The sequence below is a fragment of the Polyodon spathula genome, chromosome 10 (assembly GCF_017654505.1).
Source record: "Polyodon spathula isolate WHYD16114869_AA chromosome 10, ASM1765450v1, whole genome shotgun sequence".
NCBI classification, from domain to species: Eukaryota; Metazoa; Chordata; class Actinopteri; order Acipenseriformes; family Polyodontidae; genus Polyodon; species Polyodon spathula.
Genome location: NC_054543.1, coordinates 11,848,739 through 11,992,917, shown reverse-complemented (window position 1 = coordinate 11,992,917; position 144,179 = coordinate 11,848,739). Strand labels below are relative to the sequence as shown.

Here is a 144,179-nt window from a genome sequence, read left to right as displayed (position 1 = left end):
TTTGAGACGTGAACAGTTTTTTTTAAATCTAGTTCCGTTATGCGAGGATAGTGATCATGGTTTCTTAAGTTTGTACCTATAAAATGATATGAACCAATTTTATACAAATCACATGAGTGCTTTACATTCCATTTCATTACCTAAATATTATTATTTTTTTTTTTATTTCTTAAGGATCATAAGCTAATATATATATATATATATATATATATATATATATATATATATATATATATATATATATATACACACACACTAAACAAATATATAAACGCAACATGCAACAATTTCAAAGATTTTACTCTGTTACAGTTCATATAAGGAAATCAGTCAATTGAAATAATTAGATTTCAATTGACATTAGATTAGGGCCTAATGAAATAAATTCATTAGGCCCTAATCTATGGATTTCACATGACTGGGAATACAGATATGCATCTCCTGGTCACAGATACCTTAAAAAAAAAAAGGTAGGGGCGTGGATCAGAAAACCAGTCAGTATCTGGTGTGAACACCATTTGCCTCATGCAGCGCGACACATCTCCTTCGCATAGAGTTGATCAAGCTGTTGATTGTGGCCTGTGGAATGTTGTCCCACTCCTCTTCAATGGCTGTGCGAAGTTGCTGGATATTGGCGGAAACTGGAACACGCTGTACACATCAATCCAGAGCATGCCAAACATGCTCAATGGGTGACATGTCTGGTGAGTATGCGGGCCATGTAAGAACTGGGACATTTTCAGCTTCCAGGAATTGTGTACAGATCCTTGCGACATGGGGCCGTGCATTATCAGGATCTTGTCACGGTATCTCTGTGCATTCAAATTGCCATCGATAAAATGCAATTGTGCTCATTGTCCGTAGCTTATGCCTGCCCAAACCATAACCCCACCGCCACCATGGGACACTCTGTTCACAACGCTGACATCATCAAACCGCTCGCCCACATGACGCCATACACACTGTCTGCCATCTGCCCTGTACAGTTGAAACCGGGATTCATCCGTGAAGAGCACACTTCTCCAGCATGCCAGTGGCCATCGAAGGTGAGAATTTGCCCACTGAAGTCGGTTACGACACCGAACTGCAGTCAGGTAAAGACCCTGGTGAGGACGACGAGCACGCAGATGAGCTTCCCTGAGATGGTTTCTGACAGTTTGTGCAGAACTTCTTCGGTTGTGCAAGCCCACAGTTTCATCAGCTATCCGAGTGGCTGGTCTCAGACGATCCCGCAGTGAAGAAGCCGGATGTGGAAGTCCTGGGCTGGCGCGGTTACATGTGGTCTGCGGTTGTGAGGCCGATTGGACGTACTGTCAAATTCTCTAAAACGACATTGGAGGAGGCTTATGGTAGAGAAATGAGCATTCAATTCTCTGGCAACAGCTCTGGTGGACATTCCTGTAGTCAGCATGCCAATTGCACGCTCCCTAAAAACTTGAGACATCTGTGGCATTGTGTTCTGTGACAAAACTGCATATTTTAAAGTGGCCTTTTATTGTCCCCTGCACAAGGTGCACCTGCGTAATGATCATGCTGTTTAATCAGCTTCTTGATATGTCACACCTGTCAGGTGGATGGATTATCTTGGCAAAGGAGAAATGCTCACTAACAGGGATGTAAACAAATTTGTGCACAAAATTTGAGAGAAATTTTTGTGTGTATGGAAAATTTCTGGGATCTTTTATTTCAGCTCATGAAACATGGGACTAACACTTTACATGTTGCATTTTATATATATGTATGTGTATATACATACACATGTATATAGCTGGTGCTTGAAGTTGACTGGCATTAACTTTGTAGTGGGTTTTATCAAAGAACAAAGCAAACAAACTGTTTAGAACTGTGTTTTGAGCTTTTTGTGAGCGCAAGTAAAACTGCTATGCATATGTCGAGTAGAAGAGTAAAACTAAAATAAACAGCAATGTCTTCAAAAAAACAAAAACAAAAAAAACCCATTGCACCAAGCTGATTACAAATTAAACAATCAAGCCACAGTAGTTACTGCAGAAAATGTCCCGCAGCTTTGTTACATCCTATCAACAAAGGACAAGAACCCTGTGGTGCTTACACAAAAGGGATAGTTGTTTATTAACATGCAGCTTTTTAACCGAAGAAATCTACAAAACACAGATTTGAGAGTAACCAAGTTGGCTTCAGCGATAGTATATCAAAATGGTCACATGCACTTTCCCCGTTTAGTAAAACTACTGTACATGTTCAATTTCATAACAAAAAGAAAGTAGCTGGGTGCCTGTTTACAACAATATTCTATGCTTTAGCCTTGGCAACAGGCAGTAGCTATGATGACACGCTTACCATCGCTCTGAAGCAATGCTTCGTACAGCAGCAGCGGGTCAGAACAAAAGGTGTAGGCCATACTTTAATGGAGGACTAACGCTAAGAGCTAGGCTCAGGCACATTGGTAAAACAATCTATAGTCTTTTTTTTTTTTTCTGGTCAGCTTTACTACAAATGTTTCACAACAAACTCAGTTTTGGCTTTTGCTGCAGATTAACACCTTAACTGAAGGAATGAGAGCCAGTAACATGTTGACAGGCAGAGTCCTTTTCTCACCAGCTGACAGGAATTGACAACAAATGTGATCAAAAAAAAATGCAGTCTCTAGGCTCCTGAGTGGCGCATCCAGCAAAGACGCTCCACGCGGATGTGCCCTATACCCTGGCGATCGCAGGTTCGAGTCCAGGCTATGTGCCAGCCAACTGTGACTGGGAATTCCTAGGGGGCAGCGCACAATTGGCTGAGTGCTTTCCGGGTAGTGAGGGCTTAAGTCCTCAGGGGAATCCACAGATCACTGCGCAGCAGCGACCCCAGTGGCTGATGGGGCACCCAGCACTGTAGGTCTGGTAGCCTCGCTGTAGATCCGCAGGCAAAAAATGACGGATTGGCAGGAGCACATTTCAGAGGATGCGCGCTCCAGTTTCCATTCCCCGAGTCAGCGGGTGAGGATTGCAAGCAGTGAGCCGAGGATATAGATAATAACTGGGGAGAAAAACCGGGGTAAAACTTATAAAACTTATACTTTAAAAAAAAAAAAAAAGAAAAAGAAAAAAGCAGTCTCTGGGTACTTGATTACCCAATTTAAACAGGTTTTTATCCATAAAAATACACCAAAACCATTACCTGAACAAAATTACAGGGCACCAGTCTAATTACCTTCATGGCACCAGATAGACCGCCATGTTCTATAAATTCCTTTAATGCCTGAAAATAACAAACTTCTGATACATTCCTAGCACACTTAATCACATTTAAATGGCAACCCACCTGGACTAGGTGACTTACTCTTGGGAAGTTTAATAACCTAATCTAATTCTTCCAATGAAAGGGGCTTATCACAAAACATTTTAGCTTGTTCATTAGTTTGTGGAATAAAGGAAGATACCTTTTGAAAGATGTATCATTTTCCACGTCATTAAAAATAGAAGTGCAAAGGTGTTGATAACACTGTGATATAAATGTGGAAATAATTGTATTATAGCAAACCAAGCTATTATTCATACAAAATAAAAGTAATGGCTTTTTTCTTACAATGGATTTTTTCAAGATGCAGTTTTTTTTTTCACAGTTCCAACCATTTACCTCTGGACCCTACAAAATATATAGGTGTCTAGGTTAACTAATTGATCCTAAGAGTAAAGAGTTTCTTTATCTTCATGTTTGTTTGAGACTTCACTGTTAATATGCTTCATCATATCAGATTCTTCTAAAGCTTTTTTCCACCTCAGAACTAAACAGAATAAACTGCCCAGGAGCCGTAAATACATACTTGTACAGTTTTTGTATATATATATATATATATATAGGATATATTATATGATATATAATGGTATATATTATTATATATAATACACACATAGATACACACACACTCACACAGTGCCGTGAAAAAGTATTTCCCCCCCGTTTGATTTTCTGCATTTTTGCACATTTTTTACATTCAATTTGGTCAGATCTCTTTGTGGGTTGTAATAGTACATAGAGGGAGTCTGGAAAAAAAAATGACACCAAAGTTTGGTGCTATTTGTTTGGTGTACAAGGTAATCAAACATGCAATCTTTAGGTGTGAAAAAGTTACTGCCCCTCCTAGTTAACTCAACCCAATTAAAGGGATAAGTTCATGACTCCATCATCGGAAAGACACTGGGCAAAAATGGGATTCATGGCAGAGTAGCAAGGCGGAAACCACTGCTCACTAAGAAGAACATGAATGCTCGTCTCAAGTTTGCCAAAAAGCACCTGGATGATCCTCAAGAGTTCTGGAACAATGTTCTATGGACAGATGAGTCAAAAGTGGAACTTTTTGGCCAACTTTTGGCCTGTTATGTCTGACGCAAACCAAACACTGCATTCCACAGTAAGAACCTCATACCAACAGTCAAGCATGGTGGTGGTAGTGTCACGATTTGGGGATGCTTTGCTGCATCAGGACATGGACGACCTGCCATCATTGAAGGAACCATGAATTCTGCTCTGTATCAGAGAATTCTACAGGAGAATGTCAGTACATCCATCCATGAGCTGAAGCTGATGCACAGCTGGGTCATGCAGCAAGACAATGATCCGAAACAAACATGCAAGTCTACATCAGAATGGTTGAAAAACAAGAAATTTAAAGTTTTGGAATGGCTTAGTCAAAGTCCAGACCTGAACCCCATTGAGATGTTGTGGCAGGACCTGAAACGAGCAATTAATGCTCAAAAACCCACAAATGTCACGGAGTTGAAGCAGTTCTGCAAGGAGTGGGCCAAAATTCCTCCACGGCGCTGTAAGAGACTGATCAATAACTACAGGAAGCGTTTGGTTGCAGTTATTGCTGCTAAAGGTAGCGTAACCAGTTATTGAGTCTAAAGGGGCGATTACTTTTTCACACGGGGGCATTGGGTGTTCCATAACTTTCTTTAATTAATAAATAAATGAAATAAGTATCAAAATGTTGTGTTATTTGTTCACTCAGGGTCCCTTTGATCTAATATTAGATTTTGGTTGAAGATCTGACCATTCAGTGTCAGAAATATGCAAAAATCCAGAAAATCAGACAGGGGGCAAACACTTTTTCACGGCACTGTATATATGTGTGTGTTATGTCCTAGAAGTATTGCGTGTATACAGTTTAGATTAATAATTGAATCATTTAATATTTGTTTGTAATACAGGTTTTAATTGATTAATGATTACTCACACCTGTGGGCTTTGATTGACTGAAAAAATGACTGATTGATTAATCTTGAAAAATAACAGAGGATACTTGCTGGAAGGTATATCCAGTATTTTACAATCTATCAGAATGAAGAAAAAAACTGCAACTTGTAACATCTGCTCATTGGTGCTTTCCTTTCATGACAGTACAACAAGTTTATTGTATCAAGTTAGTTGCAAGTAAGTCATTTATTATTATTTTTTATTCAATGTATTTCTTTCAAAACAGAACCAGAAAATGAACACTGAAAAACGTGTTTGTCTGAAAAACTGGCTGTCTTAGTAATTTAATCACAGTGTTTATAATTAGTCTTTGCTGTTAGGAGTGTTAAAATTGAATGCTGGACACTTTTTTTCCCCGCTACTTTTAAATACAGTCAGAAAACACAATACATCAATCGTTAAAAACGCGCAAGCAAGAGGGAATCAAATAAACAAATACTTCTTATAATTCCAAACAATCAGACACACATCTTAACATCTTCAATATCCGGTGTGCCTGGGTGTCTGTGTGCTCTTTCATGACAGTGAATCTGAATAGCCAATGAGCAACGCTTCGCATGGTAACCTTTGAAAACAGCAAGTGGATAAAAGAAGCACTCTGCTACCTTAGTGCAGTCAGTTACAATAGAGGTGTATCATCACAGCTGCATCTGAACCAAGAACAAGCAAGAAATATAATTATTTTGCTAGTTTTTAAAGACATATAAGAATATGAAATTAGAAAAAGATACATTTTTACATGTGGTGTGTACATATGTAAAAAACTGATCAAGCCAGAAAAAGCATCTGTGAAGTGTTCATTACAATATATCACAGCAAGACTAAAATGTAAAATATATATTTTGTACGTTTTTATTTCAATCTACAGTTCAAGAGTAATGTAACCATACAATGTATATCCGCAGTACTGTGCTAATACCATACAATAAGCTAAATCAGATATATTTGTTATATTTTATATGTTTATATATTTTACTACATTTAATTTACAACTTAGGTTCGGGAGGATGGACAAACCCCCACACATTTATCACTTAATCTAATTGAACCTCATCAATAAAGTTTATTTATCTAATTATTGTGTCGTAGGGTTTGTCCTGAACTAATGAAACTAGAGTTAGCTGCTGATAACTGATGGTGATGGCCACAAGATCCAACTACTTTAAATAGGGTTCAAGCAGGATTATTCTTGAAAATGTACTTATTATTAGTGGCTCCCGAGTGGCACAGCCAGGTCGGCAGGGCAATCCACAGTTCACCACACACCAGCAACCTCTGTGGCTGATAGGGTACCTGCGGGTGTTCAGTGGAGCCATTAATATCAGTGTTGTCCTCTGGCACTACAAGTCTGGTGGCTTCGCTGTGGATCCGCAGTGTGAAAAATTATGGATTGGTAGGAATGCATTTCAGAGGACGCGTGTTTCAGCCTCCGTTCCCGAGTCACCAGGGGCTAGCAGCAGTGAACCAGGATAAAAACAATAATTGGGCATTCCAAACTGGGGAGAAAACTGGGGTAAAAAAAAAAAAAAAAAAACATTGGTGATGACTAAATTAAAAAAAAAAAAAGAAAAAGAAAATGTACTTATTAGAGCCTGCATCAGTTAGCAAGCATTCTAAATTATACTGCATGTTCCACAATTAGGTGAACACTGATATCATTATGTGATGACACCGGCCAGATTCCAACAAAACACAAGTGATACTGTACACATAATCTGTACTGAAATGCTTTCATTGGTCCACATTACTTTTTATTTACTATGGAACTCACTGGAAGTCTGTTTCAAGTACTAGAAAATACCAGTATTCACTCTATAAAACACTCCATCATAAGAAACAGTAACACAAACACTACTAAGAAAAACCTGGTAAGTCCCGAACAACTTTATACATTTGTCATTTTAGTTCTGATAGAAGAAAACTGATTGTTTTTTCTTTCACCCATCTACATATCTGTGACCTCTGAGAATGCTTAAATTGTACTTAATTAATGTCTAAATGCCAATCTCTGCATCAGGTCCATATTCCCTAGTGTTGTAAGCTGCTGTTGCTATGCTACACAGCAACACAGCATTGCAGTATACCGACTGTGCAATAAAACCTTCAGTCTGATCAATCCTGCAAAAAAATAAATGCCTAGAATTATAAAAAGCTTTTAAAATCTTTGTTATAGACCTTCCAAAACATGTATATGTAATTAATACCTACAGCTTCACGGCTAATAGCCACCTTAAGGAAGGTTTTTTTTTTTTCTTTCTTTTCTTAATTGTGATAACTACTTGTGATTAGTTGTGAGAGTGCATTGCACTCTGTGGAACTTTCAGATGACTATTTTAAATACCCAGGCTGTCAAATTTCTGTACAGCCCAAAATCACAGTAATGTTATGAAAAATTGGCAAATAAAAACATAAAAAAAATTTTACACTCTTAAAAAAATTAAGTGGGCACACTACTTTTTCTTTTTTTACCATTATATGATTACTGTTAGATGTGATAACAGTATTACGCAGGAATCATTTTATCAGGAGTTTTCTTGGTCATAACCGGCCTCTTCTGGTGAGATTTTCAAAAGCAGTCTGTTCACCAAAGACTGCATTCTAAATTTCACCACAAGAGGGCAAACTTGCACCACCCCCGAGTTAGAGACCACACAATTGCTTCCTGCTGGTTAATGCAAAGTACAGCGATATTTCGTTTTTTGTTCTAATACGTACAGTGTGCATATCCGTATGTGTACAGTTCTGTATATCCCTGCATTTCCACAAGGTTATTTAAGTAGACAAACATTACGGCAGAACAGCTGCTCATACAGCTGTAACACTCCTCCTCCTTGTTAACTTCTCTAAACCTATCAAGGTAGGATATGTCTTTATCCTACCACACTACTGGGAGGACATGCACTGGATCACTAACCAATAGTGTAACGCTGCCACCACTTGGAACCCCGAGATACTACAGGTAAAAAGATACGGTGCAATAGGTATAAGATTATGGCTGAAACAGTGAGCTACTCAACACTTCTGAGAAAAAAAAGGAGGGACAGGACCATAAAAGTTTTAAGTTATTAAAAATCACCTCTACAATAAAATAGACATCTAACTACTATTCTTCAATTATTGAGACCAGAAATTAACCATACTATATAAACCTGTTTATTCATTACACATTCCACTATTTGCATTACCTATAGTGCTCATATTAACTCACCAGTTTTTATATAACGTTTACCAAGATCAGTATATAACACCAAATTAGTCGTGGGTTTTAAGAAATTACTTCAGTTAAATGCTTTATAAAAAGTATTCACAAGTCAGGCACCAGACATATAAAGTAGGGAGAGAGAAATGTGAGCGATTTGAGAGACAGGCTTAATAAACTGTAGGTATCGAGAATCACTTCCAGGATTTGTTTCCAATGCACGCCTCCGTCAACAGCTATCACTTTCGATTGTCTTCTGGTTTAAAGGATGATTTTTTATTTTTTTTTGAATGGCTTCTGTTTAGCTAATAGCGTTTCACAAACGGCATTTGTAATTTTGGTGGAAGAAAAAATAAATAAAAATACCACAAACAAAAATATACAAAACAATTAAAAACAAAGCATTAATATCGTACTGATGTTCTCATATACACATGCATTGCACAATAACACAAAGCAAATTAAATATCTACTTGCTGAAGAGATTTTTATTTTAGCCTGCGAGGTGTTCACGTGTGGCAGCAGCAACGCACTAGCAAAATTCACAGGGCATTGACGTCAGCTCCCTAGCAACAAGCAAGGTTGGGAGTGGATTCTTTCAATGCAGCGAAGTTTGGACATTTGAGAAAGGAGAGGAAGACTCATGAAATTAATTGGAGACTGAAGCTGATAAGAAGCAATTATCCTCCGATGTACGAATTAAAATGGTGTGCTGCTTTTTACACAAAAAATGAGAAAAAGCAGTTTACGTTGAGGACATATATTGGACCCTGATGCCCCCGATAAAACGAGGGAGTGGTTGTACAGTATTTATTTGTAAGCCAATTTGTTTTTCTATGGGTCTCTCGCTATATCACGGCTCTCGATATATAGTGGATTTATATCGGACCCCGACACCCGCGATATATCGAGTGGTTGTTGGTGTGGAAGCTAAATAATCACCCCATCTGTTTTGTACCTTTCATATTCAGCAGGCTGTTTTCAGTCTTTCTGCTTTACAATATTCCAAGGATGTCATCAAAACAAAACTTGATCCCACATGAAAGATCCTTTATCCACCTTAGGAGAGGTGAAAATAAGTTTTCTTCTGCTTACAAAGAACTGTTTCTACACACAAATAGACATTCTTGTATTCTACAGGGCAAGAACAAGATTTATGAAAAAAAAATTGTCCTCTCTATATAAACTCTATAATTCTAGGACAAATATGCTCTTGTGTGGTTGGACAAACAGACAAAGCACCAATATAGAAATTACCACTCACCTGTGTGTATGGGCAAAACTACGTGCTATACAGGATTTAAAAGTGTGACATACAAAAAGTCTTTCCATGTTTTATCATATATCCTAAAATGTGTAACTCCAAAATGATGCTATATACATTACTTTCATCCACCTGTTATACAGTTTTATAACAAACCAAAGTACAGTCACTGTTTTGGTTAACTGAAAAACTAACACGTTTTTATCAAAGTGAAGTGCAATTTTTTTTCTCCCCCCTCAGGGACTATTTCACAACGCCTTTATACTCACCGGTAATCTCATTTCCCTTCAGATTAATCCTCTCCAGAGTCTTAATGTCAGTCAGCTTCTCGGGGAAGGCAGTGAATTTATTCCGAGCTAGGTTGATTGTTGTTAAGTGCAACATTGTACCAATCACATCTGGAAGCTTGGTCAGGTTGTTTCCTTCCACATTCAACTCTAAAAAGAAAAGCATTCCTCTTTTTTATTTGTGTTTTGGTGAAGCACATCCTTTGTCATTAGTAGTGCAATAACATACTGCTCCACCAATAAACTTGGCTCTAAATGGATTTACAGATCTAGTTACTATTAGGAAAGCAACGGTTATGACTTTCCCAAACCAAAACCGATCTTACCAAACTAAGTTGTCTAATACCAGTCAAGGCTATTTGTCATTTTATAAAAAGCTACCCCTTAATAAATCAGAGGAAAAACAAGCAGCTTAGTTAGAAAACTTCTTTACAAGCTTTAGCATCTCACTGGCTAAATCATTTCCAAAACACAGCACTGCATTCTGTTTAAATAATAAATCTAACAGCAATAATCATTTGATATTCTATGTTATGCCTTATACCATGACACATGAAAGATATTGTACATTAGGCAGAGGTCCTTGAAACATACATACATATATATATATATATATATATATATCCATCTATTGCTCGCTGAAGACACTGAATGCCACAAAAGAAATAGGAAAATAAAGTCTGCCACATCATTGATCCTAGAAAAAACATACAGTTGAGCCTTTGTATATTTATAGGACAGCTGTTGCAGAAGAACTAGCATCTAGCAAGAGCAGGCACCTGAGACTGTGGACTCAGAACTGTAAAGCCTGGACATATAATATTTCAGTCCCAAGATGCAATGACAAATGTTTGGAAAATTACCACAAAATAAAGAAATGTGTGGTCCCAGCAATGTTTATTTTAGCTATTTGGTAATTGCATTAGCTGAGAGGCAGCTCATTTCTGTTTAGCCTGTTGTATTGTTTTCGATTTCAATTTGCCGTGTCAAATATATCAACATATAAAACAATACAGTAAATAGTTCTGTGCTGTACTGCTGTCGTCTTACTAGCATGAAACCAAAACTGCAGACTGACCTGAAATTAATTAACTGCAGTTGTCATAGAAATTGTACGCTTTTCAGCTGCTGAAATGTATCCCGTTAGCTGAACCCTTAAGTGGTCTGGAAAGCAATTTGTAGTTATTCGTGGCATGTAGGTTATGGGTAACAGGTGGGGGAATATGTGTGTGCTGCTTGCTGCCACTGAATAGACTAGAAAAAATATTCTTGCATATAACCCACTCTCATAAAATGAAAGAAATGAAGAAATGATTGTAAACAACATGAGACAAAAGGAAATACATGTCAAAAAAATGATACTGTGGACTTGGTAATAAAAAAACACACAACAAAACACAAACAGCATATAAGCTTGTGGAGACAAAATCCCTATTCATATACTGTCATAACCTAAAACAGTTATTTTGCACAAAGGACAGGATCGTGTTTTAACACCAGGATATATTCGTTTCATTTCACTTATATAGGGAGAGATATATAAAAAAATAAATAAAAAAAGGATCCGGTGGCAAGTACACAAGTGTGTCTGTCATAATAAACATTTTGGAAAGTGTAAACAGAAAAAACAAAAGTTAGTCTTGCAGTGGGATTAAGTAAGAACATCCATGCTGACCTACCTCTTAGTTGACTGAAGTTGGTTATGAATTTGCTGGTCAATGATTTAATCTCATTATTAGCCAAAGTAATAACATGTATCTTCTCTTGTACACTCCTCAGGACTTTGTAGACTCCATCCGGGAAGTTAATCAGTTTGCTCTGTGACAAATCTAAGGAAAACACACATACAAAATGGAATTGTACATATATTGTGCACAATTTTACTGGATATAGTTTCTACAGTTTAATTTTTTCAAAGAAATTAACATGTTACATATTGGAGTGTATTATATAACGAATAACAGAATCCTGTCTAGAGCAAGTAATGGGGTAAAACCTGTGTCTTTCTCTTTTATTATATAATGTTGTGAGTTGACTAGGGGGGTGATGAACCTACACACTGCTAGGATAAGCTACTAGTGGATATTTTTTAGAGCATTTTGTAGTCCTGGGGAATTGCATTGCATCCATCATTATTAAAAATTACAGCATCTATCAAGGAGAAGTTAAGACAGCTAAAATAATTAATGGATGTATTGCTGCTCTCTGCATAAAAAGTGCCTCATAGGTACTGTTCTGAATTTAGGACATTACGAACTCTTTTTCCAAGACTAACAAGACTATTAACCTGTACTCCCAGTTTATGCTAATAAGGAATTGGATTAGCCTAGTTACAGTTCTTTGTACACTGGCATGTGTATTTGGTGTAGTAACATGACCAGAACAGTAGCGGGGTCTAACTAGAGCATTATATAATCTTACCATAACTTCTCTTTAATTCCATACCTTTGGTTATTTAAACTTATGAATGCTTTTCTTTTTAATTGGCTCTCCACACTGGAAAGATTCTGTGCAGAGATGACTACAGCCCTCTTAATATTAGCTAGCCCCTGTGTATAGTTAGTCTATGTTATCAATGCAAGCCTGCATTATCAGTGTACTGTATACCAAATCTACTAGTCACAGATTTGCCATATTACTGATTGTGCAGCCCAATCAACTAGAAAGTAAAAGGAAGTGGGAAAAATAAAATACATAAATTTAAAAAATCTAATGGACCCCCAGACAATTGCGAAGGACACTGCAAGATAATGTATTGTCTCTGCGGACAGACATAGTGCATGACTCGTATTAGGACACAGCAGCTTTTGAATATATATATATACATACATACACACACACACCTAAATTGCTAGAGGATATACCTTTAAAACCAGGCTAATCTATAAATTTAGCTGTAAAGAAAGAAAAAAAGAATGATGCCATCTGCTGTTGTAATTTTGTATTTCACAAGAATACATAACTAGAAATAAACACTTTCCCCCCTCAGTTATGATGAAAACAGCAGAGATAACCTGTACATTAGTTAAAGTGTATTCATCCTTCAAGCACCACCTGGCTGACTATGATTCCTTCTGTTTAATGAAGTCATGATTAATCTAAACACCTCTAGGCAGTGGTAATACATACAGGTCCGTCCAAGAAAGGATCAAATAAAGATCTGTTAAGCACACTTACCAAGAGTGTCTTTCTCCTCTTCAACAGTTTCATTGATCCTCCTTGCAACATTAGCTACAGCGTCCCCCATTCTCTTCTACAATTAAATTGACAATACTGAAGACAACTAGTGAATAACAAAAACACTGAACATAACCTCCTACATTCTGCTAGCAGAATCATACAGATAGCATTACAAATTACAACGCATGCCTTTAATCAACAGTCTGTTTGGTCTAGGCATAAGACAAGAGTTATGTTAAGGGGCTTAAAGTAGTCACATACAAGGGTATGCCTGGATATTGTACCACAAGGTGGCAGAAAAAACTAATAAACACATTATTTTGTTTTTGCTTTGTTTTCATCTGCTCTGTCAAGTTGATTGACAAGCACTGATATTACCAGAAAGGTGTATGTTCTCAGCATGTGAAGGTTTATCATAATGAGGTTTAGGCCTAGTTCTAAATAAACTGAAAACATGAGACATCAAAAATATTGTAAATTGTACTCATGTAACACGTGTCCCTTGTAAATGTACTGTTTCAAATACCTGTGAGCAATCTGTGTTCCAGATGCTTCCTTAATGTTCCCTGGCCTGGACCAAATCAATTGTCTTTCACTAAGCACGCTTACTTCTCTTCAGAGTCCTACAGAAATACAAATTAAAAGAAGGAAAACTGGTTATAAAGATTTAATTTTGCTACACATTTTGCTTATTAGTGTGAATTCTGTGAGAATATTCTTGTGCAACAGTACCCAGTTTATTGTGCCCTGTATACAAAGTTATTAATGTGGATCCCACCGTTTCAATACCCCCTGTCCCTTAACAGTGACTGGACGGAAAAATACCAGACGTTTCTATTTCTTTGTGTTACATTTGTTACATATTTGTTTTATGTTACAAATAAACATTGTGTTTATTTTTCTTTAACATACAAAATTGTACTGAAAAGTAAATATAATGTTCAATATTTATTTAATTACACAATAATGCACATGATATATTTCCATTCTGAAATCTGCCTAAATTACTGTCTGCAGCCTCCCAGAGATTGTGACTCAGCAACTGGTGCTATTTTGGAAGTCGAGCAAGGACCAGAACTCTCCTTATCTAGAAGTTGAGATTTAATTAAAATACAGAACAACAACGTTTCACTGCTTTTTGTCTTTGATTTGTTTTTGCATAATTGACCGACAAAATAATAAAACAATAGGTTACTGTAGTTAGTTTAGTTTAAGATATTACGTTTGATTTTCAGTGTTGGTAGTTAACACGCTTGTACAACCACTGGTAAATGTTAATTTCCATAAATCTTACTGTGGTTTGCTTGCAATCTGTATTTTCTACCACCGATATGCTTGGTATATAATTGTTACTGGTCGACAAAATCGTGCCGTTTGCATTAATATGGAGAACTAATTGACATATAAAACACAAGAACGTGGAGTTAATTATTTTGTTTTAAATTATTGCGACCCTACTTTTGCTAATTTGCTTTCCCGTGTTCATGCACAACACCATTAATCACACTGCAGTAAGCGGTAGTCTGTTCACAAATATCTTACCTAGCCTGTGCTTTCACTTGATGCACATTGAACAACAGCAGCAACCAGCTTCCTAGTAGTCAGACCAATCACAGTTAACTGTGTTGCACGATAAGCGGACCTTGTGGAAACTGCAAACGTTATGCTCAGTCTGCTTCGCACAGAGTCTGCGCTGTTTACGTATATGGCTTAAAACATATCTAAACAAAGACTTCACTTAATTTATTAATTTGTAACACTGTCGCTGTAGTTGTGCTGACACTCTTGAATTTCAAAATGTTTCTGACATTAATTCAGTATGTATATATATATATATATCTATATATATATATTAAGATATATAATATATTAGTATATATAAACGCTCGTTCTGGGTTTGCTGTAGGTCACACTGATTGCAATTATACCATTGGATGAAATTGAACTACAAAACATTGACGTCTTTGGTACCAGGAAGTAGCAGCAAACAGCAGTCAAATAAAAAAATTAACTAATACGTAAATAAATATAACAACATTACAAAGAGATAGAAAATCAATTTTAAAACTATAAAACTCCAATAACTGTAAAGTAAACGAGCGACCTTCCTGTCGGTTTATCTTATTCAAAACAGGTTTTACACATGTGCACCAATTCAAAGTGACTCAAATATACCAGGAAATGCAATGTATTGTGGAGATCTCATAAAATAAATAAATAAAACATTCTCAATAAATTGCATGTTGTACAGTTTTGCATAATTTAACTATTTGCCAAATAATGTAAATTTTAAAATAAATGCAAATTAGGTAAAATAATATTACAAAATCTAAATCATGGTGTCCTACTTTTGCTCGAAAATGGTCAAGTTTGCATGGCCATTGACAACAGTTATTTTACCTAGCACACAGTGACCTATTTTTCACATTACTGAAACATTATTGACTGCCCAATGAAGGCAATCTTCGATTCGGGCTGTGCAAGGACAGTCACCTGTTTTCAGGTATTCTAGTTCCCAAGCCTACATCTGGAAAACCTTGTCTTGGTATTGAATAACAAATCCCGATTTTCAACTATGTGTCAACGACATTATTAAAAATTATTTCAGACACAAAACCCTTTTTTAAAGTAAGCATAGAACAATGTTATATGTTATATATGTAAGCATAGAACAATGTTATATATATATATATATATATATATATTATATATATATATATATATATATATATATATATATATATATATATATATATGACATACAAATGTGAAATATTATTTTCCGTGCATACTTAAAAAATGTTTTAATAATATTATTATTATTATTATTATTATTATTATATTATTATTATTATTATTATTATTATTATTATTCATACTCTACATACTGGTACCCCATTAACCCGCTGAATACAGCGAGTGCGTTCTTGATCCCCGAATGTGTTAAGCCCAAACGCATGCTGTATTGACCTCATTTCCTTTGTGCTTGTGCGTGTGCTCAGTTTCCTGGCTGGTCGAGGGAGTGGGACGTGCTGACTGCCGGAGGACAGAGAGAGCGAGAGAGGAAGAAAGCTTCTGCTAAGACTGAACAAAAAGAAAGATCTAGCGCGGGATAAGCCGTCCTTCAGCACCACCGCCTTTTTAGCTAATAAATCGCTAGTTCAGGCGACATGTCAGCGGGTTGTCAGCACAGTGATAGCAGGGCCATCCCGACCAGGACGGTGCTGATCAGCGACACAACGCAGCTACCTCATGATTACTGCACCACCCCAGGGGGCACTTTATTCTCCACCACTCCCGGAGGTAACACGACCCAAATACATCATTTTGAATGTATAATAATGCTGAACCTGTTTCACGGCTTCGTCCAACAGCCTATGAGTACAAACACGAAGTTTACTGTGTTAGTCACGTGTTAAACCCAAACAAAACAATGCACACTGCACTACCCCTGCGCAGGGATCTCGAACCTGATTGTAAATAAATAATTTATAGGCACAGTAAGTATTGCAAATACTATACAGTTTACACAGGTAGATTTGTTTTTCTCCCAGCCTGGTTATGATTTTGCTCAGCCTTTGCCATTTTTGGTCACTTCCCCTTATGTTACGTAATGTTTGTAAAGAAAAAAAGAAAGAAAAAAATAGCTAGTTGAAATATACTACTTGATAGTGATTGAACTTGAGTAACTTGTAAAGCAAAGGTTATCTTTAAAAAAAAAAAAAAAAAAAATTAAAAAAAATGTTTTTAAATACTGTATCCTATCTGTTCTCGTGCTGTGAAAGCCCAACTGTCGAACGCACTAGGCTTTACTAAAGCATTTTTGTTTGTTTGTTTGTTTAAATCTTTGTCACAATACAAATTAAAGTCGTAGTCAGCGAGAGGACCCTGATGCTTAAAGTCAATGAGAGATTTGAACTTCAGAAATAAGTTCATTAGCACTTCAGCGTGGTGCCTTGTCAAGTCAAAGTACAAGTTTGTAAGTACACGTATGGAAGTGTACTTTCTAAGACAATCACCCTGGCTTCTTCAGTCGGTGTCAGCATACAGAATGGGAGTCAGTTTTATAAATTCAGTGTTGGGGCTCTGGTCAAATCAAGTGCAGGTAAATGTTTTAACATGTGGCACTTTGTCTAGGTACCCGGATTATCTATGATCGCAAGTTTCTGTTGGATCGCCGCAATTCTCCTCTGGCTCAGACTCCACCTGCTCACCTCCCTGTCATCCCTGGAGTGACCAGTCCCCAAACCGTCATTGAAAATAAAAAAGAGGAAACTAAAAATATGAATAAGCACGAGAGGAAATCAGTAGCAGGTCGGTTCCTTTTTTCTTTGTCTACTTCAGTTGCTTTGTGTACCTTTTCTACAGCTGTTACAGATGGGCAAATATATGAATTACTTAAGTCTTTTAAGCAAACACCTCCTGTTGGCATTGCTTCACAATTTGTTTTGAAACACGATCACAAATGTTTTGACTGTGACTTAAAATGGCTGCCAAACTGTGGTCATGTTACTTTTTTTTTCCTCAGGATGATTGACCTGTCAGTTTTTTTACATATCCATTTAACGTGAACAAACGGATCTGTCAAATATGACAATCCCCCTTTGTTTTTGTTTAAAGTTATGTACTAACTGGAGATGATCCTGTTGTTAGTAGGAAGGGCTAATGGTAGACTGCAGGATAGTTTCAATTGCAATGAATCAGGTGCTTCTGGATGCACTGCAGGTTGGGTTTTAAGATTAGTTTTCAATTAGTCTTCTGCCCTTAGAGGTTTGTAAATTAAGTTAATCCAGTGATTCTTTCAGAGCTGTACTAATTTGTTACTTACAAATAGCACAATGCAATGTGTATTTTCAACATACTAAACAAAGCAATAAATGATCATAAATAAAAAAGTACATTCATATTTATTTAGATACTGCCCACTGTAATTACTGATACTTAAAAAAAATTAACAGCATTACATGATTAAAAGATTACACTTAAATGATTACTGTAAAAAGCCTTATCTTCACATTGCATTGATTGATCTAGAAATGTACTTGACATCTCTCTCACTCTTTAGTTTTGAAAGGAAAATATTTTTCCTTTTTTATTTAAAAACTGTAGAATGCACTTATTTATTTTCACATAAAGGGTATTATTATAATTCTACAATAAAACTATAGTTGAAATATGCAGTACAAGAATGCAGCAGTCCCTGACCCCCCCCCCCCCCCACTCGCTGCCATTTTCCCATACACCAAGTAGATATGAGCAGTTTAATCCTGATGCCTGTACTAAAGCTGGGGATCATTGGTAGGACGATAGTACAGAGCTGGAGATGATCCACTGATTGTGTCATACCAGCTAGTACTCGACTTGGTACAGGACTAAGAACTACATTGTCAAGTTTGTTACAACTGACCAAAAATTTTTACTTTTTTGTTAAGTTTTTAAGAAGTTGAAGAGTAGGATCTTGAAGAATCAACAAACAATATGCCACTACCTACTGATTTCCACTATCAAATCTGTGTCTGCATATCTTGTGTATTAGTAAGTACTGTGTTTCTTTCTTTTTTTACTTTAAGGAGATGACTCTCAGTTTGAGATGGACATCTAGCCTGGAAGACCCGCAGTGGAATACTTGGCATCACCTGGTACCTGTGTGCCAGTGGCTTGGCTTGTAAAATGCTGTGAGTCATCACAGCCATCTCATTTAACAGCCTCCTCAAGTTTAGCAAGGACGTTTAGTAATATAGCAAAACTCCCCATCGGTTCAGCTTATTGGTGATAAAATGTTATCTGTTGTATCATATAGGGCTGTGCCACTTGGTTGTTTTTCAAAACCACTTGTTGCATTTTTTTAACATTATTTACCTCCTCTAATGTGACAGATTGAACAGATATGAAAAAGATCTACCTGTATTATGCATATAGATATTAAGCCCCCTTAGTATAATTTTTTTGTTTGTTTAATAATTAAGCAGAAAGTGGGAAAATCTGTAATCATGTGACAGAAAAGCGATACATTTGTTTGCTATGTACCTTTTATCTTTCCAAGTCAAATGAAATAGAGGCTGCTATTACTGAAATTCTAATCAAATCTTCTTTACTGGGCCACAACAAATGCGTGTGTTAGCCTCTAAAATATGGACCAACTCGAGATCCACCTGTATTTAAAGTCAGGCTTTTAGCTTTTCAATGGCTATGCTTGAAACTAGTTGTTTATTGGCTGTGGTTGAAAACATGTTGTATCTTTGGAAGTGATTTGTGTTTGTCCAGTCTGCTAGGTTTATTCATTTGGTAGCAACAGTATTTTTATTTGATTAGATTTTTTTGAAGCAAGTGTTGGAAGTACTGAATTATATTAAACACATTTCCATGTGTACCAACCATTGTCATTAAAATGGAAACAGAACTGCAGTGTTATTCCAAGCACTGGATTTCTGGAAAGTACCAAAATGCAAGCATGATGGGTTCTGCTTTTAGTTCTCTCTAGTACAGGTAGTGTTGTCTGGGTAATGCTGCAACTGTCAGCTGAGTTGAATGGTTCAGCATAGAGAGAACTATCTGAACATCCATATTGTTTCATTTGCAGTGAAGAATTTGATTTGCTGGCACAGCCCTGCAAAAAAAAAAAAGAAATATATATATATATATATATATATATATATATATATATATATATATATATATATATATATATATAAATAAGGGAAATAAATTGGTCCTGTAAACGAACAAATTTCTTTAAAACGAGTTTACCTTTGGAACTTTCCGTAAAGGCATTTACGAAATTTGTCATCAGACCATCTAAATAGTTTTAAGGAAATCCCTTTTTTTGTGTTTGTTTTTTTTGAAAAAAAAAATTTTTTTTATATATACTTCACGGGAAAAACATCCTTTTGTTTTTTAGTAACCAAAAAAAAAAATTTTTTGTTTTGATTTTTTTTTTTTTTTTTTTTTTAGGTAGGTGTTCGTTTGGAAGACATGAAACAAAATGGGGTTTATATTATCATTCTGGCCCAGATGCATCTCTGATACTGTCACATTAGAATTATTAGACTGTTTTTTTTACAAACACTATCACTAGTTTTCTATGGATGCATTTTATTTTTTGAAGTCTATAAACATCTACACTATAAAAGGCAGTCCATTCAGAAGGCCAGGTCATGTTTGGACTGACTATACCCTTTTTTTAAGGGCACTAGCGTCTTTGAGAAAGAAGGTCCTGGTGTTTGAGAATGTGAATAACAATGTTTGACTTGAATAATAAAAAGCAGTGATCTCAAGTTGCACTATGTAAATATGAGTGTGTACATACAGTATGCAGCACGCAGCTATCGTGTTAGAAAGTCATTCTAAAGAAGCATTCAAACATGTTTCAAAGCAAAACAAAAATCTCTGCTTACACTGGTTTAAGCCATGTTTTGTGATTTGCAAGGACTTAATCATTAATTGCAAACATTTGATTACATTTTCATATACATTTTGGAGAAGAAGCTTTCTCAAAAGAACTAAACAATGAATCAATCATGCGGCTTGCATTTATAACTGGGGTTTCACTTCCAAAGTAGAATTCAAACTATCACCTCCAGTCTAACTTTTCCTGATGTGGTCAAAAAAGTCAAGTTTTTCTAGGTGCATTTTGTTTACCATATGAAATTAATAATTCGTCAATGTTAAGGTTTCAGAAAATACCCAAAGAGAACAAAAATATTATTTGAGAGATGGTGAGTTGGGGAAAGTCCTTTCTGGAAGATGAGAAATGAAGGAGAGGAAGTAGGCAGAATTTAGCAAAAGAAAAGTACCCTTCCTACCCCACTACATTGGGACATTGTGTGTACTTATCTTATTTGTTTTGCTTTCCTCATCTGGTTCCATAAAACTGCAGTCTGGATTGGGCTAAAATTAAACAATAATGCTCTTTTTCAAGTAGTTAAAGGAAAGCTGCAGTTATTTGACATTTTTGTTTGTTATCATTGTTTGAAGACATTATAAATACTCCTCTGCAGCATTAAAACACAAATGTGTTTATACAGTAAAGTTACTGTTCTGTTTTGATAGACCTAAGTAACAAATATAACTGATATTGTTATAAAGTCGATCCATGTAAAGCGACCAATTTAATGGTTTCTGTTTAGGGTAAAATTTATATTTTTATTTCACAAGCATGGAGGCTAGATGCAAAAATGTTCTGGTCTTCGATGTTTTTCTGTTTTTGTTTTTAAAGGACATGGAATTAAAATCAGCTTATTTGTCACACTGTTATGTAAATGCTGGAATCATTTGGCTTTATGCTCCATTTAATGATCTGTGCCATGTGAAAAAACATACTTTGTGTTAAAGCATTGTTTTCTGTTTTTCTGAGCACATATTCCGGATAACTGAAAACCAGCTGTTAGCCTAATTTGGCTGTAAGTTTGTACATTATGGAGCAAAGCAAAAAAAAAAAAAAAAGCTCCATGTGACACTTCTTTTTCTGTTTCAAATTCTTTGTAACAAAACAGTGTATTTTCAAATGAAATTATGCCAATGCCAGTAGACACTGTTACAATAGGATCAATAAAATTCCTTAGTAATAAGGATGTCATAATAACATGTTTGTTGGCTTTAATTTTGTTCACCCATCATAAAGTACCATTTAAGAAAACGCAACCCAAAGGCAGGTTTGACCTGTACATGCATACCTTTACCATTGAGTATGAGATTCTGTTGTTGCACGGGACTGGACTGGTCCATTATTTTATCCTTTTCTTTATTAATTTAAAGACAACACAGAGCAATTCATATGTGAATAGATTTATTTCCCTGTGTGGCAGAATAGTAAAATAATATCTAAATAGATAACTTTTAATTAATACAATATTTACAATAATATAGAAGCTTAAAATGGCCTTTTTTATATCGCTGGCTGCAGTCTACATATGAAATATCAGAGTGCTTAATTGGTCTCTCGATCCATTCAGTGTCAGTATAAAGACAGCAGTGGAGAGGTCAATGGTATTTTATTAGTAAAGACAACCATTTAAAACTACAATCTTATTATTTATCTGCAATGCATAGCACAATTCTTTAAAGACCATTCTTGTGATGGGTGACATAACCACCCCCTCTCCCCCAGATCTTGTTAGTGCTCTACTTTGATAGCTAATAAAAACTAATCTTTTATGCTTAAATGCAATACCATTATAATTTCTGTTTGGCCTCCTCTGCATTATATCACCCAGCCATTCAATAAAGATGAAAGTACTATAAACCTTGAAAAACATCAGTGGCATCTTCATGGCACCAAATGGTAAAGTGTGTCAGTTTGTACTGAGAACCATACACAAGCAATGTGGTACTGTAATAAAGTTACAGTATTCACAGTGTTTTCATTTTCTTTGTGATGCATGCAGGTGTTTCACTTTCCTCAAGCTCCTTCAGGTATTAACCTGCTCTAGCTGTTTGGAAGTTTCCGTTGCCTCTGCTTGTAGAAAGCAGCGGTCCTGCTGCTGTAATTTCAGGTAGATATCAATTCATATCTTCGCTGTTGGTTCTTCAGTGGCAGCCACATTCTTCCACAATCATTTCCTCATGGTGCCGGAGCACCACCTCCTTGTTCTCGTGATACAGCATGCTCAGTGAGCTCATTTTGGTCGGAACACAGCATGGAGAGGGAACCCGGTCAGGGTGATAATGCTTCAGCAGACTCTAACGAAGAGAAAACAATCAATTTATTACTGGTTAGTCACAATATTATAAAAATACACCAGTATCATGTCTGAGGAGCTCCACGTATTCTAGCTACCAGTAGACACACCAAGTCCATTACACTGTATGTCACTTTTACAGAGCAATTTGGATACTGTTTTTAGGCAAAAAGATACAATGTGCATTGTTGTGAAATTATGCACTGTTAGGCGTGTTGTTAGACAACCAACTTTTGTGCTTCAATTTTACAGTACAGCTCAGCTTGAGTCTGACTGATTATATAATGGATTGTTCCATAAGAGAAACCAGGATAACTAGGTCCAGCATCATTTGGAATTTTCAGCCAACCACCATGCACTGTTTTTTTTTTTTTTTTTTTTAATGTTGCCATTCTCTTTAAAAACATCAGTACCTATAAGGCACATTTTCAGATAATAAGATAAAAGAATGTTAAAAACAAACAAACAAACAAAAAAAACAACTCTAAACTGACAATACTTTTACTATGCCTCCTTGAAACTAAGTTGTTTATTAACTGGGCTACAAATTATACTACTCTGCATTTATTAAAACAGTTACCCTACTATTATTTTTGATGATGAAAACAAAGTTTAAAATTCTAATGTTGTTGACTTGTTTACCTACCTTGAAAAGTTTAATGAATAGTCTGGCTGTTTTATCATGAGTGCAGAACCACAAAATATTAAAAAAATAAAACAGATCGTACCTGCATGTATGCATGATTCGTGGGCTTGAAGTCTTCTCCAACAGGGGTAGGGCACGCACCTTTGCAGCGGTATGCATTGTATCGCTTGGGGAAGACAATCCATGAGCCCCAGCCAATTCGATTAAAATCTATGTGCAAATCCACTCTACGACAGAGGGGTCTGCTGACCGCCCCATGTTCCGGTAGGGGGTTTACAGGCCAGTTTCTTTGTTTTCTGTTGCGTTTGTGTCTTTTTTGCTGTTTATCTTCACCCTTTCTGTCACCAACAACAAATTTGGATTGTTCAGCTGTACGGAGCAGGCTGGCCGAGGGTCCCCCTTTTGCTTTCAAGTGGGAAAAGACAACCAGTAAGACCCTATCGTTGACAGCATACTGATCCTGTGGCTTTTCCCTGGAAGGCAGGGTGATTCTGTGGCCCCCTAGGCTCCCCTTGACTGGTTTGACTTTCTTTGTTTTCTTAATTCTTAACTTGTTGGAATACATGTTTCTATTAAACCATCCAGTTAATAGTCCCGTTACATTGTAGACTTTCCAGTTGGTGGATGAGTTCATCACCGATGACGCAGAGAATAAACCAATTTGTTGCTGATCGAGGCAAATTCCAATCTTACAGGGATATCCATGTGTGTGGTGGACTTCCACTGAGGAATTGGTGGGAGTTGGAAATCTGGGTAGCCTGATTCTTAGCTCAGCCATCTGAAGTTCTTCATCTGTGAGCAGTGAAGAAAAATCAAACGTGGCAACCCAATGACCTCCAATTCGTTCAAAACCTTAAAAAAAAAAAAAAAAAAAAAAAAAAACTTAACTATTGAATATTTGATCAATATGCACATGTACACCATCATGTCATCATCAAGACTATCCTATTTGTCACACCTTGTGGCAACGTAAGGTGTGCTGCTTTGTTAACTTCTGTCCTGAGTCTAATGGTTTGTGCAAAGAAGGTGAGACATTTCTTTTAATTGGCGATTGAGGACTGTAATGAATTTATAGTCTTGCAATGACATGAAAGTGCTAGTTTACAGAATGGAATACTACATTACTCAATAAGATCACTTAACTATCCCTCATTTAACTAATTGTTCAGACTTTTGTTAAGGACGCCGAGAGCGAAAACTGAAATCTGAAACACATCAACAACACCACAATGTATACAAGCTGTGATCCAGTGAAACACTGTATATTTATAATAATAGCCTATTAATAATTTTTAAAAAGCTAAAAATTGTAAGATGTAGACTAAACACAATGCTAAGAAAACAGAATTAGGGAAATCCATAATATTATTTAATACAAAAGGTGTTTGAAAGATTGTTGAATACATTCTTCATATTAACTTTTGTATCAAGTTATGAATCAACCAAACAAAAAAAAGACGTTAAAGTAGGATCATATAGAAATATGATTGCATGAAACAATCATATTTCTATTTGAAATGTAAATTAAATAAATATGAACTCCATTCTAGCAAATAGCACCAAAAAAAAAAAAAAAAAAGTATTTTTCAAAGCCCCTGGCTGTTGTTTTTATGTGCTTGGTGTTGTTACATACTGTCCTAATGGCTATGGAGGAAACGGGACACTTAAGTAAAAGCAGGTTAAGGAACAGACGAGCTGGAAGACTGGCTAGATAATCTAATCAAGACAAGTGTGAAAAGAACTGTGGCAGTATGCTCATTTGGGTTACAGTCGATTTGTGTAGTGCTATCTGGCAACTGCCTCAATCCACATCACCTAAGGAAACGGGGTCTGCATTGAGAATTAGGCTGAAAGTCGACGAGGCTCACACACTGATCCCTGGTGATGCTTATTCATCCAGGGAGATGAATGTGTATTGAACGTTTCTGAGCTGTCTGGGACAGAGATTTGACAACCATGGGTTACTAAAACACCAGAAAGACAATCTGAACAATAGAGGTGGACCGAACTGATGGGCGTTAAAACTACTTTTAAAGCTAGATAACGAATGACATGCCGCGCACTGATTTTATTTATTTATTTAAGAATGACAAGTTACTGATTTTTTGTAACATATAGGCCTACAATACTGAGTGCAGAAGTTGGGTTAATATTAATCATCATCATCATCATTAAACACTAAAATATTAACCAGCATTGTATAATCTGTACTTTAGCCAAACTCTGTATTATTTATTAATAGGTTTTTAGCAAGGTACAAAATCTAAAGGAAAATCAATGAATATATATATATATATTACACACACACACATACACACTCCTTACTTTTCGCAATTACACTTCTGACAGTGTCGAGCTCTTTCACCACTGCTTTTTGCTCATCGCTTTTCGAAGCTCCAGACTGATTTGCGGACTTCAAACTTCTGTAAAGATGCATCATATAAGGAGGAAAGTGATATCCAGAAGAACGCTTGGTTACAGAGGTCCCTGGTACTGAATCCAAAGAGCCATATCCAGCCTTGTTGGTCGCTTGTGTCCAAAGCAGAGGCGAAAGGATAAGAACACTTAAAATTCTGAGAAGATTCATGCTGGACCAGCTTTGGTGAATCAACGACAGTTTAGTCTTGCATTGGGTAGGTCCGGTTGGCTTTTATATACCCACCCCTTGATGCATAATTAACAAGCACGATTGGACATTAAAGACACTTGACATGTATTCTGTATGGTCTCTGACATGTCAAAGGCCAATATGTTGGTAATGAAGCTCCTTTCATTGCTCACCTCAGTCGGTTATTTACAAGGCTCAGGCACTTGTTTAAGGGGTTCTGTTTGTTATACCCTACAAATTACAACCATAAACTCAACACCCCCTCCTCATTCGTTACATCTTATACAGATGTGTTTTTTTTTAAAATGTATTTATTTATTTTTTTAAAGGTAACTCTATTATAAATGATTTGCTCTAAATGCTGCGATATTTCTCCTAGTTCTCAAAGCTTTTGTTTTAATGCGTAGTAGAAAAATCCACAATTTCGTTTTTACTGTTCATGTACAATAGAGATGAAATAAAGTTTGTTTGGTGGAAACTCTCAATTGGTTCCAGAGCCATGTACACAGATTTTTCAATATTGATTAGTTATTTGTTTATTGAGAGCGCTGATAGATAGTTGTTTTACTAAATACATCTAAGGTTGTTTCTTAACTTTTAAAAATCAATGTCACAAAATATACAGCTATGCATAAACTTAAACGCACAACCTAATTAAGTAGAACAATTATATCAACCGACCAGAGGCAGTTCGTGCTACTACTGCAAGTAAATACATTTTACATGATAATATAAAAGAACAAGCTCTGGTTATGTGGTTGTCTGGTTGTGTTTATAATAATAATAATAATAATAATAATAATAATAATAATAATAATAATAATAATAATAATAATAATAATAGTGTCAATTAACCTTTTTGTTTTTTTTTAAATGTTTGTTTTTGTTTTACATTTTTATACCCACAATTCCACAGTCCTGCTCGCTATTAAATTCAGTCAAACCCACAACCTAGAAACTGGATCTAAAGCTGACAGCACGATGTTTATTTCCGTTGGTTCCTGTGGGCGGCAGCAAACTATAGATTTGAGAGAATGTGCAATCTGAGCTTGTTATTCCTGTTTTTACTATAACACAAATTACATCTGAAATGTAATTCATGCGTTCATAGCTGTCATATCATGCTACGAGTCACACTGAGTATCCAAAAGTTTTTTTTGTTTTTTTTTTGGTGTGACATTAAAGTTTTCAGCTCCATAACTTTTTATTTATTTATTTAGCTCCATAAATGAATTGTTATTGTAACTATTAACTTTAGTTGATTGAATGAGATTGATCATACCACAATTATTGCACAAATAAAATAACAATTATGCGCCAGTTTATATATATATATATATATATAATATATATATATATATATATATATATATATATATATATACTTGCTTTTTTTATAACGTTTGTTTTAGCTTCTTTATGCCAAAAACAAGTGAATATTGTTAAAATATGTGGGCAGAATTTAATCTTGACTGCAGTAAATACAGATAGAATTTCTATAAATATTGTTATATCAATGCAAACAAAAGACATTCAAAACACAAATAAATAGAATTTATGTGGCAGGATCCAAGATACATATTTATTTTCAGTGTGCGCATGCTCGTTTGTGCGACTTTTGTGGCTAGTCTAAATGAATGTGTTTTTGCGTCATCCCCAAACTAAAGACAGCTAACGCAGAAGGGACGAAACACAATTTATGAACTTGCAGATTGCCAGTCAACACGGTTTTATGAAACTTCTAGATTCGGGGTGTGTTCTAGCAGGCAGGTAGAACAGCGGTATACGGTGCACACAAAAGTCTTGGAGTTTTCGAAGTGGAAAGGAATTGCTGGTAGTTCATTGGTGAGTAAAGTTAAAGAAATTCATTTAAAGTTTGTCTGCCTGCACGTTGTATGCAACCGCAGATACTGTTCACTAAATTGTAGGTATATCTTATTGATGAACATTGATCTGTATATATTATATGTATATGTTCTATTTGTTATTTAACACCGAGTAGAAATGCATCAAGTGAATAAATGTAGTGTTTTACAAGAGACTGCAATACTTGGCGCTTCTGTTTAAATTCTTAAAGGTGCAGTACCCTGTTTCTACCAAAAAGTGTTTTCTCTGGCAGTGTAATCAATGCATTTTCCACATTGAGGCGGCATTAGGAAGCATAAGTGGTACACATTGTTAAATCAGTGCTACTTTTAAATATCACAAAGCACAAAACGTGTCTTATTTTGTTTACATGATAGGCAGGTCCCTAATGTCAAAACTACAGTGTGACGTTTATGGCACAACATTTATTTTCTGCTGCACCCTTTAAAGTTTCCAATCAGGTGGCTTGAGGAGTGTCTGTAAAGGAGCGCAGATATATGTTCTTCAGATTTCAATCTTAATATCCTTAAAATAAGTATATAGAATCAATAATATCACAATGCAGTAGGTGAATAGTTTATGTATCTGAAATAATAATAATAATAATAATAATAATAATAATAATAATAATAATAATAATAATAATAAAACACATTGATAGTGTTATGTTATTGGGTTATTCCAGTACCCCTAACAATATATAAAACACATTCTAGAAAAGTGTGTTGAGTCTTTTTTTTTATTTTTATTTTTTCGATGTATAAATTCGATGTCATGAAGTGAGGGGTTCCATGGTAGGTGTTGTGTGCATGTAAGAGAACATCTGAACGTTTTTGAAGTTTGAGACAAACACCCACTTTGAATGGATTTTTGCCCACCTGGGAGAGGACCTAGATCAGTGATCCTTGTGTGTGGCTCTTCATGTTTCCAGTCAATTCCAGTTCAGGGTTTTCTGCCAGTCGTGCCCTTATTACAGTGTCTTTATTCCAAACAACTTGTGTGTTTTAATTGAACGTAGGTGTTCAATTAAATAATTAAGGACATGGTCCGGGATTGTAATGGACTGGAAAAAATAATTCTGAAGCTTGTTTTAAGTGCTTTCCAACAAAAGTGTTAAATTCACACAAGTCATTGACTTAAGGGAACAAGCAGTATCCATTGGTCGACTTGACTTGACCTTATTAACAGGGTTCATATCTTTTAGTTTACAAATGTTCAAGTTTATACATAATTTTACATTGTCAAAAAAATAAAGTGTTGCAAGACATAATAATAATAATAATAATAATAATATTTTCCTTGCTTTTGTTAATCAGTGAAAAGGGATTGGAGCATGGCACCCTGTCGCAAATTCAACCGATAATTGGCATAAAAGTGGTAAGTTTGTTTCACAAAATTTGGTTGATTAATGGAACCTCTTCATCACCATCAAAACTTAACACATTTAGGTTAATCTGCATCTAAAGCAAATTACTTATCATCTTAATGAAAAATCAAAAAGCAGCAGCAATTGGCCCTCTATCAAAGACTGCCTTGTCCATTGTGACTCAGTAGGGAGATATAGGTTTTAAGTACTAAAGACTATATGGTGGGGTTATTTGCATATCAAATTAATCCGTTATGTAGGATAACCCAATCACACAACAGTATGTGCTGTTCCTTCATTTGAAGCAGGTAATAATAACTTCCAAAAGTGAATAACCAAGGTGTTAAACATATATAATTACTTCTTATTAACATACGAGTTTAGGGGACTAAGTCATATATTTTTTTAGTAGAACAATGCAGAAGAATAAGTTAAGTCTAACTTCCAATCGGTACATGATAATATACCCACATATAACAGCAGACATCACAAATACAAATGTGGAATTATATTGGGAGTTTTGACTTTTTTAGTGTTTGTCATTGTCATTTTGCCTTGGGTTAGTATCTGAAGTGAGTTGGATACAGAAGCACAATCTTTCCAACTGCTCTCTTCCTCCTAAATGTTTGGAAACTCCCAAGCATCTTATCAGATGTAGACGGAGGGTGTATGGAATGCAACATTTTTCTGTTTAACTTAATTATGATGGATAATTATGATACTCCTTAAAGGGGTGCATCGGCACTACATGAAAAGTAAAATATAAACTGTCCCACCTTGCTGTTCTGAATGTATTTGGTCATTGTATAATAATCCATATGCGCCAAAACATTTGCATAATGCTGCATTGCCAAAGCCCAAAATCATTCTTCTGGAGCATCTCTTTTGAGCCAAAAAACTTGACTTCCGCGTGTACTGACAGATGTTCTGGCGCATGCCTAATGAAGCAGTGTGTAAGCTATGGAAACACATTAGCCTGTGTGACAAACATGGTCCGTCTAATTTCCACAAGGAAGGAACTTGTACCTGCTTTCGTTTTGTGTAGTAGACATCTTTCACATGTACATGTTTCCTTTGCATGTTGTATTCTGAAAATGCTGTCACAAAAAAAAAAAAAAAAAAAACGGATGGGTCCCTTCAGTAGATTTATTTAACCTTATTATTAATCTGGTATGTGTCTTAATTTATGGCCATGTTTCTTTTTTGTTAAATTTTTAAAACATTTTGTGAAATTTTGAAAACATAAAAGTAATAAAATAAAAAGAAAATACTGCATTTTTGCAAACATTTCAGTGAGACGTTTTTATCTTTTTATTGTCTAATTTCCCACTTTCAGTTCTTAAAACTCCTCCTTGTGTTGTGTTATGATGAATGTAACATTATAAATGAATAGGCTTAAGCGCTAGTGCCTCGTCGATGATGGCTCTACTGTGATAGTTGACCACGATGAGAGTTATGCATCCCGAGCTGAAGGTGAGGGTGCTAATGAAATATCTACTATCACGCGGTATACAATCATGAAGAGGGCACTATTGCTGTTAAAAAACGATTGTGTTTTTTTTTTTTTATTTATTAAAAACACCTTAAAACCTAGATTCACCTTGAACTTGTTACCTTTCCGCTGAGTAAAGACGTTCGGAGAAAATAGTCCCGAACATTTTTTTAAATAAAAAGAAAGGATGGCATACATATAAAAAGAAAAACAATGAGTTTTAATAAATCACTTTCTATTTTCTATTAACTTGTTGGGGTTTTAACACCTATTTATAATCTGGACATTGCTTGAGAAATGAACAAAGCAATTACTGGCCAGTACATGTACGACGTCCATGTGAACTGCTTGTTATTGGAGCGTCATTTGAGCGACGGAGTGGATTGGGTGGTCTGGTAACAAGATTAGGATTAGGATCCACTGCATGATTGGTTGATTTTGAGTCTCGTTTGAAGGATCCAGCTGAGGATAGGATTGAAGACCAATTAGCTAATGCAAATTTAGTATCTTCCACACTACAGTGTGAGTTATTTCCCACAGACACACTTCTCACGACCAGTGTCAGGAATTGAAAAGATGTAGAGGTAAGTGGAAGATTCAAGGAGTTTGTGATCCCTATTGTGCACCAGTGGTGCTTTTTACAGCACTTAGAGAGCCATGAACTCCTCAACCTCTACTTCAGAGATATCTGGATCTATTTAGTTGAGAACACAGCTTCCCAGATGAAGGCATGTAAAAGTACCGATAACTTTAAGTACTTAATCTCAGGATGGGTAAACAACCCGATTGTCTGGCATTTAGACAAGATCTAGTTCTGTGTTATCAAGGCCAAGGTAGGGGACACGATTTTTACCTATAAAAAGATTAAAACAGATAGCAAGTACAGTTGTTCCGTTTACTCGTTTTTCTTTCAGTGTTGGCATTGGCGACCATATTTGTTTGAAGATAGAAGGAACAGTCAGGGGACAGGGGGTCATCAGACTTCTCCCCTGCAAAAGGTAAAGACAGCATTTACAGTCTATAGATATAACAATTGCAGTTAGCTCAAAAGTGTAACTTTTTATATAGAGTTCAGCATTATTCTGAATGAATGACACATATTTATCATTCTAAAGCTATTTCTGTTTACATCTCGTACATAAATTACCCCAAAACAGTGGTGTAGGCAGATGGGAGTTTTCAGGTTATTCACAATGCAGTGCTTTAGGATTCTGTTCAAGATGAAGGATTTTTTTTTTTTTTTTTTTACAGGACAAGGATCACCAACCCGCTTAAGTGTAATTCCATTTAAGTGTATATTTTTTAAAAAAAAATCTGCTATACAATTAAGTGTGTTAAACTTAATAATAATAATCATAGTAATAAAATGAATAATCCGCCATTAACATACATTGATATGCAGTGCTTTCTGACCCAGTGGTTTGTAGGTATACCAAGTAGGTTGTGTGGCAGCATTTTCAGGAGATTCAGAGGTTAGGTAGTTTGTCATGTTGTCACTTTAGATGTAAGCAGGAATGTAATTTAAAAAAAAGCTCTTATGCACGCAGATTGATTTTAAAGTTGGTTTACAGTTGGCGCTGAGACATTCCAGCGGGCATCTACCATCTGTTGTAGCCCGCTAGAATGGGAAGCTGATTGGCTGACTGTATACAATCGTTTTCTTATAGAATGTAGAGTACAGCATTAAACATTTAAGACATAAGATTACCTGTATTAATTTAACATCTGTGCTGGGATACAATATGTATGTATTTCATGAACAACAGCTGTGTACTGCTGTTAAATATGAATGTATTGGCCTGGCACTTTAAATAAAGACTGGGTTTCATTTGCAGAACTGTGTGATTTATTACAGATTCTGCATTATGTCTAGTTTTGAATAAGAAAGTATAAATATGGGGCATACTTACTGTGTTTAACATCTGTGCAGTTTAATTCATTTACATAAATCTTCTTTTGTATAAGTTGTATGTTCTGCTTTTTTTTTTTTTTTTTTTTTTTTTTTTTTTAAAGTGGTGGAAGGGTTATACAGATTCAGAAATTAAAAACAGCTACAGTGTGATGTGGTGCTGTCTTGCATTTACTTATTTTTTTTAAAAAGCTGAGTTTGACCAAGATTTGAGAGAGGAAATATGACTAATTTGCCTTGATGTTAAACTTTTATTCCTTACCTGAGCTGGTAATTAAAGCCAGGGCCTTATAGCCCTCATAGCTCAGCTAAACTATACTGCCCCCTGAAGGAGGTTTGCTAGATTATAAATGAATACATTTAGTTTGTAAACCTCAAAATACCACATTCTAAAATAACTGTCAGTGCTGTGTTTTTACTCAGTACACAGCTGTATTCAGTGATTCTGTCAATCAAGTCTTGATGGGCCAAATGGCCTTTTCTCATTCCTAAACTTTTATTTTGATAATTTACACAGGGCCTGATTTAGATATCAAGGCCCCAGGAGAAGAAAACAGAACAGACATGCCCCCCCCCCTTTTTTTTTTTTTTTTTTTTTTCCTCTCTGACGCAACGTACTTGTCACTCCGATTCTGGCAATGACTTCTGTCCAGTACATGCATAGTGGTTCATCCACACATTTATGTATTTATTTGACAGGGACAACGTATACATTTTTACATTTATGTCATGTCATAAGATGCATCTCACCCATATTTAACTATGAGCCAATTGTCTGTGGAAGTCCCTGGACAGGTGTATAGAAAGGAAGAAAATAAATAAACAAACACAAAAATTTAAAAAAAAAAAAAAAATACAAATAAAGTAACATCTACAGAAGGCAGCAATTTGCAATTCAAAGTTTAAATAGCTTTGAAGTTATCTCCTCAAACATAATGCAGTTATTCCCTCCAAACAAATACAAAGATATAATAGAGATAAGTGGCAGATTCTAGGAGTTTGTGATCCCTATTGTGCACTGCCGGTGCTTTTTACAGCACTTAGAGAGCCATGAACTCCCCGACCTTGACTTCGGAGATATCTGGGTCTGTTTAGTTCAGAACCCCTCTCCCTAAACAGCTTCTCAGATGAAGGCATGTAAAAGTACCGATAGTTATAAGTACTTCATATAACCCTCAAACATTAGGACCAGTAGCACCTTGTGGCAAAGTGCCCTGTCCCTGTGCTATTTATTTGTGTTTTATGTTGTATGTAGTGTGTTAATGTTGGTGTATAGTCATTGGTACAAAGATATAAATAGTTCGGTGTAACACGAGTGGTTTAAAATGTATATTTGTATTTAGGCACGAGGATTGCACAGCACTTCACGTGCAGGTAAAATGTAATAATATGTGAGCACGGGGAATTGCACTTTATTAATTCACATGCAGTTGTACCGAGACTCCAATTGAATGATTGATTAGCAATCGAGTTTCGGTACAGCTGCATAAAAGCAGCATGTTTTCACATACTCAGGGTTGTGTGTTCGTGAGTGGAGAATGGTTGTGGAGAGGAGAGAATTAAAAACAAACAAATAAACAAACAAATTAAATATAAAGAATGCTGGAAGCACCAGCACCGTACTTGTTTTGTGTTTGTCCACCCTGTTCATGTCTATTCGTTTTGTTAGTCTGTTTAATTTGGCCTCAAGTGCCGTGTCCTGTTTTGGTGTGCTGTTTTTGTTTAAATCTTTTATTTTGTTTATTAAGTGCTGAGCGCAACCAACAGCTTCACCAAACTCTACGTCTGTCGGTCCTGTGTTATTGTTCCTGGTCTGACTTTTCCTTTGACCCCCCCCCCCCCAAAACCCTCGTCAACTGGGTGATCAGGCTCATTTGTTGTCGTTACTTCATCTTTATCACATTTCACTTTAAATCATTTAATCTTCTGGATTTTTTCCAGCAGGCATCTTTCACTAGCTTGATTTCTCTTTTGTTTGTTTGTTTTTTTTCTCACTTTGCTGCACCGCTAAGTTTTTCCATTTGTTTTCTGTTCATTTCTCTCTCGCGTGCTCACGCTCCCTCTCGCCGTCTTACTGCGTGTGCGTGGTCAGTAAGAGACGCCAGTGTTTAGCTAGCATGGTAACGGGGCAAGTGAATTGGATTTCAAACTATAAAATAACGATTTGTATTTATTCATTTATTTATTTTAACCTGGGCTGTGGGCACCCTTGGCAGCCCAGAGCTCTGGACAAATGTGCGGGTTGCCAACCCTTAAATCCGGCCCTGAATTTACATCATAGGTATTGTACAATAACAGAAGACAACTCTGTGACTCCTGTGGGAAGGAGTTACAGGGAGTGTCCCTGTTATGAATTATCCAAGCTAGAGGGCTTGCAAAGTGTAGCGCTACATGTTATCAGACAGTTAACATAGTACCCCTCACTGATAAATCACACTGCAGTCCAAATGAATAAGCTATAACAATTTGTTTTCGAGTACAAGTGGCAGAAAGGTTTGGCCCAACTAACTGCTGGTAGCGTTAACAAATGTATCATTACTGACAACATATGCCAAGAAATGATGCAGTGTATTGAGCCTTTGCCAGATGTTTGTGACAGTGAAAAAGGCATGTGTCATTACTTCACTTTCTCACAAGCACCCTATCATTTAGCTGTAGGTTTCTAGACTTTTTTTCACCTTGACTCAAGTGAAGCTCTTACTCTGCATCAATAATAAATTAACTTTCTGTCTAGCAGTTATTAGGGTCCCATTGAGGAGTAACTTATAGTCTAATCCCATCTACTGATGGCCCCGATTTCTAAGCAACTGCTAATCAAATAACATAAATGCAATACAAGTAGCACAAAACCACTCAATAACAGAACAATAATTGAAATGTAAATTCCTGCAATTAAGTTGTTTCTCACTAGTTTTATGCTATTTCTGTCATGCATTTCGCTTATGTACTTTTTTTAAATCTTGAATTATTGTTTCATAAGTGCTTTCCAAAATACTTTGATAAATACTGTCTGTAGTACACTTCCATTCACTATATATATATATATATATATATATATATATATATATATATATATATATATATATATATATATATATATATATAGGGGTGGGGGGGTTGGTTGGGGCATTATGACTATTCTCGACTTGTATGGCCAATAGAAATTGGTGAATGGAACTTGCATTCAGAGCAAGGTACCGCTAGCTCCTGAACTATAGGTGTTTCAGATATTATACTGGCAATTGCTATTTTGTTTGACATAGTTTTCACTACTCTTTTGAGGCTTCCATGTTTTAGATGTCACTTTCGTTCGACTTCATCAGTGAGGAGAACACCCCTGTGAACCAGAGTGAGAGTGACACATCTGCAGTTTGTAGAATAGAAGAGCATAACAGTTGGTGATGTGCCCAGTGTAGTTTCATTAAATCCTTCAATAACTTACCTATGCAGCAAAGTGAGAAAGTAGGTCACTGTGAGCTACAGTGTGCTACATATCAAGTTTTAACACACGTTTTTGCTTGTGAATCGAACAATTGTGGGCATGTAAATTAATGTGATAAGTGACAATACTGTACTGTACTGAGGCTTTTAATCTACTGTAATTTGAAGGACATTCAGATACCTGGCTCCAGCTGATCTTGCAAACACTACTTAAATAGTAACTGTAATTCTCAGCCTGCTTTGCAATTTCCACCACTAGCACCAGGTGTCGCTTGTGTGGATTAAGATGCAGAAACACTGCGGAATATTAGAAATAAGAGAGTTCTAAAGAAAAATTATGTACTGCATGTTGAATGAGAAATTAGAATTTGGCACAAAGTATAAGGCAGCACAAGTTGTTGACCTGAGTGTTTTTCTTGCGTATTTCTAAGATATCAATTACTGTAACCTCATAGATTTACCAATGTTCATTTGTCCCGTGCACAGAACAACATCTGCCCTTGATTAGCAGGTCTGCCTGCATTTTCACTTTACCCTATTGAATCTCACAGGAAACTTGTTTGATTTGATTTTAATGTACTAATCAATGCATAAGGAAGTACTTCAGGTTGCAGACTTATGCCTTCTTGCATGTAACCTTTTGAAACAGTTGTTGTGGTTTGCTGTTTAGACCAGATGCAGCAGTTTGCTTGCAAGATTTCAACAAAGTGATGAACTACAGCTTTGCTTTCAGTGGCATTTTAACTAATGAATACAGCGGAATGAAAGTTATGCAAATCCATTATGAATGCACACATCACAACGTGTTTGTTAATCATAAGCTATATGAAATAAAATTATTTGGAATTTAAAGATTGTGGTGAGGAAGTACAAATTCAGTCTATGAAAAATGTGATGCTAAAGTCTTTTGACTTTGATTAGGTTGTGGTTATGGGAACAAGACCTAAAGCTTGTTTTAGGCTCTAATTAGGCAATGTGTTTTGTCCTGGGTACATTTTCCAAAAAAATGCATTTCAGCACCACAAAACCAGCACATGTTTCATACATGCCATATTCACAAAATAAACAAACGATATTCGATTACTAGAACTGATACCAGTGAATCAGGGCTCATTCTTGTCGTTGAGTGCTTTTAACCTGCTGTCCTCAATGCAGTACACCCTCGCTATAACACAGCTGTTGGGGGCCATTGGCTTTTCTTTGTTCTATCGAGGGGTTTGTTATAGCGAAAGGACAATCAAATTAACAATAAACTATTGGAGTAAGTTAATGAGATAAGATTGTGAATAAATCACACGTACCTGTTCGTCTCATGTATGGAGTATTCTATATCCTATTTGTTAAAGAATTACAACGCAGTCCAAAAAGCAAAAAAAAATTGAAGCTGAACTTTTTTTCAAAGTCATCTGACATGAATTGTTTAAAAGTGCACCAAATCTTAATCTAACGTGCAAGAATCCCAAATTGAGCTTTTATTCCAAATCAACCCGACATGAAAAGTTCATCAGATCCTCAAATTTGCTGCTGTTGTTGTTGTTGATGTTGTTTTCTTTGATCAATTTTGCTTTGCCGCATGGTTGCTGAACAAGCCAAAAACAGAGTGTTTTTTGACAACCTATATTCACTACAGAGATATGCCAGTGTAACTCCTTTTTTGCAAACAATAAATACTTTCCAGCTTTGTTGCAACATACAATGATTTTTGTTTTAGAGGCATAGTTGCACAGTGCATGCTTTTTATTAAGACAAAAGAGCTGACTTCACTGCAGAGGTGGCATCCTGTGCATACAGACCAGGAAGTTGACAGTATGTGTTCATATTATCTTGTTTTGTTTATTTGGGATCCAGGAGCCAGGATTGTTATAATGAAGGGCGTTATGGCAAGGGTGTACTGTACTTAATTTCTTCGTCCCATAAAAGTTTACTTTATAAAATACACAGTTTCCTAATATTGAAATTATAATATTTTATATACTATTATGTGTGCTCTGTATGATTATCTGTTGTTTTATGTTTAGAAATAGTTTTTTGCTGAAATAGTAAGCATGGAAAATAATAAAGCAGAAACAACCTAGCAACTGTGATATTAACAGGTAATGCATTAAAAAACTGGAAATGTATATGATACAATATTTCCCCTTTTAATCCAGGTATTCAAGAAATAATGTGTAATGATTTGCCATGTAGAGCACAGGAAACAACACAGACAGTTAAAATGGTGGTGAAGTGACAGGGTGTTCTCCAGCACTGTAACTGTGTTTTAACAGAAATCTTTATAATGCTGGTATAGAGCAGCTCTAAGCAGTTATTAGTGATTACTATGACAACTGTTCTCCCTTTTTATGCAAGACAAGAGATCAAGCCTGAAGATAGTCGGTAGGCCTCTTTACAATGCTGCTGTGTACAAACCATTCACAGCAAAGCAATTAAACATGTCAGTTGAAGGCACAGAAAGAAGGGCAACAAGATTCTAGGACCACCGCCAAGGGCCCTGTAGCTGATGCCAACAGTGTTGTTACATTAACAGCTGAATAAGTTCAATCATCTTAACATTACATAGGAGAATGCAACTTTTTTTTTTTTAAAGCTAGCGACCAATTGATGGGAAACAGTCAATGCTTTATTGTATAAAGTGTGACTTTACCCACACCTGTAATATCTGTGCACTTGTCAAATATGCATCACAGAATTGATATGATGCCAACTGTATTTACACAAGTTTTTTTTTTTTTAAATAAATAACTGCAATTTAAACTAATTTTGTCCCCACATATGGCTATAATTAATTATTAACCTTTGGAGTCCCAAATGTTAGTGAGAGTTCCGGGAAGTGTTTAAAACAAATGGTTTAAATGTGTATCTTCTTTTGCCATTGGAAGTTATGGAAGTATTGGGTGGAAGTGGTGGGTGGACAAGGCTGTTCAGCAGCAAAAATAGCAAACTCCAAACACAGAAATTTAATAACAAAATAAATCAGTTCAGGAAGTAACAAAAGGTTTAAACAAAAATCCTACAAACTGTTCAAACAAACAACATATAACACCCAAGCTTTGGCTGTTCTGGCATTCTCTTACTTTCTTTCTCCATGTTCAGGCTGGGCAACACATCTTCACTGAACTATCTCCAACACACTCTCTCCAAACAAACACTCCTTTGTACCATGTGACCAGGGGCTTAACTGATTCCACTCAATGAACCAATCAAACAGGTAAACAGTGGCATGTGGCAGTGCAAGGGTGGCCGTCTTGGGTCCAGCTTCCTTCACCAAGATGGCTGCTAGGCACCAACCACACACCAAACACGTGCTCAGTCACAGGCCCAGATTAAGCATGGAAAAATGTAGTAGACTTCCAAGTAAATTTCACCTCAAGTTGTCACTAGATTATTTTCCTGGAACCTTTCAAAGCAGACCCGGTGTCTGTATGTGGATAGTTTTGTTGCCTGGAAACCTCTGGCAACCAAATGTGGCCTGTTATAAAAGGACAGAGAGTTTACCCAGAGATTAATATTTTCTAATTTCAGATGTGCATTCAGTTGAAAATCTTTTATATGGACGTGTTCATGAAAGTCAGTAACTTGATCATTTAGGTACTGTTGTTAAACAAAAAGTAGTCCAACTCAATAAAAACAAAATGTAAATCAGTGCTCTAGTCCTACAGTATTTAACCCAAGATAATTTAGAATGTCTGTACAAACTACATGATAAAAGATTTAAAATGGAAACTTTACAGTTTCCATAAAATACGGCACCATATATATATATATTTTTTACTATGTTTTTGTACCCGTCATAGGTCTTGAAAAAGGTTTAAGGTGGGTCTGGTGAAGAAGTACTGTGTTCCTTTGAGAAAACTGAACATCAAGCTTTTACACGCTTTAATTCTCATTTCTCTTAATTACTCCTTAACATTAAAAATCAGACTTAAACTTAAGGGAGAAGGTCAGACAAAAGAGCCAGCGCAGAAAGCAGTAGTTTGTCCCAATTGTTACTTATTTAAGGCTGAAGTAATCAGACACTGAGGTAAATATATCCCCCCCCCCCCCCCCCCCCCCCCCCCAACACATCCTGAGGATTGTTTAGACATTTCTAATACCTGTTTCATTAAGCAGTGCCATTGTGACACATTTGTTTGACTTTTATTTACATTCCTTTAGGACTTCAGAACAGCAGTCAGGCCAAAACATGTGAATTTTCAAAAACAGTTTACAGTGTTATTTTTAAACTTTATTATTTTGATCATGCACACTCCTTAGCCTCACTGGATAGTGGATCTCAAAAAGTTGACTGTGAGGGGAAAAAAGGGTGCTGCTGTTGTGGTGTTTTTTTTTATTTTTTTATACACCATTCCACAGCATAGCACAGCCTGTCGTCAAAATCACAGCAGAAAGAAAAAACAGTCCCAAGCAATTGATAAGCAGCTATACCTAGAGGACCTGTTGAGTGTTGCATAGCTTCACTCTCTCTCAGATTGTATCCACTCTGACGACTTCTCATACACTCTGTATGCTGTTGATCGTGGGGGGTGGGGGGTGGGGGGGTGCAACAAAATGTATGCTAAGTAAGGAGGGTGGTATATAAAAAGTTTGCGCACCACTGCTGTAGGTGTTGCTTAAGTATATTTTTTATCATTTTATTCCTTTACTTGTGCATAACCTACCCAACACTTTACAGTTTAGAACACTACCACTATTGACATACTTATCTTTTTACCTTGGCGTCAGTATATACTGCTATTGTCCTAAAAGTTTATGTAATGACATTCCCTAGACTTCTCCTCTCTCCACTCACAGGGAGGTGTTATAATGTATGGCCAGGATTCTGGTGTATGAGTACAGACAGTAGTCTGGTAACCCTATATTGCTGTACATTTTGGGGAACTTAGTTGACTGGTATTCTATCAGAAGAAAGAGTGAATCACACCTTCCAGTTCAATAGGAAGAAAGGAGCAATACCTAATATGACAATCACAGATGTCAAATGAAATCAAAAGGGATGTATTGGACAGAAATATGAGAACAAGTCTTTCAGACACTGCATACATCCATGGTTAAAACTGCCTGCAGTGAGAATGGAGCCTGCTTTTTAGAGGCGCTGTATTGAAGATGGTGGATTGTGTTTCATAATAGTGTGTTGGTATGCACGACAGCTGCCAGTTCAAGATGTCTGTTAGCTACAGATATTAGTCATGCGATTGGAAATGTTAAACAGCACATCTTGAATTTTGGTCTAGCTGTCACTTGCAGAACAAGTCTAGTTTATTAAAATGTAAAGAGCTAGCAATAAACTGAACTTTAATTAATTTCTTTATTTGATATAACATTTGAGACCCAGTATTCCAGGCTGAACTGGATTCGATAAGCTCCGTCTGTGGAATCAGCTATAGACTATGCCAGTAGAGTCAGTTGCAACAATGAATAATGAGCATAGGCAGAAAAATGTTCCAGAAGAATCCTTCATTTATTGAATGCTCATTCACTCTGGGTTTTCTGGGCTATTCTTGCAGTTTGACAATATAAAAGGTCCGGCACTACTGGTTCCTTTCTGTGCCTGTGAATTGAAATTGTTGGTTGTTCCAATCTGTAACATCCTGCAGATGTTTGGTTCCACTTCCATCGTGACACATGGCTTATGGAAAATTATGAGGTGGTGTTAGGGCTCTGTCGATATTTTCAGGGTTTATGTTTGAGGAGCACACAAAATACTGTAATACAGCACTCAATGTTTAGAGCAATCTGTTTATTTTTAGCTGATTTAAGCATTTTTAAAGCCTGCTCATTACTCAATTGCACAGTGGTATTTATACCTGGTGGGTAACTTTTCCATTGCTTTCACAGACCTGACCCTGCCTGACTGAATGCGGCCAGGGTGAAGGGAAGTAAACAAAGTTGTGAATCACATCTAACACATCTCGCCTTGCTTGACTTTTTTATAGCGATCAGAAAAACTAGAAACCCCCTGGGTCCCTGGAAAATTGTTTCAAGTACACTACTATATTAGGAAAACAAAATTCTACTGGATGGATATGTCAATACTTCTAATATGATAAATAGAAAGAATATGCGTAAACTGGAAAATGTATATAGTCAATGGGAGATATATGTTCAATTCAGCTAATTTACTTTCCTATTGTTTATCTGGATATATCTGCCTGTATTTAGGTAAACATGATGATCCATTGATTAGCCCAGTCTGCTCAAAACAGATACAAGTTGAGTTTTGTGCTCTGGTCAAAAAGAAACATAAACTGAAAAAGTTTACTGGGTACTGTGTACCTGGAAGATCTGTGATTTGTAGCAGCAAGCATGCTTGTTTAACTTAAGAGTCAGTACAAGTCTTACTTCAGCTGTTAGCCCAGCCAACTTTCAGATCTAATATGAAAATATTATTCTGGGCTAAGACCAGTGGTTATGATGGATTCTTTCTCTCTTCCCATTTGAGTGCTTGAACATACCTAACTGATGTTTTTGCTTACAGAAAGGTCAGTGATCCCTCTTAAGTTTTACATAACCTTTTAATGTTGAACAGCTTCAGAACAAATTGCTGACTGTGAGTAGAAATAACATTTTTCAAAATGACTTAATTTATTGCAAGCATTTTTACATGTCTGCAGTTAATTAGGGCAGTGGCTTTTAGTTCCACCGTAAAGCAGTCTGTTTATAATAATTGCCCTTAGAAATCTCTGCAACACGGAGCCCTGATTTACACAGCTGAGAAACAACATAGGGTTGTGAGATGTAAGATAACATGTCTTTTATTTGGTTTAATTTAGTTTTATATCATCAAAACTAGAAAATACTATCGGAGACAAAAACACATTGGAAATGTGAAAAAACCACTAGTTATCAAAAGTGCAGATATCAAAAACACAAGCCAAGTTTCAAGAAACCATTGGGGCAACCTTGCCCAGCACAAAGCAAATAGGCCCAACTGTAAAACCAATGGGGGCCAAGGTTGCCCCAATTGTTTCTATTAACTTGTCTTGTGTTTTTGATACAAGTTCGATCCACTTTTATCGTGCCTGAAAAACACAAGCCAAGTTAGTAAGAAACTTTGAAAAAGGTTTTTAGTTTTATTTTTGCGTGCGATAGGTGTGACTAGTCCATTTTAAAGAGTCTGGCAGTTCTCGCTGATAGCTTGAGAGGAATGGTAGTTCCTCACGCCAATGTCACTAATATAACTCAGGCAGGAGAATGGCTCAATTGAAAAAATTGTTCCCTAAGCTAAGAAGACCAAAGCTGAAAAACTAACGGTTAAAAGAAAAAAAAAAACCTTCCAGTTGTATATGTGTCTGTCATGTCATGTTAACTAAGGCAGGTTGATTTTCATTGTAGATTGGCGAGTGCAACTTTTTTTTTTAGCGTTTGTCTAACAGTTTTAAAGTATTAAAGTACCAGACAAAAAGGAACAACATTTATTTGCTTGTGTCATACTTCTCAAAGATATCCCTGATGAATACAAGCTGCTGAGCTGCTCAGCTCTCTGCCCTCAAAAAAGATGACAAGATGCTTGCTGAATGTTATCTCCCTTACAATGCTCTATTCTTTTCCTCTAAGAAGAGAGAATAAATTAGCATAGCGTTTGCTAACAAACCCTTGAGGCTCTGTCAGTCAATTTACAACCATCAATAATGTTATTTACATTACAAACTTTGTAGAATTTCTAAACTGCCCTCAAAATATAGGCTAGTAAATAGATTAAACAGGTTGGCAGCTGTAGAATAGAAGTAGAAGGCTTGCAGTTTCAGCCTGAAAACACATATTGGATATTTAAAGTACGCAGTAACGTGCACATTTCCTGCCAGAGTTTGCACGTTTTTGAAACACCATAACCCCCTGCCTTTCACATGCACATGTGCAGAAATAATCACCCGCCTACAAGATCAGTACACAGACAGTGCAAATAAATCAACACTGCCTTGATTCTGCTCAACCCTTTTACAGCTCAAGGGTGTTTGAGAATTATGCTACCTTTGTTAGAATGGTGGTTTGTATGCATAGTTCTATTCGGTTAACTACCCATTTCCCTGCACCTATATGCTAAAGGATTGTGTTCAGTTCTGCTTCCACAAGACCTTCTGTTTGGTAGGTAGGCTGTTGCCAGGAACCCAGGCCTGTGATTGGACATTGCTTGGTTGATGAGTAAAGCCTGTAGTTACGCCCCCACATCCTCTTGCACATACAGAGCTAGTGCTGAGATGTTAGGATCTGCCTCACTTACTAGAGCTTCACTCGCCCTGAATTTGCTCTAGTCATTCAACTGAAGCACACAATAATTGACCTGCCTTCTCTATAAGGAACTCTTAATGATGCTAGCCTGCTTTAGAACCGCGGAATCGCAGGGTAGAGTGTCACCAAAAAGTCACCAGAAAGACATCTGTTAGACTGAGACTTGGATTGTATTTTCTTTCCATCTTCTTCAAACAATTGCAAACAACTGGATGTTCTTGGGTTACAGCAACTCAGGTACTGATACGGTTTATGCATTTTTGTGGCTATTGGTTTGGTTTCTTGGTTGACGAATTTGTTAGTTTTATTTACAGTGCCTATCATGGCCATAAATACAATATCTTGCAGTGTGTGTGTGTGTCAGATCAATGGAAGTTTCCAAAAAATGCTGAAATACTGATTGTAGTCATTTTCACAGGACATGTTTTTCTTGTGTTTCAGTGAATGGTGTCTTAATGTTTTTCAGTTTAAGAGGAACATCAAATATAACTTTGAAATGTTATTTTGTGAAGCACGTTATGAGTACTGGGATTTGCTTTGAATTTTGGCGCTTCTTTCCATTGTTTAATGGGTTATATCCATGTGCAATAGCCCTGGTACTTTTATTTTAGCACACTTTAACTCCACTGGGAGATGCAATGGTCCAGCATGGGATTGGTCTGACAGCGGAAGCCAGGACATAAAGATGCTGTGTAGCTAAAAAAGAAAATAAGAAAAAAAAAAAAAAACACTATCCACTTTATCACTATGACTCTAGGAACTTTACTAACTAGAACCACTCTTACAAGACTGCATAACAGTCTGCTGAGTCCATCTCTGTCAAGATGACAACAGAGGTAATGACATCTGCTTAGGAAAAATGTTGAAAAGTGAGTCTGATAATAGAGGAAGATGTGTCACCTGGAGGAGGTAGACCACACTAAAGGCAATCATGCTGGACGCATAAAAAGAAGCAAGGTGCCCAGTATTAATACATGTTATTGATTGTTTGAATGTATACATTTCTAGTACACTGGAAGTGCAATGTGCATTCACTAGTCCTTGCCTGTTTATTATAGTACTTACAGTACCAGTAGACTGTAAATACAAACAGAAACTGAAAAGCTCTGCTCTTGTTATAGGCACATACATTTTGGATATGGCAAGTTGACAGTTCTTTGAATTTTATTTTTATTTTTTCTCCAGTAAAACAATCGACATCACTTTTGTTCCTAGATTTAGCTTCAGTTAAGATTCATATTATTAACTATTTCTTAGGTGAATCGCAAAAACATGTTTAGTGTTGGAGATTTACTTCTGCTGTATAGGTGCAGTTGTTTTTGGAATCATTTCACTGAATCGTTTTAGTCCAATTTTTCTTTTGCAATTGGCTTAGATTTCCATAGTGTCTGCTGCACAGCTTTCTGTGTTTACAAACAGAAAGTTTGCCTTTCTAGGAAAACACATAATAAAAGGAAGCATGCAAAACATCAAGTGGGAAAGGATTTGATACCATTACTTAACTGGCATATATTCTCTAGACAACAGAGTCAGACTACAGTGCTGTGAATATCAGTTCATTTGTTTCTCTCTAGAGCTTCAACAGTCTATAGATGAACAAAAACTTTCAAGCATTACTTGGCAGAAGAATTCCAGTAAACACAGAAAATCAGACCGAGCGTGATGCATACTTATATTAAGTATATTTTTTGCTGGAGTATACATGATATGTATTACATTATTTTGCTTACTCTAGCAATGTGAAAGTAGAATGTGGCTAAATGCAGAGCTTTTTCAGATTAGACCACATTACACGCAGTCTTAAATCATAGGGGGAGAAAAATCTTCTTCCAAAATAAGCAGAAATTATAGCCGTGATTTGAAAATAGATTTACAGTCTCGTTTTAATAGTGTTTTTGTCTTTTTAGACCAAGCTAGTTAAAACGGCACCCTTTTCACAGTTACTGTATTTGTCCATACTATAAATTCTCTTTCTAGGTAGTGAACTGTGAAAATGTGTGTTCTTTAACAAGTAACTCGCGGGAAGTACAAACTGTATCATATTTTGGCATTTCACTTATCAATATACTGTGGATGCCCCCAAAGGATTGTTTTCATCTTAGGGAAACCTCTTGATGAAAAGGGTGCATCGTTATAAAGGAGGGATCCATCGAGATACCAAACTGGCCAATTAAAGCAAGTCCGAAGTCTGTAAATGAGTAGTCCTGCATTTGGTATTAGACAAGTACATACAGAACAAGCACATATTACAAATATTGGAACACTGTTTGCCAATGGTGAAGGTAGTGTGCTTGACAGTTCCCAATGAAATGTCATAATTGGACTGTGGTGTGCATCTGATTTTTGTGTTTAGCCTGGCACTTGTAAAGTATCATTAGATCATATGGAAAGTAATACATATGGCTTTCAATTGATGGGTTTGTTTGTGTGTTTGAAGTGGGTTCTATATATTTCCAGCACACAATGTTTTGGGTTCTAGGAATTTGGTACGACGTATGACTTGAAGTATTGCCTCCGAAAGGGAGAGAGCAAAATACATGAAAACAAGCATCTGTTCTGTAACTATGTGAATGTTGAGAGGTTCTGGTCTGCCAGCACTAGGCAACCATTAACAGCCGCAACGTCTCTGAACAGATAAACAGACAGATTTGTAATATAAGCTCTCGAACTGGGAAGTAGTTCATGCTGGTTGCTTGTTTTTTTTTCCACAGAATGAATAGCATGACAAATTATATGTAATGTTCTTTAATAGAACACAGGGTTCTTGTTATTTACTATTACAAGAATGCAATATACTGTTGTGCCTTGTTCTGCCTTGCTGTGTGTTCAGGTTTAACTAAAGAACACAGTAGTACAGCAGCATATATCTATATATATATATATATATATATATATATATATATATATATATATATATATAGGGTCAAACAGAAGGAAAATATGTTTCAGTATATGTATAAATGCAAAATGCACTCCCCCAACTCTGAATTATTTTCTAAGTCCCAGCCCTTTCCCTTCGACTCTCTGTTTTATTGTATCTGTTCATTCAGCAGTGGGAATAAAACACTGGCATCAGGATTCTCATGTGAGAGGCTCCTTCAATTCAACATGTTGAGCTCACATTTTTATACTTTATTATACTACTTATATAATAATAATGAACGAAAAATTGACTTGGAATGCTCTCTAGGTGTGCAATGATTTAAACTGAGTTTTCTTAATAATACAGTAGGATGCATGTCACTCATGAGAGGGATCTAGTGGAGGTGGCTGGCAGTCTGTAGATGGTCCCCTCTTAAGAGTTATACATATATCTAAAGAACTGCTTATCCTATAGTGATGAAACCTTCTAATGTAATTTTAAACAGATGTTATGGAGACAAATGTTTGTAGAAGGCTCTGTCACCTTTTAAAATGAACAGAATTATCAGGAGATACTACACAAAACACTTCATTTCTACAGTTTATTTGAGTGAATCTTCATGCCTAATACTATACAGTAGACATTTCAGCAGCTGTGATTTCACCTTTCTAAGACAGTCTTCATTTGTTTTTAATTTTATAATCTAATTTTGTTATAGTGCATTTTACTGATACAATATATAAAAATACAGATATATATATATATATATATATATATATATATATATATATATATATATATATATATATATATATATATATATATATATAAAGTCACACTTGACCTTTTTTCAGTTCTCAAAGGTATAGTCAGCTTATCCCACTCATTCCATTAAGAAATGGTTAAACTCTGCAGTAACCTTGGGTAAATATTGTCTGTTGCATAAAGATATCATGTTATCGTTTGTTTTAAAATAGTAATCAAATTCTTAGCCAGATGGACATCTCCTGATATTTAAAGTTCTGTTACAGAAGGTTTGTCAGGTAATTTTACTTAGAAATAAGGTACTAAAGGAAACATAATAAATTCAGTGAGAAAGAATTTAACTAGTGAAAACATTTCTCATTGAACTTATTAAGTTTCTTTAAGTATTTCTAAATTAATTGTTTAATAGTTCTGAAAATAAATGTTGTTTTGTATTTGTACATATATGGCTATTGGGTGTTTTTCAGTTATGGATAAACTGTACAAATACTATAAAGGCTTTTTAAATCTCTGGATGTATGAATCCTGTTTTCATGAAGTATGTAACGGGCTTATAATTTGACAAGCTCAAGAACCTGTAGCTATTTGGCATATAAACCACACCAGCCCTCCACTGGGTTTATTCAGTGGAAAACAGGTTTTTTATTTAACATTCCCCAGCCCTGGTCACAGTACCCAGTTTTAGCTGAACAAAGATGCTTCATACCATGCTTTGGAACTCTCCATCGGTGCAGCAATTCAACCAAAACTAGTAGCAAGTATCTTCTGGGTCTATAAGTAGGGTTGGGTTAGGGTTAGGGTTAGGGTTAGGGTTAGGGTTAGGGAAAGTACATCAGGTGATATCTTTCACCTCCATCGTTGTAGTGGTGTGCGATATGAGTCACTACCTGTCATTGTTCCTTCATATTGTAGTTCATAACTTATTGTCTGTTGAATACTTAATTTAGTTGTGGCCAATTAGAGTACAAATGCAATGCCTGTTTGTAAACAAAAGGACGAGCTCAGTGACCTATGTTCTCTTACTGAAACAGTATTAAGTTAACAGGTGCTGTGATTCTATTAAAATGGAAATTTAAATATGCCCACAAAAGTGATTTTGAAATCCCAGAAAAGTTAGTCTGACACAATCTCTGCTTCCTCAGATGTTGAAAGCTAAATGAGACTGCAAGGGCCCTCCTTCACTGCCTTTTTATATAACTCAAAAAGGAAAAGACAACACCCTGTTGAACTGTCTCAGATATGCGACGAGTGAAACTTGCGGTTGTTTTTGTTTGCAACTGTACTGTCTGCAAACCTGATGTAGTAAATCTGCATTTGATAAGCATCTTGTGAGTGACTTGATTTCAGAGGATTTTATGGTACAGCGTGAATCAAGATTGTTTAATGGTTTAAACACTCTGTTTAATTGTTTAAACAGAGTGATCATAGGGATGTGAGGAGGAAATGCAGTACAATCTCTGTGTCAATGAAGTAATTTCCTTTGCTCATTCTCCCATACCATACTCTACAGTAACAGACAAACACACACTTCCTATTTCACTGCTCTTATGACCTAGCTGTGTGTAGATGTATATTTCAATCCCTGCTAGGATATACTGCTGAGCATCTGATAACCCACTTCCTGTCAAGGTGTGCTAGCTCTTCCTGTTTTGTAGTGTTATAAATTAACAGCCTGAAGAGACTGCATCCTGTGATAAGAGACTGTGCACCAAGGATGCTGGTTGCTTCTGTGATTACATTTTGGAGATGAAACATGAACAATATTCTGTAACACATCCAACAATAGTAAACTGGCTTCTATTATTTTTTGTCAAATATTTTTCCATTGCTTTCTCTTCCATACCATTAGACCACAACAAATGGCATTGCTGTGCAATATCTGCTACAAGAGACAGGACAGGAAGTAACTGTTGGTGAATTCCTATCTTTAGCATCCAGTGACAATTACTGGTGTACTTGTGCCACTGTTAAAACATTTAGAAGTCAAAAATGTTTAAATTGTATAAAAGCAAATGATCATTGGCAAGTTTGTGATAATGCTCATTTTTCCATTAAAGACTGAGGAGCTTTCTTCACAAGAGTTCAAGTAACTACAGTACATACTGCTATAAGTTATGTGATTTGTACACCCCACTGTCATCCATTGGGGATTTCAGAAGGTAGCCTATTGCATATACACATTGGGGTGACCTTTAGTACCCTGGTACAATTTGGTGTGGCATTTCTACAGTTTTTTTCTATGCGTCTTAAGGATTTAGAGTAGTTCGGCTTTTCACCTCTCCTGCCTTTTATTAGAATGTACTGTAAATATGGTTAGCTCGTAACGTCAATGAAAATAAGCATTTGCATCCTTCCTCTTATTTACAAATATGCAGGCAGATGCATCCTGCAGCTGCATTACTCTTCCCTCTAGTAGACACCGCATAGATTTAGATTATTTTGTTGATGGCTTGTTGAGCAAAGTTAGTACTCTTCCAGAATTTAAATGTGCAGTGTGTGAAAGAGACTTTGCTAACTGGTGCACAATTTGGGGGTCATTTCATATCTTCAGGTCAATTTTCCATGTGCTCCTTTACAAACAAGCTCATAGAAATCAACTTATTAAACTTTTGCGCTGATGTGTGGTTAAACATTGACTGAAATTCTTATTAAAAACAGTAAATCATTACTGTGGCAATGTACTATGCCTGGTAGCCCCATTAACTCCAGTTTCGCCCTACACTCTAATAGTAAAAATGTGTCAAAATTGATTGAAGAACATTTAGTAACAAGTGATGAAAGTGGGAAAAACAGAACCCTATTAATCTTTTTTCATTTACAGTCTCCATGTACAATGGTAAATATTATATGTATATACTATGTATGTGAATGCTAGATAGAAATATGCTTTTTCAGCTGCAGATTTCTTTAGAACCTGATAGAAGCTATAATTAAGGTGTGGCAGGGTTGAAGCCCTGTCGGTGTAAATAGGCGTGTATTATAATATATTAATAATATATTCCTGCCAGCAATCACAGGTGTGGCCATTCCATAATAAGGTAATTGCCACACCTGTGATTGTTGTCGGGATAGATTTAACTCCATCCCTGCCAAACTTCCACTCACACACCTATTTACACCGACAGCATTTCTGTCCTACCACATAAGAATATGTAAGGCTTTGCCATTACAACTGCAGAATCTGCCTAAATGGCAACAAATTCAATGTAAAATGATTTCAATTCCATTTTAAATAATTCACCTTCGGTACACTAACACCACCTATAATCTGTATGCTTGCATATATAAGGTCTTCATGCGTTTAACTACATATTGGAGAGGGGTATGCATTTTTAAAATTTTTGTTTAATATTTGAATTTAAATGTTGTAAGCATTTCAGTACACTGGCAAAATATATTATAAAGCCAAATGAAAAAGGCACAGCTCACTTTTTTTTGGGGGGGGGGGGGGGGGGGGGGGTATTATGACATCATGCTGTGGCATATATATTTTCTTTGTTGTTGCACTGTCTTTTAAGTTGGGGTATTGACATTCACTACTGTTTGGAAATGCTGCTGCTTCTGGGACTAGCAATATATCTAAAGCTTTGGCCAACATGTCAGGAAAATCAGTATAACAGCCTGCTTTTGTGCTAGAAGGCCACGAAGTAACAGTTGTGGACTTCTAGCAAACCAACAGGTTTGAGCCAAAGCGTTTAAAATGTTATTTACACTTTCTAGGCAATGTAGAATTTATTAAAATGAACATAACTTGTATTGTTACACTTTTTCAGAGGTTGTTATAATAAATAAATGAGGCCCGCTGTAACAAACAAAAGTGAATTAAGCAGACAATCAACGTGTTTACTTGCCTTTGTGCTACAAAGTTAGCCATTGGCAGGCTACCCAACTCTACACATTTCTCATTCCTGCCCTATCTTCCCAAGCAAATCATCAGGACAGTGGAATAAACAGCACACTATATTGGATGACCCCGCTTGATTAAGAGGATGTTTGAGTGCAGCAATTCCCAGAGAACAGCCAAAACGGCAGTTACAAATTTAGCAGTTAGATACTTCAGAAGTAACATTTTAAGGCAGTTTACACCCTGATAGAACCTGGAGCAATGTCTTGAGTACTACTACCACTGTGACCTGAAGAAACATTAAAAAATTCTGGATATTTGATTCTGTTTTGCATAGATAATTTTATTTGTAGAACATAAACACGATGCATTTTATGTTCACGATGTGAAAGTACATTGCTTGTGTTAGGTCTTTCTACTGCAGAGTTGAACAGTAAACTAAGCATACAGTAAGACTGGAATAAAAAAAAGGTTATGGAATTAAGGGTTAGAGAGATAAAGATAAGTTAAATTAGTTGGCAGAAGTCTACCAGAAGCCATAATAGTAGTACAGTATTTCATGTTAGATTTTGAAATGTCACATTTTTCATACAAGGTGATATGTAATTCATTATGTCAACATAACATGATTCATCAGGTTAATTCTAAATGGTGATGCAAAACTTTTGGCCATAGCTGTAGACTGGAATTTTGATTGTAATCCAGCAATTTTAAATGTTCTTTTCTTGGAAAAAGACACACTGGTTTTTCAGCAGTGTTTCATGAAAAACCTAGAACATTTAATAACTTAAATAACTTTCTTTTTTATGTACGGCAGGGTAGGGTGTGGTTTTTGTGATGATGAAAACTAATGGCTACTCATACCAACTAGAGCTGCTGTAAAATAAACTTGGGATTTTAAAAAGCTGCACAGAATTGCAGTCCTAAATCATAACAAACCAATATAACTAAGTGCAATTCCTTTCCAAAGAGTTTATGGCATTGGAGAACATCCGACAGGGGGTATGACCTGAATTCATGTTTAGCCTTAGAAAACCTCCCTTGAGTCCTGAGTTCAAATTAAGTTCAGAACTCAAACCCATGAAATATAGTAACCTGAGGTATGTATCCTTGTAAGGTAAAGTTGTAATGTGGAAAGTTACAAAACTTTCAAGAGTTGGGCAGAATTGTCAAACCACAGATTAGGTTACCCTTCTACGGTAACTGTGTATAATGTGGTTTTGCCACCTCATGGGTAACTAATGCAGTTGTTATCTTAAAGTTTAAAAAGAATGTGAATAATGTTCTTAGTGATGCCTCTCAGTTGCAGAAAGCCTAGACAGAGCCTGGAAGAGTTTTGCCACACATCTGAATGAGCCAGAGAGCGAATATTTTGATTCCATGAATCTGTTGGTTGCCACATTAAAAGTAATTTTCCAAAGCTGTGAATTTGTCTGCTTTAACTTATATTTAAACAATACTGAAATATAATAGGGCAAATTTATACCCCGGATAAATTTACAGGAGTAAAGTGCTGCTCTGTATTTTTTGCTTTCTGTTTTTTAAACCAAAAAGCTTTTATTGTCTGACAAACGTAGTTACTATTAGCTGAACATATCATAACCTTCTGAGTGGATAGCCCCTTACAAATAGGCTACCCTAGAAATAGAAGGAGGTAATGCAGAATTATATTAGTATTTTCGGCATGGAATTTCATGCTGGGAAGTAAGCAAAAGCTTTAATTAGCCTCTGAAATAGATTTACATTTGCATGATAGCACAAAGCAGGACATGAATTATCCTTGACCTGTTGTATTTTGTACTTGAAGTGCTTTTTAAAATTGCAGACGTGGAGTGAATAAGCAAGGTAGATATCTTGCAGTACATTGTGTCCTGCAGTATTTGACTAATGGAGTATCTCAACCAAAAAAGCAAATGTAAATATTGTTACTATCCAAAGCCTGCTTTCAGATTGGACAAGAAAATGGAAACACCCGAGAGTTGCAGCACACACCTTTTGGTAAATGGGCTGTCCCTCACATTACTGATTTAATGTGTCTTGTGACATGTATTATGTCTATATAAAATCATAATTAATGCAAATATGAATTTCTTTGAACTAAGAATGAATCCAATGAAGGTTCATCGAGATATTAACAAATAGACAGGACATTGGAGGTGACACATTGCATTGTGGGTATTTTCTTTTATTGAATTGTCTTGTTAGAATCAAAGCCTTTGCTTTTATTCCAAACCAAGCATTTTTTTAAAATGTATTTATTTTTTTGTATTTATTGATAATTAAGAGAGTAACTGCATAAAGGTATGACCAGAAGAGCTAACCTAATGAATTAAACACATCATACTCGGCACATGATGGACTATCTGGTTAAAGCATGCTGTTAAAATTTGAATGGAAGTGGTTCCTAGCACTACTGTAGCTGGTGTAGCACTCAGTGAAAATTTTAGATTGCTTGAGATGTGTACTATATACTAATACAAGCCTCTACAACTAGCTTTATGAGCTCCATATAATGAGAAAAGAGCTAGATGCTGTATGTAATACATATGTTTTACATGTTACGGAGATACACTAGTAATAATTCTTTATCTGGACTTGGCTTATAAGACTTATACATTCAGTTTTACCAAATTTCATAATGGCTTAAAATTAGTGCTGGGACAAATATCTGAATATTCGAAGGAATATTTTTTGACATGTATTCTGATACAAAAATCAGTTGCTTGTATTTGCTACAAATTACAAAAATACCTTGCACTTATATACCGTCTCGCCATAATTTACAGTTTAATTACAGTTTCATAAAATGGCAAATAAACATAAACAGAGGATCAACACAGCAGCTCCAGCCTCTATTTAAAAGTTTTAGACAGCAAAAAGTAAACAAAGCAGATTATGCACGTGCATAGTGATCTCTATGGAAAGCCATCTGGGACAAAAATGCGTTGTGCTGTTTTTTAGAGCGAGTCAGAATCTCATAGGGCAGAAAAAAAGGCAAGCATGTCATTCTGAAATCCCTCGCTTAAACAGAACCCCACTTCCTGAAAATGTTGTGTCGTGATTTTTATATAGATTGTATATATTATATTTTTGGTTGCGACCTTCTGTTATGTGGAATGTAATAAACAAGAACCAAAATGGTGAGTTTTTCCCCCCTTCACTTTACAACACCATTTCCACGTTTTGTTTTATTTGGAGTTTAAAGATAAATTTAATTTTTCATTTGCTTGTTCAGCTACAAAAAGGTACAAGTAAACCTCACGTTATTACTTTGTGAAAATGTGTCAATGGCCACTGTTTACTGTGAAGAAACGGCAATGAAAAGGAATGAAAAAATAAATAAATAAATTGCGTTGTCAATGTTATGTACTATTTATTTTGTGAATAAACAACACCATTTTATTTATAGAGCGCCTTTCATAGCAAGTATTGCAAGGCACTTTACAAGATTTAAACAAACAAAGAAAAAATACAATTAAGTACAGTTAAAAGCCAATTAAAGGTCAATTTAAAATAATAAGTCTTTTAAAGAAGTTTTAAAAAACTCCAGAGACTCTGAACTTTTAATAAAATTTGGCAAGGAGTTTCGAAGTCTGGGTGCATAAACAGAAAAAAGCCCAGTCGCCCTGGGTGCGCAGCCTGGAGTTGGGGACAAACAACAGACCAGCCTCAGAGGAACTTAGATTGCAAGCAGGGACATAGGAAGTAGGTCAGCAATATATAAAAGAGCAATGCCAGTTAGAGCTTTATAGGGTAGCATTGCAATTTTAAAATCAATTCTAAAGGCAACCAATGGAATTGACATAGTACAGGTGAAATATGATCACAAGCTTTTGATCTTGTCAGGATACGAGCAGCAGCATTCTAGACATATTGGAGCCTTCTAAGAGTATTATTAGGAAGGCCACGGAACAAAGCTTTGCAGTAATCCAATCTCGAGCTGATGAGTGCATGAACTAACCTTTCTGCACCTACTGATGATAGAAAAGAACGTAAACGGGCAATATTGTGGAGGTGAAAAAAGGCTGTCCTAACAACAATGCATACGTGAGGTTCAAAGGTTAAGGAGGAATCCATAATAACACCCAGGTTTCTAATACTAAAACTGACTTTAATATCAGAACCGTCTAATTACAGTGAGGAGAAAGTAACTCTGTGCAAATGATTCACAGATCCCAGTAGCAAAATCTCAGATTTGTCAGAATTTAACCTGAAGGAAATGATCATGCATCCAACTTTTTATATGAGCAATACAGTCTGACAGAAGAGAAACTGCTATGTCAGAATTAGTTTTAAAAGAAAAATAAACTTGGGTGTCATTAGCATAAAAATGAAAATTTACACCAAAACGTTTGAAAACCTGATCTAAAGGCAGCATGTAAATATTAAACATTAAAGAGCCCAACACAGAGCCCTGTGGGACACCAGAAATAATTCATTCAGAATCAGATGTGAAAGTACCAAGAGAAACTGATTGACATTTATTGGACAAATATGATCTAAACCAATGGAGAGCAATGCCTTAAATTCCAACAGTCTCCTCCTACCTTCCAAGTTAATATTGTGGTTAACTGTGTCAAATGTTGCACTAAGATCAAGTCAAACTAGAATGGAACAACATCCACAATCAGCAGCCATTAGTTGAGCAGAAAAGGCAATTAGAAATGGGCCTGTAATTGCTCAGCTGACTAGGATCAAGAGTGGGCTTCTGAGTAATGGTTTAAGTACTGCTTGTTTTAAAAGTGCAGGATCCACCCCCGTCTTCAGAGAGGAGGTAATAACAGTAGTAATAACTGACCCAATTGTAGACATACTTGAACAAAGTCAACGAAGAAGGAACAGGATCCAGAAAAGATTTAGAGAGCTTCAATACTGAATAGTGACCTCTGACACAGCAACCTCCTGGAAACCTGTCATAGGAGCTCCCACCAACGTTTAACTTGAACTGCAATTTGGTATCCTTTGTTTTGTAGTTAATTCACTGGGGTAAAGTAAATCCTACACAACGTATTCTTTACTCCTGGGATATTTTTCTATTTTAACGTAAAATGCTTATTGCTGTAAAATAAATCCACACACAGGGGCCACACACCCCTGCCCCTGCTGCTATGCTGTCTCTGTCTGCGTTCAGAGCAATAGAATGGCTTTTATTACTTTTTTGAAAAATGAATGAATATTTAAATTATGAGCGAATATTTGAACATGAAAATCCTGTGTTTGTCCCAGCGCAACTTAAAATTCACCCTGAAACACATAAGCATGTGTTATTACACAAGATGTTGTTTAATCTGTGTTTACTTCCAGGATACTATAAAATAGCCTGTCGTTTGGTGGAGGTGATTGTTTATCCTGGGATCTGCAGTGTTCGAACCACTGGTACAGTATGTATACCAATTTATTCCCAGCGTGAAAAAAGTCTTGGAATAAATGTCTGGAATTTTGTCAATTTAATCTAATACAGCAGTGAAATCTTGTAATGTACTTACAGCAGAATTAAAACAGTTAAATTGAGATTCTTCGTACTATATATATATATATATATATATATATATATATATATATATATATATATATATATATATATATATATATATATATAAACTGACAGTATATGTATACATATGTATATGTATTAAATTACAGATAAAATCATTCATAATGTTTCGATTTGGCATGTAATTAGAATAGGCCATAGCTCAGTTTCTAATAGCATTTACCTATGCTGAAAAAACATATTTTGAAATTGGGTCAAATTTGAAATCATGCATTTTGCTGAGTGTGAAAGATCTATGCTGCCTGGTAAAGCATTGTTAAGGATACATTGCCATTCATGTTCACCCTATTATTTGAAAGGAAAATCTTTTCATTTTAAACTGTCTTCCATGAGGTCATAAAATAGAATCTGTTTTCTGCAGAATGTACTGTAGAATAAACACTGCTGCAGCCCAGTGAACACAAGTAGAATGCTGTCTTTGTTTTGCCACTGCTCTGTGAAAGTAAAGAAACACAAAAGCCTGGTATTTCTATGCGTGACTGAATCTCCATTTCACTGGCAGGTTCAAAACATCTCTGTTTAATGATCCAGTCATAGTATGTGGGTCATGGTGTCCAAACATTAAGGTACAGAAGGAAGGTTAAGTAGGTATTTTTTGGGGGTTTTATTTTCTTGTCAGGACTTAATGGTAGAATTATTTCCGTTTTTTGGAACTACAGTATTTTCTGACAATGAAGTACCTCATTTATTAGATTTGAGGAAGCTGCTAAATTTTGATACAAACGGTGAATGTAACGTGATCTTTTCCGTCCTCGCAGAAGCACATCTTTGTCAGGACTTATTGTCCTGAAATCATTAAGTAACAGAAGGGAACAATTTCCAGTGCAGTTTTGCATAGTAGATTCCTCTTTTAGCAAGGCTTAAATTTATTAAACCAAATATACATTTGTCGTAAACATTTAAACCTGTTAAATTAGAACTTTAGAGTGAAATCCAGCCCTCTGATTAGGTGCCCTCATTGATTCACAAAGTCACAATACAAGAAGCTTCCAGGTGAAGTTGCATTTGTTAAGCAGGATATGTTCCATGCCCTCACCTACAGCCAATCATACCAGGGCCTACATCACTGTGACAATATATGACAGTATACAAAGTTGGTAGCAGATGCAATGCCAGTCTTTCTGCAATCAATTTGACCTGTTTTTAAAATTTAAAAAAACACTAGAAAAGCTTTAAAAGCTAAAAAGCTTAAAGCTTGTTTGATAGATAAATGAAAACCTAGAATTTAAACTCAGACAGGCATAGTGTGCGCAGGTCTTGGTATCATTGCAGTAGTTTTGCTGTTTCCAGTGTGATTGTGATCCAGCGGTATATATTTTTTTTTAACTGAGTAGGTGCAGGATAAACATCCCTGCTTAAAACTTGCTTAGACTAAGGGTAAAATCTATCATCTGCTTATCAAATTCACAGACTATTTCCCAACCACATTATTTTCAGTATAATAATGAAACATTTAGTTTTCATGACTACAGTAATAATAATTTTTATTTAGCGCCTTTCATAGTGGACCACCATCACAAAGCGCTTTACAAGATACGAGACTAAGGTGTGTGAACTACGCATCAGCTACAGAGTTACTTACAGCAATGTCTCACCCGAAAGACAGAGCACAAGGATGTTAAGTGACTTGCTGGGATGGGATTTGACGGAGCTGGGATTTGAACCAGGGACCTTTTAGCTATAAGCCTGTTTCTTTAACCACTGGACCACACAGTAGTTTATTACTAACCCAGGGGAAAAAATCCAAACAATGTTATTCATACATACTTGGCATACTGTCAGAGATACTTATGGTTACTGTGAGGGGGTATTAGAATAACATTGATATTGCTTTATGTAGTATTGTTAAAAATGTGTTGTAAAGACTTTCCTTAACTATAAATAAGGGTCTCGTATTTTGAAATTGTATGTTGTTGTCTAAATATCATTGCTAGGTAACCAAAGAGTCGACTTCATTAGCAGCCCAAAAAACAATGCTTACCAACTCCTTATTTTAGTATTAATCAGTGTCTCCATATAATATTAATTAATAACAGTGGTTGATTGCCCAGAAAGAAAGAACAAAAGTTCACTTCAAAAGCTATTACAGGTTTAACTATATTGTTGCATGTTTAGCAGCAACTGGGCAGGAATTGTAGTGTACTTGAGCCATTCTTAGGGTTCATCAATCTACTCCTGGGCCTGGATCTTACAGAATCTATGAACAACTTTTGTATCAAAAAGATTTGATGAGAGTGCTTGGAGTTTCTATAGAATTATATTGGCTTTAAGCCCAGCAGTTGGTAATACACCATTCACTTTGTAAGGGTAACCTTTAGTTCAGCTTTTTTGGAGGGCTAAGTGACTGGTATATTGTTTTTTCTTGCTAACTAGACAGTATTTACTGTTTATTTGTTACTGTTAAATTAAGACATTTCCTTTATTCTATGCATATAAAGAAACATTGAAGTTTAAATGAAAACAATGGTGACTGCATCAATCAGTAACTTCCTTATAGTACTACTACTAGTCTTGGGCTACCTTGAGGAGCATCCCAGAACTGACATTGGTGTCTTTATTCAAAGTGTCTCTCTCAAAATCTTTAATCAGCATTCCAGCCATTTGGCTGCCAGATGTATGTTATTGCTCTTGGCCTGTGCTGAAGAATCATGTTTGAGCAGCAGTGTAGTGAGTTTCCATTCAGAGAGGGAACTCAAAGACGTCAGTTGAGCTGGGCAGGGAGGTTGGAGGTTTGCATTCACTTCAAGGCTCCCCTCGCATAGCTCCAGACAGTGGCATATTATTTAAAAAGGTAGAGGAAAACTGCAGGAAGAAAAATTGGTGATTTGGGGGAAATTATGCAAAATATCCCCTGGCCTTGAAATGTGGCCAAAAACAAGCAGCATAGATGTAGAGAAGAGCGTGGACCTGTTCTGCTCCCTCACAGTAGGCAGTTCATAAGCTAATTTGAATTGTAAATTTGGAAAGGTTTACTTCTCTCTCTCATTCATACTGGCATGAATCCAGTCAACTTGTGGAAATATTTGTACTAATAGAGAGAGAGTAAACATATTGTACTGTATGTAGATATAATAGTCTGAATGTTGGTATATAGTTCACTGTGTTTGGCTTCCTTACATGAGGTTAGAGTTGTGTTCAAACTTCATTTTTATTCATTAAAAAATAATCATTCATGCTGTTGCAAACTACAGATTCATTGCTATTGGAAATGAGGAATTACTAAACAATGATATTGTCGAGATCTCCAAGTAGCAATGCCGCCAGAGGTCACTTTGGATGTTAATATTTTACATTTTGGACTGGATTTAGCTTTTGAGGACAACTGCTAGTTCTGTGAGTTATAATTTCCATTAATGCAATCATGTTTTTCACAGCTGTTTGTAGATTATGGGTACAACTGCCAGTACAGCACAGCAGACAGTCTCCGTAGCACATCCATTTGACAGTGTCCATGGCAACGGGATGGCAGACAACAGGCGGTCAGTGAGCATTAACTCCTTTCAAACAGTCAACATTCAAAACAACAAGGCCAAGTCCATTATTACCAATAAGGTGGCACCGGTAGTCATTACGTAAGTATTTCTTTAAAGTTGCTGGTAAATATTTAATTGATACCTCATACCTGCAGTGCAGCACATCTATAGAACCTGAGCATTGGTATAGCATTGGTTTGGCTTACTTGCTGCTTTTTCATGTCTCCCATGAGATGCTCAAGTTCTGTAGATGTGACCTTGATTGTTGTGGTATAGTAAAGTTACGAATCTTCTCTACTTGTGTTTAATTTTAGGTATAACTGTAGAGAAGAGTTTCAGATTCACGATGATCTCCTTAAAGCAAATTATACTGTTGGACGAATTTCAGACACCATGCCTGAACATTACCTCGTACAGGTAAGAACATTTGGTTCAGGGTTTTTACTGGTATTATTTCTTTACTTTTTATTAATCTTTGGAGAAATAAAACTAGTTATAATTAGTTGTCTTAAAATGAGTGATTTTAGATTTTAGCCGATTTTTAAACATCTATTAAACACCCCTGAGACAAACAACAAATGGTCACTTCACCTTTCTGAACAGATGAAAGCCCTGCTTGACACATTTTTAGTCATATGTAAAAAGACATTGACTAAACACCTCAAAAAGGGGATGCACAAGCACAGAAAAAGAGAAGCCTATCTATAATGTTGTTTGGCTATTTTTACAATGCTTCAGTACTGTTGACTCTATACCAGAACAATTCAAGGTTTGTATCTCAAAAGGGGTTGAGTGTCCCTTTAGAAAAACTGTCCGGCTGTTTTTAATGTTACCTGTTGAGACGAATAGCATATATTGAGCAATTAATACAATAGCACATATCTAAAATTAGCATTTCTTTTTTTTTTTTTTTTTAACAGTTTTGTAGTTAAGATAACACCTAACAAGACTTTTATTTTTTCTCTCTTAGGGTAAATATTTTATGGTGCAGGACGTGTACAGTAAAGCAGATGTCTTAAACTCTATAGGCAGCAGTGGTGCACCAAACTTCAGGCAGGCCCAAGGAAGCTATCCTTTATTTGGAATGGGGCAGCCCAGTCTTAATGGCTTCAAGCAAGTCCTTCAGAGACTGCAGACACATGGTTATGAGGTCTGTAATCTCTTTTGACTAATGATCTGTCTTTATTTTGTGTGAAAGATTTCACTGATTTTCAAGGTTCAATAGTCCTTTTGAAGCAGACACAGAAATTTAAGTTAAAGCACTTTTGTGCCGTTTCTATTAATTAATGAAAATAAAAATGAAAAACAAAACAAAAGAAAAACCTAACTCACACATGGAGTACCAACTACGCTTTTGTTCTTTCAGTGCTGACTAGCACATTGGACGGCTAAGCTGTTTACCGAATAAACAAAACTATTTTACACATACGCAAACAAAAAGGTTTACCCACTACCTTTTAGAAAACCACACAGGTTTCTTCACAAATGACAGCCTTTCTCTTCATACCGACTTGGAGACTGCCCTGAAAAAACATTTGTGAACTTTCTTTATACCTGCCTACTTAATCACAGGCAGGTGACACTCATTAATTATTACAGCCAGGTATCTCATCCTGGCTCCCTCCCGTGGTGTTCTGGGGGTTGTAGTCCGTAGCCCCTCTTGGACTACGTTTTTATCTCTTCCTCCCCTAGTCTGCCACAATTGACATATCATTTGTTTTATAAAAATGTTTACATTGTTTTTACCTTTTATGCCTCTAATTTATTTATTTATTTATTTATTTATTGTTTTAATATCAGGAAGTGATCTTCTTCTGTGTGCGCGAGGAACCTGTTGTGTTTTTACATTTGGAAAATGATTTTGTACCGTACACACCAAGGAGAAAAGAAAACCTCCACGAAAACCTCCATGGTTTGGGAAAAGATGTTAAAGTGGAAAACTTGGAGTTGACAATCAGAAAGGAGGTGTGTTTGCGATGTTCTATGAAACAAAATTCTTGGGTTTTTGAACTTCATTAGAAACGAATCTTTTATTTCCCTTTGCTTTTCTGCTTTGCAATGGAAAAATACATCATTATAAAGATATTTCATTCTTGTTTTCTGATTTTCCTATTAAGGAAAAAATGTTGGAGAATAGCTAAGTTTATGGACACTGGCACCACCATTATGTGCATCACAGTTTTAGACATATGTTTCACCACTTTGATTCAAGTTTGTTAATGAAAAAGAAGAGCTTTGTCATTGATCAGATTAGTGAGATGTTCTGCAAAAAACACATACAAATAATTGGGGTGTATTCAGTTGGTCTAAACAGCAGCCGATCTAAAGAACCCCTGTGTTTTTTTATATTTTTTAGACCGAAATACATTAACAGACTTGCATGCACTGTTAGATTTTCATAACATTTGTTTTTATTTAGATAGTTTGCTGTTAGAATCAATTTAATTTTCTAGGTGAGAAATAGAGAATCTTTATTGAGTTTAGGGTTAGCAATAACGGTTGTAAACGCCAGTGCCTTTTATTAACAAAACTTTATACGTGCTGTTTTTGCTTTCATTTGCAGCTTTGTGACTTTGCTCAGCTGAATGAAAATGTGTACTATATCTACAATGACATTGAACACTTCAAGAATGAACCTCAGCACATCACCATCAGCTGTGAAGAGGACATTCATGTCACTGAAGAGGTTTACAAGAGACCTGTCTTTACAATGCCTTCATATAGGTAACTCACATCTGTGTATTGCTGTATGTGTTTGTCTTTACACTTTATAGTGACAGTGAGTGCTTTAAATTATCTATAGCCACTTCAGCTGTTAGCTCAAAGCCAGAGTTTTTGTTTGTCTTTATGGAAATGTATCTTTTGTACTTTGGGACTCCCAATGCAATATTTGGGAACCCTTTACTTATCTCCACTCCTACTAGTCCGATAACTGGCAGTTGAAAGGAATGTTTCTAAATCGAAAGGAACACACCAAACACACTGGAATTAAGGTTTCAGAGGCCAATATTTACATTGTGAGGACCCTTAAAACAGCAGATGAATAGATGACCGGAAAGTAGATGACTTTCCTTTTTTAAAACAAACAACAGATATAGTGCACTACAGACCTGTTTAATATTTTGTCACAGTTATGACGACTCAAAGGTTGGTTTTAAAAGCTCAGATGCATTTTCTAGTACTAAGTGTATACACCAGCCTTGCCTTCATTCAATTTGATCTTCTTATTTTTGTATAATAAATACTGGTAGTTTTATGTAAAATTCTAACCTGCAGGTCACAATATTTTTTAACTAGTCCAGAGCTTTGGAGTGGTAATAGAATTGGGCCTTGGTGTTTGGGCCTTGTACAGCAAAACACCCAAGATGTTACCACAGCATACATGCACACAGTGTTTAGCTTTGCTGCTTAAAACACTGCAGTCTCACATTGTTCCATGAAAGATGACGGAATTGTGTTTCAGTGCAATGTGTTTTCCAGGTATCATCGATTACCACTGCCTATGGAAGGCGCACCGTTGGAGGGGCAGTTTGATTCCTTTGTTAATATACTCAGGGTAAGCATGAGAACTAACACAGTTTGCAATTATGTTACCAATATTTATTTGAATGTAGGTGGTAATTGGTTGCCAGCCTTTAACCTTCTTGTGTCCGAATTTGTTGACCACTTAAATTTACGCTTTTGTGTTGACCGAAGCTGGGGAAAAAAGGTATGAGAAATAAAAAAAAAATTAACTTAAACTGACTTAAAATAATACCAGCTGTAGTAATTTGTTGTTTTTAAAATCAGTCAAAACTTTTAGACGTTATACTTTAAAAAAATTAATTGTCAATAGGTTGGTCCGAGTAGTGGTATGACCATAAAGGTGGCATTACCAGTGGTGTGGTAGATGGACTCTTTTAATGAGGTAATCTCTGGAATTGGGTGGCAGTACAACCACAGGGTGTTCATTTCTTAATATGTTCTGTGAATTTACAGTAGTTTTTCCAGACATATTATATTTTGTTTTAAACAAAATCCTTGGTATTTATTTATTTAGTTTTAAATAAAAAGATTCCCTTTATCACTTTGCAGCTGGATTTCAGGGCTGAGTTGTCCTGATGCCAAAGTGTGGTTTCCATCGCTCTTTGTGTTACTTGCCGTCTGTCTCATTTGCCTTTTGTGGACCGAGGGTGTTGGACAGTAAAGCTCTTTGTCTTTTTAACGTCTAACCATTTTTATACGAAGTAAACAAGAGCTCTTTTAAACCCTGTACTGCCTCATCCAAGTAGTGTCATTTAAACATAGCTGATTTGCCATGTTATACATTGTACATTTCCTTGGCTGGTAGATAGGTATTAGTTATTTGGGTGTATGGCTTATTTTACAGAAAGGGCAAATTGGTCTAAATTTAAAACGTTTTTGGTGTGAACTACTCATAAACAGTGCTGATAGTCAACTAAAAGAAAATGGTCTACAAATGAAAATTCCATACTGCCAAAACATTGGCATTTTCCTAGTTTCTAATAATAACAACAGTTAATTGAACTGCAAATTATTGTAAAACATACAGTTAAACACCTTTTTTTTTATTCTATTTTTTTATTTTATTTTTTTTAATAAGGAGAGCCCAAATTTGCTGCTTTCTCGAGACGCATCAAAACCTCTTCCTGCCCTCGTCTTTAGCTGCCAAGTCGGAGTGGGCAGGACAAACCTAGGCATGATTCTTGGTACCCTTGTGATGTATCACCAGAAAGGAGCTCCAGAGGAGCAAAAGTAAGCTGCAAAGAATAGTACATACAGCAAAGAACCGATGCCTCCATATTCTAGGATATCTTTATGTTTTAGGGAGTTGGATTGTCTGATAGCATGGTAATTTGTATACATTAATTACATGGTGGCCTGATTCCGTTCAAGTACAAATGTAGACACTTGCTATTAATTGTGTATACTTTTTAAAATAATGTAACAAAAAGTTTCATAAATCAGGCGTCATGCTGCCAGCGCAGATTATGTTGGAGTTGTAATATATAGCTTGTAAAAAGTCAACAATATGTGCGGTTGCCTGGCAACAGCCAAAGTGATTGAAATATGAGTATGGATATTTACAGTCGACAAAAAACTAGAGCAATTGACTTTTTCATTTTCCTTAAACACAGTTAGCTAGGATTATACATACAAATGTAACAGATTATTTGCAATAGTCTATTTATATAGATTACCTAGAATTGGAAATTACATACCATATCACATTACTATAATCTTCTTTTTATATGTATTTGAATTTGTTAATAATATATATTTAAGTTCGGATCAATTGCAGACTGAAAGTTAGCTCTAATTTCCATTTGTATTCTGAAAGTTCAGCAGTAATATTAAGAAATGGTGTCATTGCTTTTTCACAGACTTGCTGAGAATGTCAGCACAATGCCAAAGGCACATTTCCAGATTATCCAGAGTTTTATCAATTTAGTTCCAAAAGGTCAGCAAATTGTTGAAGAGGTAAGAGTCCCTTAAGGGTTGTTATTAAAGATTTTGGGAGTGTATGTTAATACATTTTAAACAGTTTCCTACAGCAGATACTGTTTCTTTCCTTGCATGTCAAAATTCCCTCTTATGTTATTGTAAAATAAGTTCTGTTTCTGATATTGTTTTTCAATAGGCTGCATTCATTTAAATTCCTTTTACCATGAAACACTCAGAAGTCCCAGTTAAAGCAAATATTTGCAGTTATGAATGAGCACCATCATGAAAATGATTGAACTGTGTCGTGTATATAAACATTAGTCAGTTGTATTGTTGTAGCTATGCATATTCATTGCTGACAGAAACACTTTCCCCAACTCCAAGAGGAGTACTGTCTGATTAGCTACCCCCCTCTAGTGGCTAAAAGGGTGGAGTGGAGAATGCTTGACTGTGCTCCTGCTGGTTTACATCAATGTCAGGGAAACTCAACAAATACATATAAGGATGGCAACAATTCATTTTACAGTCATACCAGAGTATAATTAATTTTATGAAAGGAAGTACATTTTAGTTAAACAATACAGTGAAAAATATATTGTCTAATATCTTCAATATTTCATTTTTTCCCCAAGATATTAAATGTATTGTGTTTTTTTTTTTTTTTTTTTTTTTTTGTGCTGTGTTTCACAGTTTTTTTACCATTTCTTATAGAAGTCACACAGGTTCCTTTACCAGAGTCACTGGCTATTTACAGGTACACCATACAGATTGATCAGAAGATAAATGAAGGCTAGTGTAGTTAATGCTAGGTTCAGATTGATATCTTGTTTTATTTTAGGTGGACAGTGCTATAGCGCTCTGCTCAGAAATGCATGACATTAAAGAAGCAATCTATGAGAACAAGAAGAAGCTTGAGGGGATTGGGGAGGATTACCGGGTCCAGGTGAGCTTCAGCTCTAGTGATTCCCTGTTACTGGAATCTAAACAAGGAGGAATGTTCGTTTTAAATTAACCTTATTAATGTATACTGGGATAACTGACTGACTGAGATTATTAATAGACCTTAAAAACCTTTTTTTCTGTCATGGATTAGTGAATTGTACTAAACAAAACTGCCAAAGGGATATTTTACATTGATTCTGTAATAAGTAATGTCGCATTCAGTATCTACTTAAAACATTTATTTGTACATATATATGAAAGACTGTACACACACACACACACACACACACAGTACAGTCTCGGTCACTTTCTCGTAACTGTAGCATTGACATATCTTATAGATATATATATATAATCTATATATTATATATATATCATATATAGTATATATATATATATATTATATATATATAATTATATATATATATTCAGGAATTTGTACAAACTTACTTATATCCTTTCGCGATGTGTGTGACACCCACTGTCAGACGACCTTTCTTTATAATTCGTGATTAGTTCAATAGGGAAGAAACGTTATATGTCAGACGTCGGCACTAACAAACCTTACGCGACCCTTACTTTTTCACACGAATTTTATGGTCCCTGAAACATGACTCCGATTTTATTTTAAAAGTGTTTTAAGGGAATGTATGGTTGCCTTCTGTTTAAAAAAAAAAAAAAGGTATTCTTAAAATATCATCATTTTTACTAGTGTAGAGAGACACGACACTGTTCTTAACTTATTGCACTTAAAATAAACTTTGTTGTTCAATGATTTAAACATTGGATGTTTCATGGTGCCCTCTTATTTCCCACTGAAACACAAGGGTTAATAGAAATGTTCATTCACTAAGAATATTTGCAGAAATATTTTTGACACTAACTTCTCTCTTTTTTTTTTTTTTGTTGTCACAGGGAAGTAGCACCAAAGATTATTTTCTCCAGAGAACGCTGCAGAGCCTGGAGCGCTATTTTTACCTTATTGCTTTCAATTACTACCTTCATGAACAGGTATATTTCTCCTGTCATTTCAGAACTTGCTTTTAATGTAGTTGTTCTGTGGACCGTTATCAGGGGAAAGGGGAACTGCTGGGAATTTAGCCTTTTAATTTACATGGAATCGGTTACAATATTTGTCAGGCTACTGAGTAAATACAGGTGGGACAGTTGATGGCCGGATATATGTTTCTTATTTTACAATATGTATTTCTGTACATTCTTCAAATAATGCCCTTATTGCATAAATATTAAGCATGTCAATCCTCTTTCACTGGCTCTGACATGACTCCTGTCCATTGTCTTGCAGTATCCTCTGGCTTTTGCACTAAACTTCAGTAAATGGATGTGCAATCACCCTTGGGTTTACAGGCTGCTTGCTAGCATGAATTTATCAGAGTTATCTGTGCCAGTGGATCTGGTAACCAAGGGAACAAGGGTGCTGGTGAGTTGTTTTTGATTCTGTTCTATGAGGTTTAACTGTGACCTAGTATCAACAGGATTTATGTAAAGGTTTTGTGTTTCTTCACAGTTTCAGAGTTCTTTTTAACTTGGGTCCATGCTGACCAGTTTTTAATGTACATAAGTCAAAATGCCCAAATATTTTTGTAATCTCTAGGTGTCTGATGAATACTTGGCTCCAGATGTTCTTAGTACAGTCAAAGAGATGAAGGTAGCCAATTTTAGAAGAGTCCCCAAAATGTCAGTCTATGGCATGGCACAGCCCACTTCTGAGGTAGGTCATCAAACTGTCATGTTTGTTAATATTTTTACATATGCTCCTTTTAACCTAATGCTTTTGTTATTACTCGGTGTATACACTTCATGTCAAATTTGACTTTACAATTACAGTTGTTCAGGTACTAAATTACACTTGGGTAGAACCCTGGACAAATCAAACAGCTTCTCTTCAATTGGTTCAACAGAGATTGTAAACTGGCCAAATTAACTCCAAATGTCCACTAGGAGTCAGCACTTGTCTGAAAAAGTCTATCAGACTAGCACCCTGTTCACACTGTTTACTGTAAATAGTGCATTCTCATGACATGTTGAATTGTTTGTGAATGAAGAAAATGTAAATCGTGTGGTTTTAACATTTATCATTTTATTATTTATCATTTTAGGTAGTGAGGATAACGGGTATACATTTCTTTAGTTTTAATCTGCTTTCAGCTTTCCAGGCTAACTTAAATGAACTGAATGTGTTCCATGTAGGCGACTGGCTTTGTCGTGGGCTACTTGACAGATGAGAAGAGGAAGCACTCGCACATCTTGTGGGTGAATCTGCAGGAGGAGGTGGTGTTGGAATGCAATGGGCAGATGTACACCCCCCGGGAACCAGGCTGTTTGGAACAGCAGATCACCTGGCCAGCCTCATCACCAGACCATCTTGAGGTAACAGAAAACATCTCATTTGATTTAACATTTTTTTTATTTAAATAAATAAATAATTTCCTTTTTAATAGAATCTTGGGATGTACCATACCATTTGCAAAACTGTTCCAGGGGCATTTGAAATACTGTAGATAATGCTTTTTAATGTATGTGTGTTTAACTGTTAAGAATGGCAATGGGAGCAGTTACAGTCTAGACCTACTCCTCCTTTATGTGTCACTCCAACCACAACATAACACCTTAAGCTTTGACATGCTGCCCTCCTCCCTAGTGTGGGTAGTGTAATGAACTTTTTCCAGCGGACTGAATGAGTTGAATAGTATTTAGATGTGCCTGTCTGCTCTGCTATTTGAGCCTGTCCTTCAGAACAGCAGATGTTGCCTTCCCTGCAGTTCCTTATAATGTTTAACCAGTACACTCAGCCAAGGTGCCTTTTTCAGTTTTTGATATTGCACGTCATTTTTTTCATAGTGTCAGAATTTTTTTATTATTTTTGTTTTAATCTGAATATGTCTTTTTTTTTTTTTTTTTTTTTTTTAGAAACTAGAAACTGCTGCCAAAGAGGAAATCTTAAAATCCCAGAAATGGCTGGAAGTGAATTTGGAGCAGGAAAAGCAGATGAAAATGTTTAAGACCTGCTTAACAGTGCTGGAGATCTTCAACCAGCGGAAGACCTCCTGTCAGGGACTCGTATACCGACGCATCCCTGTTGCAGACTGCTGCGCTCCAAGGGAACAGGTAGCTAGCACTTTACACTAACAAGCTGTGATAACCCTGCTCACCAGGGAGTCCCAGTCAACATCCTCTGGCTACAGGATCTAAAGTCCTTCTCTAGTGGCTTGAATTGCATTGTTTGATGCATTGTCGCCAGTGCTGACCCTGGAACTGCACAACTGCTTGGTGAAACTCACTGCAGCCCACATTCTATTTATCGTGTAGTAGAACCTTTTATGTTAGTATCAAGAATGGGGATTTTGAATTGTTTACTGTTTCAATCCTGGCATGAGGATATTCAATTAAAAAATAAAATCCACTGCCCGTCCTCGTAAAAATTTAGATAGTGCTCGAAAGTGTCATGCTTTGGACTATTACAATCCCAATACCAAAAAAAACATACAGACCATGATATGTTTTTTGGCATTCTAAATAAAAAGAGGTAGAATGTATTAGTAATTGTTTAACCTGATTTAACTAAAAAAAAAAACAACAACAAAAAAAGTCCAATATCATAAAATAACTCACTGCCCTGGACTTAAACACTGAGCTGCTGATTTTAAATTCAAGGTCTATCCTTCATTCACCCATTTCTAATATAAATCTAATTAAATATAGAAGTAAAGAAAATTCTGCTGCTGCAGGTAATCAACTGTAAATAAGACATAACACTTTTTATATAAAAACATTCTACTGTGCCTCTTTTGACCTCAATAGGACTTTGACAGACTGATGGAAGCCATGAAGGCGACCCTAGCAGAGGACGCTCGAGCTGCTTTTGTATTCAACTGTCACAACGGCAAAGGGAGGACCACCACAGCAATGGTCATTGCCGCTCTCACTCTGTGGCACTTTAATGTGAGTACTTTATAAAGGTATTTCTTTTGAGAGGTGATTTCAGCACTGCAGTAGTAGACTAGACAATAAAGGTCTTCTCTTTTTCTTTCAGGGTTTCCCTGAGATGAGTGATGATGAGATAGTGAGTGTTCCTTATGCCAAATACACAAAAGGAGAGTTTGAGGTAATTGCTTTCAGCATGGAGCTGTTTTATTTATTCATGTTTGTTTGATGTACAACACACATTGCAGGTGTGGAGGGCTGTGATCTGTTTCACTGGGGTTCCAGACTTCTAACTGTCCTGGAAAATCAAATAATATACTATATTATTTTTTAGTCAGCAAATAAAAGCAGGTAACCTCTACATTTTATTTCAGTGTTTCCATTGCTTGGTTAATGAATCAAGTCATTATCTTAAGTTTATAGCAGATATCTGACTCAGTCACATGACAATTTTTATGTTTTGGACCACAACCTGTGGAATTAGTTTTTTTTTTAATTAAATCTGTTGAGAAAAAACAGTTGACTAGTTCTGACTAGTTCCCTTATATCGCCAACGTGTATAGCATTGTCAAGGGCCACATTCTTCCTGCATGGGTATTTCTTGTGCATTTGGTATAGACTGTATACAGGAACATCTCACATCAACATCTCAGAACATCTCTTATGGAAGTAATACAGTTGTTAGCTTAAACAAAAACTGTGTTGTGGTCTTGCAGTAATAGCTAGAACAGTTACATTTTCTGAAGATTTCTAGTGTCTAATTGAAGATGGTTCGTACCGTCCTAACTTGATAATATCAAGGTCAACCTTTTAACAGGTGTTGGTATCCAGAAAACTTAAGATCAACAAAAAAATCCTTAACAAAATATAAGTTTGATATAGCTTTTACCACCTGTACAAATCTTCTATCTTGTTTTTCTCTGTTTGTCGGTTTTGTTTGACCTTCCATTATGTGTGTATGCATTGAAATGGAATTCTGTGCCATGATGTCACACTGTTAGGTATTAGGTCAGAAAACACAGCAGTGTAATGATTGGTTAAATCACTTGCAGCATAACTCATTAAATAGAATGCACTAATTAGCACCAAAGCAATGGCCTGAAGTGCTGTTGCCACACTACTGTATCAGTAAGCTTTCTGAGCCAGATTTACAAAAGACGTGCGACCCTGGTCGTCCGCAGTTTGTTGATATGACCTTAGTTGTTAGAACACAAGTGTCCCTATGATTTTATATACCCTTTTCATTCTATGTAAAGAAAGCATCGCTCTTTTCTGCATTGTTCCACATGGAGACTGTTTCAATGAGATCCATCCACCAAGGCCTCTGATGCAGGCTGTTACTGCTATTGGGAAAATGTATATTTTTTCACAGGACTTTCAGTTTCTTCAATTTCCTCTTTTGTGGCCCTGTACAAGTTTGTACATGATATTATTATTTTTTCTTTTTTAAAATATTTGCAATATCAATTTTTATTTATTTTGGTATATTTATACAGAATAATAATAATTAAAAAAAAAAAAAAAAAACACTGAGATGAAAACAGTTTTTAAATCTGTGTCTTTTTTTTTTTTTTGTAATGCTAGCCACTTGTCCACTCTCATGTCTCCGAAAAGATCAAATGTGACGAATATGATGTTTATTGATAATTTATTAATTGAACTGTGGCTTTGACAAAAATAGCGGCATGCATTTTACAGTATTACAGAACTGCACAGTAAGAAATCCTCAACAGCCAATCAGCGTGCAGCATCCAAACATTCTGTTTTATAAATAAAGATTATAACTGGAGATTCGTAGTTCCGACTGTGCTGGTACCTCATGGGTGTATTGTAACTTAACAGAGTATTAATTCACACAAATCAATTTCTGCTGTAATTATCAATTTAAAAATAAAAGTCTGTTTTTTTGTATCGAAAGAACTTCTTATTCATATTGATAAAATTTGATTATGAAGTTCTTTGCTAGAAGTATATCTGGGAGTCTTTGTATAGTGGAACTTGTCTGTCTGTTTCTGCCCATTCAGTCAGTCTTTCTTTGATAGGTTGTGGCGATCTACACCTTTCATGATACAAATCCCTACTTTGGTGTTTACGACTGTGGCTGTGAACGTTCCTCTCTAGGACAGTCATTTTATTCAAGTTATACTAGTATTGACAGTAACATTAAATCATTAATAATGAATACCGTGCATTGGATTGAAGTGTAGTAGAGGACAGCTGGGTTTTATAACTAGAAACCTAAAGACCTTTCCAAGGAGCAGGTTACGTGCATGACAATTACTCTGGTCTCCAGACAGACAGCTAAAGCAGCTTGCAGTGTAATGCATTTGAATCTGGTACAGTTTCCTTCGCTTGGTAGCAGTTTGGCACATAACTTAAATGATAACATGTGGATGCTTCATTTCAGACTACACGGCCCCCCTTGAGCAAAGTGTGTGTAATCCAATCTCAGTCTGATGTAATTTTTATTTGCTGACATCCATTAGTGCTAACGAGGCTACTGTTACAGGCCTCCCTGTCAGCGGATATCAAGGACACATCTTAGCTTAGGAAAACTGGCCTGAATTAGTAGACGTGGTGGAAATGTGCCAGGGACACTTCTCACTTTGTAAATCCTCTTGTTTCTGGTAACTGCAGGTTTTCTTTTTTGCACGTCTATTTTAGGAAAGTGTAAGACAAGGAGAGAAAGGGAAGTGATGCATTTTGTCACAGTCTGGGCAGAACTCAAGTTGCAAGTTTGTAACTGCTTCCTTTGTAGCTGTAGCTATTGCGCAGTATACAACATATAAGGCTGTAACTAGCTGTTCCTCAATCATTTCTTTTTTTTAATGCCAGGCCATTCTAAACCACAGTGGTTCTAAGATTAACACGCCTCCTTCATTCCATGGGTATTATAATTAAATTTGCGGATTTATTGAACTTTCATTTTGGGCATTGGAAGTGTTGATACAACTGTTTAAATAAGGTACCTGTAATTTTTCTTTCCATTTTTACACTTATAATTTTAAAGTCTGTTTCAAAGCTCTTTTCCAAATGGCCGCTGTAGTGCACTGGTGTTTGAGAACCCCCCCCCCCCCCCCCCCCCCCCAAAAAAAAAAACATAAAAAGTGCTCTGACCTTTTCTGTTCCATACGACATGTTATTGCTGTGTGAGAATGTGGGCAATAATCCTTACACTATCAGTGCTCTAGAGCAGGCATTGAAACAAGTAAAATTACACAATGAAAAGAAAAACTACAAGTATGTTATTTAAACTGTTGTAGCAACACGGGATGACTTAATGCTATGTTTTTCAGAACCTCGCTACTTACTCTCTGAGGTGTCTGTTACCTCACCAGTTCTGAGGTTTTGAATTATTTTTCAAGAAGACATTTAGCACATCAAACTTGCATACTGGAGAGATCAGTGCACACAGATCTATTCACATGGTATGGAACCAGCTGTACTAAGTTAACTACGTTATAATTTTATTTGAATGCCCTATATAATCAAATCCACTTTTTATAGATAAAAAAAATCATATTTGTAACACTGAGGTGGTGCACATGGTGAATGTGTTTGTTCTCGTTAGGTTGTGATGCAGTTAGTTAGACTCCTGCCCGAGGGGCACAGAATGAAGAAGGAGGTCGACGCGGCCTTGGATGCTGTGAGCGAGACCATGACCCCCATGCATTATCACTTGAGAGAGATCATTATCTGCACCTACAGACAGGTAAGTTACCACATGTACACAGCTGTTTATCCCAAAGAAGACTTCTGGGAGCCTTATGTTTTGAGAAATGTTAGTTTTATGATTGAGTTTTTAACCCCGTACATAATCTTTTAAACTCAGTGATGCTGAATTTAGAAATAATAAATCCAGTGACAAATGTTTTGACTAGAAGTCTTTTTCAGAGTTTTAAAATGTTTTTAAATGCTATATTTTATTTTTTATATTTTGTCTTTCATTTTAATGTTACATCTGTCTCAAAGAGCATCCCTTAGAATGCCCACCAGAGGTCAGTGTGAAATGAAGAAAAAATACGTTCTGGTACATCTCTTTATAATGAGGCCCCTCAGAACTAGAAAAAAAAACAATAAGCATGTTAATCCTGGGACTACTTCATTTTTAAATATATTTTAATAGTCTTTCAGTTTGATCAAATACAGCATTTACTGAACCCATTCTGCTCAAAACCTAATTGATTCTGCAATACAGTATATCGTAATGTATATTGAATTTCTGCAGACTAACATTGCTTCAGCAAGCACTTTTCTCAGGATTCCATGGGTCTTGATTCAAGTTTTGCAATAAAAAAAAAAAATAAAAAATAAATTATATAATATATATATATATATATATATATATATATATATATATATATATATATATATATATATATATATATATATATATATATATATATATACACACACAGCTCTGGAAAAAATTAAGAGACCACTGCAAAATTATCAGTTTCTCTGGTTTTACTATTTATAGGTATGTGTTTGGGTAAAATGAACATTTTGGTTTTATTCTAAAAACTACTGACAACATTTCTCCCAAATTCCAAATAAAAATATTGTCATTTAGAGCATTTATTTGCAGAAAATGACAACTGGTCAAAATAACAAAAAAGATGCAGTGTTGTCAGACCTCGAATAATGCAAAGAAAATAAGTTCAGATTTATGGAGCATTGTCCTCCTTTAAAAAATCAATCCTCAGAGTTGGGGAACATTGTCAGAGCAGAAGGAAGCAAGTTTTTTTCCAGGACAACCTTGTACTTGGCTTGATTCATACCAAAGCTGCCCGATTCCAGCCTTGCTGAAGGCACCCCCAGATCATCACCAATCCTCCACCACATTTCACAGTGGGTGCGAGACAATCTGGCTTGTAGGCCTCTCCAGGTCTAACCATTAGATGACCAGGTGTTGGGCAAAGCTGAAAATTGGACTCATCTGGGGGTGCTTCAGCAAGGCTGGAATCGGGCAGATTTATCTTTGTGAAGGGCGCATGAATCAAGCCAAGTACAAGGTTGTCCTGGAAGAAAACTTGCTTCCTTCTGCTCTGACAGTGTTCCCCAACTCTGACAATGCTCCATGCCACACAGCCAGGTCAATCAAGGTGTGGATGGAGGACCACCAGGTTAAGACCCTGTCATGGCCAGCCCTATCTCCAGACCTGAACCTCATTGAAAACCTCTGGAATGTGATCAAGAGGAAGACGGATGGTCACAAGCCATCAAACAAAGCCGAGCTGCTTGAATTTTTGCGCCAGGAGTGGCATAAAGTCACCCAACATCAATGTGAAAGACTGGTGGAGAGCATGCCAAGACGCATGAAAGCTGTGCTTGAAAATCAGGGTTATTCCATCAAATATTGATTTCTGAACTCTTCCTAAGTTAAAACATTAGTATTGTGTTGTTTAAAAATGAATCTGAACTTATTTTCTTTGCATTATTCGAGGTCTGACAACACTGCATCTTTTTTGTTATTTTGACCAGTTGTCATTTTCTGCAAATAAATGCTCTAAATGACAATATTTCTATTTGGAATTTGGGAGAAATATTGTCAGTAGTTTATAGAATAAAACAAAAATGTTCATTTTACCCAAACACATACCTATAAATAGTAAAACCAGAGAAACTGATAATTTTTAATTTTGCAGTGGTCTCTTAATTTTTTCCAGAGCTCTGTGTGTGTATATATATATATATATATATATATATATATATATATATATATATATATATATATATATATATATATATATATAATGTGTGTGTGTGTGTGTTTGTACAGCTTTTTATTGAAAGCTGTGTTTAATTGTAGTCATCATCATCATCATCATCATCATCATCATCATAATAATAAAAATAATTTTATAAAACGCCTTTCATGACAAGTCATAACGAAGCGCTGTGCATAAGAACACAATATAAAAATATACAATAAGAAAAATATCAAAACCATTAAATCTTAAAAAAAAAAAAAAAGCCATTTTAAACAAATAAGATTTAGGGCAAGATTTAAAAACATCCAAGGATTCAGAGTCCCTAATTTTTTGGGGAAGGGCATTCCATAACCTAGGGACATAGGAACAGATGGAAGATTATGGATGGACTTGAGTGTATCTTGATCTTCGCTACAAAAACTTCCAATTGACCAACTTGTACAGTAAAGCTCCTGAGGTTTTAGCTAATGCCTTTGTTATTTTCAGCTTTTCTGGTGACTTTGTAAGCCAATGCATTTCAGTATTATTTTCTATTTATTCAGGCACGTTAATGCATGGTCCACTGTGTAAACCAATTACTTACAGCTGAGAGCAAGAATTGAAGGGTGTTTCTGAAGAAAAACAAGCTTTTTTTATAGAGAACTGTGTGCACAGACAGATATCTTTATTACTTATCTAAGTTGATTACTAGTTGCTGAGTATAGTGTTACTGACCCCATCATGTCATATTCAAATTGGGATTTATGACCAGAATAATACATTTCACACTTAATGTGCCGCATCCATCAAAACCGACACGGAAAAGCAATTGCAGAGCCTTCTCAAGTAATACAGCAAGGACTATAAGTTTGTGTAGTTAAACACATTTTGCATTTAAATCTATTCAGTATTTATATCTGATAAATGACAGTGTTTTGGCAAAGTATATAGTCATTTACATTGGGAACTAAATTTGCTGTTTTACTGTCCATGACCTCTGTATTTTTTTTATGTAAATCAATTTGTAAGTATCCTCCTTGCATTCAGAGCTTTTCTGTATAAATTTGACATTCAAGAATGCAGCATTTTTAACAGCACTCATAATAGAATCATCTCACGATTCTGAAGAGAGACTTCAAGTATACAATATATAATGTAGGGACATGATTTTGTTCATACTCATATTTGTAATATTGGATGCTGATTTTGGGCCGGTGACATCAGCATATAATTATGAGGTTATGAAATAAAAATAAATACTATTTGGAGCCTGTCTGCTATTCCTTGCATGTGAAAGTTGTCTACCACATGAGTTAATGCATACAAAGTGAAAGGGATTATAATAGTAGGGAAGTATTTTTATTGCTAAATTTGTAATCTCAGAAATTTTTGGTTCATGTTCTTTATAAAGCATCTACTCAATTAGTGTCATATATAGGTTCACTCTTTTTCTAGTTTCAAAGTCATTACCCTAATTATAGCTCTGTGACGTTAATACATAGGTCTTGCTTGTGTCAAAAGCCATTCCTTGCCACATCACGGGATGTCTTGAATCTTATGAATGGTGCTGTGATATTAGCTAATAGCGTTGACTCATTGCAATCTTTAGTATACAGTGGGAGCTATAACGATCAAGTGCTCATGGCTTGCCCTTTTGAGAAGCTGGTGGTGTAGTCTCTCAGTAAAGCTTTTTTATGTTAGATAATGGGATGTTCAGTAACATTACCCTCTCTTGGCTCTTAACCGCTTCTTAATCAGACATCTGGTATTTGGCTGTGATAAGTATTGCCCTACATCCTGAAATTAAGGACTGCAGGTTTTAACATTCCTACATGGAGAAACCCACAGTAATATGTCTTAAGCCAATGTAACACGAGGCAACTTCCAATGGCAACTTTTTCAGGAAACAATTAACCCATACTCTACCCCCAGGCTTCACAGTACAGACTAGGCCTTGCGATTTTTTTTTAACACTGTGAAATAATTTAACTAAGCTATAACGTAAATAACATGATTTAACATTTAAAATATGTATGTAACTTACTTTCAGACCGTTCGATCAATGCGATTTATTTTGTTCCCCACTGTGGTCTCTTCTCGGTAGCCATGTTTTTTTTCCCCTCAGTCAGCGTCTAGAGGTCACATGACGTAAATCTGGATCATGATTTGTTGTTTCACCGAATTTGCCAGAAACACTTCAACAAAATCAAAATGATCTAGTTTTGAGCAACCTGGAGGAAATTGCTTGACAAAGCCGCAGGAAACTAGTTGCTGCAACTGTTGCCTGAAAGAGTTGCTTGAAAGTTGCCTCGTGTTACATCGTCTTTACACCATGGCTGCCTTGTTGTGGTCCTAGAGCACCTTGCCTCTCCAGGTTATTACTTCAGTTAAATCATGAACTAAAAGCTGGACTACTTTGCCCAAACCTGGCATACACTAACTGTTAAGTGAATAATAAAAAATACTTTGCGATGTATTGCCAAGAGAGAATTTAATTAAAGTTCTTCTTGTAGAAAGTTTAATACTGAATTAACTCTGATCTGGGTCAGTGCTTGATCCCATTCTTCCATGGAACGCATACAGTGTATATACGTCCAGTCTTTTACATTCCTAATACTAGCCTGAAGGTAGCAGGAGCAGTCTATTTCAAAAGAGTTCGATAATTTTTTTTTTTTTTTTTGGCTGGCATCATAATGTGTGGAGTTTAAGATATTGAAGTTCCAATCCACTGCAATTTTATATTGTATGATTAGATTGATATACACTAGGGCCCATTGGGGAGTGTTGTCAAATGTGTTGATGTTTTCAATCTGATTGTTCCAAATAAATAGAAATGCGAAAGATGATAGTGTTTGTATTGTTTATGTGTACTTGAACAATCATTACATAAGTAAAAGAATGATAAAATTCACTAGAATGCATTGAAAAACATGTGTAGTAAACTATGATGCCTCACAAGCTTTGCAGTGTGTGTGTGTGTGTGTGTGTGTGTGTGTGTGTGTGTGTGTGTGTGTGTGTATATATATATATATATATATATATATATATATATGTGTGTGTGTGTGTGTGTATATATATATATATATGTGTGTGTGTGTGTGTGTGTGTGTGTATATACACACATACATATAGTTAGGATTGGTCTACAGTGTAGTGAAATTAAATAAAACATCCATGGAAATGGCCATGGTCATCTTCCATAGTATGGGAGCTAAACAGCAATGTGCACTCGGTGTGTACTTGCTTAGGATCAGTCACTGTTTTTTGTAACTTGGTCATAGACTACCAATATATAGCAAGCTTTCTAGTTCTTATTACACAGGCTGAGTCAGCAGCAGACTAAGCCTGGACTTGAGTCCCCAGTAGGCTGTTCTTCCCATTACAACTTTCAGATAGCTGTTTTAGTTTACACCAGGGATAAAGGTAATGTTAAGGAGACTTTTATTTTCTTGTAGGAGACTGATGCTGCTGTTTTTCCTTAGCTGTTCCCGTGGTGCACCTCTAACCCATGCCACTGTAGAGAAACCTCTACAATATCCCCTTCAGATTCACACTCCCCAAAATCTAGGGCCTTTTGGCCTCTTTGAGACTGCTGGGGGGAGGGGCTAAGTAATGCCAGATGGACTTGAACTAGCAACAGGATGGTTTGAGAAGGACTTCATTTTAGGTCCACAACAGCATAAAACCTAAATATTACGTACTTAGAGCCTACAAAAAACAGTTATCTTACTGCATTTTATTATCTATAACCCAAGGTACAAACAAGATAAATGACTGGATCACAGACCCAGATTATCACTATAACGTTATTATTATTATTATGTGATTTATGTTCGTTTAGGTGAGGTAGTCCAAGAGTAGTGCTAATCAGGGTCTGTGAAACCAATTCACACAGTAATATAATCCTCTTTCTAAATTTAAGTTGTCAAGCTTTATTTTGGTGTACATTTGTAAGAATTTAAGCGTACAGGCACAACTTACAGAGACAATACTAATTTAAAGAATGAAAATGTAATTGTATTTGACAACCTTCAAATCCACCTTCTATTACAACTTACAAAATGGCCTGTTGTATAACGATGGGGCCTGTTTGTCGCTTACCCTCTAAAGCCTCTGTCACACTGGAATGCCTACCCGGGTCCAGAAATCACGTACCTGGGTCGGACCCAGGTTAAAATGCGAGACAAAATGCTTGCCTGCTGTTCGTGAGCTGACACAATAACAAACAGCCACTCCTGCGTGAAAGTTTCACTTCCTCAAGGAATGTTTGTTTATTCTATTTAGCCATATTTTTGTTGATTGAGACACAGAGCGAGTCAGATTGCGCCAGGGTAGAAACATTTGCTCCAATTAAAAATTTGGCCGACGTTTCAATCCAGAGAAGCTTGGACGGAAACGTCAGTAACAAGCTGCTTCCGAGGCATTGATACGCGCATTGTGTACCTGACCCTCATGACACCTGGGTGCTACCCAGTTAGGTTCTGATCTGGGTAGAGCATGCCAGTGTGAAAGGGGCTTAAGAAGCTTTTTAACAGCAGTCATTTCAAACTTTGACCCTCTGGCAACAGTTTTAGTTTTCTGAAGGAAACTAAAGTGGGATACAGGACAAGCAAATGCCATTAATATTATTGAAAAAAATCTTAGTTTTATGTCTTAGGGCTGCCTAACTAAATTATTCCCTGTTCCCACCACTCTTTCATAATTATTTGTAGGGTAGCATCAGGCTAAAGTGAAATATAGTCCATATGTATTGCAATGTTCGACATTATCCCTTTAGAAATATAGGTATTAATCATTAATTCGCTAGCTTTCTTTGTGGTCCTTCATATTGGAGCCCTGTTTCTGTGGGGTGGCATAGCGCTTCTGCAGGCATCAGCCCAGCATCACAGCCATGTGTCCCCACACGCCTGATCAAGTGGCCAGTCTTCATAAGACAACAATGAGATTTTAGGACACAATCAGCCTATTTTGCCCCCCACCACCTTCTCTCCCTCAGTGTGGCAGTCTCCGATCTACGAGTAGGTATCTGTTTAATCTGTTTGTATATACCTTCTTTACATCTCCAACAATTGTTCAGATAGTTACTGTAATTTGCTAATATCCAAATATACTTTACGTTCTCAGCAAACTACTGTAGGTTCCTAACTTTAATTCCTACAAAACACATTTGGGTTCATTGGTATAACATGATGAATAAGATATGACATTTGTAGCAGCGACATACTGCAATTGTTCCATCTTTTAGTTTTGTGTATATTGGTAGGAATGAGTTACAGTGTCTGGCGACTGTTTTTGCAGGATGTGGTTCGAAGATTTTAGAATTGGTAATCGTTTGTGGTGTATATGAGGCCATAGTATAGTAAGGGGGCTTCTGTACAATCCTAAATGCAAACAGTATTTTTAACTTTAAACTGTGGATGATGTTACCTGCTTCTCTGTTAATTACAGGTACAGGTACTTTTTTCATTTGAGACAAGGTACTGTTTTTTAATGTGCTATGCATTTAATTCTATTTTGTCATTTTAGAGCACCCTGAGATATTAAATTGCAAAAGGCAGTATAAACCAATTTTTTGGAAAAAGGTGAATTGGGTCTGTATGGACCAGAGAGAGTAATGGAAAGAAATTATACCACAGATAACAAGGAAGACCTTTTTGGTGATGAAGGTAGTGGCAGTGGACGCTATCAGGAAGGGAGCGAGATGGAAGCTGAATTAATCAGGACAGGCAGCGTGGAGAAATGAAAATAACTAGACCACAAGTCTGACAACTTTATGCCTCACAGACAACAAGAAATGGAGAGTAGAAGCCTTGATCCAGTAGTGGGCTGAAATGAGGTTGATGAGTATGATGAAGAAAGAAAAGGAAAGATAATATGATTTCAGACACAGTAACTATGGTAAACATATTTGACGTAAGTAGGCCAATTAGAACTGGGTTTAGGCTTGCTTGCCAAAAGTAATATTTTGTAAATACACCATCCAGCCTGTGAAGCAAGTTCTTATATTTGAGGTGCAGGGCACTCTTCAGGTATATAAAGAGACTCTCAGCAATAACTGGGATGGTTATTTTAATGTCTAATTCCCAGTGTTTACAAGCCAGTGCCAAGGGAAATATTTGTAGTAGCTGGCTACAGAATAAAATATTTCACTTGAGTTGCAAGACCTGGCTTTGAATTTAATCTGAGCAGGTGAATTTGGGAATATTTATACAGACATAACAGTCACCTGATACAGCAAGCGGCATGTTTTTGTTTGTTTATTTCACAGCTGTGATGCTTCACACAGTAGGAACCAATCATAATCAGTTGCTATTGAATATTTGTGTTGATCTGCAGCTATACAGTAGATAATCAAAGATGGTTTGAGCATGGGAGATCTTCACTGTTTTCAATAGGGTCCATTCTTCTGTGGACCCGTGTAGACTGGCCAATTTCGCAGCACAGGGGTGTTGAATGGAGCCATCCTGGAAAATCGGCTTGATTTAAAAGAGCCATTGAGTAACACTGCGACTGGGGCGATACAACATTTGTCTTGTTTGTTTAAGAAACTACATAATGTCTACACTGCCAAGGGGGGAGGCATTCTGGGCCTAAGGGACATTTTCTAATGGGATTAAAATCTTTAATTGTATAAAACTAGAAAGAAACTATTCAGAACCTTTTTGTAACTACTCCTATCTACATCAAAGGCATGATACATGGTGCATTTTGGTCTTTTTAAAACTTAAGAAACATTGCCTGTTTCAGAAACCTAGTCCTGTTTACCAACAATGAACTGGTATTCATTATGCAGGATTCCACTCCGTAAGAAGGAAAGGGTTAAATGCTTTGCCTCACTGTTGGTGTCTAAAGTTCCTAGACCTATTGCCCTGACATGCTAGAAAGGAAAATGGTATTTGCCATTTTACTGACCCTATAGATGGCATTTGATTACCTTTTGAATTAAACAAAAAACAAACAAACAAAAAACACTTTTGAACGGCAGACTTATGTAACACTAAAAAATGCATAATACAGTGCTCGCCTGTTATAACACACCCTGTTATAGTGTGGAATCGGTTATAACACGGTAGGATTGTGGCTCCCATTTGCTCCATAATGCCATTACAGTAGCTCTTTTATACTCGTTATAAGGCGGAACACAAATAGCAGTGTCTTGTAACTATGGCTCCCCACTATACCGTTATAAAGGGTGAGCACTGTAGATATCATAAACCTACAGTTTTGTTCTGTTCTTTTAAAATGGCTTGACTCATTGACGAAATTATACAAAATAAATGGTTTAGCTGTTGTTTAATTAAGCCTTTTACAAGTTATGGGATTGTCTTTTAAGAAGGTCTTAACTTTTCACTTTATTTTAAATATTTTCATTGTCCAGAATTGCATGGAAAAACAAGTCAAAAACCAAAAGATTCTCAACACAATACAATGGGTACAAGTTATACTGTTAAAAAAGCCAATGTTTGTTAAGACAATGTGGTTGGCACTCCTTTATCTCTCTTTAGTATATGATATGGTCAATATATTGCTGTTGTTCAGAGCTTATTGAGGGTGCCAAAGTGTGGCTGAGGGTGTGTGGGTTGAAATGAAGGTGCCAGTTAAATGTATCCTGATAATAGCTGCCCCTTCAATGAATACAGTTTTTTAGGCAATGTGGAAATTAAACGTTACTGCTACTCTGCCATTTAATAGCTTAGGCAAATTATTGTGGGACTTCTGTGCCCCAAAATTTTTGTTGGTATTAACAAAAATCCACGTGAGCAGTGCCTCCATTGCAATTTATTGGACTAAGCAGGCTGTTTCAGTACATTAATATTAAATTGTTTTGAACAGGGACTATCAGGTGCAAAAAAACAAACACATCTGTTTTATAGAAATGAATACTTAAAAAAAAAATTAAAAAAAATAATTGATTTTATGGCATGTGCTGTAATCCAGTTCATATAATATGCACTTGAATATAACATGCATCAATGTATGGCTTTCCTTATGCAAGTTATTATTATCTTATATAATCCTGAACACGTCAGTCAAACAGTGCATGATTGATGCCTAAATTGGCCTATAGGATTGCTCTGTGTTGTTTTGTCTAATATCCAGGAAGTGATGTCAGCAAAATACATTTTTTTCAGACCGTGCTTTGACCTGAGCAGGTCGTGATGACATTTAGCAGACCCAAAGAGCTATTTTTGGCAAACTTGATTTTGTTTTCAACAGTTCTTTTCAGAACTAATCAATCGCTGTTAATTGCTGCAGGCTGCTTCTATATAGTATATTGTACACAAGCATTTGACCGCGCCCTGCACTGCTGCAGGAGTGTGAGTTACCAATCGCGTCCAAAATTTTAGATCATGTGTGGAAGGCTTCTGTGTTCAGAAAACATATAGTTGTCCCTGGTTGCTTTGCTATCTACAGGGAGCTTTGCCGTGCTAAATATGGCGAGGTGCCAATGTCGGCAGAATTATGATGCAAAATGCCTGTCACTGTGTGTCTTGCTTGAGGCTTATTGCAGCCAGGAACCTCATGTAAAAGTAAACTTGGTTGATATCTCTGCAAACCTTAGAACCTGCAGAACGTGGAAATCTAGCTTTGGGATTACATGTGAAGTTTTGTAATCCTTTGCATATATATATATATATATTTTTAGTATTGTTAATATCAATATTTGGCCCTTCAAAAAGTATAACATTTTCTAGTTTTTTTAAAGCACTTTTTTGAAACATGCACAAAATTTGAGGGTTATCTTGCCAGTTGGATGTGAGGTAGTAATTTTGAAAATGAATATTAGGTATATGATATCCTATGCATATGCAAGAGGGGTTAAAGTTCACCTCATGTTTATGAGTCTAGTACCATTGTAATCCTCTCAACCCACAGTTTCAGAATGTATATAGTTTCCCAACTTGCTTTGATACAGTTTGTGGAGAGGGGTCAGAAAATAGAGAATAAAGGCACAAAAAAGTTAATATATGTAAGGCAGTCATGTGCTGTACATTTATTCCAAGCAGAATAATGTCATATAGTTTGAATTTTGTATCTATCTAGTTTTAGAAAACATCCTCGTTTTTATATACCCCAAAGTTCACACTGTGAAACACAAAGACCATTTGACCTATAGATGTTCTACTTTTTTGTTTTATTTTTAATAAAAATGTTTAAGCAGCTGTGACAAACATAACTGTAATAAAAATGTTTTCTTCATATGTAATGTAGTAAACATATTGACAATGTGAGACGTACAATTTGTCTTATTACCGTGTTAAGAAATAACTTTTCCAGAGATTTAAAGTTACATAGAAAACTTTTTTTTTTTTTTTAAATAACATTTAGCCTGCAGTATTCTCAATCAGTTGACCAGATATGCCCAAACATGTAACATTACTGAAAAGTTCAGATTGTGTTGAAAAAAAACAATAATATATTGTTTTTCTATGTTTCCTTTAGAGGCTTGTAAGAAATTTGACTTTGAAATGATTCAGTCCCAAGTTCAGGAGGAAACCTCTAGCAGTGAAGGGATTAGACCTTATTAAAGGATGAGATTAAGCTGTATCACCTGCGACTGACATCAGCCTCCTAACATGAAGGGGACAGCTCTCTTCAGTTTGCATGCCAGAGGGTGTTAATCCAACGAAGAGTGCAGACTGTATCAGTCCTTGAATCTGTAATGGGAAAAATGGGGAGTAAACACAGAAGGGCTCAATAAAAACAAGTTGCATGTTTGCTACCCCTTTTAAACAGTAAAAGGTTTTCCAATTTAATTCAGATTTCTGAGCATTTCATTCATTACAGAAATATGATTTGTTATTTACTATCTCTGGAAACAAAAAGGCAGTCTAAATTGGAGTTTCACATGGGTTGATATTTTTTGGTCATTAGGCTGGAAAGTCATGTCAGGTTTTGATCCTTTCACTTGTTGTTAATACAGGAATGAGACAAGGTTTATAGACGGTAAATTCAATGGAATTTAAAGTAAAAAGGCTATTTTAAATTATGTAAGTGGTTTAGCTGATTAGTATTGTCCAATTGCTTTTAAAATAGGTAGCAAGGCTGAGAATTTGCAGATAACAATATGTGGCAATAGAGGAAAAGCCTTTTCTCCAGCACTTAAATTGTATACCTTAATTAAAGCTGCCTTCAAAATTGCAGTCATATAGAGCCAAATGTGCCACTCACCTTAAATGTCAAATGGATGAAATTGCATAAAAATACAATAATAACCAGCAGTGCAGACAAGAAGTTATTAAGGTTTTACTGACCATGATGATGAAAATGCAAGTTCAGGTATTTCAGAAACAAGTGGGTAGAAAATGATGAGGCCTGTGAGACAAGTGGTTTAGAAAAGCCTTAATAAATGAAGTTGATGAGGAAAAGTGATGTGAAAAGGACAATTTAATAATACTGAACAGATCACCAAATGGCTCTAAAAAACTATTACTCCATATAATGGCAGAGCCTCAAAGGCAGGTCATCTGAACTTAGTTTTAATCAAACTTTAATCTGTTCACTTGGCTTCAACACTGTTATTCTATTTTTGCAAACTTCTACTGCAGTGACCATTGCTATATAACTGTTCACAGAACAACTGTCATTTCCCTCTGGTCTAACATATCTGGTCTAGGAACCCAGAATATCAGCATAGAAAACCACAAGAATGCTTTCAACCATATCCTTATATCTGTGGCGCAAGCATGTAAAGGACGCAACAAAGTTGCCAAAATGCATTTTGCTTCTATAACTCCCAGGCTTCTGTATGGGTTTGGAGGAATGTTTATAGAAATAGCTCTGCAGTTGAACTGCCTGCTAACTTCAATGTCAACAGTGTAGACCATGGTCAGATTGCTCGGATAGTGTGAGAGTGTAGTTTTGATGAGAGCTGTTATTTCACATTCACATTTCTGGTCATAGTTTAGCTATTGGGTGCTGATGAGACTAAATAATAAATGTGGTCATAGAACATTATTATAACTGGTGTAAGCATACATGAATGTGTGTTACCAAAAGTTCAAACCACCTTTTTTATAACTTGTATCTGCTTAACCTGAAACTAATGTACTCGAGACAAACTTGCACTACCAGGCATCTGGCATAGACAAATACTGTACATGTTCTAGGACAGTGGTTCCCCCATGTACTACTATCATAGTGACACATGGCTGCTATACAAGGACATTGTATTAATTTTCTTTCCACTGTAGTGAGGCATTTTTAGTTCAGAACACTTCGTAACATACAGCGGTTGCGGCTTTTGACAGGTTAGGCACAGTGGCTAACATACTAAAAGTCAATTTACTTTGTTCAGCTGATTTCATATATACTGTACCTCCGCTGAGAACATTTAATGCCTTCAAATAATAGACTGCAGTTATGTAAAATATACCCCCATCAACACAAAATCATTCATTCAAAACGAACAAGGCATCTTGCAAGAAGTTGACTGTTTTACGTCCATTTAAAGAGATGTAACCTTTGATATTGAGTAGTTTTACCAAGTACTTCCATCGTGAGGACAAGACTGCAGTCCGTTTATTAGAAGAAATGTCAGCTTGACCTGCTAGTGAAAGATAGCAAGGAGTTTTTGCTGCTAAAATATGCAGCAGAAAAATACTACTATTTTGATAAATTGCTGGTAGAAAATGGTTGTATAATGTAACAGAAAACAGAAAATGGTTGAATAATGTTACAGGAAACATTCTTTCAAATACTGATGGGACAAGTATTTACTTGCTTACAATAAGTCATTAGGGAGGCTACATAATTAATTCTGCTGTACCCTAAGTGAACTCCACTGACAAAATGGCTTGTCAATATGATTACAAGTCATGATGTACAATGTTAATTAGGATTTTAATTAACAGCATGTAAATAAATCAATTGAATAAAAAGCATCATGAGCTTATTACTACTACTACTACTAATAATAATTATAAAGTGTTAAATTATGGCCTTACATAACCATTTTCTAACCATTGTTATTATGCAAAGAATACTTTAAAGCTAATGTTACTTAAAATAACCTACTGACTGGCTTCAAAGTCAAACAGTACTGAAATATAAGTAAAATATTATGTGAGGACGGGGAATTGCACTTTTATTAATTCACGTGCAGTTGTACCAAGACTCCAATTGAATGATTGATTAGCAATCGAGTCTTGGTACAGCTGCATAAAAGCTGCATATTTTCACTCACTCGGGGTTGTGTGTTCGTGAGTGGAGAACGGGAGAGAGAAGTTTTTTGGGGTTTTGAGAACAATTGCTACAACGTGCTGGAAGTGCCAGCACGGTACTTGTTTGTCTGTTCGTCCACTGTCTTATTTAGTGTTGTCCGTTTTGTTTACCTTCTTATTTTAAGTGCCGTGTCCTGTTTTATGTGTTTTTGTTTAAATCTTTGTGTTTATTATTATTTACAATAAAACCCTGGATGGCGTAGCGTCACAGATTCACCGCCCTACCTTTGTTGTTCTTCATCCTTCTTCTGGTCTGACGTCACCCCTGCAAAGCCATCCTGTTAACATACTCTCATCTGTTTCATCTTTAAACTAGATGACACTGCTTTCTGTACTGCTTTTTGTGCCTGGCTAAAGTCAGAGCCTAGTGAAATAGTTTCACACAAAACTTTGAGATGACTGAGGTTCTGCATGCCATTAGTAGCTCATACCCGTTTACCATGTTGTATGTGGGTCAATTGGTTCAGATGCATATTTAGTACATGACACCTACATTTATGTTACCATATTTATTTTTAATGTTCAACTTCTGGCTATTTATAATGATCTGTCTCATATAACCATTGCCTGTGGTACTTTGTTTAGTATTGTGATTGATTGGTTAACCTCTGAAAGGTGCTGCCTGCTCAGATATATAGAGCATGCTTCCATATGATTGTCAAAAGTTATTTTGTCACCCTATTAATCCAGGTTACTTAATTACATGGTTACTTTAAAAAAAAAAAATAGTGTTGAACCCTATTTCATAGATGAATGGAACTGGAAGTGGAATGTTCCATTGTCTGAAAGTCAAATGGTTTCAATGGACTACATCACATTAAGGAAAACCAGAAGATGGAAGTATGTGTTTTGTGTAAAAGTTTTCATAAACATTAATGTAACAGTTACATCACTCTTTTCAAAAAGTGGCAGTGGTTGTGTCTGAAATACCATTACAGGGAATAGAATTGACACTGTTGGCAACTACTTTGTCTCTTTGCATTTGTTTGATACGTGAAGAAGAAAAGGCTGCTTGATTGATTAAGTTGTTACCTAATATAACATTAGCAGTTATACAGATACACACAGCTTGATGAATGTTACCCCATTCCTTAAGAATTCTGGACTGCAGATAGAAGTCGTTTAATGTTTCGAATGCTTTAAAAACCCTTGACTCATAACTGCTTGGCCAGTGTAACAACTTCAGAATTTGCTTGTAATCACTTCCCTTCCCTCTGGCCTGTGTTGGAACAGAAAATATCCTGAACATCACAGTTACTGAAGGCAGGTCACAGACACGCCCATGACTTGAACCTATTCCATGACCTCTTCCTCCTCTCGTACCACTCCATATAAAATGATCTCCTTCTCAAATTGCGAGAGCGACGGGGTCAGATAACTCTCACCTCTGGGTTAAGATTTAGGGTTAAGGCTCCAGGATGGATGTTTTTATAGGTATTATTTTTATTTTTAGTTGTTTATTTATCAGCTTGCAATAACAGTGTAACGCCAGAGGCACAAACTCAAGCATGCTGAAGTCCTGAGATGCCCCTGGAGTTTGCAGGAAAACAGCTGACAATGAACAATGAATATTCTGTGCCATGCAGAGTAGAAACTTTGCAACAGTCCTGGACAATACTTCTGACTAAACTGGTATTGGTGTAAGGACTGGGCACAAAACCACCCCGAAAGCCAACACAACTTACAAACTAAAAGGTGTATAAGGCTTTGTTGTGTTCCTCCTGCTGCTGTTTGAATTTGATAGGCAGTCCAGGCATATGTATATTTGCTGGCTTCATTCTGAACCACAACCTCAACTTTGAGGTATGGCACAGGTTGTGCTATGCAGGATAATGCTATCTCTATTCAAAGAAACCCTCGACTTGCATAAAAATATGATGCGCCTGCAATTCAGTTTTCATATACTTTGTTTTAACCTTTTGGCTCGGTATGTGCCTATAAATGGGGTATAGGCAGTAGGGTGAATGTTTTTTAATATCTGTAAAACCCGTTAGGATAAGTCTGTTTTTCTTTTGCAAGTGTTCGCACAAGACCCAAGCCACTCAAAAGTCTGTTGCAGACACCTCTGAAGGAAAAAAAAAAAAAAAAAAAAAAAAAAAATCCCATCTTGAGGCCAGATGATAGTTTTTCTTAGCAGTGGCCTCACAGTCTGGAACACTTCTGGTGATGAAGCTCAAGTAAAACAAACAAATTTGTTTTTGTAAAAAATGCTTAAAGGAGGTTAATGAAAAGATTTATTTTAGTGAATCTGCAGATTTCTGGATCAGTTCATTGCAATATATAGTATAGCTTTGCAGTGTCAAAATCAGAGCTCCACTACAGTATACACTTATAATGCAAGTTTATATTGATACTTCTGCATCAACAGATGGTTACAAAAACTAAATTCTAATGCCACCGAGTATATAAATGACCTTTTTAAAAGGCTAGAAAAAGTTTCTGTATCTATGAACACATTGTGGTAAACTTGGAAACAAGATATTGTGGTGGGTGGGGGGTGTATGTGAACTTGCCATATAAGAAACTTTATCCCTAAGCCAGTGCAATTATAAAGTGACACAGTAGGGGTATGAGATTTCATTACTTCTGGGGAGAAACAATTGAGGGTCTGATGGACTCTGACTGGTAGATCTGACACACATATACACCACAGTCTGGACTGGAAAATGAGAGCTGTGCATTCAACCAGCTAGTAAAACATAGCCATTATTGATTTTCAGAAACTTGAACTCTGCTTAGACCTGGGAAATGCACTAGTGATAGAGATTGCACTATGCACATTTTCTGTATTGCACACAATGATTAGAATAAAGAAAGTAAGTATACTTTTTATTTATACATGTTAAACTAATGTAACATTTATGCAAATGTCACTGTTTCTAGTAAAACATAAAATGATATAAAGAGTTAATTATCTTTACACGTCTAGGTTATCTGCTTTGATTTGAGAACTTGCTGATTTAAAACTTTGGCAAAGACAAATAATTTTTTATCATTATACGTATGATTGAGATTTTTATAGTAATGAACGATTTGAGATCTCAACATTTTTCTTTTTTTTTGGCAGATAAATTGGGTTTAAAATTATTTTCTGCATTTTAGACAAACAACTTTAATATACCTTCAAAATAATTATTTAAAAAAAAGTGAACCATGTTACTTTATGACCTAACCCCATCTCTGGTCTGATATCAAAAGCAATTCTTTGCAAGTCCTCCAAAACAGTTCTAATTCCCAACACGCCATTGAGTTCCAGCCCTAGTTTCATAGGTAGCTGTCGGTAGCTCTAAGCTCTCTATTGGAACAATGTGAGTTTGATAAGCCACAGCAGGGGAATAAGAACCTAGAGAATCAGTTTGTATAGCCTCCAATTTGCTGCCACTTTACACATGTACAACACTACCTGTGTAAGAGGTCTGTGATTTATAACTGAACCTGTTTGCTTCAGCTCCTGTTAGTAGGTCAGTGATTTCAAGGTGGGTAGATGAGATCATTTATTTTTCCTTTTATAGTGGTGGTTTAGGAGCAATAGCTAATTTTTACAGTTCTCCATTTTGCATTGTATAATAAGATTATTTATCAGCACTTTACATTGCAGGGTATGAAAAGGCAAGTAAATACTATATAATAACTGGGTAATTACCAATGTTTCCTGGAAAGGTAACATACAACATTTTGTTTGGTAATGCCATGGGTCTAACCATTTCTGTGTAACTTACTTACACACATGGTGCAGCTTGTACAGAATCATTTTGCACAATAGTGTTCTTAAGCAAATGAGTCTATAGCAAAATCAGCCCTAAATGTGATGGACTGGCTGGTAAGAGTATGACTGTTTAGTTCAAATGAATGTTAATACAGGTTTTCACAGGCATGAGTCTTCCAAATGATCACCTGACAAAATTTGAATCGCCCTGCCCTAATGTCCTAAACATTTATGCTGAGTAGAGAAAAGGGCAATACGTTAAAGAAAAATTAATTACTTTTTAAAAATTTGTCCCCCTTTTTAAAAAAGTGGTCACAGTCTGACCCTGTTCCTTATAGGCAGGTATCTACATAAATATCTGTAAATGTACGTATTTTTCGTGGGTAGGTTATTGAATAAAATTAGGATTTCACGGACATTTCACAGACCTGTTTAAACATTAAATAAACCTAAGTAGACAAACATAGCACTATAAAAGCCTAAAAACAGTGGTACTTGCTTCCTTACTAAAACAGAGTGCAGTCATTTGATAAAGGCAAGCATGCAACATCCCCTAGCAGTTGCTGCCGACATTCTCTGTATGGTGTGGACTTACCCATACATTGAGACTGCACGTTCTGCATCCACTGAATTGGTTGGAAGTGTAACGCAAAGAAAGCTTTGCCAAGTTATACGGATGTGGAAATCGATTAGAAACAGCCTCAAAACTCGGTTACCCAAGGGCATCTGGCATTCTTTAATAAAGCAATATATGCAACACGTTCGTTGACATGTTATTTGTCACATCCAATAATTTATTTTATTAGTATCGAGTCAAAACAAAGAAAATGTGCCTATTCAGGTCTAAAATTCTAACTGTGTTTAAAAAGTAAACAGCATGTTGTTTGAAGTGAGGTGGCTGAGCTAGATCGTACCTGCAGTACTGATTTAACTTGGCTACAACCGACAGGAATACTTTTTGTCTGCGTTGACTTTCCAGTTTGTTTTCTGAAAGCTCTTTATTTTACGTTCTGTTCAGCAGCCTCTGCCTTTCGTTTAATGTGTGATTCTGAAGCTAAATAGCAATAGATCGTATTTTCTCCAAAGACATATTACAAGATGTGCAAAACAATTACCTCCATCTGCATGTACAGTTTCTTTGGGAAATATCTTGACACCATCATTAGCTGAAATATACTTTGCTTTTTTTGCGTTGTCGTCCATTTCTGGTATTTTACCTCCAATGCTGAAAACTAGATTTTAGCAACCTAAATCATAACAATGCAGCACTGACTTTGTCCCACCCCCTACTGTACAGTACAGGTCACAACAAAGCCAGTACAGACACACCGATAGGCTGATTAAAACATTGTTGTCATTTGAACAGTAAACAAGAATGCTTTGGAATATTTTTTTTTGTAAATGTCTTTTGTCTTTTTTTTTTTTTTTTTTTGCCTGTGCAATGCACACAGGATGGTGAAGGAATAAAAAAGCCTATCTACAGAAGGAAGATACGTAGTTTGCGTCACTTGTGTTGTGCAGTAGTTCATTTAGACAAGGTTTCTTTTTTTCTCTCCGTAAAAGAGGTGAATTTTGTGATGACCCCTGAATTAGCCGATATCCGTGAAATCGCGATTTAGGTAGACCCCTGCTTATAAGAAATAGTCATTACTGGGTAATGATGTGATTACAAATCCAGCTCTGTTCTGCACCCTTTCTTAGAGGTACAATTGCCTGCCAAAGTCATTCGCTGTTGGTACCCTTGGTTTCAAAACACACTGGGTTGTGACCATCAGAATGAACTTTTTCTTGATGTCGATGCCTCCTTTAGGTTGCCGAATTTAAACCAGTAGCTAAAAAGGGAAATTATCCTTTAAATAAAACCATTATGTCAAATGAACTGCCAGCTTATTCAGTGGAGAGCGGTTCCTTCAGGGCAGGATAGAAGCATGGGGTCAAGTCTCAGTAAGAGACTTGGCTCTGTGTCTGACCAAGACCTTCAGCTGTGCATGAATAAGAAGACTGTTTACAGCGCCCCCATTACTACACCTTTCACATAATCCAGGTTTACCAACAAAAGAAAGAGGAGTAGGAAAGTATACATCTTTCCCACAGAACATCTTTCTATACAGCCTATGGAAGAGCATAAATGTTTTTAACAGGTATAGATAATTGTCATTAAATATGTTGACCAAACTATGTAATGTTTTAAAATGATGTTTTAATTGTTTTTCCAGAATATGCATAATTTTTAAGGCTGTATTTTAAAACAGACTTTGTCAAGTCAGCCTGGGTTCTTTGGTGCTGGAATGGTGTCCAGTTTTGACAAAAAACTATTTCACACAGTGTACGGCTGTTTCTGGAACATTTATGATTATGATTCAAAGGGTTGCTGAGTTATGGGTTTCACCTTTCACACTGAGCAAGGCCTGGTTTTGCCCTAAAAAGCCCAGGATTATTAGAAGACATGTTCCTTAGCCTCTTACATAGACAGAACATGGTTTGTCTGTGCAATGTGGCACTATAATTGTATCTATACATCCTTTTTTTAACTTAATTTGTTTACTTTTCCGGTGTCCTCCTGGTATCCAGACACACTGAGATGAAGAGGCCATGCATTTTAAATGTATAATGCAGTAGGTTCAAGCTGTAAATGAGCAAGACTTATCCAAAATGCCCCAGGCCATCTGTTTTCCAAAGTCACTGTAAAGTACAGTATTTTAGTGTGTAAAAAGTGTCTTGCAATTTTTCCCACTGCTGGAAGTTGAGCTGCCTTGCATACACTACCTCAGAAAGAAACATTCTAAATTATAAAATGAAATATCTCAGTTTGATCCATTGCCACCAACCCCTTCATTGTTATGTAGACAGCATGCTGGTTACTTTTGCTCTGGCAGACTACTGATGCTACACTAACCTTTTTTTCTGGAAGACAAACCTTTCCATTAAAAACATTCTGGAGCAATTAAGGCTGACTCCATGCCAAGGCACCCTAATACACCATGAGCAATCAAAAGTATGCATCATATTGGCCATTCCTGACACATAGTCCAATATGAGCCTTGTCAGTGATGTTTTACTGCCAGTAATTTTAAAATAAATGTCTGACCACAGCTATTCAGGAAGAAAACCACAAATATTTTGATCATTGTCAGATTGGAAGTTTTTTTTTTATATATACAGTGCCTTGCAAAAGTATTCAGACCCCTGACCAATTCTCTCATATTACCGAATTACAAATGGTACATTGAAATTTCGTTCTGTTTGATATTTTATTTTTAAACACAAACTCAGAATCAGTTATTGTAAGGTGACATTGGTTTTATGTTGGGAAATATTTTAAGTAAAATAAAAAACTGAAATATCTTGCTTGCATAAGTATTCAACCCCTGTGCTGTGGAAGCTCCCAGTTTGCACCGATGAAAGAAATTGCCCTAACGAGGACACAATTACCTTACCATTGGCCTCCACCTGTGAACCATTAAAGTTGCTGTCACATTTTCTGGATAAAAACCCCACTGTTGAAGGATCATTGGTAAGGCTGTGAATCTGAAGGAAAATGAAGACCAAAGAGCATTCTACAGAAGTTAGAGAAAAAGTAATACAAATGCATAGATTAGAGAAAGGGTACAAAATAATATCCAAGTGTTTGAATATCCCAATAGCACAGATGGATCAATAATCAAGAAGTGGAAGCTGCATCACACCACCTAGGCACTGCCAAGAAAAGGCCGTCCCTCAAAACTCAGCACTCAGACAAGAAGGAGACTTGTGAGAGAAGCCACAGAGAGGCCAACAATCACTTTGAAGGAGCTACAGAGTTCAGTGGCTGAGTGGAGTAATGGTGCACCAGTCAACCATATCAAGAGCTCTACATAACACTGGCCTGTATGGGAGGGTGGCAAGAAAGAAGCAGTTACTCAAAAAGTACCATCTGAAAGCACGTCTGGAGTTTGCCAGAAAGCATGAGAGTGACCCAGCTGCGATATGGGAAAAGGTTTTGTGGTCAGATGAGACGAAGATAGAGCTTTTTGGCCAAAACTCAAAGCGCTCTGTGTGGCGCAAATCTAACACTCAAGACACACCATCCCTACAGTGAAGTATGGTGGTGGCAGCATCATGCTGTGGGGATGCTTCTCATCAGCAGGGACTGGGCATCTTGTTACAACTGAAGGAAGAATGGATGGAGCAAAATACAGAAAATACTGCAAGAGAATCTGCTTCAGTCTGCTAAAAAACTGAAGCTTGGGAGGAAATTCACCTTTCAGCAGGACAATGATCCCAAGCACAAGGCCAAAGCAACATTGGAGTGGCTCAAGAACAAAAAGTTGAATGTCCTACAGTGGCCCAGTCAAAGTCCTGATCTCAATCCCATTGAGAATCTGTGGCACTATTTGAAAATTGCGGTCCACAAGCGTCGTCCAACCAACCTGAACAACCTGGAGCAAATCTGCCAAGAAGAATGGGCCAAAATCACTCCAACACTGTGTGCAAAGCTGGTACATACTTACCCAAAAAGACTTAAAGCTGTTATTGCAGTGAAAGGTGGCTCTACCAAATATTAATTTGTGGGGGTTGAATACTTATGCAAGCAAGATATTTCAGTTTTTTATTTTTCTTAAAAATATTTCCCAACATGAAACCAATGATTTTGAGTTTAAGTCTTTTAAAATAAAATATCGAACAGAACGAAATTTCGATGTGCCATTTGTAATTTAGTAATATGAGAGAATTGGTCAGGTGTCTGAATGCTTTTGCAAGGCACTGTATATGTTTTTAAATAGATTTGAATTTTAGATAATAAAATTACTGTATACATCGTTAATACGACAATCTCAATTTAAGCACTCCCAGACATAAAGGTTCCTAGTAGTCATCTACACATAAATATATAGTAGATATATATATATATATATATATATATATATATATAAAAAACATATATTAATATAAAAAATGGTCGCCAATTAGAAAAACCCCCAATTTGTTCCCATTTATTTGAAATAGCCAATTGAGTTATTTTAGGCTCAGCTCGCCGCTACCACCCCGTGCTGACTCGAGAGAGGCGAAGACGAACACACGCTGTCCTCCAAACCGTGTGCCATCAACCGACCACTTTTCACTCTGCAGGCCCATCATGCAGCCACCTCCAGAGCTACAGCTTTGGGGGACAACGCAGCTCTGGGTAGCTTACAGGCAAGCCCGCAGGCACCCGGACAGTCCACAGGAGTCTCTGGTATGCGGTCAGCCGTGGACACCCTGGCTGACCTATTCCTTCTCTACCTGGGTGAAGCTCTGCCAATTGTGCACTTCCCCTTGGGAACTCTCATCCACCGTCGTCAATGGAATAACCTGCGCTCGAACCGGCGACCTCCAGGCTATAGGGCGCATCCAGCACTCCATGTGGCGTGCCTTTACCGGATGCCCCACTCGGGAGCTCCTAGATGTTTTGTTTTAAGGACACCCTTTTTTAAAAAAAATAAATAAATAAATAATAAAAAAAATAATAATAATAATGGGTACCCAGAGGAAAAAGTATATTAAAATTGCAAACAAGAAAGAAAAACTACTGCAGTAAAGGTTAATGTTTAATGTATCACAAGACCTGTCTCATTATAAAACTGAAAGACTTTATTTCATCCACTATATAATGTGTTTTACAAGAGAAGTCACACAGTAGATGAGCTTGAGCTTTTGGTTCAATAATGTACACAAAGCCATCCACAAGCTTCTGTAATATGTGATATTTTAGACTGAAAACAGACACATGGTTTATTGATAACTTAAGTGGGAATATTTTTTCAGGGAAGGGGCATGGTTTGATTTTGAACACAGCTGGCAGCCACTTCCTTCCTGGCGAAAGAGAGCGAGTGTGAGAGAGAGAGAGGTGCTTTGTACACTGCATGCAAACAGTAATCTGAATGATCCCAAATCAGCAAAATTTGCTCATTAAATGACAGTTTCCTCTGTTTGTTTACATTCTTAAAACACAGAGAATCTTTTACACGTGAAACAGATCCATCATCTTAATTGAAAGCATGCATTCAGTATTTACATGTTTAATATAATCCATGGATATTTTACCTCATAATAAAACTAATTTGGAATACAGTTGGTATATTTGGAATTAGGTAAGCATTCAGAGACTTGCAGGGATTCCTGATTCGCACTCTTGAACACTGATTATCGCCCCAACAATTGTCTCCTGTACTGTACGTGAGTAGTTTAAAAAAGATCTAGAGAACACATATGCAGCATTTTCTTACATCCTGGTGCTTGCTTATTAAGTATTGATCTTCAGCGTTAAGTAATTCAATGAATTGGGTTGTGAGAGCTAAGGTTTCCTATACCTGATCTTTTACAACTGCTAACTTTTGTCAGGAATTGCAGATCACTGCACAGTTTTCTTTAAAATTGGGCACAGCAGGGATTTAGATTACATTGTGTATTTATCTTCCATTGTGACAGGATCAGCCTTACCCAGTGAGAAGCATGATCTCTGTTCTTTCGCTTTTTAGAAGCTGGGGTTTAATGTACTAGTGTGTTCGCTCAATGACCCTCCACTTCCAAGGCTCACTGCCATCAGGGCTGGAACTCTTAATCACAGGAGAGTTGTTGAGAATATCCTGTCTCCACACAGCCTCCAATGGGGGCTGTTCTCTTGAGTTATTGTATGCGAGGGAGAGTGCCGATAATAGGCTTGACTTGAGGATATGAAAGAGAGAATGTGACCCCAATGCCCAGTCTATGCCTTACTGCTGAAGCAGCAGGAATTCTTAGCAGGTGCATGCTGTAGGAAAGCCAGCAACTATTGCAGCTTGCTACTGTTTTTAGTTTCCTCTAGTTAATAGGCTAAATAAAGAAAGTAGAGATGCTGAACATGTACAGTATATTGCAGCTACTTTAGCGGTAGACACAATTTTAACCCCATCTCCTCATGCATTGTTCTATAATGTTATTCTGTAACATTGGAGCCCTTAGTGGTTCATCTGGTAAAATCAGGACTGCATGGGTGATCTTGATGGTTTTAACCCTACCTATTTGCCGGTCTTAACTGGGGGTCTACAAGGATCATTTCCCAGCCTGGGCCTCACATCCTGTGATTAGTAGCTTGGTAACAACACTGTTTGGGTGGAGGTTGCCTGTTGATCTTCAGTCCTCTTAAGATTGTTTGTACCAAAGGGTTGATGCTATTAAATAGCAGGGTGTTATTACTGGTATGACAAAACCTGACTGTAGTAGAAGGATTTAATTCTGAAGTGGTATCAATTAAATTGCTTCTAAAACTGAAATGCAAACATAGAAACACTCTATAGTAGCCCTGCTGGTTTACTTGACTGACAGGTGTCAGAATCAATTGTTGCAGCATTTTTCTTGAACTTGTCTGTCATTCCTTTAGTGATGACAGCTTCTTCCATTGCCAAGCTATGCTCCAAAAAGTTTCCATGAGAAAATGCCAGATAATGTAATGGAATTTTCATTACGCTGCAGTGTATTATATACTCCAGTCTCTTTATACAAATGTTTTATGATGGACTATTTTACAGAATTAGGCTATACTTTGGGTTGCAATAGAAAAAAGGTTGATTTGTATTGGCTATCTACAAGTGTATCTACTTAGGTAAATATGACTTGTTTTGAAGGCAGAGGGTTGCCACCAAAGTTGATGTTGCTTTGTAAAGAAGAACCGTGACGATTTTGCAAATGTATTTATAAACAAAAACACATACTGTAATGGCAAATTATTCTTCACAAACAGTAATATACTATTTTCTTACTTATAGTGCAGTATGTCTTGTATTGTCAGCTCTCTCACTTGCAGTATTGGCCCTTTTCCATACTGTCTCATTCTATCCTGGTTCTTGTGCTCCCCAGTCTATAATGGTGAGAACGGAAATCCTGATGATCAGGTATAATTTAACAATAATACATTCTCTTGAAAAACCAGACCAGGCATTACAAAAAGCAGAGCAAATCCTACTCTGAATGTATTGTAACAATGCAAAACAAAAATAATAGTAATACTTTAATTCACAAACGTTTGTGTATTCAATGGTTTGCAGAAGTATTCACCCCCCTGCAAACTTCACATTTTGTTGAATTACAAATAATGTGTGCAGTTTTTCAATCAAACTTTTTTTTTATTCAAAGCTGTAGTGGTTAAACTGAACACTGTTATATGAGGAGGAGGTTAAATGTAAGCAAAACTTGCAAAGAAAATGTACAAAGTGAAATTTACTGGTTCCATAAGTATTCATCCCCTTAAGTCAGTACTTGGTAAAAGCACATTTTTCAGTAATTACTGATATGGGTCTTTTTGGTTAGGTCGCTACTAGCTTTGCACAGTAGGATGGTGAAATTTTTGCCCATTCTTAATGGGAAAATTGCTCCAGTTCTAATAAGTTTGTTGGGGATTGTCGATGGACTGCAATCTTTCAAGTCTCTCAATAAATGTTCGATTGGATTCAAGTCAGGACTTTGACTGGGCCACTCAAGAACATTAATTTTCTTCTTGTTCAACCACTCCAGTGTGGCTTTGGCTTTGTGCTTTGGGTCATTGTTCTGCTGAAATGTGAATTTCCTCCCCAGCTTTAGTCTTAGCTCACTCAAACAGGTTTTCCTCAAGGTTTCACCAGTACTTTGCACCAGCCATTCTCCCCTCTATCGTGACAAGCATCCTAGTCCCTGCTGAAGAGAAGCATCCCCATAACATGATGCTGCCACCACAGTTGGGATGGTGTTGACTGGGTAATGTGCAGTGTTGGGCTTGCGCCAGACGTAACGCTTGGAGTTTAGACTGAAAAATTAAAGTTTTGTCTCGTCTAACCACAAAACCTTTTTCCACATGTCTGCAGTATCATCTATGTGCTTTTTCGCAAACTCCGTATGTGCTTTAAGATGAGGCTTTTTGAGTAATGGATTCTTTCTTGCCACCCGTCCATACAGGCCAGCTTTGTATATGGACCAGCTTATTGTTGATGTGTGAACACTGACTCCCATCTCAGACACACTTTGCAGATCTCTCCAGGTCATTGTTGGCTTCAGAGTGACATCCCAAACCAGCTTCCTGCTTGCCCAGCTGCTCAGTTTGGGGGTGCAACCTGATCTGGGTAGTGTCTGGGTGGTATGATGCATCTTCCACTTCTTAATGATAGACTTCACTGTGCTGAGAGGGATAATCAGCGCCTTTGAAATGTTCCTGTACCCTTCTCCTGCTCTGTGCCTCTCTACCACTTTACCCCTGACTTGATTCGAAAGCTCCTTGGTCTTCATGGTTTCTTTGTTGGATGACTATGTGAGTTGCAGCTTGAAAGTCTTTATATACCTGAGGGAAAGGATCTACATGTTAAACCACTTTGAGTATACACAGGCTGAAACCATTTCAGTAATTTTGTGATCTTTCAAACAAATCATTTGCAACTAAGCTGATTTAGGGCTACAGTAGCAAAAGGGTTGTATACTTATGCAACTGAGATTAATCTGTTTTTCTCTGTAACTCTTGCTTATTTATATTCTATATGCATTTTTTAACTTTATCAATGAGGAGTAGTTTGTGTAGATTCTACACGTAAAGTCTAATTTGAAAGCGTCGTGGAGTACGCTCTGGTGCCAACAAAATGTGAAAACTTTTCAGGGGGGTTAATACTTCTGCAAACCACTGCACGTGTGTGTTCTCATTATTGATTAATTTTCATATCCATGCTCTTGCAGCTTGTCCACAAGTGTTTTGACTGCCGATCCCAGCCCAGCAGGATTGAAAAAAAAATTGCATCTGTTCTGGATTTAGCTGGAACTTTTATTTACTGAGTGTGGTCGACGTAGGTCTCTCTTTGTATTAGTCCTTGTACTATTGAGATATACCAGTGCTGTTCCTGCGGGCACAAAGTGAATAAATATAAACCAAGAGCAATAAAGAATAGCAGCAGCAAATTTCTCAAAAAACTGTTTGTGCGTGTGTGTGTACAAAACAGTTATATAACGCATTGCTTTGTCATTTAAATGTGGATCCTAGTTGGTTAAACGTATTAAATCACTAGCCTTTCATTATATGTGGAAGCTCGGGTTCAATCTGCAAAAAGTGAAAAGTTTATTTTCGCCTGTTTGTGCTTGAACGCCCTTAAACATACATCTGTGAGAATTGGCTTAACCATCTCTAGATCAATCTCATGATGACATTCAGCAAGCAGTAAGCCCAACTGTAAGCTCCAACAGTTGTGTAGACCGCAACAGCCTTTCTTTGTTTTTTGTTTTTCTTTAAATCCATGTTTGGATGTAATTTACAATTTTGAGCTTTCTTCCTATACTATAAGTATGCTTGAGCCTGCATAGATGCAAATTTTGATGTGATTTTGTCATGGAGTGTGGATATTGCTGCTTGATTTAGGTGTAACTTGGACACCAGCATGGACTTAAATAGTAAAGTAACAACTTTTGTTTTCTTGGACTTGTAGACATTTTTTAAAGGAAAAAACAGAACTAATAGTTTCCCGATGGCCACAATGATTGCATGAAGGCTTTGCTATAAACTGGCTGACAAAGACTTGGCACTGTAGGGAAGGCATCAGCTTAGACCGAAGCTGTTTTTGTTTGTTTGGCGTAGATGTACAATAATATTTGTTGTATAAAGTGCAGATGCTTCAGGTTTTAGGGCTTGTTTTACTAGTGTATTGCAATGGTATTTATATCATAATATATGTGTCATTATTCCTCATTTGCATTTATTAAATTGTCACTGCATATGATGTGGAAATTGTTAAAGCTTTTTTTTTTTTTTTTACTTATAGTTAAATCATATTAAACCTACTTTTTCAAGAATGTAAGCATCACTGAAATCTTGCTTATCAAGAAATTAAAGAGCCTACAGAAACTGATCCACTGATTTTCATTGCCCATTTTGAAGAGAAAAGTGGCAGATGTCAAACAGATGGTTGCAGTTTCAGTGTAAAACTGATTAGAAAATCTGTTTTTTTTTTAGGATAAACAACTTGATACTGAAAATGACATTTTCATTAATTATACCACTTATCACAATCATCGGTCATTAAGACTAACCTTCTTCCGAAGCAGAACCCCCACCCAAGAATGAAAACAAATAAGATTGTCTAACTTGTTAGAAGATGTCTCCAAAAGGCTTTTAAGGATCACTATGCATCTGGTAATTAACAATTATTATCAAACTAATAATTTGAGAAGGATTACCATATTACACCTGAGTACAACAGACATGAAAAGTGAAATTGGCAATTACAAATGGCAATGAAAATTGCATATACTGTAGTAAAATGTGATTGCAGTAGTCTTGGAAACCTATGGTTCTATAGAGTCTTAAGAATCACTAAAATGTATGCCTCTAATCACTTTCTGTGTGTTAGGTAACGTACCCTGATTGTATCAAGATCACTGGATTGAAATTGAGCTACAGCACAGGAAGTTATTTTGTACCGGGAAGTAGCAGCCACTTTTACTTTCATAGAAGTGTATTTGAACTGTGCATATCATATAATGCAAAAAGCCATTTTATTTATTTATTTTATTATTATTATTATTTATGGCCGGCACAGTGGTGTGGTGGTTAGTGCTACTGTCTCACAGTGCCAGGGTCCTGGGTTCAATCCCAGCCTAGCAGTCTGTCTGTGTGGAGTTTGCATTTCTCCCCATGTTTGCATGGGTTTTCTCCAGGTACTCCAGTTTCCTCCCACAGTCCAAAGACATGCTGTTCAGGTTGATTGGTCATTCTAAATTGCCCTGTCTGCCCTGCAATGGACTGACTTTCTGTCCAGGGTGTAGTCCTGCCTTGTGTCCTGTGTCTGCTGGGTTAGGCTCCAACTCACCACAACCCTATAAAGGATTAAACAGTTATATGGATGGATTATTATTTATTTTTTGCCAGGCAACATCATTCCTAGACATCTGAATAGCACCATCAGGATTATTTTTCTCCTGGTGTGTTGCAAAGTGCCAAACTTTGAACATTCAACTGACAAACCTTATTTACTGGCACTCAGCTTACTTTTCCTTTTTACCGAGATACGGTTTCGGTGAACTGTATTGTAATTACAAACTGACTGCATTCAGCCCCATCCAACTAAAATATGCAGTGCTTAATTTAAAATTGGAATTGTTGTTGGTGTGTTTGTTTTAGTTTGTCTGGCAGGAAGAGCTATGATTAAATAAATCATCTGTTCTATATATAAAATTTAAACCAACCCTTTTGCTCTTGCTTAAAGGTTATTCTTTTGTGTAAAGTCTGTTTCTAAAGTCCCCAGGATAATGTGTGGTCAAACTCCTTATAGAAGGTGTATCAATACAGAGTTTGTTAGCTGTTTTGGCTTTGCTGTTCACGTACTTAAGAAAACCATTTTCCAGCTGTTGGGTGTCTTTTGGGACTAGAATTGCCTTGAGCTGTAAACACAGGCTAACTTAACCTTGTGTGGCCTTGCAAAAAGAAAGACAGACTTGCATTGGGGTCAGAAGCTAACCTTTAGTGGATATTTAATTTTAATTGAAGACAAGTGTAGATTACTCTGCTAACCAAAATATTTGCTATGGGATAGATTTTGAAATTATATTAAAAAAGAGTAAAATATGAATTTAAAGTGAATGTTTAATGTTTCCCTAGTTTTTAGCTGTCCTGGATAATTGTCTAATATAATTAGAATAGAGATCATTTAATGGATTCTCAACAGTTATGAAAATGAAATTCGGAAAAATTTTAAAACATTTTTTGGCAGTTCTTAATAAATGTTGCAAATGTGTTAAATATACCAACACCGCTTGTAGACATTTAGGTTCCAGTTTTCAAAGAAGTATAACATTTAAGTCCAGGGTATTCTGGTTGACTTTCAGTCTGCCCTGCACTCTTAAAAGCTGACACATAAAAGGAAGGACACTGTGATGAAATCATTTCATTCATATTTTTTCTTCTCCCAGCCACCCAGGGTGAAAAACACTTGGCAAAACTATCGGGAAGTCTTCACTGAATTTTCATAGTGCTTTTCTTGTAGTGTTTTACATCCCAGTGATATACTATTGAGGTTTTACTGAGCTTCTGTAAAGCTCTTAAGTGTAGGAGTTCATGTTTAAGTTTCACAGACATAAAACATTTTACAACCCTATGATATGTCTTTGTGGCCCAGCTGTCACAGATACAAATCATTTCTGGCTTATATTGTCCATTAAACAGGGGTTGCACAAGAAGAGGGATTTTTAACTTCAGAGTAGGCAACAGTGGAACTGGCTGTAGGTACTGGGTTTGAAGTTTTATTAATGTATATGGAGGCCATGTAAAGAACTGTCATGATGATTGTTTGTCTCTAGACATGTGAAAGCCATTTAGGTGGTTTTATTGGACAGGGGTTCTACAACTGAAGTATGGAGTGAAGCCGTGTGTTAATTTTTTAGTGTGTAGAGGTTCCCAGGACATGGAGTGGTTTTTGAGTCCTGGGTTGGATTACATGAATGTTTAATGGGTCAAATGTTAGGGATGTAAGGCTTCAATTCACTGTTGTGTTTCTTTGTAAATTTGCTTAACCAGAACTGTCCCTTGTTATCTCCATGGAAACTGAGGCCTGAGTTTTGCATTTTATGGCAGGATGCACATAAAATATTAAATACGGTTACATTGGCTGAATTCACACATGACTGTCCTAAAGAGCATTATTTGGCTTTTTCATTTACTGAAAAGGTAATACTAATCCCAAGGTGAATTCTAAATGTATATTTTCAGCATCCTCTGTAATATTTTACTTTTATTATCTTGTTAATTTCTCCCTGATGTCTAGTACACTCAAGAAGGCACTAGCCAAAACATCTATTTTACTTTGTTTATTGTAGTCATTTTTGATGTTGTTTTGAAGTTATGGGTTCATTTCTAACTGGCTTTTGAAACTGTAATTGGTAGTATTGAAACCTTGATTATCACTTGATGCATCATCTGGTATTTGCCTGCTGTGTCTTTTTTTTTCGCCTTCTTTATTAATGTTTCCATAAGGTCTGAGTAGATGGCGACAGCACTTGATTAACTCTACACTTTTGGCTAAAGGTAATTAAGGATAATTACTGTAAGTGGTGGAGTGTATGTTCCCAATTCTGGGACTGATGAGTTGTGTGGTTAAGACTAAGTTAGTGGAATGTTTTAAGTATAAATTCCCAGGGAGAGCTGTATTAAACGTGATTTGAACTGCGTATTTCTTATGGAGTGATACATTATAATAAAACATATGTTCAAAAGTGCACTGCTAGCCCCAAAAGATGTAATTAGGACATGTATTGCCCACTCAGACCCTTTATTTGATATCCCTATAAAGAAAACCATTTCCACTTCAGAAAAAGGCAAAATATTAAATGTACCCCAAATGTTCTTGAAATGGCCTGGGTGAGCAGGGCATTCCAAGTGACTGATTCCAAACAGTACGGTTATTCGTCACATTGGTTGAATCTTTTTTGCCTCATCACAAAGCTTTTGTCTTTTCATTTTCGTGCATTTTAGAATTGCAGTAAGACAATAGCAGTGCATAAATTCACAATAGATACCTTGGCGTGTCCTAATTCACTATCAATGCAGAATAACTGGGTTGAATATTCGTTCTTAGTTCTTAACCCTAAATTAAATGTTTTGCCAGTCTTGACAGTCATAATGTTTCTTTTTTTATTTTATTTGTCATTTGTATTGTTTTTTTACAATGGAAAAAATTAACATATTTTGAAATAGTGTCATTATGCAGCGTAAAGTAATGAAAGACACCTTCTCAAGTCAATTACATGATGCTAAAATTGAAACACGTTTCTCTTGTAAATTTCAGATTAAAACTGCCAAGTGTGAGAAAGAAATGCAACTGTTGCAGCTGCAAAGCCTGCAGTACCTGGAGCGCTATGTTTACCTCATCCTGTTCAACACTTACTTACATTTGGAGAAGAAAGACTCCTGGCAAAGACCTTTCAGCATCTGGATGTACGAGGTGAGGAAACTCAGACATTTGCTCGAAAAAAAACACTGGGATTGTTTTGGTTGATGAAGATTATGACATTGCATCCAGACATTTTCCAATAGGTTATTCCCTGTAATGTTTTCCCCTCAAAAAAAGGTTTGATTTGCAGTGCTGTCCATCAGAGGGTATAATTTTTACTAATGTATTTACTAAGCCAAGCTGACTTCAATGAAATTTGCCCAGGTCTGTCACTATAACTTGGTGCAGCTGGAACCTTGTCAGTATACCCTTGTATTCCAAATCAAACTCGGTCATCTCCTAGATCCTCGCATTTTGGTGTGATTAAGGCAACAGCTGTCAAAATTTAAGAGCTGGAAATTGTGTAGCTTGCCGGTGGGTTTTGTTTGAACATCCTAGCTCCTCTGTGCTGTGATCCGTAACTGCGTTTCAATAAGATCTTTCTCGTGGAATTTACAAGCTTATTCTAGTTCTACTGTCGCTGGGTCCTTTACACATTGAACTTCAAAAAGTCTGGGACCTCCTGTTTTTTTTGGACCATTAATCGTTTGGCGTGGTTTGGTCAACTGTATTCATACAGTAAAGGAAGGAATTTATGTGCATTCCTTACAAATGACTATTCATCTGCTGTCCCTGTCTGGAATTTTTGTCAGCATTAAACATTTTTATAAAGCTTTGCCTCCATGAGTATTCTGATCAAAGATAATTTCATGACATGTTGTAGGGATGACACCATGTAGTTGATATTACTGCAGTGTTTTCCAGAGACAACCACATTTTGTGAATGTTATTATTTCAGTATTGTAGAGTCTTTGACATTATGGAGGCCAGGCTTCTAGTCTAGCTCAGATCATAAATAGTTATTCTAGGGAAGTCGCTTGGTTGTAAAGTTAATAAAATGCTAATAACCCTTTTTTATGTTTAATAGTAGTTACAAAGTACGTCCTTTTGTCTGTTTTTGTTTTTTTGTGTTAAGTTAAAACATTGTGTGTAAGTGTGACAGGGTCTTCCTCGAGTCACGCATGTGGGTCGCCGCTGTTCAAGCATACAGAGAGACTGAGGTGGTGTTGAAACGCCGGCACAGGCGCGCAGGATTTATTAACAACAAACAGAAACCGAAAGTAAAATAAAGGCGGTCATGTGACGTTACCAGCGATGGTAACGCACAGAGGACAAATACAGCAAACTGTCCAAAAAAGTGCAAAATAAAACACAATACCCCAAACTATAACTCAAAAGGTGCCGTGAAAACGGCAGGCCTTGCAGCAGCCCCTGCATAAGGGCTTCTGTTATAAGAAAATACATACATAACCAACAACAACAAACAACAATAATTAATAATATTAATAATCCAGAATTATTAATATTAATAATCCAGATGGACTCACCAGTTATAGCCTAGCCTAATATATATATATATATATATTATATATATATATAATATATATATATATATATATAAAAATTAGACTTTTCGAAAATGTTGTACATATCTTTATCTCAAAGAGTTGACAAACAATAACAAATCTATCAGATTATTACTAAATGATGGTTCTATATATTGTGACATGTTTTATATATTGTGACATACTTATATCTTTTAAATCTATATTAATTCTAATTAACATTATTTTATGTAAACTTATATTTATATTATCATGCAATGCTGGCTCTGAGGATCAGCCTTGATTTAGCCTCCCCAGCGCATCAGCATGCACAACTTTTGAATGAATTTTGTTTATTTATTTATTTAAAATGTTTTATATTTATTGGAGTTAATTAGTTCATTCTTTTCTGTTGAGTCCCGCTGGCATAATCGTGTTCAGTCTATTTATCCATTTACTTTCTTTTATTCTCCTATATGTCGCATTGTCTAATTTTAGCTGTTCTAATACTACAAATTTATGTCATGTCCTTGACTGGTGAAGTGTTGTACTATTGGTTCATTATTTTTTTTTTTTTATTTCTAATTAATGAAAGGTGGTTCTGAATTATTTTATATAAAGTTGATCCAGTCTCTCCAACATATTTTTTCACAGGCTACTCCAGAAACAGCATTGTTGATTTTTTTTTTTTTTTTTACAGTAGGTATTAGTTTTTAGTGGATATGTGGTGTTCTTATGTTTAATTATATTTTTACTTTTGTCCATGTATTTACACACTTTACATGTACTAGTGCAAGTATTTGTAGAACCTATTCTGTCATTTATTATTTTATGTTTACTGTGAACTAAAATATCACCTAAATTAGCTTATCTTTTGAATGCTACAACTGGGGCCTTAAGAAATTCTTTTTTCATTATTTCTGAATTATGTGGAATCCGCATGTGTTTCCAAACTGTCTTAGAAATAGGCAAAAGTTTAGAGTAAGTTATTAATAATGGGACTCTCTTGACCTTTTAGTTTATCCACTTTTCTTAACTCCATCTTTATAATTCTTTCTTTGTATCCTCTTTTTTTAAGATTTGTTTTTTTATACATTTCTTTGTTTTACACAGTCGCTTTCTTTTGAACATATTCTTATTCCTAGATTCTTTAGGATTGCCCTTTTAGTGTGTATTGGATGTGCAGATACTGGTGTATATCAGTAGGTTTACAGAAGAGGTCAGACTCAGTTGAACCTTTCTTCAAGTCTATTTCTTTTCTTGCCCATCAAAGGTCCACCTTAATTTTACTATGTATTTCATTTTATGAAGCTGGAAAAGAGATTCTTCTCCAATTGTCCAAACCCCGAAAATATCATCTTCAAACCTGAATATATTCTAAAGGTTCTGTTTTTGATTTTCTAAGTAATTGTTCTTCCCATTTCCCCATGTATGTACTGGCAAAATGCAATCCTAATTTAGATCCTATTGCTGTGCCATCGTTTTGTTTGTAATTCTTATCAACAAATGTAAAATAACTGTTTTCTAAAACTATGTTGATCATGTTCAGCACCTCAGCTGTTGGTATTAATTTATCTAGTCTATCATCTAGTGCTTTTTGACAAGCTTCTGAAGTTTGTTTACGAGGGACACTTGGATGCAAGGATTTTACATCCATACAAAATAAAATTGTATTCTCTGGAAGGTTGTGCTTTAGTGATTCAAGTATTTTTTTAAAAAAATTGTGTTGTATCCTTAAAATAGCTTGGTAATTTCTCAACGTGTGACCTAAGTTGTTTTTCTGCTATTTCAGCTATTATGTGTGTTGGATTACACCCGTAGGAAATCCTAAAATGCACAAAGAAAATCACCTTATGCGAATAATAGTCAGCATGATTGATAACACTATGTAACACAATTTTTGTTCCTGGGTAGTAAGTGTTATTTCCTGATTGCTTATGCCTCAAAAGTATAGAAAATGGCTATTATTCCCCACAAACTTTGCTTTTGTGACCAGGACAGTGATATTTCAAAATATCACTATTTCCAATGGGAAAAAGGGCAAATGTGTGTCTTTTTGTTCACATAAAGTCAGAAAAAAACAACATATGAATCCAAATTAACATGTATTTATACTAAAGTAATACAAAAATGACTACAAAAGATTTAGAAGTGAGTAGTTTTTCGAGATTTACGATTATACTGTGTTTACTGTATAATCGTAAATCTCGAAAAACTACTCACTTCCTCACTTCACTGGAAATAGTGATATTTCAAAATATCACTGTCCTGGTCACAAAAGCAAAGTTTGTGGGGAATAATAGCCATTTTCTATACTTTTGAGGCATAAGCAATCAGGAAATAACACTTACTACCCAGGAACAAAAATTGTGTTACATAGTGTTATCAATCATGCTGACTATTATTCGCATAAGGTGATTTTCTTTGTGCATTTTAGGATTTCCTCTTGCTAGGCCTGTTCTTGCATTATGTGGCTGCATATATATATATATATATATATATATATATATATATATATATATATATATATATATATATATATATATATATATATTATAATTTAATTCTTTTGATATAATGCCTCTATTGTATAGTCTCTCTGCAATTTCTTTGACCTCTTTTACCGATTTATTGATCCTATTGCTTTTAACTGCTTCATATGTATCCGTATTCTTTAATTCACATTCTACAGATTTCATATAGTCATCTGTGTTCATTATCACTATTCCTGAACCTTTATCTGCTGGTCTTATACTTATATCATTGTCATTTAACAACTTAGACAGCTTGTTCTTCAATATTGGTTAAATGAAGTTTACATTTTTTCTTTAGTCCTATTATAATTTCTTGTTTAACTGCTTCAGTATACATATCAAACCATTTACCTCTTCCATCTGGAGGAGTCCATGTGCTTGTACTATTAACCTTAATCCCATGCTCGTAATTACCCTCTGAATCGGAGATATTTTCATTGAAAAAATATTCTGCTAATCTCATGCGTCTCTCACACTCCTTTAATTCGGTGGCCAGTTTATCTTTATCGATGTATTTTTTAGTCGGTATAAACTTAAATCCTTTACTCAGTAATGCTTTTTGGTATGTAGTTAAAGTTTTACTTGATAAATTAAATAATGTTTTCTGTCTTATCTTTAGTGTATTTGGTACCATTTCCATTTCTGAGTCTCCTATCTTTCTGTTTTCAATTCTCTGTCCTAGTCCTGTTTAATTCTCTGTTTTGCATTTTATTATTTACTTTAAACTGGTTTATTTTTACTGTTTTAGTTTTATTTTGATTATCTTTCTTAACTATGCCACAGTATTCAGATTTTCTTCCGGTTTCACTGTCTTTAAATACAATAACTGAGAAATGGTTATTGTTGTATAAAAGATTAATTGGATCGTTCTTATTTTTAATAGTTTCTATTGTGCCTTTGTATTTAAAACAATCCTTATCTCTCTCTCTCTCTCTCTCTCTCTCTCTCTCTCTCTCTCTCTCTCTCTCTCTCTCTCTATCTATATATATATATATATATATATATATATATATATATATATATATATATATATATATATATATATATATATATATATATGGGCAGTGGACTAAGAAAGGAGCACCTTTTGTAATTTTACATTCAAAATGCTAACAAAATTTACCAATACAGTAATCAGTAGCCTAGCCTATTACTGTACATTGAAATTTATGTGAATGCAAGGTAAGGAGGTGCAAACTGTTGCTTGATCAATCTAGGGTTGATATACTGCTGTATGTGTCTATTAAAGTAAAGCTTTCCTGCATTATACAGGTAGTTGTTTAGTATCTGCTGGCTCGGTCTATGTTACATGCCTACGGTACGTACTATGATACCGTGCTGTACTTTTGATTCTGCTTTGGGAGTTGTTCTTTCAGCACCAAGAAAGCGTGCTTGGGAAAGCGATTAGGTTTGTTTTGGTCCGAAAGAATGATCATGGTTGCAGGTTCCCTGTTTAATTTTTAAACATGTAGTTCACAGCCTACCTTTGTAAAGCACTTTGTGATGATACACCCTACACACAACATTATATATATATATATACAACATATATATATATATATATATATATATATATATATATATATATATATATATATATATATATATATATATATATATATGTTTATATATATTAAAATTTTAGAGAAGGTCTACTTTTAGAGAAGGTCTATCGATGGCTTCAGAGTTTTACATGAATACTTATTTGACACCTAAAATATCATGATTCTGAAACAGACCAGACCAATACTGGTCCATGTGGAACCACAGAGTTTCTATTTTATGTATAATTTTGCATTTGACCTTGAACCCCTATTTCTGGCAGTCTCAAATTTACATTCCTTGTTATATTAAATAAATGTGGCTGTCCAAATTCTCTCATTCCGCAACACATTTATCAAGTTGGCAAAGTTACACTTAAGAACATTGAAACCACCTTACAGAAATAAACTATACTTTGTGAAGAAATATAACACCAAGTTAAATTGCTAGTTATCGTCAGCAGTTCAGTCACTGTGAGTATTTTAGTTATACTAGAACTATCACTTTTGATATAAAGCCAGTTTTAGGACTAAACATCAAGGGTGAGAATGGAGTATAGTGTGCTGAAAATGGAGTTCTGCCTTTTTCAATCTGCATAGTGACATGTTTATTATTTTCGTTGTTGTACAAGAGGAAAGAAACACAACTGCACGAACAAACTAACAGAATACTACTGTTGAAGTGTGCCCTTTCTTTTCTTGGTGTTTTGAACATTTGTGCATGGATAAGTAAGCTTCATCCCTCTTGATCAAAATAGAAATGGTTGTCCCCAAGCAGCTCATCTGGTAAAGGCAATCAGGGGAGTTGCAGGTTTGCCATCTTGGCTGTGCCATACTGATAATCTTGGCTGGGGATTTGTGTCGAATTTGCCCTCTGTGGTTTGAGGAGGCAAAACTGTAATCTTACTGCTGGGCCGGCCTTTGTCCTCCAGGGTCAGGGTAGCCTGCTGACGTCTGCTGTCAAGCTCCTGTAAGGAGTCAATATATTTCTGTCAGTAATAGAAATAGCATGTAATGCAAAGTATGAAGCAGCAGCAAGCACTTGAAATTATCTTCCAAAAGACATTTGAGAAATTGTCGGAGTTTTTTGAGAATGCTGTTTTTAGAGCATTTTAATATGCTGTTATTGTTTTTAACTGACAATTCTAGGACAATAAGCAGGGAAAAATTACATTTTTTTCCCGATCTGACAGCACATGAAGGACATCATATGGCCTGAAAGTTAATTTTATAGTGCTGATCCACATATTTTATAACACTGTAATACTTGTGTGTACACATATGAAAATAATACAATATAGTAATCCTTATTTATTTGTGTCTTTAGTTTAGAAACCTCTTTATTGTACATTTTGTATATATAACTTGCTCACACCCCTGCGCCCATTTATATATACAGTATACAGTAGTCCCCCATGGGACCTCTGTATACAGTAGTATGTAAATAGTATGCTCAAATTGATAGAGAAATACATTAAATCATCTCAGACGAATGACAACACTACATTCTGTAACTTCTCCTCCAGCAAGACCATCACTAATAGACTAAAAGTACTTTTTCCATTAAATAATTTAAGGCGATTAAGAGTGCCCAGACCCCACTTGTCTGATGACTGTACATGTATTATATGTTTTGTATCGTACAGAAGTTTATTGTGTGCTTGCTGTCCTTGTTAACAAGATGATGCATCTCAAGGATTTTGGAAAGTGATAAAAGTTAATTAATCTCATTATCTCTTCCATATGTGGGTAGTCTCTGATATGCTGTGGCAAAGATTCCCCCTCTCCAGTTCCATTGGAGCATCTAATTTGCATTGGCATCTTTGATCTTCTTAATATGAGATGAAAGAGACATGTTTACTTAGAATCAGATGAGCTGGGTTTGAAATACAGAGTGAACTTCATGGAACGCACCGTTTCACTGGAAAGAAACAGCTTATGAGCTGTGTCTAATTGACTGTACTTGAACAAGCCTTGTGCTGTTTTCAATTACTATACTCGGTCTCTACAAAGCACTGCTTACTGTAGATGGGAAAATTAGGTTTGGCAACCTGGGGTTACATTACTTTGGTGCATTCCCTCATAATGTGTTGCAAATTAGCTTCTCAAAATGGCCTAGTCATCTTGAATATCAAAGAGCCTGTATCTTACCTGTGATGAGTCGACTGTCAAGCATTCCTTAAAGGTTATGCATATGCTTCAGAATCCCCATTCCAGTACCCGCAGCCTCAGATTTCAGTGTAGATGCAGCTTATCAAAAGATATGTGCAATTGTGTTGTATTTTGTGAAAACATACACAGCTGTGTTGCCAGAGCTGGTTCACACTGAAGGAAGTCACTGTAAAAACGATTCTCCTGTGGGTTGCTATTGGGTGGGCATTAAACCCATTCTGGTCTGAATGTTTTAGCACATGATGCCTAAACCCTCCAGATATGCATAAAAATGTCCTCCAACTAATGAAACCCAGACACTGTCTCCCATGCTGATGATGCTATTGTGATGATGTCTAATTATTTTACTGGAAGCCCTTTTAGAAATTACTCCTCTGGATTTAATAAAGGTGGTGATGGGTTTGAAACCTACTACCTGTACTCCCAGACCAGGGGTTTCCCAGCTTTTTATACTTGCGGGCCCCTTGACACAAAGTTACCAAAACTAGGGACCCCCACTCAAAGAGGATTAATGTTTGACCTAGAAAAGTATTCTTGCATGCACTCAGTTTCTTTCTTGGAATGCAATTCAGAACATTAAAAAAGTAAAGAAAGTACTACGGTATATCATATAAAAATACACCTGACAGGAATAAGAAAAGCATATGCTTAAATTACTGTTATTATTACACAATATCTACTGCAATTATATAATAAAAGTTAATCAACTTACATTAATGTGATGCCTTAGCTTGGTGTGATGAGCATAAATCCTCAGAGATATCACTACGGAAAGTCATGTTCTGGTTGAAGTCGAGAGCGGTATTTTGTTTTCAGAGCAGTCAAGGAAGAGAAGCCAGTTTCACACAGGAATGTTATTGCGAATGGTAAGACAACTTTTAAAGCCTTTGCTGCAAACTCTGGCAATTCAATTCCAGTTCCAATCCAAAATCTAGCCAGACATTCACTTGTGATATATTGATTCTTGTAAACACTGTCACTGAAAAGCTCTGTGAGTTGGTCCTCTTCCTTCTCTGTCAAACTTGAACCACTGCTCCTTTTCTCTGGAAAGGGAAACTGAATCCAGATGCCACCATGATTCAGATTCAGCTAAATATTCACAAATTGCTGCTCCAGGGCTGTGAGATGGGCACAAATAATGTCCTTCGCCTCCGTGCAGATGGCCAAGTTCCTCCACTGATGGGAACATAGAAATGACCCCCTGTTCTACCAGCTCTCGCCATTTAATTGCCTTCTTAAGGAAAGCTTCCTCTTTGTTATACAACTGTATGATATTGGCATTGCCACCTGGTATCGATGGATAGACTTTGTTCAGTTCTTCAGATAAATCTGCAAGATATGCCAGCTTTAATAGCCATTCAGTGTCATTGAAATTAGAAGCAAGTTCCGGTTCTCTAAAAATTCATATACTCCGGCACACAATTCAAAATTGCGGTTCAGAACAGCCCCGCGAGATAGCCGCCTTACCTCTGAATGAAAAAGAAGAGCTTGTGATCAGCTCCCATTTCTAAACACAGCACAACAAAAAGTCTTGTGTTTAAAGGTCTACCTTTCATGAAAAGTACCTCCTGCACAACGGTTTGTAGAACAGTATTTAACTCAGAGCTCCTTTTTGTGGAAGCTAAAGACTCCCTGCGTAGCATACAGTGAGTCCATACTACAGAAGGTAACACATTTTTTACACATCCAAGAAGTCCGCTTCATGGGCCAGTCATAGCCCTGGCACCATCGGTACACAGCCCAGTGCATTTTGACCAGGATATGCCATTTGTCATCAATCAATCTGAATATTTCCTCGCCAGATGTATGTTTTGGTAGTTTCTTGCAAAAAATTAATTATTTAGATATATCAGTACCCTGACAAATGCAAGTAATTGGGCATCATTAGCAACATCGGTTGATTCATCAACTTGTAATGCGAATGCTTCACTATTGTGCAGTTTCTCCATTAACTGATCTGCAATGTGACATGTCATATAATCAAGCCTTCTTGAGATGGTTTGTCGTACAGGGAAAATACTTTCAATGTCTCACTGTATTTCTCCCCAAACATAGTATTGCAAATATCTTGGCAAAACAAGATCGAGTGTGGTTTCTTGCACTTCACAATGCAAAGAGCTACTTGATAGGAAACTTTCAGTGCATTGGAGCTAAAACTTGAAGCCTTTCTCATCAATGTTATCTGCCTTGCCAAACCTTTCATGCAATTTTGTGAAATAAATGGTGCTCTCAAAACTGTTTATAACCAAGTCATATTTTAGTGATATGCAATTCTTATACATCGATAGCTTTGTAACAGGAATTGTTTTAACCTATCTGTTTTGTCTGCATGATTTCATCATTGCTGGAGTCACAGAGGATTAATTTAATCACATGATTTATAGTGGGCACAAAAATAATGGCGTTCTTAGGAATTATCTCCTGTAAACATATGTCATATTGGGAAACCTGTCGGAAACATCACCAAAACAATCTTGCTACTCTGACTATGGTGGTAAAGTAGAAAAAAGTTTTTTTTCACAATTTCCCAATTAAAAAAAAAAAAAAAAAAAAAACATACAATTGGTGAGAAAGTAATATTATTACCTGTCTCAATGTGGACATTGTTGAAGATAATGCTAGATTAGGAGGCTGCACAAAAAATCAAGTGTGTCCCACTGTCGAATAATACAGTACGAAGCAAAGACTAATTGAAGACATGTCTGATGATAAGAGGTTTGCAGCTGAATGAACAGCTTTGCTTTCCAAGTTGATTCTGAAACATGGGATGCATTTTTTATAATTATTGTGTTAATACTCCTGCACTGGATTGATACAGTGAGTAATGTTATATTGGTATAGTTGAACTTTCAATTACAATTGTAGGCATTAGTATTTGGTTAGGTCTGCATCTGATTTCCAACAGCATTAAAAGAGTTTCTCAACCACAGAGACCCATTGTGAGTTTTAATAGAGGTTCATTATTGAGTGTTTTGTACACTCTCAAGCCAGAACCCCTCATCAGTTTTACTACCAACGTAATATAATGATTGTTTAAAAAAATACAACAGTTTTATATGTAGCTACATAATTAAACAGTGAGACATTTGTTGGAATGTAATGCTAGTAGGTCTGTCACTGTTGACCACTAAAGTACTTGGTGGTACTAGGTGCAGAGGAAACATTTCGTGAAAGTCAACTGAAAAAAAGCAGTTCATATGTTTCAGTAGCTATAAATTTGTCCCCGTCCCCCATCTCCCCTACCACAATGTTGACCCAAATCCCACCTACGGTAGCTTCTGTTAAACCAATCTTCTTAAACAACAGGCCTCTTATGCACTCACTTGCTGGAGATCATTTAGTTGGAAGCCATGTTTGCTTTAAACATTTTTGATATTTTAAGCATGCCATAAATAAAAGTGACTTTTAAAAGGGAAAGAGGTGAGGGACGTATAAAAATGTGCACTCTTGGAATGACTTTGCTTAATTATTTTTGTAAGTGTGTTTCTTATGTTTGTATCCCGTAGGTGGCAGCCAGAGCTGGGGTTTATGAGATTCTGAACGAGCTGGGGTTCGCAGAGTTTGAAAACCCAAAGGACGCACAACCTGCCAGGCTGCGCTACCGCTGGCAACAGCAGAACCTCCACACACTTCCTTTCCGAGGGGAGTTCATTTAAGAAAGGATCACTGTGAACTGCCAAAAATATCTCATTAATTGCTAATACCGCCACCATAATCCTTTTTTTTTTTTCTATCCACAGCACCCCCAAAACCTTTTATATTATTTTTTTTTAAACTGCTGGATAAAGAATTGTAATACAAAAAACAGTGTTCAGTGATAACGTTGGTTTTATAACAGCAGCAATGTTAAAGGTGAAAAAGGTTGCCTCCTCAATATTTAGATTCAGCCAAGGCAAGGGTGCATCAATAGATACAGATACTGAGATAGAAGGAAGACACACCTCAAAGGTCTTAATTAAACACACGTCAAAGGTTTATCTGTTTCAACACTTGGGTTACCCAAATGGGTGCTGCAATGGAAGTCATATATTCATTCATGTAGGTAGGTGTTTATAATAATTATCAGAACACGTCAATTGTAAAACATGCAAGACTCGGCAGCCTTTGGTTCTATCCTTTATACAAGGTGCACTATACTAACCTAGAAAGCCCTGCAATTATGATAGTGGCCATTTTATTAAACACTGCCCCTGTTCACCACACACACGCTATATTTAAAGACTTTGTTAAATGCATGTTTTAATGATTTAAATCATTCTCAACTGTTTTTTAAGGAATTCGAAGACACTTTAAATGTTAGAGAACATTTAATAAACACTTATATACTAATAAATAGTCTTTTAAATAAAGCATGATAAGGTTTTGTTCATCAGGAGCCCTGTTTTGGACTTCTAACTGATAGTAGATTTGAACTGTACTCTCTAATTAGGCCAACATTGAAAAATGTTACATTTAAATTGAAAAATCAGTTTGATTTCCTAATTTCATGGCTTGGCCACATTTATACTTAAATCGCTTTCCAAATATAGCATCTAGTATTTGGTTTTCAGTTCAGGTTTCAATGAAACATTTTAAAGTGGTTCCCTGAAAACACAACAATGTCACGGAGTTCAAGACACACTGTTTTCTTTTGTTTAAAAATGCAAAAGATGTGCAGAATGCTTCACCCTTGCTCCTAAAGGTAAAAATGATTTTAAAATGAATCTGTGTTATGAATTTGCCTATGCAAAATCTCAGTGTGAAATGCATTTTTAATACTTGAGGTGTACAGTTTTTAATGTGGAATTGGTTAGATAAAAACATTGCGGTGTATAGGTATGCTAACAGTAAATTGTGGTTGACCTTAGAAGTCAGCCTATCAGTTTATTATTATGTTATTATCAGAAATTTCTTTTAAAATTTGTTTAGGGTTTCTGTGTATCAGTGTTTTAAGCTTTAAAGGTAAAACTAATATAGTTAAATATATTAAAGCAAGCATGGGAAGGATTCATGGTGTAATTATTTAAAGCAGTGGTGCGCAAACTTTTTATATGCCGCCCCCCTCTTTTGGCATACAATTTCTGCCCCCCTCCCCCCTCCTCTGCAACACATACTAAAATGTTAGAACTCACCATTATATTTTAACAGCTGTTTTTTTCCCCGATTTCATGTAAATTACAGATTTTTCCTAGGTTTAACTCCAAAAAGTCAGGATTTAGCTAAATATAGGAAAAATTACCCAATTTGCATTAAATCTGGGGAGATAAACAGCTGTTGAAACATTAGTGCTTTTTTAAATACTTGTCACCACATACACTGTAGCCGTCATTTCAGCTCTGTTCACTGCAATTTCAGTCACACTCGCCACTTCAGGCATCATTTCTCTGGTTGTACAAGTCCAGGATTTAAAGTACAGCAGGTATTGAATGCTTTAACAACTAGAAATGTGTTTTCTTACCAGCAGTACAATAAGCTTGTATGCATGAGAAATAATGATCTTGACAGTTTAACATGTGATCAGTCTACAAACTATGTTCCATTGCCGGGCTACACGTTTGACAAATGTATTTAGAGTTATTATAAAATAAAATTTGAAAAAAGATCCTTATTTGATTAATTACTCTGAAAGCCTGCTTAAAATTAGGAGTGGGGTTCTAGTTTCAAGAGAAAGCTTTAAAGCTTGGCCTGAATTTCTTTGACAGTGGAAAAGCAAGAGCATTCTTCTCAGCCATTGTTCATATACTGTACATGACCATAAAACATATTCTGTTTGGTATCATTGACTTTGCAACTGCATTTCCACTGTGCATGTATACTGTACACAACTACTGTACAGAAGTCCCTCTAAAAATTGAGACATGTGATGCTGCATTGGACCCATGGCAGAGAGCAATCCTTTAAGTTCCATACTTTTACTCTTGATTCAAAACATTTCAAGGAGAACTCCTTTTAGGGTTCCTTACATGCACAATTCATCAACAATCTGAAGTGATTGATGAAGCGTATTTTCTTCCTCCTCCGATGAGGCTTCTGTCTATAACCTGCATTTGTTTTTACTCATTGCATGAGCCTTTTGACTTCTTAGGAGCTGCCAACAGTCATTTCGTATAGTGTCTATTTATTTCTAAATGTTTTCTTTGCTATTCCTCCGCCACACACCTATTTATTTAACAAAGTACAATGCATATTCCTAAAAGTGTTGAATTGGGTTTTTTTGTTTTTGTTTTTTTTGTTTGTTTTTTTTAACATATTGTGAACAACCTCTTACACTGCTCAAAAAGGAAGCCATAGGTTTGTCGTTCTTTCTTCTGGAATAACAGCATAACTGAAAACAATATTTGTATTATAATTTGACAAAGGTACAATTACGCATGTTAGTTTCCAGCAATAAATATATATGTTGTATTTTTTTTTATTTTTTTTAATGAATTGAACAGGTGACAAAGTGTTGAGCTTTTAGTTTTCACACACCAGTTTGAAATGCCTTACAGAAAACTCATGTTTAATGTTTCTTTCATTGTTGTTGCATATGGAATGTATTTTTTGTTTGTTGCTATGGTCAAATTATGATTGCATTGGCAAGTGCTTCTTCCAAGATACACAGTCAGATCTGTATATTCCATCTGTAAAAGTATTTAAATGGCGTTCATGGAATTCTGGTTAGCCACAGTCTAAAATAGATCTGCATAGGGCACCATAAATATACAGCTTGATGCCACTACAAATTTAACTAGAACCTAGCTGTTCATATCTTACTCCATATTAGAATTATGTATTTAAGTGTATTATAGATGTGTTTTGATTATACTAAACCAAGCACTTATGCATTTTAACAAAAGCCATATATTTATTTTTGTCATGATGCTACAGTACGTTTCTTGTACATTGGGCTCCATTTTTTATGAATGAAAATAACAATCCCAGCACAGTATAAATGAAGCTTTGGTATATGTGACATAGGGGTAGTGTTGTGCAGTGTTATTAATCAAGCTATTATTATTGATATAGCCTGCTTGAAATAGGATCACTGTGTGGCCTCAAACAGTGCCTTCTTTTTGCTATGGCTTAAGAGAACTATGTTTTTACTATTTGAAGAATAACATGACATTTATACATGGCTTGTTTTTCATTGTAATGTTTTTTTTTTCTTAGTCACATTTCATTTTGTATATATTAAATTGTTTAAAATGTAAACAGTGATGTTTAATATATTTTCAACATGGTCCCAGTGATGTGTTTGGTGAAGAACTACAATTTAGTATGGATGGTATATATATATATATATATATATATATATTATATATATATATATATATATATATATATATATATATATATATATAAATATAAACTATTGTTAAATGCTCTCTCCGCATTTTTTCAAGCAGTTCTCACTTGTAGGAACATACCTTATCTGGGCCATCAGTTCAGTCATTTGAGCTTTCTTGAGCTTTCCAGTTTCCGGTCATTAGCAGTTTCCTGATTCATCTGTGAAACTGGGAGCTTGTTATCAATGAATATGTAAACCATGTCACAATTATGGAAATATTTAAAAGGTGTTATTGCCTACAATTCAATCTTTTTTCTTTATATCTCAGAAATCAAATAATTTTGAGAAACAACATGTCTTGTGTAAAATGTTTTTTTGGGTTTTGGTTCGCTCAGTTTATTTTACTCGAGTAAACCGGGCTTTTCACCCGACGTCATGCAAATATTTATTCGTGTGGAGGGCAGGCACGCGTTGTCTTTGGACATAGCTGGGATCAAAAAAAGGATGGGAATTAATTCAGACATTTCAGCAGCTCACTTGAGCGTAGTTTTTACAGCAAGGGTATTCTCAAACAGCTGTTTTAAATCTATAACAAGGACATAATGCAGTCCATGGTAAGTGGTTTTATACAGAACTGTAAACCCACAAGAAATATACAACATGACAGACCCTACACAGCAAAAAACAATAATAAAAAAGCCGCCCGCTGTATTTATAGTTAAGGATAAACACGCTCATTAACATTTACACGTGAAATGCGGGTTTCCATGCGAAACCGGTCGTGGATTTTCCCGTGTGTTTCGTCATTTAAACGAGTAAATGAGATTTACCCTATCCCTTTCTTTGGCCATTTTTTTTTTCAGCCACAAACCTGATTTACCTGAGTAATTCCCAGACATGCACACGCATTGCCATTTCACGTATAAATAGATCCGCACGGAAACCCCGTGATTGATAGATCCCCTCATATAATAAAGGTGATTGGCAACAAACGCTACAAGGTCATGGTATTAGTGCTTTTGATATTCACATGAACTTAATAAATGTGATGCATATGTTACAAAACCAATGGTTTTACATGTTAAAGCAAGCCTGCCAAAATTGCTTAAGGGAGTTCATCATGGTCTGTGGGAGCCCAGCTTAGGGGATCTTTAACAGCCTTGCTACAGTGATGCCAAGTCGAGACTAATTAATCTTGATTTCAGACAAACTCCAGCAGTCTCTTGCTTGTCAACATCGTGTCTGTCTGTCACTCCTTTTTGTAGTTAAAAGAGTTACAGAGATTAAATGACACATTACGTTTTAAATACTGCGCCTGGAAGTTTTTCACTGGAAACACAAAAACATTTTGGCAACGGCAGCAAGAAACAGTTGACTCCTGCTGTTGTGTTTTACAACTCAGTTATATTGGTATTCATATTAACCCAATTGAGGTACCTAGTTCTTTCCTCTTGGGTTCTGTTTGTAACCAAGTAGGGCTTGACTTCGGAATAGGAATTGGCTTGGAAACTAATGGGACCCAAAGAGCAATGGTAAAACACAGCAGGCAATTTTAAAAGCTATAAAAGATCCAGATACAAGACCGATCAATTTGTAATAAGATGGATAGATCAGAAGTTACACTGGCCTGGATACATATCCCCTTTTATAAATTTTGTTTAAAATATCCCATTTGAATTTAAATATTCCAGTTTAAGGAACATGCAATATGAAAATAAATGTTAACTAAGAACAAAAAGAAAATATGATCCAGGTCTATCACAGAATCTGTGATTACTGCATTACACTATGTAAAACATTTTTTGTTCCTGGGTAGTAAGTGTTATCTCCTAATTGCTTATGCCTCAAAAGTATAGAAAATGGCTATTATTCCCCACAAACTTTGCTTTTGTGACCAGGACAGTAATATTTCAAAATATCACTATTTCCAATGGGAAAACGGGCAAATGTGTGTCTTTTCGTTCACCTAAAAAAATCGTAAAAAACAAAGCCATGTTTTTAACAGCACATTTAAAAAAACTCCCCATTGACGCTAATGAAGGCTTTTGCTGAAACATTTGTCTATTTTCTTATAGGATCAGCTCACACAACTTTCACTACAATAATTGAAATCATGCAATGAAATCACAAATAGATGTACAATTAAGGCGATCATGCAATTGATTTATTAAATTACAAGCAACTCTTTAGTGTTCCTCATTGAACCTATAATGTCTTTTATTATTTAATTAATGAAAAATTGACCTTTTATTTTATTCCATTAAGAAACTATTAATGTTTTTTGTTTATTCAGTTACTGGCATTAAATCCCCACTAAACAAAAAGTGCTTCCAAATTAATGGAAGATTCATCTTAGCTTAATGTGTAATTGAACTAAATATATAACATACAGTGATAAAAGTCAAGCGTATCAGAGTACCAGTGTACTAGAACTAACAATCTTGATGAAGAAAGTGCCTGCTCAAGTTATAGTTGTTTAAAGGGAAAAGGTCATTATTGATAAGCAGTGGTCGGTTCTTGGTAAACACATTCATCAAAATGAAGGTCCTCTATGCACTTATGTGTGCTTTAAACCCTTGAAGGACTGATATCCCAGATCACTTCCCTCTGCTTAAATGCATAAATGAAATGATCTTGGAGTGCGGAAGTTGTTAGGATTTTATCACACTGTGGGCTATCCTGTATTAATGAAAACAGAACCCAAGTGGTATAGATTAAAGGACCTTTGTAGTTTACAAAAGCTGAAGGGGTTGGTCATGCCCAGCTAGGTCTGTAATATTCCAAGTTTAGATAATAAAAACCAAGTCATTTTCCCAGCTCATTTAATCAACTATTTTTACATGGTATAGCATCTACGCAGGAACATCTGAACTGAACTCCAAGTCAAGATTTCAGTCACAGGCCCAAAGAACACAAAGTTATTGTTCAAATTTACAAGTAGGGGCACATTTTATTTTTTTTTATTATAGTTCTTTTTAAAAATAAAATTGCCTATGGCTGTATACAATATTTACAAGTTGTGGTTATGTAACAGTTTATCTCACAAGTAGTTTATTTTCTTGTTCACACACCTCGAAACCTGCTCCCCAAAACAATAAAAAGCATTCTTGATTTTCAAGGCCTAAAATGGTCTGTCGACTTTTCTTGCTGTGTCACAAAACACATGCTATTATGAAATCTTGGCATACAGCAGGCACTGAAAAGGTTAAACAATAGGCTGCCTGCCTGTCTCATTCCTGTCTACCCTGTCTAAAGACAGACATCTCATTCTGTATTTTGCAATCATGTAAAGGCCACAGTGGGCCGATATGGCAGATCTTTGTGCTTTGAAGTGGCTTCCGACCTTAAGGAGATATTCTAATGTGTAACTTAAGCTGGAGGGCCTTAAGGATAGGGAGAATGCTGGTACAATGGACTGTATTGTGAGGTGTCTAAAGAGAAGAGCTGCAATGTACTCACTGTAAAAGCTTCCACCAGAATTAAGAGAAGGGCAATCCAAACAGAGCCTAGACTGCCTGATTTAGGGCAGCTTGGAACATGTTTGTGTATGGTGAGGGTACTGTGTTTTCAAAGTTCTTATTATTAAATTAGAAACTTATGCAATAACATTGATATAGAGGAGAGTCAAACCACGTCCAGATTTTTAAACCGCGGACCATTTTCCAGCCTTTTATGCAGTCACATTTGCAAATTGTGAGCTATTTAGCTACTTTTCTGGGAATAAGGTGTTGAGAAAAGGAAACTCAAGAGTATATAATAGTTAATTTTCAGCATTGTCTGATCCCCCCCCCCCCCCCCCATAAATAAAGATGTGGCTAGGTTTAAAATTTCTGTAGCTCTTTAAAACTGTTTTTCTTCCCAAGTATGTTCAATTATGTTTCCTCACGTAGCAACTCCCCACAACAACTAGAACTAAAGGTCAATAGGCATCCTCACTGCCAAATAAATTCAGCATATCCTGTGGTTGTGCCTTTACCAGGTGAGTCAAGTATATTCAGGGACCCATTATACTGTAGCTTTAAGAATATAAGGACTCTGGAAATAATTAATGAATCTCTGCTGATACAGCAGGCACACCTTCAGCTGGACTACATCTGTCATTGACAGCCTTTTAATCGGCAGCTGCTCCATTTCAATGATGTAATAGAGAGCTGAAGCATTGCTGAAACACTAAAACGCTGCAATAGAGCTTTTTGTAATCCATTGTAACTACTTGTGCTGTCTTGGCAAAGATTGTCCCCTCAGGCAGATTTGCAGTTGTGCCGATTCTTTACATGTCTGAGAAAGATGAAAAGTAATATATTTCCTCAACACATTGGTATGCCCTACCCACATTACAGCATCCTCTGTGGAAGCCAAACATTCTCTGTGTTACAACAAGTTGGCTGTTACTAGGAAACAGGTTTTTAATAATCCTGTTGAGCCATGACCCTCTATTAAAGAGTGGGGTATAATGAAAATGAACTAATTCAGAGATTGTAGAAATGTTTGTGTAGAACAGTAACACATGAGAAAGCCATACATACAGCACCAGCAGCTGTCTGCAGCTTATGATAAATATTAGTCATCTTGACAGAGTCTCTCGTGATTAATTGCATAGGAAATGATTGAGTTTGCTGTATTCGTTGCTTGCTAATTAGCAGCTTTCTGGCTGATGATAGATAGTACCATTCATTCAAAAATACCAAGTTCATATTCAAGTGGTTTAATCCAGCTGGTGTGCACCAATAAATGCAGAAGCAAAGATATAATAATAATAATAATAATAATAATAATAATAATAATAATAATAATAATAATAATAATAATAATATCTTTATTTTTATATAGCGTCTTTCATAGTGGACCACCATCACAAAGCGCTTTACAGAGGTAATGTATTGATTGAGGATAATGTATTGAGAGTTGTTCTTATGTTATATTACCTTAAAGTCTAAAGTAATACCTGCCAAATGTATCACATGCTATAGATTGTAATTTTAAGTTTAAGTTTTTATTTATCTATCATTTATAACAGCTTTTAGACTTTATTGACATATTCTTACATTTCTTCTGTGTAAAAATTATAAACAAACAATGTTTAAGTATTTTGCTTAATATGTATCTATTCCAAAACATATAGAAAATCTAGTGTTTGCAACAATTCATTTCAATTCAAGTCAATGTAATGGATTTTGTAGTGTTTCCATCACAATGGAACAGTTTTAATGTTTCTATACACTGGTACATACCATCTCCTGTGGACTGAACTGTATTTACAGCCCACTGTCCTGGAAAAAGTCTTAGTAATTTCCAGATGAAAATAAAAGACAGGGTTTTCTTAGCCAAAATGGTATATATATATATATATATAATATATATATATATATATATATATATATATATATATGTGTGTGTGTGTGTGTGTGTGTGGTCTGCACTTTATTTTCTTCTCAGAAATAAAGCTTTAGGAGAAGATTTAGAAGAAAATAAAGACAAAAATAAACCCCATTTAAAGTAAACAGCTATGTGGTCATTTCATGTCATCAATCGTTAAATAGTCTTGCTCATATAAAAACAGATATTAAAGCCCTTTATTATTATTAAAACTAAAGCAAAACTCCGTCTTCTGAACAGTAATGTGTGTGGCACTGAATTGTATGTGTAAGTACAGCATAGTGCGATTGTGCTACATGCCAGACCACCACAGATCACTCTTTACAGGGATGTACTTCATTAGATTGCTTTGCAGACAGTTATGGCTAACTACAGCACATTGCCTCCTTCTGTCCAAATTTTGTTTGGAAAGTTCTTTCTCCTTCACACTTTATTGTGACCACCCAAGAAATTAACTATAGCTGTATTGCTATATATTTTTATATGGTTTGCAGACTTAACGAAACACCAAAATGTGATGTAAGTTTTCAAATGAGGTATGAGCCATCTGTATGTAGTGCTGACATAATATGTTTATGCAGTATGTCATGGTTCTAGTTGCACACCTAATGCCTTTTTATTCAGACAGTAAGATATCAGATATTCAGAATCAGATATTCAGAAGAAAGGTGGCTAAAAGCTCTAAGAAAAAACCCACAAATGCAAATGAGCCTGGCTCTTTTGCATTGTGGCTTAGGTGCTCACTTGTGGTGTGCAAGGTTACTGGTTCACGCCCAGCCTTCACCTTGTTAAATTGGTGCCTGACTCGGATCTCGAAATCAGCACGGTTAAAGGGGGGGGGGGGGGGGGGGGTAACGGGCATTGTTGTGTGATACACTGCAGTTATGTATTCTGTCCTGTACCCTGTTGTGAGATGAGTTAAGGTTAAAAGCTCTAAAAAAAAAAAAAACACAAATGCATATGAGCCTGTTTTTTTTGTAATGTGGTTTAGAAGCTCACTTGCTGCCGATTTCAGCAATGAACCTTCCCCAAATAATGAATCAAACAAGGGCCTGTGAACAAATCTATACGTTACTGATGAATTGCTAAATGAAGAAGCGGTAAGATGATAAAAAATCAATACCTTCAAATAGCTCCATTTAAAATGATAAAACTACAAACACTTGCTGAAATGTTTGTCTTTGATATATCTTTACCTTAAGATGATAAACAAAAAATGTAGTGTGACTGAAACACTTTGGAGGCAACATGTTCAATAATATCCTTTGTTTTTGTTTGTTTATCTGTACATATGTTTCACCATGCCATACTGGTTTTGGAATTTCATTATATGTTTTGTGGAAAAAGTTCATAAATAATTACAAGGCTGTTAATGGTTTCCATGTTTTAATGCAGTGTGGTTTGGAAACAAAGTTAGCTCTCCCTACAATGTTAGTTTTTTTAAATTATTTATTACTTATGGCATGTAGACTATCTTCAGAGAATGAATGGAACAGGGAGGTATATTCTACTGACTGCAGACGCATACTTGTTTGGGCTAGAAGCAGTTTGTCTAGACCTTACTCAGTGGTAAGAAATTGGTCTTCCCTCATTGTATGCACTCAACGATTCTTTACTTAACCTCACCCCTCCCATACAAATACAGCAAAAGGATTAAACTAAACTCCTAAGTCATGCAGCAATGGAACAAGATTACAAGCAATAGCTTTTTGAATGTGGTTGGTTTCTATTTTTTATTTTTTTTGTATTCTGTATATTCTTAATATATGTTATTCTTGGCTAATGTTATTAAAAATACAACTAATATTCAAATTCAGTAACATTTTGTATATCTTTGCATCTGAAACAATAAAAACTGAGATCATGGTACTGCCACTCTTATTACAAGAGATTTATCTTCCGTTGTTTTTAGTAGAAACTCTTTGTAAAGGTTGAACCCTGAAGTAAAAACATCTGGCTACTGGTGGTTTTGTCTTGCTCTGAGAAAATAGATTAATAAATTAATTGCTCAATATCTGTGGCACAATTCAAAAGTGAAATCTTGGTATGCTATTCTCAGCAGTGAGGCTCCCCATTTCTGAATGCCGTTTCACTTGCACATTCTCTTTATTATTTACCTCAAACACCATTTTGAAGTGTACCACTTACTGTATATGTATACCTCTTGTTTTGAGTCTACAGAGATTCATCCACAAGGCAGACAGAACATTGCTTATAGATTAAACAAGGTCAACAGCTGGAACTGTTCAGTGCCGCCCCCCTAACAAACCATGCAGATGTGGGTCTCATGGAAGCAAATTTATGACATAAGAAAACAAAAGTTTGGGTAAAACATTTTTGTTGGGGGAATTTCATGATTAGTTTGAATATGAATAGTCAGACAGAATGACCTCCAATATGCATTGTCTTTTTAAAAATAGGACAATAAATGCATTACAAAGCTCATAGTGTAATACTAGACAGTAGTGAATTAGGACAGTCAGTTTTAACCCTGGTCCTGGGGACCCACTGTGCCTGCTGGTTTTTATTTCAACTGAGCATTCAATTGCTTAACTAGATCCTTAATTGAATGATAATTTGAATAATTAGACCTTTTCAATTTAATTAAGCAATATATCAGTTCACTTGGAAGCTGGCAGGGGAGACTGAAGAATTGCAAAACTAGACTCACCCAAATACATAACTGGCATAGGCAAAACTAGATTGGCACAGCATCAATGTTGAAGCTTTGGACAAAACTAGACTCACCTGGGCTAGCCCCGAAATTCAGTGAAAACTGTTGAAAAAACAGGTTTTGACCAGTTGTCTTTTTCAAGTTCTGGGCCAGTCTAGATTCACCCGAATGGACATGGGCGAATGCCGAAAAAAAGTGGTAACTTCAGGATTCGCCCAGAAGCCCTTGGCGAAAATAGATTGGCTGGGCAAAACTAGACTCGCCAGACCGCTGGGTTTCACCCTTAACATCTATATTTTTACAACATTTAGAAATATATAAAACATCTAGCTCCAAATTTGCACCCCTGATCTTTTGATATTCCAATTGCTTGGACTGTTGAAGGAGGTGGAGCTAGACAGCAACATGTTGACCCCAAATTTTGGTGCATAAACCATTTCTGCTGGTACTCCCGTGGGAACCTAAAGATAAAAGTTTTGTGAACCCCTGGATATCGATGTCATTGACAAACTGCTGCAAATGTGAGAATAAAAAATCTATATACAAATTACAGTTTCAGAGTTTCAGAGAGAAACATTTGTTTCCCATTTTACCCGGGGGTATATATTACCCCCCTATATATATATATATATATATATATATATATATATATATATATATATATATATATATACACACACACACACACACACACACACACACACACACACACTGAGTGTATAAAACATTAGGAACGCCTGCTCTTTCCATGAAATAGACTTACGAGGTAAATCCAGGTGAAAACTATGATCCCTTATTGATGTAACCTGTTAAATCCACTTCAATCAGTGTAGCTGAAAGGGAGACAGGTTAAAGAAGGATTTTTAAGTCTTGACACAATTGAGACATGGATTGTGTATATGTGCCATTCAGAGGGTAAATGGGCAAGATAAAAGATTTAAGTGCCTTTGAACGGTGTATGGTAGTAGGTGCCAGGTGCGCCGTTTTGAGTGTGTCAAGAACAGAAATTCTGCTGGGTTTTTTATGCTCAACAGTTTCCCGTGTGTAAGGATGATCCATCAGCCAAAGGACATCCAGCCAATGGCAGGTCAGTGGTCGAAAATGGCTTATTGATGAAAGAGGCCAAAGGAGGCTGACAAGAATTGTGCAGCGCAACAGACGGGCTACAATTAGTCAACTGACAGTCCAGTACAACATTGGTGCCGAAAGCCCCATAAAAGAATGCACAACTCGTCGTACCTTGACATGAATGGGGTATGGCAGCCGACAACCTAACAGAATTCGACTTCTTTCAGCAAAACACAAGAAACTGCGGTTGCAGTGGGCTAAGGAACAAAAACACTGGACACTGGAGAATTGGAAAAACATTGTCTGGTCTGATGAATCCTGGTTCCTGCTGTTTCACGCTGATAGGAGGACTAGGGTATGGAGAAAACCACATTACATGCAACCATCATGCCACATGTCAACATTGCAGGCTGGTGGTGGTGGTGTGATGATGTGGGGTGTGTTTTCATGGCACACATTGTGCCTCTTGATAAAAGTGGCGCATCATTTGAATGCCACAGGATATCTGAACATCATTGCCCATTACCCATAGGATAATGCCTCATGCCACAAGGCTATGGTTGTCCAGGAATGGTTCCACAAACATGACAGTGAATTCAGCTTACTGCAGTGGGCTGCCCAGTCACCAGATCTCAATCCAATTGAGCATCTGTGGGATGAGATGGAACAAGCTATTTGGAGTAGAGATCCACTACCAGCCAACTTGACAAAACTGTGGGAAGCATTGCAGTCAATATGGGCCAGCATCCCTGTGGAACGCTTTCGACACCTTGTAGAGTCCATGCCCCGACGAATTGAGGCTGTTCTGAGGGCAAAAGGGGGTGCAACTCAAATATAGGAAAGGTGTCCTAATGTTTTGTACACTCAGTGTACAAATATATTATATACTATATATATATAACCGTAGGGTCCGTAGGGGGTCTGTCTATTACCATCCACTCTTTAAAAAAAGGCAATATTTTAATAAGCAAGACGTTCCAGAAGTGCAGTGGCATTCCAAATGTTATCCATTTGCAATCCATGCACAATGGCAGTATGAATAGGAGGGATATTTATTTTTCATCTTCCCCCTAAAACAGGTTTCTGCAATGGTAAATGTCAAGACAAGTACAACAGCAGGAACATGTTTTATATAACCTACATATACAGTAAAACTAAAGAAAACTTTTTTTTCAATGCCTGATCAAGACATTGAAAAATGTACCTTGTTTAAACTTCAGTCAAATGAGCTAATTTATTATTTTTTTTTTTTTACTATTATTTATATTTTAAGAAAACCTTTGGGTACTATTACTTTTGCATTACAAGTCTGGACCTCTAGTTTTAAATTTTTTTTTTTTTTTTAAATGTTGAGTTTATTTTGGAACCACTAGTATATCAACATAGAAATAACAAAAAAAAAAAAAAAAAAAAAAAAAAATGGTCACACTTCTTTTGCTTTTAAAGGTAGTGTGAAGTAAGCTCAGCCACAGACCATGGATAAACAAATAGAGGCAGCTCAGACGGAGTTTTTATTTCCCTTCATAAAATGTCTGGCAGAAACTGAATGGGGTAGGAAACGAAGAAAGAACAGAAGTTCATGCCAGAATAAATCTCACTTCCCATTGTTACCATTGACAGAAGATGAATTACACTGGATTTCAACAGCATGTGATGAAGTAAGTTAGTTATTGTCACAGCTCTCTCCAATGGACTCTCCAAGTCTCATGCTAGACAGCAACAGTGTTACTTCAAGAAACAGTGCAATGCCAATACAACGCAGCTATTTCCTTAAAAATAAATTGGTGCATACACTCTAATACATATTCGAAACTCTAATATAATCTATTAAACAAATTAAAGGAGTACAACGTTTCACTAGGCCTCTGGGACTGGCTTGAAAGCAGTTTCAAATCAGACTAATTTATTCTCATCTGCAGCAGATCAAGATCCATTGATTTTTGATTACGACTCTGTCATCTCCAGTTATGATTGTAGACTAGCAGAACACGTTCTCTGCAGCTCGCTCTGAAAATGTGCACAGGTTTTAAATGTTGGAGTCTGGACTGCGTAAAATGTGTAGGAAAAACATGAGGGCATACTATATTTATACTTGCAGGGAAATTATTGTATGCAAAATATTGTATTATTGATGCATATAGGTCATATTTATCTTTTGTGTAATGTCTGGTTGCAGATTGGACTGTAGATTGAAGACTGCTGATGGAAATGACAGTTGCATATTGATATTTACAGGTTTCATGGTGCAAATGGAAAACAGGCCATAAAAAAGAATCTGTGAAACAGTAAAAAAAAGAAAAAAATAAGAAGAGACTCCTTATTTTATTACAACGGGGAAGATAATTCTGAGAATAAATGGAAGAGAAAACTTTGGAAAAACTCCAGTGATAGAAATCACTTCCTGATAATGTTAATTTGAATAGTATTGGATTCAGTTTTGTGTACATCCTGATTTCATAGACTGGAACTGATGAAAATAAGTATTGACCTCATTATTCATGGTGAAGTCAACTCTACAGTAAATGTACCGCAGCTGTGAAATAATGCCTTTTCATAAATATTTAGATTGTAATAAATTGTTGTTTATGATAAGAGTAATGTGCTATTTTAATAACATTTTATTATCTTTCTATAATTATTATATGTACCTTACCGGGACTGTTTAGTTTTCATCAGGAAACAGCCAAAGCTTTCCTCCACATTGGCAGATTCTTCTGATTTAGAAAGGGAAATTATAGGTCTGGTAGTGAAGTCTTATCACCTCTTGACCAGTTCAAAGCAAATTCCCAAATAAATATATCTTTGAAGTCTGGTTTTGTTGAAACTTCCAGTTCTTAAGTTTAGAGAACACTAATCAAGCTGTATTATAAGAGTCATTTTTATTATTAAAAAGAACACATACAAACCGATTTTGAAAATTGAAGATTTCAAATAGACACAGATGATCTGTTCTTTCTGTATATGAGTTAAAGTAGGACTATGTGCTACATTGATCATTAATCTTGAAAAATTGTGCTTTTTGTATTTTATGAATCCACCGTTGGTATCTTTATTTATTTTCTTTTTTGAAAGATTTGAATGTTTGTGTGCTGTTCCTGTGCTTCTTTTAGTTGTGTTTGGAAAAACCCTTATTATTTTTACCAAAGTAACCATGCATATGCTTCTGTGTTGGGATTCCTGCATGGAATTACAATGCCTATCTGGTATAGTTAAACAATAACTTAAGTGTCCAATGAGATAAGTCCCCTGAATGGATACAAAATAAGATGAAGTGAAGGTTGTTATACAAATGACTGAAACTGTTGTCTCCAAGTACACCCGATACAGCTAAAGTTTTGGTCTTTACTATTTTGAATGTCCAAGATTTTAATTTAAACAAGTGTTATTGGCTGCTGCAGCTGTGTTTGATTGCAACCAAATCAGTAATGTGGCTTGGCAACAGCGTACTGTCACTATGCTGTCAACGGAAAAAAAAAAAACTATGTAAACTTGTGGTGATTATATGAAGACTTTTTTTTTGTTGTGGACTTTTATTAACAACGGTGCTTAATAATCACAGACCGTCGAGTCCCAGTTGTTCCTCAATTGAGAAATAATTGGGAGACCTTTTAAGAAACACCAAACATAATTTACCCTATTCAGTGATGGCCTTAGTAGTGCAGTTATGCAGGTTTTGTATGAGATCAGTTGTTCTCATAAATTAACTGCTGAATAAAACAACTAAGCACACTTAAGAAATTGTGACGGAATCATGGCAGTTTCCACACATGTTTGAAATCTTCTGTTATTATGCAAGTAGTATATACTGTATCTGAATGCTTTTCACTTATGCATCCAAGGAATTGAATCCAACAAAAATAATACACTTTCTTCTTTCTTCCTTTTTTACTTTCTGTAAAAGTTACACACATGGAACTAATCACAACCGAATTATGTAAGAAACAATATATTGATTAAAAAAATTAGGTCAAGCATGTCATTCCCAGACCTTTTGTCTTTGATGTGACAGATTGATGTTATGATTTATGTTTTTATTAGGAACCCTTTTTCATGTCACCATAGCACCATGGGTTATTTCCCTACATTAGTTGGTTTTATTTTACCATTAAAATGTAGTTTGAGGGCACATTTAAACAATTTTATTATATGTCTTAAAATTTTAATTCTGACTCTTTACATGTTTGAATAAACTCTTTTCCCAAAATAAACAAGTCAGACATTTCTTCGTGCATTTGTAACTAGCTGTGAAATTTGGTTCAGGAAACCAAAACTCACAGCATTATTGCAAAATAAACTATATATATATATATATATATATATATATATATATATATATATATATATATATATATATAAACAGTGTGCTTTCCAGCAATACACACTTTACTGTAATAAAATAATAGTTGCCTGCTTTTAAATACATTTCCTACTGTTTCATTTTCTTTAACTTTGTTTTTGGCACCAGCATGGTGTTTTAAATGCTTCCAATTGAGTACTTTTTCCTTTAGCATAGGAAGTGTATCTTTAATTTACAATATATGTTAATACCCTAGTGTTCTGAATATTTTAAGGGATTGGGTACAATGTGTAAATTGTTCATTTACACATGTTTTGAAAGCCAAACATTAACAACAACAAAGTACAGATAGAGGACATCATATTTTGCCTAAAGTAGAACTGAATAAAGAGGTATGCTCACTGGAAGGTTAATGAAATATCTTTTATGTCATCATCTTTTTTTTAAAGTTGCAGTGTCTCACAGTCATGTTCAGATTTACACATCATCATCCCAATTTGGCCTTCTGTACACTCACTCCAACCATGGATACAGCACCTTTGCATAATGCATATGTTACAATAAAAGTTAGACTCTCGAACCAGTAACTGCAAACATAAATACTTCTTGCAGGAAGGAGATACACATTAACTGTACTAAAACACACTGCCAGCACTGTCAAACATCAGTAAGTTTGTTGTTTGTGATCAGTCAAATGTTTTCTAGACAAATGTAGTGTATAATGCTAACTTCTGCAAACTTAGCTTGAGGTTTTCATCATTACACTAACATACTTTCCAAACGAATGCCATCATATCGGTAAACAGGATTAAGAATTTGGAGGAAAAAAATGAACAGGAAGGAAAAGTCTCCCACCCTCAACCTCTAATTATAACAGTGTACTAAACACCTGGTTTACCTGAGGGGGGTAGTGACATGGCCCAATACAATACATACATATGGAAAAACTGACTCCAGTATCTTAACTTAAAAACTTAAATAAGTGTATGACAACTTGGTATTTTGCAAGAATTTTATATTGCAGGTTATTGTATGTATATGTGCATACTAGATTCAAGCCCAACAAATGTAATACTTACCAAAAAATTGGAACATCACAGAAAATGTCTAGCTTTTTCAACTGCTCTCTGATTACTCTAAAACAACCAAAAATCATTTCTTGTCATGGTATGCCAGAATTACTACTCTGCGTAAATTTTCTTAGTACCTGTAAATTTTAAATGAGCTCAGACATTTCTCATTTCTGTCAGGGCAAACATAATGCCTGTGTGACACTGGCATGTAAAACGGTTGCCCTGGTCATGGTTTCTACAATACTGCACTTGACTATGTGTTACTAAACAAAAACAATTTACTGACACTTTCATTTAAACTTCAAACAGCTTTTGATATTACAATTCACCTGTCCTGTGGGATCATTAGCAACTGTGCAGATGGAGTCTCCAAGATTGTTCTCAAAAATAGTATTGACTAAAGTATTATATTATCTCTGAGACATATAACCTCAAAAGTAATATCCAGTACAGGATCCCACACATATTTACTGTGTGTGTGTGTGTGTGTGTGTGTGTGTGTGTGTGTGTGTGTGTGTGTGTGTGTGTGTGTATATATATATATATATATATATATATATATATATATATATATATATATATATATATATATATATATCTTCTGCCACTGTGACACCTCAAATTTTAAAATTACAAAGTCTGAGATCTAGACATGTCAGATAAGATAAACGATTTGCTATAATAGTTTAAAGTTACATTTTGTAACACACACACAAGATAATGTAACAAGGTTTTAGGCTTAATGTAGAATTAATAATTCCCTGCAGTAAAACCCCCTTACTGATTTTGCAGGTTACACCTTACTTACACTATTCTTGATTTATATATCTAAAGACATTTGAGAAAACAAACACCTCAGGCTGTAAATTTGCATAAGACACAAAACAATAGACCATACTTTGTGCCCAAGAAGTATTTACTGTCACTAACTGAAGAAAAGACGTTTTGCAGAATGGTTCCCCAAGTACAGTACCTTAACAGACTGCCGTCATCCCCTAATTTTCACTTATTGCAAATTAATTAAATGCTGTAGGCAGCTTTTTGTTTTAATAATAGCTTTATATAGTTACATTGTTTATAATTGAGTCTGTCTAAACAAATCACAAATAACAGATGCTAAACAAATTATGCTCATGACTCCACGTTTCCAGTCATTTTAATCTCACAACACATACAGTATACTGAAGGGTGTCAGCTGGAGAGCAATGCAGGGTACCGTTTAATCTTAACTACTACAAGGGCGTCACTGTCTACATCTGCATACAGCGCAGCTTTATGTCTAAATTTAGTCAGGAAATGTATCGGCCAATCATAAATGTTTCAGAAAAGAACAGCAATAGTATCGTACTGTACCGTGTATACCGTATTTTAAAATGCACTGGAGGTTTTTTTTTTTTTTTTTTTTTTTTTTTTTTCCAGTTGTCTTTCCTTATCATGAATACTGCTGTAACTAATTGTTTTCAAAATGTTTTGTCTAAAATCAGTGTGTCCTCGAGGAAAAAGTTTATTTTGGTCACTGCATAAATGTGTGTGGGGTAAAGTCTATTTTATTCTTGTAGTTTTACATAATGGCAATTTAACCACACTAACCCCTCAAGAAAACTTATTAACAAACAATAAATGCGCATAGGTTTCTTATAAGCAGAAAATCCCAGGGAAGCACAACACCGAACAGCCCAGCGCTCCTGCCAGCTCTGCCTGTCTCTATCCTGCAGCTTTCTTTTCTAACCCCCAGTCTACCGACTGCCCTCTGTGATTAGTCAATGAGATGTCGTCACCAGAGGGTTTTTCTTTCCCTTACTAAATGGATGGGGCTGTCCTGGTTAATACACAGTTCAACAGAGGCCAAAAGATTGGAACAACTTCTGAATACTCGTTAGTTTCGACTTTTGTGGGACGTTACGAATGCTTGGCAGTTTCAGTGCTGCAGAGACAGAGTGCTTCCACTACTAATATACCAGGGCCAAAAAGAGGGTTAGTTTTAGCAAGGAGTGGATTTTCTTTTTATTAACAGTTTATTTTCTCTTGATTCAAGTGGAACCGTATGTCATATTTTGTCTCGCAATGGATTATATTTATTTAATGTTGTCTTTTCTTGTCAATTTGATATTTTTGGATTCTTGGGTGCATGCAGCAAAAACTCAAGGTAAATTTTGCTTTTGTTTATATATATATATATATATATATATATATATATATATATATATATATATATATATATATATATATATATTAAACTGGAAATATAATGCTAACATGTTACATTACCTATGTGATTCAGCAAAATCGTTGGAATCTTTGGAATTTGCATAAAAACAATGTGACAGATTTATGATCTTATTGATTATTATTACTGTTAGTTTAAAAAAAAAAAAAAAAAATTAACAAACAAGTTAATTTTGGCAGAGAGTTTTCTATTATTTGCTAACCCAGCTTTGATAATTTTAAATACACCCACATTACTGAACAGAACTTACTTACTGAACTCCTGAACCCTACAGACATGCAATAAGACACTTTTTGACAGGTGTATATTTACTGTACTCCCAACCACGTTTAAAGACACATTCAGTTTAGCTTTTTCTTAATTATTCTAAAAAAAAATAGATATTGTCAACATTTTATGGAAACTCAAACGATATCTCTGTAACTGGATTATACACTGAAAGGAATTACTAATAATAGTAGTATATTTGGAAGACATTTTGTTAAGAAAAATTAATTACAATACTTTTTAAACAGATATTTTGGTATCAACTTAATGTCCTTACATCTTTATGAACAAGAATAATAGCAATAAACACATGCAATAAATATTTAGTAATTCAATGGATTCAGTTTTTATTATTGGTTTTCAGAAAACTATGGTAGTCATTAAAAACAAAAAATGTCTTTGCAATTAATAAATGTGCCTTTTTATTTTTGCAGCAAACCTCTCTGGAAAGCTAACTGAATATGGGCTAATTGTTCCATTTAGTACAGATTCCCATGGTAGGTATATTTCTCACGTGGTCTCAGCAACTGGAAGAAATGAAGATGGTTCGTCTTCTGGGCGGAGGAGGGTGGCAAGGAGTGCCCAGGACCCTTTCCAACTCACCCCATCTGTCCAACATTTGTTTTTCAATGTCACAGTCTTTGGAAAGGAATTGCACTTACGCCTAAAGGCCAACAATAAGCTGGTAGCCCCTAGTGCCTTTGTGGAATGGCAAGAAGATTATGAGGACATTTCCAAGGAACCGATCCATGGGGACTGTGCTTTCAGTGGGGATGTAACTGACATGCCAGGGACTACTGTGGCAATAAGCAACTGTGATGGACTGGTAAGTTGTCTGTCTTTTAGAAAACAAATTTATTAAGACATTCTTTAGACATGCTGGCCTCATAGAAGTGTACATGTACTCATGTCTTATTTTTGCAGACACTGTCAAATACTGTAGTTACATTGAGGTAATTTGGATGTCATGGATAAACTGTGTAGCCAAGCAAATAGGCAGTGTATTTTTATCTGTAGTTTCATTTGTATGTTATGTAACTTTCCTCAGAGCAAACCCACTATCAGTTATTTATTTTTGCCCATGGGAAACTCTGAAAGCAAAATCCCACAAATTATAGGCTCCTCAATACCTGCCCAAGAGCAATAAAGGACAGTATTTTAATATTTGCCTATCCCACAAGCCCTTAGCACTATGTGCTAATTGGATTTAGAACAAGTTGCATACTGCAAGTTAGAGGGAATAGCATGACCCGGTGCTGAAACGGGAATCACAAACACACTTGATTTGTTTTACAAATATGAGTATATATTTCTAGTATGGTAGGTATAGTTAGAGAGTGACTTTAAGCCTTTATCTTGTGTGCTCTGCAGTGCTGACCTTACTATGTAATACTCTTATCCTGCCATAAATCATGTGCATTTAAAAACTACAGTACTATGAACTTTGTTTTTGTTGCATAGATTTTTTTCAGCTAACATACATAGTAGTTTATAAATGTGAGCTACCTTTGTTGGGAACATTTTTCTTTCAGCAGTCTTTAAGAGATTTTCTTAAAAGGATATTCATAGCCAGGCAGTTCCACCCATGTTAAAAGTAATTCATTTGTCAGCATTTGTATGTATTTGTGATGTTCAGTTGCATTTATGAACTCCTAATAATAATTACCAAGCTCTAAGACTAATTGGCAGTAATCTGACAGTTTTAAACCTTTCTTTATAAAATGTATGCAGACTTATTATCATCATGATATATTTACTGGGTACAGCACTTAATAAGGAGGTTAACTTCTGGGTTATCTAGATTTTGGGCAACATTTTCTATTGAATAATATGTAAATTATGATTGTAAAGGCATACACGTGTGTTTTGTCATTCTTCTTAGAATGAACTGTCAGCCAGTGATGATACAGTGAAGCTGGACGCAAAAGCAAAACTGAGTTTCTAGTCAGTATGTTGGGCATTTCCAATTGGAGTTGATGCTTCATATATTGACATGAAGAAGATTTATATTGAGTCTGGCCTTAAATGCCAAAAGTTTAGATACTGAACTGTTGTGGAATCCCTTTAAGTTAAAAACATGCAATGTTTCTTTGGTTGATAACCAGTCCTGTAGATCAATCACATACCAAAGTGACATTACAGATATCTGTTTATTTGAACTTCAAAATACCTTGTGTAAAGACAGATCAAAGGTCCAGTATGTTTAAAAACATGATATTTAATACACTCATTGTTATTCTCACAAAGTTGAGACCTAAAAGAGTTGTAATACAGTAGTTTAAAAAAAGTGGCAGATGGTTGTGTACTAAACAATGATTAAGGAATGTGTTTAGGACGGTAGAGGCACAGACAGCTATTTTATGAAGTGGAGGTGTATTTTGTTTCTGAATGCAAGCTCAACATGAACAAAAATGAAACTTGCCACCCAGGATGTACAGAGTATTACCAAGTGCAGGTATGGGATTGCAATTAGAAGGCCTTTTAGATCACTGACCTTTTCAACCTCACCCAAGTTTGGGCAAAATACCATAAAGATACATCCATTCTTCAAGTGGATTATCTCTTGGGACTCTGAGTGAAGTTAGGTTTATTCCCTTTTTATACTCAAGTGAATGTGATTGGGGCCACCTGGATTCCATTCAGATATGACCTAGTTGAACTTAGACAATAAATTAAGGCTTATTTCTCTTAGCAGCATATGCAGTGCTTGTCCTCTTTGAAAAATGCTTAAAAAGTCTGACAGTGCTGACACAACTATTAAATGCTATTTTGCCTTACATTTCAGTGTGCACTTTAAGGTGCCTATGCAAACTTATAAAAAATATTTTTGTAACAGGTTACAGCCATGTATAACTTTCAGCTTTGGTTGGCTGTACCTTTGAGTTCGTGCCCCTTTAAAAACGTGACCCAGAGATAAAAACTTACATTCAGCACTCACTACACACATGCAGGTCCCTGTCTAATGTGCAGGACAGCTAAGCTGTTTACCTGACATATAACACCAAAACAAAACACTTTAATACAAATTTTTCTAAAACCAAAATGGACAGACTTTTACAACTTTCCATCGGATTCTTCACTCAACAGCAGCAGCAACCTAGAGCGGACTGACTGCTTCCCTTTTATACCCTGCACTTGGCTCTGATGTTCAATTGGCAGGTGCAGGTGATAATTAATAATTAAACAATTAAATTAAACAAAAGCAATTACCTGGCAGGAAGGCTTTAACTCTGTCCCTGCCATAAAACAACAAAAAAAAAATATGTTGCAGGCCCCCCTGTATCCTCCCCCTTGTGCAATGTGCACAGGCCATTCCAAGGCCACCCCCCCAAAATACAACCACCCACCCCCAAGTCCACAAATTTTAATTTTCGCCCCTTCCTATGGGTGGGCTTGCGGATGGGTCGGTTCCTCCGGTGTCTTCGTGAAGGGACCGCGAACCAGCGAGGGCGAACCCGGACGGCTTGACCAGGGCGACTGGAGTGCAGGCCGGCAACCAGGAGCAAGCAGTGACATGCATAGGTGTGTGACTACGGAACTGTGTAGTGACATCTGGAGCTTCAGGGAGGACAAAGTGAGGGAAAGGGGGAGCGCACACGATGTCAGACCCTCACGTCGTGATGTCTGTAAGTCCAGGCGGAGCGCAGCAGGGGACCAGGCAAGCAACTGTGCCTAGCAATGCTGCGACCTGGGAGTTAGGACCAGCAGAGGGATGTCTGGGCATTCTGGTAGGGGAACCACGACGTCGGGGCAAGAGACTGCACCATCTGGCACTGGACTGGTTTTCTGGGGTGGTGATCGGGGCTGTGGTGGAGGTATCTTCTTCAACTCCTCCCCCAGTGTTGATCTCACCCACATCTCGAACATTAACTGCAGCTCTGTTGGTTCCCAGCTCTGGAAGTCCCCGTTCCACTCTCCACTGCCTGTTGCTTTTCTCCTGAGCAGCATTATTTGTATTTCTTCCAGCAGTTCCTTCCACTCTGGAACCATTGTCTATTTTTTTCTTTCCGGGTCAACAGGGGCATTCCAGGGTTCTGACATGATATGTGACCAAGCTGGCTGTACCTTTGGGTTCGTGCCTCTTTAAAAACGTGACCCAGAGGTAAAAAATTTGATTTTTAGAACTACTGCGCACATTTTATTCAAAACACAAAACAAACAAACAAACAAAAAACCTAGCTCTCATTGAGCACTCATTACACTCATGCAGGCCCCTGTCTAAAGTGCAGAACAGCTGAGCTGTTTACCTGACATATATAAACACAAACTTAGGTTTTAAACAGACCTTTATGACTTTCCATCGGGCTCTTCACTCAACAGCAGCAGCCTAGAGCAGACCCACTGCTTCCCTTTTATACCCTGCACCGGGCTTTCAATAACTGCCAGGTGCAGGTGATAATTAATAATTAAACAAAACAATTAAACAAAAGCAATTACCTTGGCAGGAAGGCTTTAACTGTCAAAACATTTTTATATTACAGGCCCCCTGTCCTGTTACATATCTGTTATATATATGTGTGTGTGTGTGTGTGTGTGTATATATATATATATATA

The 144,179-nt window shown here is 36.1% G+C and overlaps 5 protein-coding genes across 15 annotated transcripts in view; 3 read left to right on the top strand and 2 right to left on the bottom strand.

The window, feature by feature from the left end:
- The window catches only part of LOC121321835 (leucine-rich repeat-containing protein 20-like), a 20,275-nt gene extending 4,151 nt beyond the window's left edge, over positions 1-16,124 (bottom strand). Inside the window, exons 1-6 of one of the 5 annotated variants that reach the window (XM_041261098.1) lie at positions 14,696-14,785; positions 13,680-13,776; positions 13,151-13,226; positions 11,653-11,802; positions 9,956-10,123; positions 2,106-3,003 (exon numbers count right to left, since the gene is read on the bottom strand). In XM_041261098.1, the coding sequence (XP_041117032.1) occupies positions 2,957-3,003; positions 9,956-10,123; positions 11,653-11,802; positions 13,151-13,220 (435 nt within the window). In that variant the 5' untranslated portion in view covers positions 13,221-13,226; positions 13,680-13,776; positions 14,696-14,785 and the 3' untranslated portion in view covers positions 2,106-2,956. The other 4 variants (XM_041261097.1, XM_041261095.1, XM_041261094.1 and 1 more) reach the window with 4 other exon arrangements.
- A 45-nt stretch (positions 16,125-16,169) lies between these two features.
- eif4ebp2 (eukaryotic translation initiation factor 4E binding protein 2) lies at positions 16,170-19,238 on the top strand. Its single transcript, XM_041261099.1, has 3 exons — positions 16,170-16,456; positions 17,291-17,467; positions 18,724-19,238. The coding sequence occupies exons 1-3, from the start codon at positions 16,324-16,326 to the stop codon at positions 18,753-18,755; spliced, it is 342 nt and encodes a 113-aa protein (XP_041117033.1). The 5' UTR covers positions 16,170-16,323; the 3' UTR covers positions 18,756-19,238.
- Positions 19,239-20,103: 865 nt separating this feature from the next.
- Positions 20,104-26,340, bottom strand: LOC121321657 (nodal homolog). Its single transcript, XM_041260653.1, has 3 exons — positions 25,781-26,340; positions 23,559-24,328; positions 20,104-22,831 (listed from the first exon to the last, which is right to left on the bottom strand). The coding sequence occupies exons 1-3, from the start codon at positions 26,061-26,063 to the stop codon at positions 22,679-22,681; spliced, it is 1,206 nt and encodes a 401-aa protein (XP_041116587.1). The 5' UTR covers positions 26,064-26,340; the 3' UTR covers positions 20,104-22,678.
- An 18,003-nt stretch (positions 26,341-44,343) lies between these two features.
- LOC121321874 (paladin-like) lies at positions 44,344-122,567 on the top strand. Its single transcript, XM_041261185.1, has 20 exons — positions 44,344-44,621; positions 60,785-60,982; positions 61,198-61,300; positions 61,854-62,033; positions 62,684-62,848; positions 63,447-63,607; positions 64,364-64,439; positions 65,487-65,638; positions 66,268-66,364; positions 67,167-67,271; positions 68,186-68,281; positions 68,577-68,711; positions 68,886-69,002; positions 69,482-69,661; positions 70,202-70,399; positions 71,093-71,233; positions 71,325-71,396; positions 74,787-74,927; positions 107,619-107,774; positions 118,901-122,567. Exons 2-20 carry the CDS (start codon positions 60,798-60,800, stop codon positions 119,048-119,050), a joined length of 2,610 nt encoding a protein of 869 aa, XP_041117119.1. The 5' UTR covers positions 44,344-44,621; positions 60,785-60,797; the 3' UTR covers positions 119,051-122,567.
- A 16,391-nt stretch (positions 122,568-138,958) lies between these two features.
- Positions 138,959-144,179, top strand: part of LOC121322252 (A disintegrin and metalloproteinase with thrombospondin motifs 3-like) — a 59,095-nt gene continuing 53,874 nt past the window's right edge. For 6 of the 7 annotated variants that reach the window (XM_041261941.1, XM_041261940.1, XM_041261938.1 and 3 more), the window contains exons 1-2: positions 138,959-139,277; positions 140,060-140,451. In XM_041261941.1, coding sequence (XP_041117875.1) covers positions 139,196-139,277; positions 140,060-140,451 — 474 coding nt within the window. In that variant the 5' untranslated portion in view covers positions 138,959-139,195. The remainder of the gene's footprint in view (positions 139,278-140,059; positions 140,452-144,179) is intronic. The other variant, XM_041261942.1, reaches the window with a different exon arrangement.

Coding starts and splice junctions, on each gene's coding strand:
- eif4ebp2 (XM_041261099.1), top strand. CDS start 16,324: ATGTCAGCGGGTTGTCAGCACAGTGATAGCAGGGCCATCCCGACCAGG. Junction 16,457..17,290: donor ATTCTCCACCACTCCCGGAG/GTAACACGACCC, acceptor CACTTTGTCTAG/GTACCCGGATTATCTATGAT. Junction 17,468..18,723: donor CGAGAGGAAATCAGTAGCAG/GTCGGTTCCTTT, acceptor TTTTACTTTAAG/GAGATGACTCTCAGTTTGAG.
- LOC121321657 (XM_041260653.1), bottom strand. CDS start 26,063: ATGAATCTTCTCAGAATTTTAAGTGTTCTTATCCTTTCGCCTCTGCTT. Junction 24,329..25,780: donor TAAGGAGTGTGTATGTGTGT/GTGTGTAATATA, acceptor TTTTTTTTTAAG/GTTTTGAACGAATTGGAGGT. Junction 22,832..23,558: donor CGAATCATGCATACATGCAG/GTACGATCTGTT, acceptor TCTCTTCGTTAG/AGTCTGCTGAAGCATTATCA.
- LOC121321874 (XM_041261185.1), top strand. CDS start 60,798: ATGGGTACAACTGCCAGTACAGCACAGCAGACAGTCTCCGTAGCACAT. Junction 60,983..61,197: donor GTGGCACCGGTAGTCATTAC/GTAAGTATTTCT, acceptor GTTTAATTTTAG/GTATAACTGTAGAGAAGAGT. Junction 61,301..61,853: donor CTGAACATTACCTCGTACAG/GTAAGAACATTT, acceptor TTTCTCTCTTAG/GGTAAATATTTTATGGTGCA.